Below are 144,179 nucleotides of genomic sequence, written 5' to 3'. Positions count from 1 at the left end.
GAGCTTCAATCAGACTTAGAACTATGCAACTAATTTTGACAGATTTATTATAAATCATTCTTCCTGTTAATGTACAGGTTATTAAGAATTTATATTAGTGTTAGACCCTTGAGACATGGTCTGCCTTGGAGGGGCTCAAGGGCTAACAACACTTTGGCCAAAGAGTTAAACTAAAAGACCATTTTATTCAAAAGATATCTACAGTAGAGGCAGCGATTATTCTAACAAAAACCAGTGGCAATTACCCAAAAAACCCAGGTACACCCAGGTACATTCTGAATACATTTCCTTAAACTAGCCCCAGCATTTTTGCATTGATTAATGGCCTATCAGATTAACAGCGGGGGTCCCTGGCAGTCCCATTCAAACTGAATTGGAATGCCAGGGATCCCTGCTGTGTTAATCCTATGGGTCGTTAGTCAATGCAGAAATGCCTTAAACGTGCCTCAAACTAGCCCAGAACATACCCAGCACATACCCTGAATGTAACCCGGCTAGTTTAAGGCAAATGTTAGAATAAGCGTTGCCTCTACTGTATATATATATTTAGGCACTGTACCGTGTATAAGTTTTATTGGATGTAGCACTGAGCTCTGTCTGTGTTTCATGTTCTGTCTCTGGTTTTAAATATATATTGCCATGCTCAGTAGCACTCCTCTGTGACACTTATATGCATATATATGTATGTGTATGTATATGTATGTATATGTATGTGTATGTATATGTATGTATATGTATGTATATGTATGTATATGTATGTATATGTTGTGGTTATTTTGGGGTTCAATATGAGCTTGTAGGTGTCCTGTATGTTTTACAATCCTTGTTCAGCTGGTCCTGGCTGATTGGATGGTGGCCCCTCCTTCCTAGTTGCAAGCTTATCCCCTCCCACTTTCAAATGGTTTAAAGCTCACTCCATTGCATCTCCCACTCTCAGGGGAACTTGCTTGCTTGCAGTTTGATTGTGACAAATCTAATACAGAGTGCTTTTCCTGGTAATGTACAGGTTAATAAGAGCTTCAATCAGACTTAGAACTATGCAACTAATTTTGACAGATTTATTATAAATCATTCTTCCTGGTAATGTACAGGTTATTAAGAATTTATATTAGTGTTAGGACCCTTGAGACGTGGTCTGCCTTAGAGGGGCTCAAGGGCTTACAACACTTTGGCCAAAGACAAGGGGTGCCCTATGGAATTGGAAACGAGTGTGGATAAAGTTATCTTCTTAAGAATGATGACCTCAAGAAACGGGAGACAAAACATATAGAACACTGCAATAGTGTATTAACCAAGGATGATATAAGATGTATAAACAGAGCAATTTAATAAAACATAAATGCAAAACATAAGACAGCATATATTAATAAAACGACTTGGTGCGGCTGCACCTGATGAATAAAACTTGCTCCGCCGTTAGAAATAATACAGCTTATATGCGAGCCTTAGAGACAAGCCGCTCAAAAAGACCAATATCAACAAACAAAAGAGATGGAATTGCACTAGTGGGGATAATAATAAAAACAATGAAGATGTCCCATTGTTTATTACTACTTATACTAATCGAGTCAGCCAAATAAAAGCCATTATAGAAAAACACTGGAAGGTTTTACATTTGGACAAAGATTTGGGGACTATGATGCAGACATATCCAAAATTTGTAAATAAAAAAGCAAAAACAATTTGTTATCATCTTTCTCCAAGTCTTTTTGTCTCATCTCACAATACACAGCAGAAACAGAGTCTTCCCAAAGGTTTCCACAAATGTGGTAATTGCAACTACTGTAAATATGCAGCCCCACTCTCAAAGATTGAATGTAAATATACGGGACAAGTACACAAAATAAAGCATTTTATGACATGTGCTACAAACGATGTCATCTACACGCTAAATTGTGCATGTGGAAGTATCTATATAGGTAGAACCATCCGACCTTTAAAAATTAGAATATCTGAGCATCTCTTATCAGTAAAGAAAAAAGATGACAGATTTCCAGTATCCAAACATTTTTCTACGTGTACCCAGGGCTCAATTAGAACCTTCACCTTCAGTGCCTTAGAGCACATTCCAAAACATACTAGGGGGGATAATAGAGAAGCAGTTCTCAATCAAAAAGAAATGTATTGGATTTATACCCTTGGGCCATTGACACCCAGGGGGAAACACTGACAGGGAATTAAAACATTTCTTGGGTTAGTATTTCTCTTCCCCTCTAAGGATCTAATGAGTATAAGGCTAAGGCCCCGGTCACGGCGCTCTAATGCACGCCCGCGCTTTCGGCTGAGCGTTCCGGCGATTCCCCGGTCTGCAGCTCACTGCAGGAGCAGAGACCGGGGGGGGCGTGCCGGAGGAGTGACGGGGGCGCGGCCATGACGTCACCCGGCAGGTTCGCCCTCATTGGCTGAACCGCCGGGGGCGTGCCTAGCCGTTCGACGCGAGTTCCTGCTCTCAATTCTATTGAGAGCAGGAGTAGCTCTCGCGCGAGCGCTGCGGCCCCCCCTCGCAGCGGGCCCGGCGCCGTTGCGGGGAGGGCTCTGGTGAGCGCAGCGTCCGCCACAGCGGACGCTGCAGCATGCAGCGGGAGCAAGGCCTCAGTCTCCCTTGTGTTGATCTCCTTGACTTTATGCCCCTTTGGTTACTATTGATCTTTCAGTGACATCTTTTTCCATATTATCATTATGTTTTGGACTAAAACATTTTAGTCCATTGTACTTATTATTCATATTTGTAGTACCAATGCATTCATTATTATACTCCACGGGTTAACAGTGCTTTGTAGCTTATATTTATCACATCTGAGACCCTTATAACGAATGATTAAATTGTTATATGCTGTTATCATTAATTATTATTTTTTCCAGAATAGCATAATGCTATGGATTAAACATAGATCTGTTTATTTGTTTATATATTATTTTATTATACCTCATGTTCTTGTTACACAATAAGGATTTGCACCCTTTGTCCTCAGTACCTCCGTTAGTACAGTATTGTTTTTAACCTTTCTGTTTTATACTGTTTGTCTCAGCATCCATTTAGGTTTATGCTTGCAGTTTATTGTGATGTATTTTGAGTCCTCCCTTATGGCGACAGTCAAATTTTTCAGTTTCCCCCATCGTATTAAATAGATGACGTTACCTTCATGTTTATACTCATTAAGCACCAGCCAATGATTGCATGAGAATATCCCGATACTTCACTTCCGGTTGGGAGAAACAAGCCACAAGAGGGGAGCCTCATACATATGCTGTATACTCTCTGACGAAGCGCCATCTAAGTTGTGAAATACGTAAGAGGAACTATTTTTACCTGTCTGCACCATGTTGTCGTATATCCATGAAATTTTCAACAGACCTACTGTAGTCCTGGATTAACCCCTCATGTGCGCGGCTGTGCTCTGCTTTCTTTTCCCTGCTGGGATCATCTATCCGCTTATCCGCTTACACCGCGTTATGCACGCCCACGGAGAAACAACAGGACACCATATTTGAGTAACTCCCTATCATTGACTTATGTTTGGTTGCTGCTGGGATATTACACACAGGGCCGATTTCTGCCTTTGAGACGCAGTCCTAATAGGAAGTGAAATTAGTGGGAGCTGCTTTATACACCCAATCTATATCACCTACCAGGATTTAAATATGCTTCTCATTACACAAGTGCAGACCTGTGTGCTGTACAGTACTCACTGATATGTTGGTTACCTGCATTACGAATTTTCTTCAATCAAGTTATCTATTTAATTGTTTATCTGACCAGTGACCTGATACATTGGAGCACTTTATGTTACAGAACTTTGTTCTATATGTCCAGTCAGAGAGTTAGTTCCATCTAAGAGTTCCATCAGTTCTATCATGCAAAGAGTTCCATCAGATCCATCTAAGTTTTTCATGAGTTCCATCATCAGTTCCATCTTGTGTGATTCACCTTAGATTCAGTCCCATTTGAGAAGTCCAGCTCTGTGTAAATTGCCAAAATTTCTCAGAGGCTAAGTGACCAGAATCCAACAGCAAGAGGCCACAGGAAAGAAAGGTGGCCGGGAATTATTTTCATGTGTGGTTGCAACTAGAAAAGATTAGTTTTGTTATCCCAGTTTCCAAAGTAAGTGTGTCTTTTGCCTGTAATTTGTGTAACATAGTTGTGTTCGTTTGTTATGTGAATAAACGCAATTTATTTTTATCTCTCTGCTTTTCTCAATCAATTATCCCGGTAATTAAAAGTCTTAATATGCTTGGTATACCATGACACCGGCACTTTGGTCTCCTACAGCCCTTCAAGCATGTGGCCCCCGTGCTGGTGCATCCTGATCCAGGACTACCCTTCACGCTCGAGGCGAATGCTTCTGATGTTGGTGCAGAGCAATCTTGTCCCAAAGGAAACCCCCACAAGCCAAGCTACACCCTTGTGCATTCTTTAAAGAAAAATAAATTGTCTGCCGAACAGAATTACGATGTGGGCAATTGTGAACTGTTGGCCATCCAGATGGCCTTGGAGAAATGGAGGCATTTGCTCGAGGGTACTGAAAACCCTGTAACTATTCTGACAGATCATAAGAATCTGCTCTACATTGAAGGCGCTCGCCACCTGGGGTCGCAACAAGCTTGATAGTCCCTATTCTTCTCTCGCGTCAATTTCATTATTTCTTATCTAGCAGGCTTTAAAAACGTGACGGCAGATGCCCTCTCCCGCCAATTTCTTGTAGAAGACAGGGCTGAGGACCGACAGGAAACCATACTTCTCCAATCATGTATCATCTCTGCCAACACATTTGATGCTGTGGAGGACATCACGAGAGGTCAGACTGATATTCTGGAGGGTCTCGAAGATCCAGAGGGTCGTCTCTTCACCGCACCAGCCTATCGTCAAAAGGTTTTGGAATGGGGTCATTCATCAAACAGCTCTGGTCATCCAGGTACAAGGAGAACTATTGATCTTCTGGAAAGGACCTTATGGTGACCAGGGATGTGCAAGGACATAAAGGAATTCGTCACCGCATGTGCCACTTGTGCCCAGAAAAAAACTCTCTGTAACAAACCTCCAGGGTGGCTACAACCTCTTCTGATTCCGGAGCGTCCATGGACTCATCTTTCCATGGACTTCATCGTGGAACTACCTATATCCAAAGGTAGGAACACCATCCTGGTGGTGGTCAACCGATTCTCTAAGCAGGCCCATTTCATTCCCCTCAATGGTCTACCCAATGCCCCCAAATTATCTGAAATCTTTATCAAGGAGGTGTTTCGCCTTGATGAGGTCCCCCAAGTCATGGTGTCAGATCGAGAATCGCAATTCATCACAAAGCTCTGTGGCGGGCCTTCTGCAAACAACTAGGGATCTGTCAGGATCGGGCTCACGAAGAGAGGCGAAGTGGATTTTTACTCTGGGGACTCAATCCCCTAGGGGTCTCAATGACAGCTTTGCATACTCTGCTTTTCTTTAAGTTATCTTTATGTGTAGTAATGACTATCACCAACTGCATATTTACACACACTGCTATGTATTGTCACTCTGACATACCTCTTTTTAAAGAATCAAGGTGTGTAATAATGGTTATCACCAACTGAACCTATACACGCACAATTATTAATTTATTTATTTTATTTGGACACATAACTCCTTTATAGTTCAACAATATATCTTGTGTGTTCTTTATTATATTATATTATTTGCTCACCTTTCCCCGCAAGGGGGTCTTTGCGATTGTTTTTAGAAGTTCATGTAAGCAGTGCTGGCGAATATGCAACAGGATAGGCTGTAATCTAAACCCATGAATACTTACCTCATTTACATACTTGTTGAGGTTACCATGACGACCGTACAGCTTAAATAGCCGGCTCCTGCATAGTACCTTCCACCCCCGAAGAAGTTCAGTTCCGTGAACAAAACGCACATTGGGTAATGACGCTGATGACACATCATCAGCGCGACTGAAGCGGGAGCTTCAGTTTGTTTCCAGCAGTGACTCGATCTGTTTTTAGTTATCTAAAAAGATGTGGGCATACGTGGTAGCCACTAGTTTAGACAGTGACGCCACTCTATGTGTACATGGGCACTTACCAGAGGTGTGGAATATGTATATAGAGACGATAATAAGATACATTACATACGTCCATAGAAAGCTTCTCTACCAGCCACATGCAGCATGAGAGTGACCAGATCGTATGTTTGATTTTCTGCAATGCTAAGGAGCAATACATAGGGTAACACTTTGCTTTCAAGATAACTTTAACTAAAGACTCTCCAGATAATAGAGGAGGTTTCTTTATACAGCCAATTTGCCTTGGGTTAGGAGCATTAATCTTGCTCCAACAGCAGATGTACTCACTTTAATAATGGAGGTATTCCCTAAGTGGGCACCCGATATTTCGTTCAGCTGAATATATACTGGGTATGGTTACATGTGTCATTTTTTACTGAACATTTGAGTCACGTATTTAATTGACTCCAGGTAATTTCTCCCTCTGTACTTATCTATCTCAGCAAAAATCTATGCTGCATAGAGTTATTAGGAGGTTAAGAGGGGCTGGTTGATAGCAGCTTTGAAAGCATTGAACAGTATGTGAACATTAGTATCACATCAGACCCGGTACACAGCAGACCAACGCGGGTATTACTCATAATTACTGGATAAGATCTCTAGAGAGTATACATCTGGGATAAATGTGCCCTGCCTGAACATCACATCTCTAAGGGGCTAAGGTGTTTGGTGTGTATATATATATATATACCATCAGAGTGGACGTGTAGTTACTCACATGTCAGTCTGTAGGTGTACATCATCCCTTAGTCGTCATAGGGATGTTTAGCTCTTCGGATATATTTCCCTGTGCAGTACTAGGCACAATAACAGTCGAGTCATTCGCTGGTTAAGCGCTATTTTATCTGTGTTCTAGTTTATTTTCCAATAAAATTTATTTATTTTTATTTTACTACTAGTAGAGTTAGTATGCGTCCTAATAGTTTCCTCTCTCTTTCGTGTATGCAGTATCCTAGAAGCCCTGTATTGCATTTATTACCACTCCCTGGTTACTGGCATATATATATATATATATATATATATATATATATATATATATATATATTCATATATATATATATATATATATATATATATATATATATATATATTCATGTAGAGGTATCAGTACCGTGTTAGCCGAGCTTCAATAATCAAAAAATTAATAGATAATACCGTTCTGTGGCTAACTAAATGCTTTTATTTGTGCGAGCTTCCGAAATACACTGATCTCTTCTTCCGGCGATGTTACAATGAATGAAGCAAGGGTATACTTAAAAACAGTGTCTCTTGGAATGTTATCTGTGCTGGTTCTTCCCCCGGTGTGGATGTGTTTTATTGCTAGAGGTGTCAAAGGGTTCCTGAAAGCAAGTGAAGAAAGAGTGTGTATGTGTAACAGTGTGAATAAAAATGAATGGAGAGCCCACAGTATATACAGTGCTTTACACAAGGTGTGTGTGGAGTTGTAGTGGATATAAATGGTGTGGGTGGGTGTGGAAATGTGAGGGTTTGTAGCACAACTAAAAGTGTGTGTGGATACTTTGTGGTCCTTATTGGTGTATAGGGATGGAAAAACAAGGAGTATTAGTATGTGTGAGAGACAGCTGTGTGTGCATACATATAGCACAGTATGTAAAGACATGGCCTTTGGCGCTCATGGGAAGAGAGTTCACTAGTGTCAGTAATGGCTCATAAAATTTCGATCTCTTATTAGGCCACTGCTAAGTGTCCCGAACAGTTGCAAATTTATGCAACTGTTCGGGACACTTAGCAGTGGCCTAAACAGAGATCGAAATTTTATGAGCCATTACTGACACTAGTGAACTCTCTTCCCATGAGCGCTATAGGCCATGTCTGTACATACTGTGCTATATGTATGCACACACAGCTGTCTCTCACACATACTAATACTCCTTGTTTTTCCATCCCTATACACCAATAAGGACCACAAACTATCCACACACACTTTTAGTTGTGCTACAAACCCTCACATTTCCACACCCACCCACACCATTTATATCCACTACAACTCCACACACACCTTGTGTAAAGCACTGTATATACTGTGGGCTCTCCATTAATTTTTATTCACACTGTTACACATACACACTCTTTCTTCACTTGCTTTCAGGAACCCTTTGACACCTCTAGCAATAAAACACATCCACACCGGGGGAAGGACCAGCACAGATAACATTCCAAGAGACACTGTTTTTAAGTATACCCTTGCTTTATTCATTGTAACATCGCCGGAAGAAGAGATCAGTGTATCTCGAAAGCTCGCACAAATAAAAGCATTTAGTTAGCCACAGAACGGTATCATCAATTTATTTTTTGATTATATATATATATGTATGTGTGTATGTGTGTGTATATAGTCCCTGAGACAATCTGGCCGACTGCAATCATGGTCACCAAAAAAATAAAAAATAAATATATATAAAAAAAATTGTTCTTGTTGGTGACCGTGAGATCAGCTGGCCAGACTGTCTCAGGGACCACACACACACACACACACACACACACACACACATATATTTTAATATTCAAATAAAATGCCTAACACACATACATACAAACGGTACGTTCCTCTAGATTTGCGAACCTGTGTGGGGTCCATAAGGTCCCTTTAGAATCATATACTAAATATCTCAGTGATAGCATAAATAACACATCATACAAATAACCTTTATTCATTTTTTTATGCCACCGGGCAAGGATTAATTTTTATGTTTTTTTATTTTTGTCAAAAGTCCTAACAGGGATTGAAACATTGATCTGAAAACTTAATAAATTCTTCAATTTTTCATCAAGCCTCTGGAGTGCCGGCTATTAATATTTTTCCTGGCCCCTAAGAGTTTGCCAATGAAAAAAATCTCTATCCTGTTAAAAAGGCAACATCTTTTTTTCACTGTATCTTTTATTGGAGGATAATGTGGAAGGAATAACTGGAATAAAATCTATGGGATTTCCTGGGATAAATCTGGTGCAGATGTTTGCCCTGTTTTGCCTTGCTTTAGAGCTGGGAGACTATGAGAAATAACTCTTACTGCATTTCAAAGTAGGGATTTTGCGAATAAATTGTTCAGCACAAAATAGTAAAATACTCCCAAATCCCCTTCACCATCCAATGACTTAAAAATAACTATTTTTAGAAGAAATGTAGTGGCATACAGCCCAATACCCTAATGACTGTGTCGGCAAAGCAAACATACTTACGACTCACAGCTATCTGTCTGTGGTGACTCCTGAAAGGTTATCACAGGGTAAGTCTTGGAGTAGTGTATTGGTATCATACCCCCAATGATGACATCTCCTATCCTTTCAAACTTGGTAATGGGTTGGGCAGGGGTCTGACAGCCCGAGTTTGTTATTGTAGATAATGGAGTTGAGAATATCAAGAAGAAAATAGTGAAGAACAGAATCATCTAGAATAGAAAAAAATAACCCAGTGCTTAATTAAAGTGTTAGCGTGATAAAGTTATATCCAAATTTAAAATGGCTACTTTAAAACCCAGTAAATGGAATAAACCTCTAATTTTCAAGTTAGAAATGGTATGGAAAGAACTATGGGAGCGTTCAAAACATAAAGTGCACATTTTGTAAACAATACAATAAAGTGCATAAATATAATACAATATTAACATAATTTAATGCACAAGAATATGTCCATATAAATAGCAAAATGTGAAAAATTGGATAAAAAGAGAGAAAAACAGGTATTAATAATAAAATCTTAAAAACAGTCTTAAAAAACTTAAAATATGTCATGTTCTCTGATATATTTTAAGTTTTGTAAGACTGTTTTAAAGATTTTATTAGTAATCTTTTTTTTATCTCTCTTTTTATCCCATTTTTCACATTATGGGGGTCATGCAGTAAGCGGCGGAAAATTGCATTCGCCAGGAGTTTGAATTCGCCATGTTTTTGGCGTGTTGCCCTCGCTGTATGCAGGAAGGGCCGAATCCCTGGCGAATCACAGCGAGTGCAACATTGCCAAACATGGCGATTAGCCGGGGGCGAGACAGTCTGCCTGGCGAGAAGCTGCCGAGAAGCCGTCCCCTGCCGAGATGTGTCTGCAGCAGAGAGAGATCCGCCGCTCTCTCGGCGCAAACATCGGCACATTAAAAAATCTTTTAAATACAATTGTATTCATAGTGTACATGTGCAGGGGGTTTCAGGAGCTGAACCGCATTGGTTTAAGATCCGGGGACCCCCTGCTTCCCGAGATAAAGGCCCCGTTATGAGGTGCCGGTATCCCTCTGCATTTAAATGTCCCGATCACGTGACCGCGGAATGTAAACAAAGCAGAGGGATACCAGCACCCCATAAAGGGGCCTGTATCTCGGGAAGCAGGGGGTCCCCGGACTTAAAACGAAAGCGGTTCAGCTCCGGAGACCCTCTGCACATCTACACTATGACTAAAACACCCATATGAATAAACAATTATTCCTTACCTTTGCGGCTATGTGCTATGGTAACGAAGCAGCATTAATATATTTTTAATAATAGTGTACTGTGAGCATGGGGTTCCCTGAGCGGAATCGCATTGATTTGTGGATCAGGGACCCCCTGCTTCCCGAGTTACAGGCCCCGGTATGTGTCATCGGGTGCCTGTGTCACCGCCATCTTTATAGTGTCCCATACGCGACGTGCCCGCTATAAAGATGGCGGCGACACTGGCACCGATGCCCCAAACCGGGGCCTGTAACTCGGGAAGCAGGGAGTCCCTGATCCACAAATCAATGCGGTTCAGCTCAGGGGACCCCCTGCTCCCGTACAATATTATGAAAATACATTAATGCTGCTTCATTACCATAGTGGATAGCCACTAAGGCAATGAAGGGGTTAAGGCATAATAGCATGTTTATTGGGGACAATTGCCCCCAATAAACATTGCAATAAACAAGATACACCCCATGTGCCCCCAACAACCCCTATACCCCCATTACATATATCACATTTTTGGGATGCACAGCAATGATACTATAGACCGGCGGTGGCCCTCGGGTGTTCCCCGCAGGCCTGCAGTACCAATTCAGTGCACCCCTAAAAAAAATTACAACACATAAATGCACCACCTTTAACACATACAGTATAGTAATGTGCAAAATTAATATTATCCACATATGGATAATAGTGAATTTGCCCATTTAAAATACATAAAGAACAATAAATACAATAAATACATATAGCACTCACCCATGTCCGGGTGCCACGATCAAGGCAATCCTCATCTTCATCACCGTCCATGCCCCCTCCAATGCTGCAAAACATGAACAAGAATAAAAACAGCTAATGTAATGTCCCCTAACCCCTTAATCACATAGCGGTTATTAACCGCTACAGTCATTAAGGGGTTAACCCGCCCTCGCCCACCACTCGGGAGGCCTACATACCCTCCCTCATTACCCCACCACCCAGTGAGGCCTAACCACCCTCACACTCTACCCAGCCAGGAGGCCTACCCACATACCCTTGGGGCCAATACTCCCTTCCCCCACCCCCAGTACCCACAATAAAAACAATACACAGCTCCACAATAAACATCATAATATTTATTAAATACATAACCCACCACCTGTGCCCCCCCCATAAATACATGATTTATTATTTTACATTCAGGGTTAATACCCCAGGCCCAGGAGAGTCCCCGGTTGGCCTGACGGGTCACCTCACAGACCTACAGTAGCCCAGCACCATGTTTAAAACAGGGTCTGGAGGCCTACAGGTGGTCCCCGCCAGGCACCGTGGTCCACCAGGTGGTCTCCGCGGGTCACCGTGTGCCACAATGGGGTCCCCACGGGTAGGTCTGGGGGGCCCCTGGTCAGACCCACAGGTGTCTGAGGGGCCTCGGGTGGTTCCCACGGGGGTCGGGGGGGCCTCAGGTGGTCCCTACGGGTCCGCGGTGCCCCCACAGATGTGGGGCCACCGGTTCTTCCCCGCAGGTGTCTCCCGTGGACCCGGCAGCCGTTTACCCGTGAGACGCCTGAGAAGACCGCAGGTGGTCTCCATAGGTCCCCCGCAGACCTGAGGAAACAACCTTGTACAGTATATAAAGAAAATAAACATGTCCTATACATTAAATACATCAATCCACCCCCCCCCCCCCCCCCAACACATACAGTACAATAATGTGCAAACTAACTATTATTCGGATAGGGATAATAGATTATTTGCCCATTATTAAACATATTAAGTAGCATAATAAAATAAATAAAGTTCTACTGACCTCATCAATAAGAAGTCCCCTCGCCAGCAAAATCCGTGTCCTCTGTTGCCAACGAAAGCAATACATTGCAATATATTGGCTATTACATTCTGATATCAATTAACCCCTTAATCCCCTTATCGGATAATAATCGCAAAGGTAATTAATGGGGTTAAGCCACACTGGCCCGATTCCCACCCTTCACCCATTCATTTGTACAATGGCTTCATCATGCAACTATATATATACATATATATATATATATATATATATATATATATATATATATATATATATATATATATATATATATATAATATAGTGCAGAATAAATTAGTTCTTCAGTATTCGGTGATACCTTTTTTATTGGACTAACAATTTATGTCATAGGACAAGCTTTCGAGAGTTATCCTCTCGTCTTCAGGTCAGGCAATACTGAAGAAGAGAGGATAACTCTTGAAAGTTTGTCCTATGACATAAATTGTTAGTCCAATAAAAAACGTATCACCGAATACTGAAGAACTAATTTATTCTGCACTATCGCAACTGGACTAACACGGCTATTTTCTGATATATATATATATATGAAACATAAAAAGAAAAAAGAAGGGTCAAAAAGGTGCACTCAAACAATATCTAATGAAAAATGAAAAAAATTTACTTTATTAGCAATGAGAAATAAAAAAACACACATGACAGACCCAAACAACTACCACATAATAATACAAATATATATATATATATATAAATATAAATATTTATATATATATACACATATATATATATATATATATATATATATATACATATATATACATATATATATATATATATATATATATATATATATATATATATATATATATACACACACACACGTGATGAACCAATATACAAAGAAATGTTTAAGGGTTAACAAAAACATGCACACATAAAAATACCACTTCTCCATATCAGCTACAGTCTAACAAAATCCTATTTCCTAATAAAATCATTCTGATCTGCCAATCAAAAGCATCAAATGCCAATCAAAACATTGAATTTACATTGTATACATGATGCATAAAATCTGTGCACATGTACACTCTGCCAATCAAAGTTAACAATAAAATATTCAAATGAAAATACACTGAAATCCCAACAAGTATACTATTTAAACCAAGCAAGGCAACCAAAATAAATTACCATTAATGAATCAAATCCCAAAACAATTAAAATACCATCCAAATCAATTACACAATTAACTCTTTTAATCGTTAAACAAACCCATTATCAAACAAAGTTAACATCTGACAAAATAGTACAGTAGTACCAAAAAAAACCAGTATAAAAAAGCAAGCCTCATCCTGACCTAAAGTACAGCAGGCTTATGACGCCTTTGGCCAAAGAGTTAACTAAATAACCATTATTATTATTGAAGTATTTTACTTTATATGTTTTGTCAATTGGATGCAGCATTGGGCACCCCCTGTCTCTTGTTATATACAATTGCCACGCTCAGTAGCTCTCTGGTTGACATAAATATATATTCACTTTGTGGTGGGTGGGGGAGTTTGAGCTTGCTGGGTATCTGTGTTAACCTAAAGTACAGCATACAACACCAAAAATTACATCTATCTAATTAATAATAACTTTACACACATTTAAAAATAGCAGCATATCAAAATAGATTTAAATAGTGCAAAACAAGCATTCCCAACCAAATAATTTTTACCCTGTATGTATATATCGATAGAGACATACATACATACATGCATACAGTGGCAAGAAATGAGAATGGAAAAAAATTGTATCACATATAAAAAATTACAAAAAACAGTTAAAGTTAAAAAAATATACATTTCTTTTGTTAACTTACCATTAGCTGCCCCAGTCTCCGACTCCCGTTGAACACCAAGCTCTCGAACAAATCCACGCACAGCAACAGGAACCCATAAAATAAAAAAACCTAAAATAATAAACCATAAAATAATAAACGAAGCTTGTCTTTTATATGTAATCCATTCCGTCACTGTCTTCATCTGTGTTCTTCCATCTTCCGGCTTCATCTGGGGGTCCTCTGGGGGTTTTCTTACCGTCTGCTGCCACGCCCTCTTCTCTTCTTCCGGAGGTCCGTCCTCCTTGGCGTTTGCCTTCAAAATGAGACGACATAGGCTTTTATAGGCCTATGACGTCACATTATCGTCATATGGTTCCCACGGCCCTGATTGGAACGTCAAAAGCATGTGATTTTGGGTAAAAAAATTAATTTTGATGACGTCATTTAATGGCAATGACGCCAGCCAATCAGAATGGCTGTGCTTCAATTGACTTTAAGATGACGTCATGAAAAGAAAGATTGCTGGCCTCACATGGTACGGTAGCCAATCAGAGCGTGGGAAATACATCCCAACTCTGATTGGCTCTAGTACCATGTGACAGGCTTTAAATGACACACATCCGTTCTCCCCAAAGCCTCTGTCACATGGTCTACTAGAGCCAATCTAATAGAGTCCAAGGACTCTCGTGGGCCTGGGGTATTAACCCTGTATGTAAAATAATAAATCATATATATATGCGGGGGGCACAGGGGGTGGGTTATGTATTTAATAAATATAATGATGTTTATTGTGGGGCTGTGTATTGTTTTTATTGTGGGTACTGTGGGTGGGGGAAGGGGGTATTGGCCCCAAGGGTATGTGGGTAGGCCTCCCGGCTGGGTATTGGGTGAGTGAGGGTGGTTAGGCCTCACGGGATGGGGGGGGGTAGTGGGGTAGGGTATGTAGGCCTCCCAAGTGGTGGGTGAGGGTGGGTTAACCCCTTAATGACTAGCGGTTAATAACCACTATGGTGATTAAGGGGTTAGGGGACATTACATTGGCTGTTTTTATTCTTGTTTATGTATTGCAGCAGCGGAGGGGGCATGGATGGTGATGAAGATGAGGATTGCCTTCATCGTGGCAGCCGGACAAGGTTGAGTGCAATATGTATTTAATGTATTTATTGTTCTTTATGTATTTTAAATGGGCAAATTCACTATTATCCATTTGTGAATAATAGTAATTGTGCCCATTACTATAATGTATGTGTTAGGGGGAGGGGGGGGGGGGTTATTTCTTTATAAGTATGTATGTGTTGTGACATTAATTTGGGGGGGCACAGAATTTGGGGGGGCACATTAATTTGGGCGGGTAACACCCGAGGGCCCACGCCGGCCTATAGTATCATTGATGTGCATATATGTGTATGTTAGGGGGGTATAGGGGTTGTTGGTGTAATATATATATATATATATATATATATATATATATATATATTTAAATATTTATTTATTTAATATAATATATATTTATTTATTTATATATTTATTTATTTATTTAGTGTGGGGCTGTTGTGTGTGTATTTTTTTAATGTGGGTAGCGGGGGTGGCCGAAGTGGGTATTATCCCCAACGGTGGTTTGTTTAGGGCTTACGGGTGGGTAGTGGGAGGGCTTAACCCCTTCATGACGGTAGCGGTACTAACCGCTATGGTCATGAAGGGGTTAAGCACACCCGCAACCCCCGCAAGCCCTAAACAATCACCAAGGGCCAAATACCCCCTTCACCCACCCCAGCTACACACAATAAACCTGGCACGGCTGGTTAACCCCTTCATTGCCTTAGCGGTTAGCCGCTAAGTTAATGAAGTGGCCTTTAAATGCATTTTTCCTACCTCGGATGCATGCCGTGGGGCTCCGGTGCTGGTATTAATGGTATCAGCTCCGGAGACCTCCGGCATCAATCCCAGGCAGGAAAAAGGCCTGATTTTTTGTAAGTGCTGTTCCGCCGCTCATCCGCAGCCTCTCCCCAGCAACTTGTCATTTTTTGGGGCGAGACGGATTGCCGTGATAATCTCAATTCTAGACTGGCGATTAGCGGCGCAAAGCTACTCGCCACTACTAGAATTGAGCGGGTTTCAAAACATGGCTAGTTGTGGCGCAAAGTGACTTTTCGCCACGCCGATGGCGTAAAAAAAAAACGCCAACAAAATTGGCGTTCTTTTTGCTTTTGCCACGTTTTCGGCCCTTACTGAATCAGGGTATGCATTTTTGCCGCAACACGGGCGAAAAGTGACTTTGCGCCGCTTACTGCATGAGGCCCTATGAGTCAATTGACTATTTAAATTGACATATTGTTGTGTATTGAATTATGTGTTAATATTGTATTATGTTAAATCTTATATTATTCTAGCCAATATTATATGAATAGTGAATGTATAATCAATTTGATTATGGTATATTAAATTGTAGTATTTTTCAAGATCAATTAGCTAAGAGTATGTATAATTGATGTTTTCTGACAGAGCATTTTGTACGAATATGTGGGGTATATTTTTTGATTGTGTAATAAATTATTGTGCCTTTTAGAATTTATAATGTAGCTGAAAGCCTACATGATGAATGGATGTTACATTATTTTTTTTTTAACTGTGAAATTTAAACAGTACATAGGGATGATATATGCATTAATAAGGGACCTCTATATTACCAGTACAGGTATGAATAATTTATTTGAGGCAATTATTTATTTATTAAACCATTTTTGACATAATAAATGTAGATATAGTCAGTGTAATTAAGTTGCTGTCAGCTACTGTATAAAAACAAGGAATGGCAGTCAATTGGAAACACCTGATGAAGCCGACGGGCGAAATGCATTGAGTAGGAGTTGGAGTGCCTGTCTTTGTTAGAAGACGTGGGAGAGGTGTCCTGGAGGTCCACAGAACAGCCCCAGTATTTTCATCCCAAGCATCACGAGACGCGAGCTCCGTGACGTCACCAACCATGAAGAGATTACCGGATGAGCAAGACGTGCTCCCCGTCGGCCTTCTGATCCACAGAGGGTGCAAAGCTGAGAAAAAGACTCTGAGGGACCACCTCACCCTAAAGAAACCAATACCGCGTCCATATCTTAAGTTTTAAAGCTTATTTGTGTGTACCAATATATCCTGTTTGATCTGCACCATTGGATTCATAATTTTCAGTTTCCTATGATCCTGGGATGAAGATTAAAGATTTTTGAAGCTGCACAAGAGCAAGAACTTCAAAACAGCTTATGGTTTTAATATCTATATTTATTCACATAGCACTGTTATCTATGCACGCTTGCACTGTATTTTGTATAAGCATTATATTATTATATGATAATATATGTTATCCACACATCACTATTACATTTATGCACTCTATTTTATTATGGACAGAATCATCCCAAGATTCTGTGTAGGGACTTTATTGTCAGTCTTTTATAGAACTGTACAGCCTGCATAAAAAACACCCAGATATTCATCTTAAAATTAATATCATTTTGCTTCTGTTGTAAACTGTAGGTAACAAAAGTCTTTGAACTTAAAGTACATTTTTACTCCTTTTCACTGAAAATTCTACAGTTAAAGAAAAATGAGTTTTTCTTGTTTTATAATTTACGGTAGGTTTATTAGCTTTTCAAATTTAAGTCCAAAATACTTTCTTCAGCTTCAACAAGGACATTTATCTACAACTAGTGGAGATTGGAATGGGCATCAGGATGGCACCGCAATATGCCAATCTTTTCATAGCCAATCTTGAACAAAGATTCCTAACCACATTCCTCCACAAACCTTACAAATATTACAGATATATTGATGATCTATTTAGAATATGGACAGGGGGCGATGAAAATCTAAAACAATTTTATGAGTCCTTGAATTCATTCCACCCATCAATTAAGCTCAAAATAGATTTTTGGGCAATCCAAGTGAACTTTCTAGATTCAACATAACACTGAAGGATGGTAAACTACACTCATCTGTATACAAGAAACCCACAGACAGATGTAGCTACCTCCATAATGTAACTCCAGCTTCCATCCCACTCATACAGAACAAGCCATTATACACAGCCAGGTTATAAGATATCACTAAAGACAGAAACAGACACCTCACAACCCTGACTAAATCATTTAGACAGAAGGGATAGGAGCCAAAGACTATTGCCACAAAAATCACAACTGCACTTAAAGCCCCACAAGCACACCTGTTCCAATACAACAAAAAGAAGAAAAAACACATGAATACCACTAGTGGCTACATACAACCCTGCCCCAGTGGGAATGCAGAAAATGATCATTGACCGAGGATGAAACATTAAATGACATCTTCCCCAAACTTCCCATCCTTGCATACAAGCAACCGGCAAACATCAGACAGAAGTTAGTCAACAGAAAACATCATAACAAACTTAAGGATGCTGAGAATGGGACAAGACCATGCAACAACACATGTTGCAAACTTTGGAAACATATATGCCAAAAACCTGCACCCAGTAACAACCATAGAGCATTCAATGTTAAAGGATCATTATGCTGCACATTCAGTAATGTGGAACATATGATTCAATGCAGCAAATTTGACTAAGGATGCTGCATTGGTGAAACCAGCCAAAAATGTAAAACCAGAATGAATCTACACAGACATAACAACACATCATGAAGAAGGAAGATACTGCACTCCAGCAGGACATCACTTCTCAAAATCCTCAACGGAATGATTAAAAGCATTCAATAATGGAAAACATTTGAACTAAAAATGATAATGCTCTTTGACACTAAAACAAAAGGATGTTATACTGATATGTTGTTTATAACACACTATCATATATTTTTGGAATGTTTCCCCCTCTATTAATTTTATAATCTACCCCCTCTCCCCCTGTGCACCCCCAGCTCCCAGCACACAGTTGATGGATGGATGTCCTATCTCTTACTGTCCCTTTTCTCCATTTATTGCCCTGTCCGGTTGTCCCTTAGATTGCTATGTGGTTTTTATACATCTGTGTTTAACTCATGGAATCTTTGTAAATTAGTATTGCTGACTTGAGGAAGAGACACAACTTTTGAAAGCTTGTCTTATAATATCAATTGTTAGTCCAAATAAAAAAGGTATCACTTAATACTGAAGTACTCATTTACTCTGCACTAGCTCAACTGGACTAACATGGCTATTTCTACTTAATTAAAGTCCAAATTACTAACTCTGAACAGCCCAACAACAAATATCATGTAACATACAACAGAATACTTGGTTTATGGGAGGTACGCTCACCTAGATGGCTGTTTAGCTTTGTCTCTCTTCATCCGGCCTTCACTATCTGCTGGCATTCTCCTTTTCGGAATGGAAAAAGTTCACAAAAACAGTGCCAAAGTGCAGGTTGGAAAGGGAGCTCCCCAAAAAGGCCTTTGTCTAATTTAGGTTTACCCCGGTAGTCCATTTATACTGTACTTTTACAAACTGAGGCCTACCTTGAGGCCATTCCAGAGCAGACTTTGCTGGAACTGCAGGAGGGCCATCTAATTTCTGCTGAGAGTGGGAGAATCAAACTCTAACATAAATAAGCTCCTGTATATTTAGTTTGACTGGTGGGAAAACCCTGGTTATACTTTTTCACAGTATATGTAAACCGTTACAGTTGTGATGGTGTCAGGACGCATTGATGTGAGGTCAGACAGCCCTATGAGAGCAGCAGATGTACAGGCAAGAGATATATACGCAGGCTCCAGAGGGAACATATTGATAGAGTAGCTTCTGCCAAAAGGGAGGTTGAATACAAGCTATTATGGAACACAATAACCATTTCTTCTCCTCCCTTAAAAATTCATTTGCTGCATTGAAAGACATACTGTCCCAACAAACTGGGCAGAGCTGCCTGAAGCATAAGGATCAACCTAAATTATATTACCAAGATTCATTACAAGTACAGTATAAGAACAAAATCCTGTCTTTCAATCTGGAGCTGGAAATAGCAAAAACACGCTCAGTTCCCTGGGTTGCAACAACCAGTCAAGATCACCAAATAGTCAATGACTCCTCTCACCTCTACTGGAGACTGTCTTTTGCTCTCTACATCCATAACATAAATAATATGTTACATTTTTGCAGGGTCAGAATACAAGCTTAACTCTGAGAAACCATTTATCTCTGCAGGCCACAGGCTGACACAGTGATTAATAATGGCAGAATGTTCTAGTTCATATGTTACTCCAGAAGTTCACAAGAGAAAAATTGCTCCTTTTTCCCTGTATCACAAACTTTTACTCTTATCTCAAAACAATTCAGATGAATTTACCAAAGTTAGAGGAGGGTCTCCCTCAAGCCTTTTTGAAAATCACTAGTAATAGCCTGAATACTCAGATCACCATGTATTAACCCCAGTGTTAAAGAAAAACGATTGCAACGGCGCTAACTTGTGACAATGTCCTAAAATATGTGAACTATATAAAATAATATGTTTAAGGCAAATTACAGAAAAAATATCTCAGAAAAAAGTGATTGACGTGAACTGTGATCTATTAGTGAATGAAGTGACAAATCCACCACCCAGTGTAAAGGTGCTAATAGAAAAGCTACTCAAAACCCTTGTATAGACTGTTCTCTTAGTCTGTTTGATTGCAGAATTCCTCAAAGATTCAGGGGAGCGCCAGTGTTCACGTAGTTATATGTAAAAGAATAATAAAAGCAACATAGTGTGGTATAGTTTCAACTCTGTGTGACTTTCTTTCAAGTGTAAAGGTAATCCACTTACAATTTTCTTCTCATTAATAAGGCATTACAGAAACACTCCTCTCTCTGATTAGAGCAATGAAACTGGATATCCACAGGTACAGACCCCTTTCACCCTCTCCACCATTACACGAATACCCAGGAATAATAAGAAACACCAAATAGCGCAATAACGTCTTAAAATGTATTGGAGATCACCATAAATAAAACATATGGTGTCACGCTTGTGCTCTCCTCACAAGCGCAGGGAAGAAAGGGAAGGACCGTAAGCGAGGTGGGGAGGCCGCAGGGGATACGAAGGGAGTAAGTTGCCGCGCAGCCTGGGATCGGCGCACGTAGTCACGTGACCGCGCCGTGCGCATGAGAATGCGCGACGCGTCCGGAGGTGCGGTGCCTACTCAGAGACATGAGATCCAGCTGCATGTGTGTGCATACTCTGACAGCAGAGCAGGAGAGCGCGCGTTCTCAGGCACCAACGCGGGGGTTGCTTGAAGCCAACGCTTCAGTACGGGAGTCTGGAAATGGAAACCAGGAACATGGGCATGGAGTCCAGAGCACAAGGTAACATCCAGAGAAGGATTGCTTCTTGGAGAACGTCCAGACTTCTTAAAGGCATAGTAACAAAAACAGCAAGGTGCAGCGAAACTAAACATAACATAAGGGTTCTTAGTCTAATCCATTGGCCAAGGAATTATACTGTCGCGGCCGAGTTTATTCTAACATTTACCCGGTCTCGGCCACGACAGTAACCGGGCGCGCGCCGGGGTGTCCCGTGCGCGCGCCGAAGCCTCGGAGGAGCGGTCCTCCGATCGGGGCTTCCCCCTCCCCTCTCCGGGTCCGCCGGGTCCCCCGGAACCCCCCACCGCCGTCCCCCACATCGTGGGACACCAGGGCTCCCTCGGGGGCATGCGCGCATGGGGCGCAGGAACCCGATGAAGCGTGACCGCGCATCGGTGACGCGCGGCACGCCGAGGGGATTTGGCTAGCAAGCCGGGAAATCTCCCGGCTTGCGGAACTAGCCGACTTAGAATTAAACGTGTCGCCACTGTAAGCCTGCTACCATGTCAAGGTGAACTCTACTAAGCAGGTACCTACACTACCCGACGGTAAACTAACCTCAGTAGTATAAGAGTGACTGTCCCAGTCTTCCGGAATCCACAGGAGATAAGTTAAGGTCCCAAGGAGGTCCAGCCAGGAACAGTATGTGATGAGTACCAGCAGGCACCAGGGTAGACAGCAAAAGACTAATAGCAGAGAGAAAGTCAAAGAGAGGCTTACTTCCTGTCAGGAGGAAGAGGGCAGGGTTTGCCAGAAAGCAAGATGGCGTTGCTTGCTTCAGAATCCTTAAAGACACAAGATCTTGACTCGCAGCTAGAGGGCGGCAATCAGAAGTAAACAGGTAAGGAAGGGACATGCCGCAGGGGGCGTGTTCCGTGCATCGTTACAGTACCCCCCTCTTAAGGATCGAACTCCGAGCGATCCAAGAGACTTAGGGGCAGCGATTCATAGGAAGGTAGGCTCGCAGCTAGAGGGCAGCGCCTGCCACACAGAGAATCAACAGGGAATCTTGACTCGCAGCTAGAGGGCGGCACACGCCATACAGGGAGACATCAGGGAAACTAGGCAAGAGGGCAGCGCCCGCCACACAGAGAATCAACAGGGAATCTTGACTCGCAGCTAGAGGACGGCGCATGCCATGCAGAGAGACATCAGAGAAACTAGGCATCGGTAGAGAATACGCCACAAGGGGGGCGTGAAGTTGACTCGCAGCTGGAGGGCGGCGCACGCCATCACGTGAACGCGCCACACGTGAGAGAATGCGTGATGTGACCGGGGCTGGCCGGGCTCCGTGGTACGAGTAGGGAACCGCGGGTGCGTGCATGCTCTATAAGGAGAGTGGGAACTGAGATGTGGCAGGTAAGGAGGGAGCACGCCGCAGGGGGCGTTTTCTCCGATTCCTTACAGTATCCCCCCCTTCAGGATTGGACTCCGAACGATCCTTACTAGACTAGGGGGGACTATAGGATCTCCCAACGTTACAGGGGTACAGGAACGGGCCTCTGCATGGAGCTAGCAGCAGGCCTCAGGAACTAGGAACAAGGACACGAACATGTCATGGAACATGGAGACAGGCGGGGCCACCTCTGGGGGTCCGTTTGTTTGGCCGAGCATAATGTCATGCTTGTGCTCTCCTCACAAGCGCAGGGAGAAAGGGGAAGGACCCGTTAGCGAGGTGGGGAGGCCGCAGGGGATACGAAGGAAGTAAGTTGCCACGCAGCTGGGGATCGGCGCACGTAGTCACGTGACCGCGCCGCGCGCATGAGAATGCGTGACGCGTCCGGAGGTGCGGTGCCTATTCAGAGACACGAGTGATCCAGCTGCATGTGCGCGCATGCTCTGACAGCAGAGCGGGAGTGCGCACGTTCTCAGGCACCAACGCGGGGGTTGCTGGGAAGCCAACGCTTCAGCACGGGAGTCTGGAAATGGAAACCAGGAACATAGGCATGGAGTCCAGAGCACAAGGTAACATCCAGAGAAGGATTGCTTCTTGGAGAATGTCCAGACTTCTTAAAGGCATAGTAACAAAAACAGCAAGATGCAGCGAAACTAAACATAACATAAGGGTTCTTAGTCTAATCCATTGGCCAAGGAATTATAAGCCTGCTACCACGTCAAGGTGAACCCTACTAAGCAGGTACCTACACTACCCGACGGTAAACTAACCTCAGTAGTATAAGAGTGACGGTCCCAGTCTTCCGGAATCCACAGGAGATAAGTAAAGGTCCCAAGGAGGTCCAGCCAGGAACAGTATGCGATGAGTACCAGCAGGCACCAGGGCAGACAGCAAAAGACTAATAGCAGAGAGAAAGTCAAAGAGAGGCTTACTTCCTGTCAGGAGGAAGAGGGCAGGGCTTGCCAGAAAGTAAGATGGCGTTGTTTGCTTCAGAATCCTTAAAGACACAGGATCTTGACTCGCAGCTAGAGGGCGGCGATCAGAAGTAAACAGGTAAGGAAGGGACACGCCGCAGGGGGCGTGTTCCGCGCATCGTTACATATGGATATGCATTCACATAAGGTCTATAAGTACAGTCATTGTACAAAATCCCGATAAGGTAAGTACAATTCACCGGTACACAATGTGTTGTTCCCCTCAGCGTCTCTGCTCCCATCAACGTCACTTCCGGTTGACACAGGGTTAAGGGCGGAAGTGCTGTAGGGAGGATTTCCGGCTGCCAGGACTTTGCGTCAAAGACTTGCAAAGGCTGAATACTGAACAAAGATTCTACGCGTTTCGTCGGTAAGAACTTCTTCAGGATTCTAATTACCCTAACATTTCTTAGCATATTTATAGGCACAGAATTTGTCAATTAATTAATCACTTAATTGCAGTCCATATGGTAATTAAATAATAAAATTGGTAATTATTACGCATCTACTCATTACATAGTAGTGCTCCAAAGATGTAACATATAATAATATAAAAAATGACAATCAATTTAATAAACATAAACATTATATATACATTTTTTTATAGAAAATACACATTAATAATGATCCAATTGGATTAATCTAATAATGACATACATTGCTAAACTAACCTAATATTTTGATCCAGGGGGGAGACAGGAAAAAACAAAATGAGTGACTTGCAATAATAATGAGAACAATCTATTATAATTCAATGTAGTATAAGAAAGAAAGAGATGCTTATCACAAGAAGGCTCCTATATCAATATTGACATTTAACCCCTCTGGAACCAGCGTTTGAAGTTTGTGAATCCAGTATGTTTCACGCTGGGCCAGAAGGGTTAATCTGTCACCACCTCTCCAGTGAACAGGGACATGTTCAATTCCTTTATATGTTACCAATGTGGGATCTGAATGATGATAAATACCAAAATGTTTAGAAACACAATGGGTTAATACATTTTTCTTAATGTTCCCCATGTGTTCTAATATATGTACTCTTAGGGGTCGTGACGTTCTCCCCACATATTGGAGGCCACAAGGGCACTCCAATATATACACCACATAGGAATATTTACAATTTATATACTGTTTAATTTTGAACATTTCATTCGTTACATTTGATTTGAAGGAAATTTCTCCACAATTTTTTGGACACAGGCTTTGCATGAGATGCAACCATAAAAACTACTGGGTTTGTTTAACCATGAACTACTGTCAGTTTTTCTTTTCATGGCAGTTGGGGCAAGCAGACTTTTCAGACTAGGCGCTTTTTTTAAAATGATGCTAGGTTTTTCTGGAATATGACCACGCAATATAGGGTCGTTCATAAGTACATGCCAATGTTTGGATATTATTTTTTTAATCTGTGCTGACTCTCGATTAAATTCCCTAATAAAGGACATACCATATTTCAAATTGTTGTTTCCTTTTTTTTCCCCCCTATTTGTCACAATTTTGGGCTGAATGATATCACCTCTTGGTACCAGATCTAATTTCTGTAAAGCTCTACTAATAATATTTTCCCCATATTTCCGTTCTCTAAATGTTTCAATTAATATTTCTGATTGTTCCAGATATGTATTTTCATTGGCACAGTTCTGTTTAATACGTCTCAGCTGACCATATGGGATATTATGTATCCAGTTCTTATCGTGACAGCTTGTTTCCAAAATAAAATTGTTTGCATCAACCGGTTTAAAGTGTGCTTTCGTATTTAGTCTCCGTTCTTCTACATATATTACCAAATCAAGAAACATAATTTCTTGGGAACTAGTGACCGAGGTAAATTTAATATTCAGGTCATTTTCATTTAACCCAATAAGAAAGGAATCAAGGGATAGTTGGTCTCCCTGCCAGACAATAACCACGTCGTCAATAAAGCGCCACCGGAGGACCAGATTTGCTCCAAGCTCATGTACTGTATACTGTAGGAGCCTTCTTGTGATAAGTATCTCTTTCTTTCTTATACTACATTGAATTATAATAGATTGTTTGCATTATTATTGCAAGTCACTCATTTTGTTTTTTCCTGTCTCCCCCCTAGGATCAAAATATTAGGTTAGTTTAGCAATGTATGTCATTATTAGATTAATCCAATTGGATCATTATTAATGAGTATTTTCTATTAAAAAAAATTATATATGATGTTTATGTTTATTAAATTGATTGTCATTTTTTATATTATTATATGTTACATCTTTGGAGCACTACTATGTAATGAGTAGATGCTTAATAATTACCAATTTTATTTTTTTAATTACCATATGGACTGTAATTAAGTGATTAATGAATTCACAAATTCTGTGCCTATAAATATGCTAAGAAATGTTAGGGCAATTAGATTCCTGAAGAAGTCATACCAACGAAACGCGTAGAATCTTTGTTCAGTATTCAGCCTTTGCAAGTCTTTGACGCGAAGTCCTGGCAGCCGGAGATCCTCCCTACAGCACTTCCGCCCCTAACCCTGTGTCAACCGGAAGTGATGTTGATGAGAGCAGAGACGCGGAGGGGAACAACACATTGTGTACCGGTGAATTGTGCTTACCTTATCGGGATTTCATACATTGACTATACTTATAGACCTTATGTGAGTGCATATCCAAATGTTTTATTTATGATGATCTCAATACATTTTAAGACTTAATTGCGCTATTTGGTGTTTCTTATTATTCCTGGGTATTCGTGTAACGGGGGAGAGGAAGTGAAAGGGGTCTGCACCTGTGGATATCCAGTTTCATTGCTCTAATGAGAGAGAGGAGTGTCTCTGTAATGCCTTATTAATGAGAAGAAAATTGTGAGTGGATTACCTATACACTTGAAAGAAAGTCACACAGAGTTGAAACTATACCACACGATGTTGCTTTTATTATTCTTTTACATATTAACCCCAGTGTGCATGATACAATAACTCACTCCTTATTGTGAACGTGCTGCTCCTTTTTCTGCACCAAAGCTTACCTGTTCAATTACAAGATATTATACTCCTGTTTCCTGTTATGTGTCCAAATATTTTCTCTTTTAGACTTAGGCTACGCTTATAGTGCTGGCAAAGTCAGGCTATGGTCGCTGGAAAAATGACCAAGCCGTCGCAGCTTCGCACTTACTATAAGTGTACGCGACGGCGGCAATTCATTTGTTTTGATGCGACATCACCAGCACTATAAACGCAGCCTTAGGCTTGTAATATCTGCATGTAAACCTGGCAAAGAAAGTGTAAATACTGTGATTTTACTGTTTACTGACCCAAGATTTACCTTCTGATATCATGCAGCAATAATTAGAATTCAAATTTCCTAAGAATTCTGCTTAATATGCATGAGCAAAACAAAGCTGTATGGTGCTCTAACATAGACCTGACCAATATAGGTTGTAACAATATAATAAAGAAATCAATCCATTCCCAGAGATATCCCACACTATAATGGACCATCTATATTCTGAAACATCACATCCATTTGATCAATATACCAGAAGAGTAACACCTTTGTAATGATGAATACTCACACTTGCTTGTGTCTGGTCTGTAACATTGAAAAGGATTCCTGTGGTGTTAGCTGGAGTAAATTCACTCACTTTTTGCAGATGGGTCTTCAGTGGGTTCTTCATAGGTGTGTGCTGCCGGTTCTCCAGAGTAGTAGACAGGTTCATCAGGGAGAGATGGAGCACTACTGGAAAAAATTGCTGGAGAGTGTGTTCCCAATAAAAATGAGGTTTATTGGATCAGAGCATGATAATAAGGATGAGCCCTAGGGTCCCCACCAACGCGTTTCGAGCTTCCGCTCTTTCTCAAGGTGATAACACTCTGATCAAATCTCTTACCTTATAAAGGTTCATTTTCCCGCCTTTCCTCACCCCTAACCCGTCGCTTGATTGCGTCACGAGCAGCGCGCCGTGTGTATAGGGCGCGCCACGAGTGGCGCCCGTCGCGCAGGGTAGAGCGGTGACGTCAGCGCGTCTATGAACATCAACAACAACTTTATTATTATTTCTAACAAACATTGCAAAAAACTTTAAAATAACTTTATTAACACTAAGCAATGAACAGTACATACAATATTCATTACGAATGAAGTGTACATTTGAATTATGTTAAAAAGAAAGATAATCAATGTATTTAAAAAAATGTTTAAAAGAAAAGACAATCATGGATGTTAGAGTTTAGGATACATATGTATGACTCTGTACATGGACCCAGAGGATATAAATTAGAACATGCAGCCATTTGTGTATATGGTAATGTAAATATATGGAAGTTCACTAGGTTAACCTTATTTGTGAACTTATCCATCCCACATTTCACAGTATCCCTGTTCAGTCTAAGTACGGGAACAGAGTCATATAATCAGATGTTTATGATCCATATTATTGTAGAATCATTAGATGTGTGGCCCGAAAACTTATTTTGGCATATAATAATCCATGTTTTTTGATCAATATTCTTTATTTTTTTACATCTAAACTTATTGTAAATATTATACCCAAGTTAATGACAAAAGTTAGTATTGTTAATTATACAAGTTACATACTTCAAACCAATTATCAATTACACAGAATAAAGTTGTTGTCATAACACTATTGTATTTGACTTTTTAATTAATTTCATTTTATTTTAGAAATGGATTGAGATCCCATTCTGAATTTAGACCAAAAGGGATTCTTGTATTGAGGGTAAAAATCCAGAAGAGTTCCCTTTTATCAAGTATGTCTAATCTATTTCCCCCTCTGTAGGGTTTTTTAATGTGTTCAATTCCTCTATATTTTAATTTTCTAATGTCTCCTTGTTTGCAATTAGTAAAATGTAGGGATACTGGATGTGTGAGATCCCCTAACTTAATTAATCTAATGTGCTCCCTCATTCTAACTTTTAAAGCTCGTGTGGTACGTCCTACATATTGTTTGCCACATCCACAGTCCAACAAATAGACTATGAATGTGGCATTACAATTAATGAAGGATTTGATGGGATATGATTGTCCTGTGTTAAAGGATACAAAATTAGAGGACGGCATCATACTGTATAAGCACAAGAAATACAATTGAGGCATTTGAAACAACCCTTTGGGAGATGTTCTTTTTGATCTACACATGAGGAAGAAAAAAGGCTTCTTGAGACATGATTGGCTATCGTTTTTGCTTTTTTGAATACAAAACGAGGGCCTTCCGTGTGTACCTTAGTTAGTAATGGGTCTGCAGACAAAACATTCCAATGTTTTCTAACAATCCCTTTAATGCTATTAACGTGATTGTTATGTTGTGTAATAAAAGTTGGATTTTTTGCTTCCCATTTATTTTGACTCTTTAAACGATTTTTTTGAGTATTCAAGAGATCATCTCTGTCCATTTTTTCCACTTCTTCTAACGACCTTCTGAGATTAGATCTTGGGTAACCCCTCTCTTCAAATCTTTTTAGTAATTCATTAGATTGAGTAATGAAATCTTCATTTTTTGAACATATTCGCTTCCACCATCTCCCAAAGATTCATAAAACTTTGGTCTCCCCTCCTGGGAGACCAATAGTTTCTAGCATTGGATCTTTGGGAGATGGTGTCTCTAGATATGTGGATAATTACTTGCAGAATTTTGTACAAGCCTTGCCTTCACATATCAGAGATAGCGGTGACCTTCTGGATAAACTTACAAATGTAAAATGGAAAGAAGGTTACATTTGGGTGTCATTAGACGTGACATCATTGTATACCGTAATATTGCATCAACATGGTATGGCAGCTGTCAAATCTTACTTTGATCACTCCACATTTTCACTTACACAAAGCACTTTTATTTTAGATTGTATTAATTTTCTATTGACGCACAATTATTTTTTGTTTGATGACACTTTTTACCTCCAAACACGTGGAACCGCAATGGGCACCAGCTTCGCTCCCTCATATGCCAACCTATTTTTAGGTTGGTGGGAGTTGGTCCACGTGTTTGGAGATAACAACCCTTATCGACACTTTATCACATTTTATAGGCGGTTCATAGACGATTTAATATTTATTTGGGAAGGAGGGGAAGAATCACTTTTATTATTTATTAATCACCTTAACAATAATGAATTAAATTTAAAATTCACTTACACTTTTGACTATCATCACTTACACTATCTGGATTTATTTCTGTTTATTGATATGGATGGGAAAATTAATTCTAATGTATATAGGAAAACTAATTCCCGTAACACATATTTAAGATTTGACAGCTGTCACCCTAAGCCTCTCCTAAATTCAATTCCAAAGGGACAATTGATACGCCTAAAGCGAATATGTTCAAAAAATGAAGATTTCATTACTCAATCTAATGAATTACTAAAAAGATTTGAAGAGAGTGGTTACCCAAGATCTAATCTCAGAAGGTCGTTAGAAGAAGTGGAAAAAATGGACAGAGATGATCTCTTGAATACTCAAAAAAAATCGTTTAAAGAGTCAAAATAAATGGGAAGCAAAAAATCCAACTTTTATTACACAACATAACAATCACGTTAATAGCATTAAAGGGATTGTTAGAAAACATTGGAATGTTTTGTCTGCAGACCCATTACTAACTAAGGTACACACGGAAGGCCCTCGTTTTGTATTCAAAAAAGCAAAAACGATAGCCAATCATGTCTCAAGAAGCCTTTTTTCTTCCTCATGTGTAGATCAAAAAGAACATCTCCCAAAGGGTTGTTTCAAATGCCTCAATTGTATTTCTTGTGCTTATATGATGCCGTCCTCTAATTTTGTATCCTTTAACACAGGACAATCATATCCCATCAAATCCTTCATTAATTGTAATGCCACATTCATAGTCTATTTGTTGGACTGTGGATGTGGCAAACAATATGTAGGACGTACCACACGAGCTTTAAAAGTTAGAATGAGGGAGCACATTAGATTAATTAAGTTAGGGGATCTCACACATCCAGTATCCCTACATTTTACTAATTGCAAACAAGGAGACATTAGAAAATTAAAATATAGAGGAATTGAACACATTAAAAAACCCTACAGAGGGGGAAATAGATTGGACATACTTGATAAAAGGGAACTCTTCTGGATTTTTACCCTCAATACAAGAATCCCTTTTGGTCTAAATTCAGAATGGGATCTCAATCCATTTCTAAAATAAAATGAAATTAATTAAAAAGTCAAATACAATAGTGTTATGACAACAACTTTATTCTGTGTAATTGATAATTGGTTTGAAGTATGTAACTTGTATAATTAACAATACTAACTTTTGTCATTAACTTGGGTATAATATTTACAATAAGTTTAGATGTAAAAAAATAAAGAATATTGATCAAAAAATATGGATTATTATATGCCAAAATAAGTTTTCGGTCCACACATCTAATGATTCTACAATAATATGGATCATAAACATCTGATTATATGACTCTGTTCCCGTACTTAGACTGAACAGGGATACTGTGAAATGTGGGATGGATAAGTTCACAAATAAGGTTAACCTAGTGAACTTCCATATATTTACATTACCATATACACAAATGGCTGCATGTTCTAATTTATATCCTCTGGGTCCGTGTACAGAGTCATACATATGTATCCTAAACTCTAACATCCATGATTGTCTTTTCTTTTAAACATTTTTTTAAATACATTGATTATCTTTGTTTTTAACATAATTCAAATGTACACTTCATTCGTAATGAATATTGTATGTACTGTTCATTGCTTAGTGTTAATAAAGTTATTTTAAAGTTTTTTGCAATGTTCGTTAAAAATAATAATAAAGTTGTTGTTGATGTTCATAGACGCGCTGACGTCACCGCTCTACCCTGCGCGACGGGCGCCACTCGTGGCGCGCCCTATACACACGGCGCGCTGCTCGTGACGCAACCAAGCGACGGGTTAGGGGTGAGGAAAGGCAGGAAAATGAACCTTTATAAGGTAAGAGATTTGATCAGAGTGTTATCACCTTGAGAAAGAGCGGAAGCTCGAAACGCGTTGGTGGGGGCCCTAGGGCTCATCCTTATTATCATGCTCTGATCCAATAAACCTAATTTTTATTGGGAACACACTCTCCAGCAATTTTTTCCAGTAGTGCTCCATCTCTCCCTGCTGAACCTGCTTAATATGCATCAAACCCACTGTACATGATATGCTTTTTCACAACAATTATTCAGTCTTTATTGGATTTTTTTGTTTGTGCTTTGAACGGTGTTTACCCGTTTAATTTACAAGATACTACATTTAGAAGGACGTGTTGTTCTTATTCTATATTATGTTAACTATATTTAGTTCAAGTTCTCTCTTTATTAACTAGGCAGGTAATATCTACTATCAGACCGGAAATATAAAGTATTAATACTGTGATAATACCATTTATGGATCTAGGGGATAGCTTCACAGCTATCAATGTGACAGTGTACTGAAGTCCATAATTGCGTTGAAAGATTTGGAGATTCTGTCACCCAAACTTTTCTCTCAATCTTGGGAAATTCTGGTCAAATTCATGTTGTTTGCCCTGGTTTTACATACGTAGACATTTTGATTACTCTTAAGAACTCTGAGCTCATGCCAGCAACAAAGTATTCTCATTTAATTTACTCAGAACATAAATTAATCTATTCCCACTCTTTGCATATCTGGAGAATTTGTGTTGCATCTAGAAATTACCTATACAGTATATAGTTCAGGCCCGTGCTTTCTTGCTTTCTTAAAATATTTATTGTTTTACCTGTCCATGTTTTTAAAAACAAAAAATATATGTATAAAAAAAGTATTTTTTACAATTTATAGTCACTATTTTTAGTGTACGCATTTGACCATTTTACTTGGTCACTTCTTGCTAAATATATGCATATAGAGTATTGTATCTTCTCTATATTCATGTGATACCCATCAATAGAGAAACTTAAAAACAAAAACAACAGCAGAATACGTATTGCTTATATGCTTGTACCTAACCGAATATTCGTTTTTGCAGTCATTTCAACATTGTAATGGTAAAGGCTTTGTTTTTATTTTCAAGAGAAGCAAAAAGTCCTCTGGTGATTTTATCTTTTGTATCAGGTATAGATGTTGAATGAAATTGAAGGGTTACTTAAAAAAGTAACCCTTCAATTTCATTCAACATCTATACCTGGTACAAAAGATAAAATCACCAGAGGACTTTTTTTTAATGATGCAGTGAAGATGTAAAAGAAAAGGCAAATAAATACAAATTAGACTAAGTATGGCAGAGGCTGTAAACAGATATAATGAATGTACTATACTGTACAAATAATAAGAGGACCAATGAAGTTATGGAAGAAATATATCATACAGTAGAACACAGAAATAATATTTGAAGACAGTTTAACTACAGTTTAAGAGACAAGCAAAAGAAGATATTAATTAGTAATATAGCGCAATTTTATGAATGTGGAAACCAGGTGTAAGATTGTAGCACTTTTTGCAACATGATATAACAGGTGTTAAAGGTTTTTACATTGGCTAAAATTAGATTTTTTTCAAGTTTCGTAGATATATGATAATCTTTTTGATGTACAGAAAAAGTAACAGATTTAAAAATATATTGTCTAAGAAAGGGATGCCATAAAAAAAAAAAATGGGCCTTTATCACAGTACAAAAACACACTACGTTTACCTAAAAGTCCACAAAGGTGTATGAAGCATTAAAACTGAATAAAGAACATAGCTAATCACAATGACTTCAAACTTGGAGAACATTTCCCTAAAGTAGTTTTAGATGTTTTCTTACTGTAACAAGAATCTGTAATATAATGTTTACAAGAGCCCTATACCATGAGGGTCAGTGCAGGAGCAGTGCAAACCTTTCCTACAATTCTTAAAACTAATTACAATAAAGTCACTTACCTTAGGTCACTTGGAGAGTGGAACCAACATCTGGTTCACAGTCAACTACTTCCCTTACAGGTAGGTAAGTATAGCTTGAATTTTAACACCACTTATGTAAATGGCACTTACACTATGGGATACATATTGTTTTTGGTAAAAAAAAATGAAGTACTGCTGAGAATAGAAAATGAAACGCATGTATGGTTTCCTTCCTGGCTTTGTTGGCTTATATTAACTTCAGTTTGCTTTTGCAGGTTAAGGTCTAAAGGATTTGATGATGGTTCCAAATGCACTGTGATTTTTAAGTAGCTCCAGTAAATTCATGAACAGTTTTGGCCTCAGTAGATTGTGGTGTCTTTGGCAGGCAGGCGCTGTGAATGCATGTGCCATGCTCTTTTATTCCAAGCATTACACTTATATTTTACCCCAGTGTAAACTCATCCAAGAAAAGCTCATGGGGTGGCAGCTATTAAGAAAATAATAAACAGAACAATTATACAATTACGTTAAAAAAATTCTGGTGTTAACCTGTCCCCTCCAAAAACATAAGGAAATGAAGGAGAATAACATGACAGTTGATGATTCTGTTAAACATTTGCAGCATTTTTCTCTTTGGGATGATGTTTGCCCTGTGGAAATAGTGAAAACCTCAATGTACAGGTGAATTCGTAAAGATCTTTAAAAAACTCTTGTACTGGGTTAAATTTGAAAACAGACAATACTGCAGCAATTGTACTTTGTTTCCAACTGGAGCCCCCTTTCCCTATGCCTACGGGAAACTACGCGGGCGACTACGCGTGCTACTATACCTGTTGCTCACAGGAGGCCTAAGCCTACACCACTGGGAGCCTGGGGTGAGCTCTTTCTCCTATAGTGCAGCGCCTCTATCTATGAGGGATTCTAGCGTCAGCAGTATAACCCCTCACAGGAACTGATACAGTAATGAATACACACACGCTATGTACCAGTAACGTGTATTTACTGAACACACATATAACAACCATATAATTGTAACCCACAGCCCAATACCCCAACACTTGATGGTTCTCCCAAAGTACGTAGGATGCCAATAACATATAACCCTGGTGTACTTCCCATTGTCAATCACACCCAATGTATGAGGTAGTGCTACCACTTTTAACCGTTGGTGCACTTATACCTTCCTGGGCACTCCTGTACCCAGATGCAGCTTGAGGAAACATAGGATCAGTCAGGTCCCACCATGTGGGGCCTCCAACAGTCTCGTCTCTCCTTATGAGTCCCGATCCGCTGTGCGAGTAGCAAGAGTATTAGATTTTCTCTTATGGATATGACCATGTCCAGCTGGCAGGGAGTCCCTACTTCCGAACTCAGCTTCTGAGCTACATCATCAGTTGGTTGAAGCCTCGCATGCAGCATCACGTCCTAATGTGGCTCATTTGAATTCCCCGAAACAAATGCCACAGTCAATCTCAACCGGTTGCTTCCTCAGGAAACCGTGATAGTTACCCCGGTATGGGTGGGTTTAAATAACCTTCTTCATTAATAAGTAATTGACAATTTGTTCACTCAACTATGCATATAATCTTACATGAACAATGTTACCAAAATGGCTGAAACAATGTAGATCGTTCTTCTATCCTTAGGTAAATCCCATGTTTGAATCCTATCTCATTCAACCCTTAATTAAATTAAGCTTTCACCCCTAGGCAGAGAACACACTGTTAGAAAAAACATCTGTTTGAATGTGCCTCAGATGTGCTAATTAAGCAGACTGAACTTAACTGTCAGGTGTATATATATATATAGCATGTAATTGTACGCAGCGCTTTACAGAGACATTTAGCAGGCACAGGTCCCTGCCCCGTAGAGCTTACAATTTATGTTTTTGGTGCCTAAGGCACAGAGAGATAAAGTGACTTGCCCAAGGTCACAAGAAGCCGACACCAGGAATTGAACCAGGCTCCCCTACAGCAATCTCAGTGTCAGTCAGTGTCTTTACTCGCTGAGCCACTCCTTCTCAGGCCACATAAACCCAGGCAGAACAGCCTTAAGCTGTCTGCAACACATCTCCAAGTAGGACATTTTAAGTGGCAGTAAAACTGAAGTTTAAAAGGAAGTTCAAAAGAAGTGCAGAAGTGGACAACACCTACTGGCCCTGATTCCTGCATTTAAACTACGCTGGTAAGGAGGATATTTTCTATCCCAGACTGCACATCTCAGCACTTTACTATTGCTGTGATGTCGCCTTTACTATTTATATTTGCTATGGCCTCACTTCTTTTCAAACGGTGTACTTCATTCTACCAGCCTCAGTATGTTTCTAACTCTATTCATATATCTCCATCTCTCCTTCCTTCACCACTTCTCAGTTCACATGAACTCCTTTCTTACCTGTGCCCTCTGTCACTACACAGCTGTATCCCCTGCACTAAAAAAACACCTCTATAAATCATTTTCACACATTCTCTTTCTATCCATGCTTTTCCTCCTTGCTTCTGGAATAACTCTCCCAATCCTGGTCCCTGTCTAATTCCTACATGCTCTCCTTCCCCCTGCCAAATGCAACCTCTACTCCTTCTGGTGTAAACTCCTCTAACCTCACACCAATCCCCTGTCAACCTCCCTCCTCTCTCCCATTCTCCTGTGCCCTTTGGAAAGCTCACTCCCTTTCTAACAAGTTCCTCTCTGTGCATGACTTCTTTCTCTCTCACTCTCTGCTTCTATTTTCTATAACTGAGACCTGGCACTCAGTCTGACTCTGCTCTGGAAGCTGCCCTCTCTCATGGTGGCCTTTCTTTCTCCCACACTCCGCACCCTGATGGCAGGGGTGGAGGCGTGGGGCTCCTGCTCTCCTCTCTCTGCCGTTACCAAACCCTTCCTATTCCTCCCTCTCTTGCTTTTCCCTCCTTTGAGGTTCACACTGCCAAGATCTTCTTTCCCCTCCCTGTCCACGTGGTGATAATCTATCGCCCACCTACCTTTACTCATCCCCCTTTCTCTCACTTTGAATCCTGACTCTCTTTCTTTCTCTCCTCATACTCCCCTGTTCTTCTCCTTGGGGACTTCAATTGCCACATTGTTGACCCCTCTCTCCCTTGGGCTTCCCGCTTTCTCTCTCTAACCTCTTCTTTTTGCCTTCAACAGTGGACTGCAGCCAGCACCCACAAGGATGGCCACTACCTAGACCTGGTTTTCACAAAAAAAAATTCTCTCCCTGATTTCTCCATTTCAGTCTCTCTGACATCACCTCATCTCATTCTCTCTCTCACTTCTCCTCTTCTCCACCTCCATCTACTCCTCGGTTCTGCAGAAGCCTGCGCTCTATTAACCTACCAGCCTTTGAGTCCACTTTACGCTCCTCCCTTAACTTTCTCAGTTCTGCTACAGACCCTGACAACCTTGTCAGGAACTACAATGCTGCCTTATCCTCCTCTCTTAATCTACATACCCCACTTTCTCTCTGCCGTCCTCGCCCTTCTAACCCCAGACCCTGGCTAAATTCCCACATGCGCATGCTGCATTCCTCCACTCATTCCTCTGAACTACTTTGGAGGAAATCTCACACTCTCGCAGACTTCCTTCACTACAAATTTATGCTATCCTGTTTCATCTCTGCCCTGTCTCAAGCTAAACAAACCTACTTTACTTCACTAATCAACACACACAAGGATATAACCCATGCTGACTCTTCTCTGTCTTTGACTCTCTACTCAAACCACCCTCAGCTGCCTCTTCTTCCTCCATCTCACCTCAGGACTTTTCTTACTCTTTTAAGGAAAAGGTGGAATGCATACGTCAGGACATCCCCTGTGTTTCCTAATCCCATCCTACAACGCTTCCTAACTCTCCTCCTGCCTTCCTTGACTCTTTTTCCACTGTATCAGAGGAGGATGTGTCACTGTTGATCCCCTCTTCTCCCTCTACCACTTGCCCTCTTGACCCCAATCCCTCCCATTTCCTGAAACCTCTTGCTCCTACTATAATCCCTCTGCTCACACACATTTTTAACTCCTCCCTCTACTCTGGTACCTTTACGTCCTCCTTCAAGCATGCAACAGTTATACCATTACTCAAAAACAGCAAGCTTGACCCTACCTGTCTTTCTAACTATCGATCTGTCTCCTCCTGCCTTTTGCCTCTAAACACCTTAAACGTCTTGTATTCTCTCGCTTGCTCCATTTTCTCAACACCTATTCTCTCCGAGACCCTCTACAATCTGGCTTCCTCACTGCTCACTCCACTGAAACAGCCCTCACTAAAATAACTGATGACCTCCATGCTGGCAAAGATAGAGGTTATTACACTCTGCTCATATTACTCAACCTCTCTGCAGCATTTGACACCATGGACCACCCTCTTCTCCTTCACATTCTCCATACTCTTGGTATTTGTGACAAAGCTCTATCCTGGATCTCCTCTTACCTCTCCCATCGTACTTTCAGTGTCTCTTTTGCTAACACCTCCTCCTCCTCTATCGATCTCTCAGTCTCTCGGTGTGGGTACCCCTGGGCTCTGTCCTGGGACCTCTTCTCTTTTCTCTGTACACACTCTCTCTAGGTGACCTAATAACATCTTTTGGGTTTAAATATCACCTCTATGCTGACGACACACAGATTTACGTTTCAACCCCCGACCTTACACCTGCTGTACAAACCAAAGTTTCTGAATGTCTCTCTGCGATATCATCCTGGATGGCCCTTCACCGACTTAAACTTCACATGGCAAAAATTAGGCTCCTCTTACTTCCTCCCAAACCTGGCCCTATTACTTCCTTCCACATTACTGTTGGAAGTTCCATAATTCACCCAGTAGCCCAAGCACGCTGCTAAGGGGTCACACTCGACTCCTCTCTCACATTCTCTTCTCACATTCAAAACGTTTCTAAAACCTGACGCTTTTTCCTTTGCCATATCACAAAAATACGCCCTTTCCCCTGTTGCTTGACTGCTAAAACTCTGACTCAGGCCCTCATTCTCTCCCGTCTCGATTACTGTAACCTCCTGCTGTCAGGCCTTCCTGCCTCTCACCTGTCTCCCCTATAATCTATCCTAAACGCTATTGCCAGAATAACTCTACTCTTTCCTTAAATCTGTCTCCGTGTCTCCCCTCCTGAAATCCCTCTTCTGGCTTCCGATCAAATCCCACATCTCGCACTCAAATCTCCTCACTTTTAAAGATTTACACTCTTCTGCCCCTCCTTACATCTCATGCCCTAATTTCTCATTATGCACCAACCCGACTCATGCGTTCTTCTCAAGGATGTCTTCTTTCTACCCCCTTTGTATCTAATGCTCACTCCTGTCTTAAACCTTTCTCACTGACTGCCCCGCACCTCTGGAATGCCCTTCCCCTCAATACCCGACTAGCACCTTCTCTTTCCGACTTTAAGACTGACCTTAAGACACACTTGCTTAAAGAAGCATATGAATAGCACTGTGGATATTCTGAGCACATGATACAAAGCTTGGCCCCCTGCAGACCCACTTACCAGAATTTCCTCCTACTGTCTCTGTACGTTCTCCCTGCCTACCAATTAGATTGCAAGCTCCTCGGAGCAGGGACTCCTCTTCCTTAATGTTACTTTTATGTCTGAAGCACTTATTCCCATGACCTGTTATTTATGTTATTTGTTATTTATATGAATACCACGTGTATTACTACTGTGATGCGCTATGTACATCAATGGCGCTATACAAATAAAGACATACAATACAATCTCTAGCCTGACTTTATAGAATATTTTTAGTCAAAGATAATGTCTCCACAATTCTTTTATGGAATAGGTAGTTTACTTAATTTGTCAAAAATGTTTAAAAAAAATAACGCACAACAAAAAACTATTACAGCATGACAAGCTGGAGTCAACATTTCCTAACATTGACATTGCCTTATAAATTGTACTATCAATGATGGTTACAAACTGCAAAGCAGAAAGATCTTTTACAAAGTTGCTGCTTCAACTTTACTGAACATTCTTTCCTTGATGACAATCGAATGAGATGTACTTCATAAAATCAAATTTGATTATGTTATTTGTGACTTCACAAATTAAAAAAAAAAACAGAAAGAGACATATAGATAAATAAAATGTTTGTGTTTGTAGTAATATTTGCAGAATTTCAATAAAGGTTTTGAACGCTGGTCAATAAAAACATAGGCTTGCCCCTTAAAGCAAACACACGTTCCACTTCACCAAATCGAGCAGCGGTGCCCAAGTTTAATTTTCAAGTGTTACCAACAGGTTACATTTTCAGGACAATACATACCTAAGAAACCTGTCTTAGTGATGGTTAAGGGGAGGCTAAATGGCTAGTGCCGGGATAGTGCCCTCCCCCCATTCCCCCTAGAAGTTTGTGTTATATAGAGAAACCTGGAAAGTCACTATTTGGTAGTCCTCGATAATTGAGTTTGGGCATTACTGTCATAGAGGCACAACAGGAAAAAATGTGCTCCTAATCTATAATTTCAGTCTAGGTTTTTTATTTTTATTTCTACGTGTGATCGAGGTAGGGTGTGTCAGTGGGTATTATGTACCACCACAGTTTTACATACAAACTGAGCGTATGACTACTTTTTTACTTTACAAATGTATACTTCTACTTTCTTTTAAAGATTGTTTTTTAAGGAATCTTTCTCCCTTTGTTTTAAGAGAGTAAATACTTTAGAAAGTATTCTAGCATTGTCCAAAAAACATTGCCCCTATGTGTATTGTGGAAGAAACTGAGTCCCACGCTGATTTTTAGGTAAGAAACTTTTATTGCAGCAGCTGCTTGAAAGAGAAACATTTACATACAATCCAACATCTCTGTCTGATATAACATAAATGAACTAATCTATAAACTCTGAGCAAACTAATTTATACCCCAAAAAGGGGCGGGCATGCATCATTTCACAATGTCAGTCTATATGACTTCATTGGGCATTCTGCTTCTTTATCCTTGTTTCCACATAGTTACTGGTTATACATGTTGCTACTGTATATATTTTAACAGACTAGGCATACAGAAAAACGTATGTGCCTGGCAACCTCATTTCATCCCCCTCCCCCCTTCCCTTTTCTCAAGGCCTACAGCTGTACCTTTCTCACCTGACTCTACAAGTATAACAAGATAAGAAAGGCAAGGGGCCCAGCTAACACAAAGGAACAAATTTCAGCATTTCAATAAGGGAAGTAAAGTTTAGAGAATAAAAATAGCCTTTCTTTACACATACACATACAGTAATCTCACTCCTACAATGTACTGTTATACAGAGCATGACTTTTCTTATAGCTATGGTAAAACAAAAGCCTGTTTACTGTATAGTTATACATAGAAATAATGTGAAAATAATATTCTTCCATAGCATCCTGCTTAGCAAATGTTGAAATCAGGCACAGCTCCCTTCCCTTTTTAACGTACTGCAACCAATATGTACGGCTATACTTATAATAGGCCACTGAAATGTACCTAATTGGTGAAAGAGTTAATTAGAGCTTCTAACATGATTGAGAAAACTTGTGGTTCACAAGTTTAATGTTTCCTATGCTGAAAGTAATATTATTTTTAATTTCAAGATATATTGTTGTTTTTCAAGATTTTATTTCTATTACTCTAGGTTTTGATACCTTGATTAAGCGGTAGAAATGCTTTTGCAAAGTTAGTATTATTCTACCTGTAGATTATGATGATGGTAAATATTTTCACATGTTTTCTGCAATGGTTATTCTTTGAAACAGCAATCTTCTTTTACATTATTAGAGCCTCATAAATCCAACCCCAGGGCTGAATATTGTTAGTCATGTCATGGAATAAAATGGCTGACGAGAGGACATTGCCAATGAGATCACCCTCACTGATGGCAGAATCCTCCATAGCATTGAGAAATAACATTTATCTGGGACAAACTGAAAAAGTGATATTTTCTATGCCTTAAATATTATGGTCTGCTTGATAGCAATGGTAAATTAGTATATGTGAATTGCCACAGGAAGCGGAGGGCAGCCATCTTCCAAAAGGGCAAATGTTCTCTTCTTACTATGTTCTTCTTACTTAACTAGGGAATCTGGACCCTAAAGTCTAATATAAATCATATTATTTTAAATCATATTATAATGTTGTTTAAAGTTAAAGTATCATTTTATTAAAAAAAATATTTTTATATGTTGCATTCTTTTGTATGTCAAAACTTCAGGCACTGAATCAATACACAGATTATAGACATGTTGTTGTACATGGGATTATTTAAATATATATTATTTTCTAGGTGTCATTGTCTAGGTGGTAATGTTGTTTTCTGATGTGTGAGCCTTAAAGCCATACAGTATGTTATTTTTAATGTGAAAAACGGGATTAAACCTGGAGAATTTGGGGTTCCTTGCAGGTATGGACCTTTTTTTTTATTGAACCAATGTGAGTAATACAAAAACAATTGACCTATTAAACACAAGATTTGAAAAACAAATAGTCCACGTAAACATAATACCACTAGTTGGGGTGATTCATTTAAACGTGCATAATAAGTATCTTTCAAAATAAGTATCATCCATCGTATATGGTGTAATTTTAAGGAAGAATGAGTATCTCCTCTTGTCTCCGGTGTCAGATTGTTATTTGCTTGTTCTACATTTGAAGATTAACCACAAGGAAAAATAGAATGTTTCTGAAACTTATAAACAGTCAGACCCACATTTTTACATCATTTCATGAAAATCCAAGACTGTTTTTTAAGAAGAAAACTTGCTTTGAGCTAGTGTAATGTATATACATTAACATCTCTTTATAGGGCACTATTTAAATTTGTTGGTCCTGGAAGCCCCTCTGCCCATGAGAAATTCTTTAGAATTTAGATCTGGTCTCAGTAATATGATATAACATTTGGGGAAGAATATACATGAGATTAACCCAGCACTGGAAGACAAGATTGAAAACACCTCCACTGCCACCATATATTTCCCCTTGGTGCTAAGATAAGCAGGGATGAAAGACAGCCAAACAGTGACAAACACTAGCATGCTGAAAGTTATATAGTTGGCTTCATTAAAACTATCAGGCAGTTTCCTAGATAAAAAAGCCACCACAAAGCTGACTATTGCCATTAGACCCATGTATCCCAGCATACACCAGAATGCAGTAGTTGAGCCTTCATTGCATTGAATAATGATTGTGCCTAGTTTATAGGATGTGTTTCTTTCCACAAAAGGAGGAGAGAGACACAGCCACACTGTACAGAGGATTAACTGCACTGATGTGGAACTAACAACTATTGAGTTACCCAGCTGAGGTCCAATCCATCGTTTCATGCTACTGTTGGGTTTTGTGGCTCTGAATGCTAGGACTACCATGATAGTTTTGGCCAAAATGCAAGAAACACTGAGAGCAAATACAATGCCAAAGGCAATTTGTCTGATGATGCAGGTTACATTCATAGGCTGACCAATAAAAACAAGAGCACAGAAAACTGAGAAGAGGAGAGCGATCAGCAGGACATAACTGAGCTCTCGGTTATTGGCTTTGACTATTGGAGTGTTTCTGTACATGATGAAGATGAGCAATATGATGGCAGGAACAACTGCTATGGTTACAGCTGTGACACCCAAAGCTGCCCCTAATGGTTCTTGGTAGGAAAGGAATTCTGTAGATTTTTTTATACATTTATTTTTTTGTTCATTAGGCCAGTAGTGATCAAGACACTTCAAGCAATCCGTCATATCTGCAATTATAGAAATAATTATTAGTGTCTTTTATATTTTATAGATATATGTTTTTGTCATTAATTAAACTTACAGTTGTGTTTCTCCTATACAATAGGTGCAAAACGCTTGATAAATCTACTGTCTCTGTTTTATAAATATTAACATCTAAACAAAGTAATTTAATGCTTCATTTACATTTATCTTGCACCCAATAAAACGTAAAATATATAAGAAATAATTTCAATTATGTTTTGAAATGCCCAATGTAAGAATTAATATACCTCTTTGATCCACTGTAGGAAATAGCCTAGTAATGGCTATGCCAGATAAAGTGATAAAACTACTTGTTTTAGTGGCCAGCTACATGCAATCACACATATCCTGTACATCACATTGATCATCTGTCAATGACTTAAGTGCTATGCAATTAATACGTTATCATACTTGTTTTGGGGACCTGGAGTTTTGAAGAATAAACAGTTTCATAAATTGAAAATACAAACTCCTTTTCCAGCCTGACCAGTTATTTTAACTTTCTGTAACTTGAAGTGCTTAAGATAAATTAATTTAGGACATACAGTATTAAGCTGGAAACAACTTTGCGTACCAGTTTGGTTGGAAATTTCCCCTTCATCACAAAGGATACAGTCAAAGCAGCAAAGTGGCTTTCCCGGCCGAATTGCTTTCCTATACCCGGGTGGACAACTGTTACTGCAGACGGACAGAGGAACCTTGAAATGTGAAGCAGAGATGAGTCAATTTTATGGGAGTCAAAAATAGTAAACACTACCTACAACTTGTTGACTGTAGAGTAGACAAGAAACCTATGAGGGTATCCCCATGTCATCAACAGATGTCCTATACATCAAGCAAAAGCTCTAAGGAATACATGTTTAAAACAGATTGAATGCTAAAAAGTGACATGCTTTGTGTGCTTGTAGCCAGGGTCCCGGCGGTCGCCCTGACTCCCGGTTCTCTTCCCCCATACCTCCAGCTTTGCGGGGGCGTTGCGGGGGCAGGACGCCGCCATGTTTAATGTTTCCACGCACGCGTGACAGCTTCGCACATGCGCAGAGGTTGGCAAGGGTAGCGGTGGCCATTACAAGTATGCAGGAGCTCTTGAAAGTTGTGCATGCTCAGTTAAGAGTAGCGACGGCCATTACAGCATCAGGCATGCGCAGTAGAGATCGGGCACGCAGTCCCCATAGCAAGGAGCTCCCATAGGGACTACAATTCCAAGCAGTCCCTGGGGCTGCAGCACAGGTGACTCATTACAGCCAATAGGGCTCTAGGATTCCCGCAGCAGAGATATAGAAGACATTGTTGTGTGCTGTGTGTTTGTGAGGAGTTGAAGCTGGGAGTGAGACAGGGGAGGTTGTGTGTGCAGGGGTCAGGGACCCAGTGCACTAGGCCCATAATCCCCTAAACTCCAGCTAGGTCCCAGTCATTGGAAGGTTGGAGCTTCTACAGGGACATGCCCTAGCTAGGGAACGGATCCCCTTAGCAGCCAGGTGTATTCTACTACAGTCAGGGACACAGCTGTGGGCACGTGGCCTTGCAAGTTTGGTCTTGGATATATAATACACACTAGATGGCGCTCAATATTTTAAACACAGTGCAATAAAATCCTAATATAAACACTTAGTGGAAAAATGTGAAAATAATAAACACAAAAAGGTAAAGCCACTCAAACCCTTAGACGGACTGTTTCAAGGTCCACACGAAACACAGGTAAGAAAATACCAGGGGAGCGTTGATACCTTTAAAAAGAAAAAAAGTCAAACATTGTGCAAACTGTAGCAATATGTAAATGGAGCTCCCATGCGGGCACCACAGACTAAGGCAAATGCCAGACCAGGGTTCCACAAAAGGAACTATATGGAGGAGATAAATCTTAAGAAAGAGAGGCACACGAGCAAAGTTCAAGTAAAAACACACAGTTTATCCAAAATGATAAAAGTGGAGGCTTACAAAATCCCAGTGGGAAAACAGCATTGACGTTGGTGATCGCAAGATCACATCACCGTGTCTCTGCAGCAGCAAACCGCCACGGTACACCAAAGCCTGGAGCCGTCGCGTCACTTCCAGTCTTGGGGCCGTTACTTCACTTCCGGTTACGCCGCCGGTAGGAAAGCAGCTACACGGGATTCCAGGCAATCTCTCCCTCTCGATCAATGGGGTCACGCTCAACGCGTTTCGCCGTTCTAACAGACGGCTTCGTCAGGAGTAGCAATGACCTGTCCTAGGTGTCTTATTTATACCCATACACCTATCAATATCCTCTCCTCCTATAGGATAATTGATAGAACATCCCCAAATGACGGGCAAATCAATTAAATGCTACCGCACACAGGGATATACATATATATTGAAACAATTGTAAACATTTATTTATACAATAATAATAAAATAGTTTAATAATACGAAAGTATGTTAAAAATACTAATTCTAACTTATCTTTACATTCGTAGTGAATCAAACACTAAAACATATTAAAAATTAAAATTCAATCTATCACATACATTAATTACTTTCTAATAATTACTGCTTATCATAGTAGATGGCGATAGATGAATCTTAAAAAGACAAAGAAATTTGATTAAGAGACAACATAATATCAAATTTCAGTATGCATACACAAAAATGAAGCATATTTTTAAAGGAGTCTTAACCATATTCGACATAGATCGGAACACAGATCTGAACCCCAGACAAAGTAAAAATACCAAAAAATTGTGTAAAAGTGTAATCCCATCAAAATCATATACAGAATGATATATAATAAAAATGAAAAAAACTAAAGAAAAACACCGAGCTCAAAATCCACATTCAAGCCTTGCGGCACTAAGGTTTTGAGAGAAAAGATCCAAAAGCTCTCTCGTTTTTTCAGTGCAACATTTCTGTCACCACCTCTCCAGTGGGACAGGACATGTTCCAGCACTGTGAACCTCAGTCCTGAAGTGCCACCCTGGTGTATTGTAATAAAGTGATTGGATAAAAAATGCGTTGTGACACCTCTACGCACATTACCAATGTGTTCCAGAATACGTGTTTTAACTGGCCTAGTAGTCTGGCCTACATATTGCAGCCCACATGGGCACTGTATAAGGTAAACCACGTATTCTGATCTACACGTAATGTGTTGTTTAATAAAAAACTTTTCATTAGTTATATTTGACTGGAATCCAAACTTGTCCTCCAATCTATATCTACAAGCCAGGCATGTAGTTCACCCAAAAAAAACTTTTATTTGGGGTAACCACCTATTTCCCTCTTTAGAGACTTTTTGCAGGGCACTAGGTGCTAGTGAGTTCTTTAATGATTTAGCTTTTTTAAAAATAACTATTGGTCGTTCAGGTACTATTTCACCTAAAATGGAATCGCTTTGTACAATGTGCCAATGTTTGCATATTATCTTAGTTATTTTTTCGGATTGTCTATTAAAGTTGGTAAGAAAAGTAAATTCAACATTTTTATTTTTCTTAACTTTCTCTGAGTTTTTTTATAAGTTCTTTCCTTTCTAGACACCCTACTTTTTCTACTGCATCCTGAATGACTTGTTCTTCATATTTCTTTTCCCTAAATCTTTCTTGCAAGAATAAAGATTGTGTGTTGAAAACATTGCTATTTGAACAATTCCTCTTGACCCTACGTATTTGGCCATATGGTACATTTTGTAGCCATTTAGGGTGATGACAGCTAGAGGGTGTGATGTAATTATTTATATCGACGTCTTTGAAGAAGGTTTGAGTACTAATCTCTCCCTCTTCTATGAGCACAGTCAGGTCCAGGAAATTAACCCTTTCCCGACTGTACTCACAGTTAAATTTAAGGTTGAGCAGATTATCATTCAGATAGTATATAAGTCTTTTAAGACTTTCCTCATCCCCTCTCCAAATAAAGAATATATCGTCGATATATCTCCGCCACAGGCACAGGTCCACACCCAGCTCTGCAATGGACAAAATATGGTCTTCCTCCCATGAACCCATGAGAAGATTTGCATAGCTGGGTGCAAACTTTGTGCCCATGGCGGTACCACACTTCTGGAGATAGTATACTCCTTCAAACAGGAAATAATTATGCTCTAGGATAAACTTTATCCCATCTAGGATAAAGTTTGCTTGTTCAGGAGGCATGTTAATATCCTTTGATAGCGCTCTATCTATGGCATCATGTCCATCTTTGTGACTAATGCACGTATAGTGTGTATTATATATCTGTTTGTTTCTTTTTAGATAGGCTACACTATTTTTCACTATGGAAGATATAGAAATAGATAACAACTCCTCCAATATTTTCTCTAGAAGACACACTAGATCTGTGGACTTCAACAGCATTCTGAAATTAGATTTGGACAGTGCCCCTATTATAGGGGAAGCCAATATTCTTGCATCAGAATTTGATAAATTGGAGAAGTTGTTAACTAAAGATATAAAGAAATTTTGGGACTACACATTTTTAGAGCAATATGTCTTAAGTGGGAGAGTCCCAAGAGGTCTTAGAATTAATAAGAATCCGTCCATGGATCTGGAAGATGAGAGCTTCCTTGATAAGTGGTATGGTCTTTTAGAGAAATGTTCTAATGACCTAATGGGTCTAGTGATAGAACAGCAAAAGCACCATGTGTCACAGATTGATATAGAGGTGAAAGAAATTGAAGAGAGAATTGGTACTTTAGATCAGACCACACTCTTTAAAGAGAAAGATGCCCAATTGCAAAAGAAATTAGACAAACTTTGGAAAAAGACAATTACAAAAAAAGTAAAAAAATTCTTAAGAGATGAGGAGGATTATAAAGACGGCCCCCCTAGAAAACTTGAGAAAATTGAACCTAGTATTGATAAAATGGTGGATTAAACCATCCAAAAGACAAACAAAACCCCTAAAAAACCTTCACCCAAAAAGGATACATCTAAGGGAAAGAAAAAACCTAGAAAATATACCCCTAACAAGACTAGGATAAGTCCAGAAAGGGAAAATTGGAGGACAAAATCATATAGAACTCCACACCAACAGGGCAATAAATATGCTAAAACACAAGTAAGCATAGAATTAACCCCGAAAAGATCTATGAGTATAGACTATGACTCAGAAGGGGAAATTAGTATATACAATAGAAGAGAACAAAGAGAAGCCCAGAGAGACAAAATGTTTCAAAAAGGTGGTCTTAAGTTTAACAACAAGAAGGATTTTTTAGGGGAGGGGGGATCAACTTCATTTCAGGGAACAAATTCGTATGCCCCACTGATGAGAAGAGACCACTCTCGGAAAAAAGGAAAAGGGAAAAAAACGACGAAAACGGGGAAGGGGACAGAAAGAAGTACCCAAAGAAACCCAAGAAATAGGTAAAAATATCTTCAATCTGAGTTCTAGGGTATTAACCAAAACTGAAGAGTCCCTTATTTCAAAAGGTTTGAAGTTCGCCCCCACTGTAGGCTCTAGTAACTTTGGCCTATTTTTAGATGCACAAAGATTTTTAAGGAAATTAACCATTAAAAGATTTTTTAGGCAAAAAGAGGTTGAGCTCAGAACTAGTGAGAATTCAAAAATGGATCTAATAAAAAAAGATGTTACTCAATCTATTAAAAAGGATATGACCCAATCCCATGAAAATGCACATATTGTGATACACTCAGGTTTGAAACCATCATCCACCTTTTACCCTAAACATATGAAAGGTAAAAATTTAGATGTCTTTACGCAATTAGTTCAGAAAGATTTTGAAAAGTTGGTAAGTTCAGATCAAAAATTTGATAACAATCTGAGTAAGAATGAAAGAGACGCCCTCAAAACCCTGCATTGTTATAAAACAAGCTGATAAGGGAGGAGGAGTGGCTATCCTGAATAGGGAAGATTACATATCTGAGGCATACCGGATTTTAGGTGATAAACATACATATACACCTTTAAAAAAGAATCCAACCTCAGATTTTCTATGTAAAATAAAAAAAACTGCTGGTTAAGGGAAAACAAGATGGAGTTATAAACGAGAGTGAGTATAATTTTCTGTACAAAGAACATCCGATCAGACCCATCTTTTACTATCTCCCTAAACTCCATAAGAGTTTAGTTAACCCCCCAGGAAGACCCATAATAGCGGGTATCGATTCCCTGTCATCAAATTTGTCTGCTTACATAGACACGTATCTGCAGAAATATGTGAAAGAACTTCCGTCTTATCTAAAAGATACTACAAATATTCTACGTGTTCTAAACAATCAAAAGTGGGAAGAAGGATGGTTTCTTGCTACATGCGATATAACTTCACTCTATACTGTACGTGCATTAGTTACAAAGATGGACATGATGCCATAGATAGAGCGCTATCAAAGGATATTAACATGCCTCCTGAACAAGCAAACTTTATCCTAGATGGGATAAAGTTTATCCTAGAGCATAATTATTTCCTGTTTGAAGGAGTATACTATCTCCAGAAGTGTGGTACCGCCATGGGCACAAAGTTTGCACCCAGCTATGCAAATCTTCTCATGGGTTCATGGGAGGAAGACCATATTTGGTCCATTGCAGAGCTGGGTGTGGACCTGTGCCTGTGGCAGAGATATATCGACGATATATTCTTTATTTGGAGAGGGGATGAGGAAAGTCTTAAAAGATTTATATACTATCTGAATGATAATCTGCTCAACCTTAAATTTAACTGTGAGTTCAGTCGGGAAAGGGTTAATTTCCTGGACCTGACCGTGCTCATAGAAGAGGGAGAGATTAGTACTCAAACCTTCTTCAAAGACGTCGATATAAATAATTACATCACACCCTCTAGCTGTCATCACCCTAAATGGCTACAAAATGTACCATATGGCCAAATACGTAGGGTCAAGAGGAATTGTTCAAATAGCAATGTTTTCAACACACAATCTTTATTCTTGCAAGAAAGATTTAGGGAAAAGAAATATGAAGAACAAGTCATTCAGGATGCAGTAGAAAAAGTAGGGTGTCTAGAAAGGAAAGAACTTATAAAAAACTCAGAGAAAGTTAAGAAAAATAAAAATTTTGAATTTTCTTTTCTTACCAACTTTAATAGACAATCCGAAAAAATAACTAAGATAATATGCAAACATTGGCACATTGTACAAAGCGATTTCATTTTAGGTGAAATAGTACCTGAACGACCAATAGTTATTTTTAAAAAAGCTAATTCATTAAAGAACTCACTAGCACCTAGTGCCCTGCAAAAAGTCTCTAAAGAGGAAAATAGGTGGTTACCCCAAATAAAAGTTTTTTTTGGGTGTACTACATGCCTGGCTTGTAGATATAGATTGGAGGACAAGTTTGGATTCCAGTCAAATATAACTAATGAAAAGTTTTTTATTAAACAACACATTACGTGTAGATCAGAATACGTGGTTTACCTTATACAGTGCCCATGTGGGCTGCAATATGTAGGCCAGACTACTAGGCCAGTTAAAACACGTATTCTGGAACACATTGGTAATGTGCGTAGAGGTGTCACAACGCATTTTTTATCCAATCACTTTATTACAATACAACAGGGTGACACTTCAGGACTGAGATTCACAGTGCTGGAACATGTCCTGTCCCACTGGAGAGGTGGTGACAGAAATGTTGCACTGAAAAAAAGAGAGAGCTTTTGGATCTTTTCTCTCAAAACCTTAGTGCCGCAAGGCTTGAATGTGGATTTTGAGCTCGGTGTTTTTCTTTAGTTTTTTTCATTTTTATTATATATCATTCTGTATATGATTTTGATGGGATTACACTTTTACACAATTTTTTGGTATTTTTACTTTGTCTGGGGTTCAGATCTGTGTTCCGATCTATGTCGAATATGGTTAAGACTCCTTTAAAAATATGCCTAATTTTTGTGTATGCATACTGAAATTTGATATTATGTTGTCTCTTAATCAAATTTCTTTGTCTTTTTAAGATTCATCTATCGCCATCTACTATGATAAGCAGTAATTATTAGAAAGTCATTAATGTATGTGATAGATTGAATTTTAATTTTTAATATGTTTTAGTGTTTGATTCACTACGAATGTAAAGATAAGTTAGAATTAGTATTTTTAACATGCTTTTGTATTATTAAACTATTTTATTATTATTGTATAAATAAATGTTTACAATTGTTTCAATATATATGTATATCCCTGTGTGCGGTAGCATTTAATTGATTTGCCCGTCATTTGGGGATGTTCTATCAATTATCCTATAGGAGGAGAGGATATTGATAGGTGTATGGGTATAAATAAGACACCTAGGACAGGTCATTGCTACTCCTGACGAAGCTGTCTGTTAGAACGGCGAAACGCGTTGAGCGTGACCCCATTGATCGAGAGGGAGAGATTACCTGGAATCCCGTGTAGCTGCTTTCCTACCGGCGGCGTAACCGGAAGTGAAGTAACGGCCCCAAGACCGGAAGTGACGCGACGGCTCCAGGCTTTGGTGTACCGTGGCGGTTTGCTGCTGCAGTGACGCGGTGATGTGATCTTGCGATCACCAACGTCAATGCTGTTTTCCCACTGGGATTTTGTAAGCCTCCACTTTTATCATTTTGGATAAACTGTGTGTTTTTACTTGAACTTTGCACGTGTGCCTCTCTTTCTTAAGATTTATCTCCTCCGTATAGTTCCTTTTGTGGCCCCCTGGTCTGGCATTTGCCTTAGTCTGTGGTGCCCGCATGGGAGCTCCATTTACATATTGCTACAGTTTGCACTATGTTTGTCTTTTTTTCTTTTTAAAGGTATCAACGCTCCCCTGGTTTTTTCTTACCTAAGTTTTGTCTTGGAACAGACCTCTTCAGTGATAGAGACTGTCTTCACAGTGGGATCGTCCGGAGAGACACCAACCCACGTGGAGGCGGATTAATCTCGGGATCGGAGGATCCTCTGCGAAGAGATCAGCGGGCCCAGGTGCTGGCGCACTGGGCAGGTATCGTAACTAAGTGCACCAACAAAATACACACACATTGTGGGCAGCGCTGTCTCATATACCAGTGAGGTTGGGTGGGGGACTTTTGGATTGCTGTGGACACGTGTGGGATACATGAGGTGTGGGGTATAAAGCCCTTCGAGGTGTGTGGATAGTTGTGTCTTTAGTGGTTAGAGTGATAAGATAAGTCATTACAGTAGAGCGTTAAGAGATATGTTATGTTCCAATAAAGCCTTTTTCTATTTTACCAAGCTGTGTGGTTCATTGTAAGAGTGTCCTGTGAGGGGCTGCTCCCACTCTGCTGGGATCTCTCACAGGTGGAGGCGCTGCACAATATAGTAGTACGAGTAATTCACCCCAGGCTCCCAGCGGCGGAGGCTTAGGCTCCTGCGAGCCAAACAGGTAAAAGGGCAGCACCGGTAGCTAATTACAGTCACCACCCATTAATCTCCCTTAGGGGTGGGGGAAACAGGGCTACATACTGATTTATATACTATTACCCAGAATCCCTACCTGCAACTTAACCACAGCATGGCATGTGGCAATGGAGCGAATTAAGCAGGTTTTGGAAGCTATGGAAGATATGCAGATATAATCATGTACTCACTGGTGTTGCTGTACCTTGCACAGTGGATGGTGTTATTGCTTTTTTATTACTCTCCTGTATTATTGCTTTTGGTTTGCAACCACTAACAGGCTTCATTCACAGTGACGGATTGGTTACTAAGGTCAAGGGAAGCGTAGCAGGGTTTAGCATAGCATCTTAAAGTGACAATCTTTAAGTGAATATGTAGAAAGACTGTAGTTATATAAATGCATGTATTGTTCCTCATGCAAGATTATAACTTAAACTGATGTGACATTGAACTAATTGATTTCTCTGTTCACCCACAGGTATGTTTAACCCATTGAATCCTTTGTAACCCCTGTATACAATAATCACCCAACCAGATTATAATTGTGATCTCTGTCTCTCTCAACATTTATATGCAGACATCTTCCTCTCCCATCATCCAAATCCCTCTGCAATCCCTGAGCAGACCCAAGCATTGAAAATGCAGCACACTTTCAGTAGCAGGTAAAATGCACACATCTGCTGTCTGCTCAATGCACACACTAACTGGACTTACAATAGCTTCAAGCAAAGTTACCCACCTTTGTGATAATGAACCTTCTACTTTCCTAAAGTTTGCTATTTACTGTGGCCTCATGGAAATGTTTCTCTCTCTGTCAACTGCAAACTCCTCCCTCCTGTCCCACAGCCAATATCATCATCCACCCTGGACGACTTAAAAGCCTTGCACTATCTACCAAATGTTGGAGGAGAACTCTGAAAACCTTACACCAAAATCATAGCCTGCAAACAACTACTCACATTTCTATGTATACTGTTACTCTTTAGCAGGGTTTATTGCACTGAACCAAGGCCCTCTCTTTTCAACTCTGTCCCATACAACTGAGAATATCCCTTTCAAGTAACAAAAAGGACCATATCCATATAAATATCCATATCCTGTTGCCTAAACTGGGTGAACTAAGGGCATGGAGCCTTATGCATAAATCCAAAGCCATCATTCTCACAGAAACATGACTAACTCCTAATACCCTTGATGCAAATATCGCCATTCAGGGATACTCCATTTCAAGGCAACATAGATCAAAGAGAGAAGGAGGGGTGTTACTTTATGTTGAATGAATACTTTGTTGGGTGTGCTAATTCCCTATTAGGAAAGTGCAACCCGAACTACAAACATGAAGCACAATCTTGGAAAACACCTATAGCCCCACCCTGTCCCAAAACTGCCCACAATTTTCAGTAACTGAAGAGGAGAATACACAAGCGCTCCTCAAATTAAAACTAAGCAGCCAATGTAGACCTAACCTATGGCAATCAAAGTTACAATGACTCGATGCCCAGTCATTGCCATACCACTTGCTTCTCTAATTATCTCCATTTTATCAGCTGGCCATATCCCTAAAACCTGGAAAATTGCCAGAGTTGCCCAATCTTCAAAGATGCTGACAAGAACACTGTTTGAAACTACAAACCAATCTACAGTATCTTCTCCCAATACTATCCAAAGTCATTACTATACCAAGGCAAATTTCCTTAGCCAACTCCAATCTGTCTTTTGTCCAAAACACACCACAGTAACTACCCTCCTAAAAGTTTGCAATGAGATCCAATGTGGAATGGAACTGGGACAACTTACTTGTGCAATATTACTAGATTTTGCAAAAGCTTTTGACACTGTTGATCATGTTATCTTGCTAAACTAACTGTAGTGCTCTGGAATAGGGGAACATACGTTAAACTGGTTTCACTCCAACCTTTCAGGTAGATCCCATCATGTGTCAATCTCAGGCTCTAACTTCAACACTTTGGATATCACCTGTGGTGTCCCGCAAGGCTCTGGTGTGGAGCCCCTAGTCTTTTCTGTCCTCATCATTGATCTACCTATAGCTGCTAAGGGAGCTTCAATGCGGATGACACAATATTGTATGCAGATGACACAATGTTATATGCACACAGCCCTAGCCTCTCTCACTTTGGACACATACTTCAGTCTGTTTTTTCGAGACTTGAAAACTGGATTTATTTTATACCTTTTCCATAATGCATCCCTGAAATGGTTAAGCGCAATAAGATTCGATGTAACCCATGGAAAGTGAACCCCCTTACTCGTGAACTACATAGTGGGGCATGGGTATCACAGATTTTTAAGAAATCTGTTTGAAAAAAACAACAAGTGCAGAATTGGGGTCAGGAATCAGATTTATTCTGAAACAAGGGCAGTTAGTAAGATTGGCCATAAATTATTGCTGGTTAAAGGTTCTACATGTTCTAGTGAGTAGAACTTTAGGGCTTGATTTAAGTACAGTAATTTGATTTTCCTTACAAAATACACTATTGCATGGTCACTACAGATGTCATTTAGGATACCAGAGGATTCGATTCTATTGGGACAATCCAATCTAACAAGGAATGTTTGTAATATTTTAGGTTTGTCCTTGTGGTTTGGGAAATTAGTTGGATTAAATTCAGTAACTTGAATTGTGTGAAGATGTTGTTTTTAGGGTAAAGCCAATTGAAGTTGAAATCCCCAAGAACTAACAGCTGATTCTTCCCATTCAGAGAGGAAGTTGTGCCCAGAATATTAGTCTGGGACTGTAGTGGGGCGGTAATACAGAGGCGACACACTTTATTCTAACTTGGCTAGTTCCGCAAATTTCAGAATATCCCGGTGATGTTCGGTTTTGTATCGTTTTCGCCCGGAGTGTATTGTGTTATTTTCCCGGCTGTGATTTAAGCATTTTATTCCCGCTGGCTGCAATACTGCAATGCCGTGTAAACACACATGGGGGCGTTTGCGAGCTGTTGTCTTTGAAGCCATCCCCTATAACCCCTAACATACAGTACTGTACACATACAGTACTGTATATGCACATCAATAGATAAAGGGGAAGGGCAGTGGGAACAGCGCTAATGCAATTTATATAAAAAAAATTGTGACAATTAAGCAACTAACATTTACGAATACACCCTCAAATGTTGGAGTGGAGGCAGCCAGGAAAAAAATACAGAGGCGACAAGTTTTATATAAATTCGGCTAGTTCCGCAAGCCGGGAAATCTCCCGGCTTGCTAGCCGAATCCCCTCGGCGTGCCGCGCGTCACCGATGCGCGGTCACGCTTCATCGGGTGCCTGCGCCCGATGCGCGCGTGCCCAGGGCTCCCCGAGGGAGCCCTGGTGTCCCGCGATGTGGGGGACGGCGGTGGGAGGTTCCGGGGGACTTGGCGGACCCGGAGAGGGGAGGGAGAAGCCCCGATCGGAGGAACGTTCCTCCGAGGCTTCGGGGCGCGCACGGGACACCCCGGTGCGCGCCCAGTTACTGTCGCGGCCGAGACCGGGTAAATGTTTAAATAAACTCGGCCGCGACAGTAGGTCATACAAACCAATATACACAGTAAAAACACATAAACCGGCGTCTCAAAGAAATAAATGTCTGACCGAATATAGTCCAAGTCAAAAAGCTGGGATGAGTTCCAAGGAAGTATCTTCAATGTAGTCTCAGACAAACAAACATATTATAAGACCACATAGAAAAAAAAAGATCATAGTGCAACTAAAAACAAAAAATCACTGATAAGGTATGCAAAATAAGATAGCAGTTTAATACAATGAATAAAAATAAATATAAAAACAACAAACACTTGATTGTGGGCAAGAAACACTTATAAAGCAATGGCATCCAGTGAGGCTAAAATTAAAACCCTACTTACAGCAAGGCTGATATATGTAAGCCTGTAGCACAATGTCACTTGGCACTCCGAAGCCTGGGAGGGAGATGGCACAGCTTTACCCCTGGAAGCTCCACACACTCCTGGGGTGGACCTTCTTTTGGTAGAGACATTTGGCTTCCTTCCCTGTTAGCCTTTAATCTTTCCCTCCATAGAATTTGGCTCTGAGAGCTCCCAGCACTCGCGTGTGTCCTTCCCCTGTCCCTGCCTAAAGTGGTGACGTCACTGACTATCGCGAGACCTCTGGTCCGCGTGGTTTGCCTCAGTGAGTCCCCCGGCAGCACTGAGCTCAGGCTGTTGCCTGTTTTGCTTCCTGCTCATGTGCTGACTCGTGGGTGTGTGGACAGCTGTGGTTTTCGGGGTGTGGAGCCTCAAGAGCGGTGCTTCCCAGCGGTGTGGAGCTTCCAGAGGTAGAACTGTGACATCTCCCTCCCAGGCTTCGGAGTGCCAAGTGACATTGTGCTACAGGCTTACATATATCAGCCTTGCTGTAAGTAAGGTTTTAATTTTAGCCCCACTGGATGCCATTGCCTTATAAGTGTTTCTTGCCCAACAATCAAGTGTTTGTTGTTTTTATATTTATTTTTATTCATTGTATTAAACTGCTATCTTATTTTGCATACCTTATCAGTGATTTTTTGTTTTTAGTTGCACTATGATTTTTTTTTCTTTTTTTCTTCTATGTTGTCGTATTATATGTTTGTTTGTCTGAGACTACATTGAAGATACTTCCTTGGAACTCATCCCAGCTTTTTGACTTGGACTATATTCGGTCAGACATTTATTTCTTTGAGGCGCCGGTTTATGTGTTTTTAATATGCACATCAATGATACTATGGGCCGGCGGGGGCGAGATGTGTTTGCAGCAGAGAGAGATCCGCTGCTATCTCTGCGCAAACATCGGCACATTAAAAATTATTTAAAATACATTTTTATTCATAGTGTACATGTGCAGAGGGTCTCCGGAGCTGAACCGAGTTGGTCTGGGGACCCCCTGCTCCCCGAGATACAGACCCCTTTATGAGGTGTCTGCTAAACTTCCCTGCTTTGACTAATCTGTGTAAGCCCCCCTCCCCCTATTGTGTCGGTTAAATTTCCCTGCCTGCGTTTCTGTGAGTGCAGTGTACTGTATGTAAATGTGGGGAGGGGGAGGGGGATCCCGTGTAAATAACTACACCCACAACCACTACCCACTACCCACCTGCACATGGCCCCTCCGCTGCTGCAAAACAGAGACAAAAATTAAAACATACAAAGTAATGTCCCCAAACCCCTTAATCACCATAGCGGTTATTAACTGCTACAGTCATTAAGGGGTTAACCCAACCTCACCCACCACTCGGGATGCCTACATACCCTCCCACACTAGCCCCCCCCCGTGAGGCCTAAACACCCTCACCCAGTACCCACAAGGGAGGCCTACCCACATACCGTTGGGGAAAACCCCCCTCCACCCCCAGTACCCACAATAAAAACAATACAGTGACCCACAATAAACATCATTCTATTTATTAAATACATTACCCACCCCCTGTGCCCCCCCATAAATACATGATTTATTCTTTTACATACAGGGTTCATAACGCAGCCCCACGCGAAGCCCACGGTGGGCTGGCGGGGCACCTGGACAGACCTACAGGGTACCAGCAGCCCTTTTTAAACAGGTTCTGGAGGCCTGCTGGTGGGTCCCGCCAGCACCATGGCCCCCAGGTGGTCTCCTTGGGTCACAGTGGGCCACAATTGGGTCCCCACGGTAGGCCCGCGGAGGTCAGACCCACAGGTGTCTGCGGGGCCTCGGGTGGTTCCCACGGGGATCTGGGGAACTCACGAGTGCTCACTACGGGTCCGCGGTGCCCCCACAGAAGTGGGACCACACATCATCATCCCCGCACCTACGGGTCGGCGGTGCCCCCACAGAAGTGGGACCACACAGCTTCATCCCCGCAGACTACGGGTCGGCGGTGCCCCCACAGATGTGAGGCCACCGCTTCATCCCCGCATGTGTCACCCATGGAACCACCAGCCTGATACCCAAGGGATACCCGAGGAGACCCGCAGGTGGTCTCCAGAGGTCCCACGCAGAACCACGGAACAAAACCTGAATGTAAAAAAAATAAACCTGGCCTATACATTCAATATATACACCCCCCCCAACACCTACAGTACAATAATGTGCAAAATAACTATTATCCAGATATGGATAATAGATTAATTGCCCATTATTAAAAACATTAACTAGCATATTAAATTATATAAAGTACTACTGACCTCATCAATACGAAGTGTCCGTCGCCAGCAACATCCTTGTCTTGCCCACAAAATACATAGCCAATACAAAGCCAATACATTGCAATTACATTCAGATATCAATTAACCCCTTAAACACCTTATCAGATAATAACCGCAAAGGTGATTAAGGGGTTAAGCCACACTGGCCCGATACCCACCCTTCACCCATGAATTTGTACAGTGGCTTCATCATGCAACTATATATACAGCATATATATATATATATATATATATATATATATATATATATATATATATATATATATATATCTGTGTATATATATATATATATATATATATATATATATATATATATACAGATATATATATATATATATATATATATATATATATATACAGTATATACTTGTAACGAGTTTCCCCCCCCCCCCCCGCAATCGCAGATTATACTGTGGGAGCGGAGAAACATACAGTGTTACCATAGGTGTGTGGTGCGTTACCTGCTGGCTCACAGGAGGGCTGAGCTTCCGCCACGGGGAACCTGGGGCAATTATACTAGGGGTACTCACTTACAACGATGCAGCACCTCCACCTGCGATGGCTCCCACCAAAGGGGGAGTGGTTCCTCGCAGGACAAACACAATAATCCCATACACGGTGAGATATAATAAATAGTGACTTTACTCCTCCTGCAAAACAACATATCACGGCAACATCATATAACCTGTGTCCCTCTCTAGAGGAGACACTTACAGCGTCGCGCAGGACGCTTCCCCAACACTAGGTGATCCCACCCAGTCTCCCGAGAATCCCACCCAATGTCCCGCACTCTTGGAGAGAACGTGGGTGACTGCGCAGTCACAGTTACACTAAGGGCCCGTTGGTGCACTTAGAACTGTAGGTACCTGCCGAGCACTCCGGTACTCGGATCAGCAATGCTTCACAAAGGGTCAGTCGTGCGATGACTCCTTCTGCATCTTCCAACCGAACTCCTGACACGCAGACCGCCAGGGCGGTCCCACTCTGGAATAGTCTCTGTGGACCTTCACAGGAACCGCAGCGTCCGCTGAGTCCCTAACTAACACTTGGCACTAACGTGACAGGATCCCTAACCTAGGGCCTGTCCCTGTAGTACCACAAACTGGGGAGTGAGAACCTATCTGGGACCTAAGGGGTTAATAGCCTGCTCCGCTCCCCTAACTCTTCCCAGTCCTGACTCCCACTAACAACTGACTAATGGGGAAGCTACTCGCTACCATCTACTGAGTGCTTGCAGCAACCGTGCTGCACAAACCCCTTTGCCTTCTTGTCAGACTCCACAGCACTGACAGCCGTGACTCTGACAAGACAGCACCATACACCTCACTAAGGGCAACGTCCCTATCTTGGGCCGTCCCTAGCAATTACCCACTACCTCTGGTGGGGAGTTGGGGCCTACCTGGAATGTGGGGGGACCTTACATGATGCAGGAGCTTCACTCGCTCCCTGCACCCTTCCTTCCCCCTCTGCTTCCCAGCTCCAACTGGCAAACCTGAGTGACAGGGTCCCTTACTCTAGGGCAGTCCCTGGCAACACTCACTATAATAGGGTAACTCAAAGCTATCTCGGGCCCAGGGGGTGCTGGCCTAGTACAGGGAGAACCTGACTCCTGTACCCTACCTCCTTCCCTTGTCTGCTCCTCGCTCTGAACTGCTAGCATGCTCCAACTGACAAAAACCCTGTCTGCACACAACATTGTTGCAACTCTGCAGCATGAGAATCTGCCAGCTCTATTGGCTTCAATGCTGCCTGTGACAAATGTGAAAGTGCAGTCCCCTGAGGCTGCTGGGAATTGTAGTCCTTGACAAAGCTCTTTTCTATGGGGACCGCGTGTGCGATCTTTACTGCGCATGGACGAAGCTCGCGCCAAAACCAAGAGGGCGGTGTCCGCCGGGAGAAGTCGCCATCCCCTTCCCCCACTGCCACAGGGGTAAGGCAGGGGGCAAAGGAAAATCAAGGGAACCGGGGGTGACTGACTTACACTCTCCCCCTTGTGAAAATACCAACGGCCCCGCTTGGAGAACAGCATCACATTACAGAAAGTTACACAATAAAAATGCATTGCATAAACGGTACAACATAACATATTGACTGTAACATCACTGATACATGGCATATCACATACAGTAATACCCGAGGACAGCTGAGTGTTAGCTGCTTGCTGAGACCATTTGTGGGGTGCCCCTAACTGATCATGTGGGGGTACCTCACTTTTGCTTCCGTGAGCCTCCCCCAGAAAATTCTCTTGAAGAGCACACTCTGGGGTGACAGTCACCGGTTCCTCGCTACTTCCTCCCCCTGGTGGAAGGAATAGCACAGTGTCCTTTAACCAGGCCTTTACCCGGCCATCCGCGGCATGGATGCGGTAGGCCAGGAGGCCAGGACCTTTCCCGCGGTCCACTACCTGGCGAATGAGGCGCTCCTTTTTGGGCTTAAAGGAGGCCAGTCTCCCTGAATCTTTCCCTACACAGTCCTTGTCCCTACGAACTTGCGAGGCTTCCACTGGGAAGCACGAAATGGATAACATCTATTTTCTCAAAGTCTCTGTTTCACCCTGCAAGGGGTAAAGGGTTGATACCTTACCACTGCGGTGATTCCCGGTGGCCAACAGATCCTCGGGGACGCTGTCAGTTCCCACCTCAGCTGTCTTGGGACCTGTCCACAACACTTCTGGGACAGTCCACTCACTGGCGTGAAACTCGGGAGCGTTGGATCCCAGTCCTGGGACCATTTGAGTCAGAGCGCACGGGCTCACACTCGGTTCATGTGTGCTGACACCTGGATGTCCAGCTACATTCTTCTGCTCCGCATGAACGGTAGTTGGAGCATTTTTCACGGTCACCTCCACTGGAGCCTGTGGGGAGCAAGGGGGTTCCTTACCACTCTGCTGGCTTGCGATGGGTTTCTCTTCATCTGGAACGATAGGCGGTAGGTACTGGTCCACTCGTACTGCGGGACAGCTATCTTCTAGGGGGGACACCTCCGCCAGGACGCGATGTCGAGTGGAGCCATTCGCCCTGGTGTCCAGACTTAAGAAGCTATCGTGCTCCGCGGTCACCTGGAGGCTCACACCCAACACCCCTGGGGCAGTCAACTCACCCTTGTCGTCGTCAACAGGTACTGATCCCAAGCCTGGGACCGAAGGTACCTCTGTAGGCCGGACTGGCCGTTGTAGGGCACACGGGCCCACAGCATCTGGATGCACTGCAACTAGGGCACACGGGCCCGCATCAGGCTCTGTATCCGCCGAACTAGTAGGTTCGATGATGGCAGTAGAGTGGTCCGCCGGCAGGCGCATCACCACGAGTGATTGGTCACTGGATTCACTAAAAGAAGGTGGGGGTATATACACCTTACCCTGTGATTCTCCTGTCTCTGGAACCGGATCTAGAATGTTCACTTGGGCGCACTGGCCCTCTGAAATGTCTATGAGAGGGGTAGATGGGTTAGCTATACTGACCGGCTCCTCGTCCTCTATGGGGCCGGCAGGCTGGGGTAGACTAGGCTTCAATAACTGCACTCCGCAACATTCACAATAGGCCCCTCATGTCAATGCCTCTCTAGAACAGTCGCAAGTGGGTCTAAAACACTGTATGCCCATTTCTCCTTCCACCTCGATGGTCCTGAAGTCGAGGCGTAACCGAGCCACGTGGGCTCCCTGAGCGTGGGCTTCTTGCAGGCAGGAGCACATGAAGAGAAGAGAATCTACTCCGGACGCGCGCCAGGCCACATACACACTAGGGTGTATCCCCTGACAGTCTATCTCTGTTTCCTGCTCAGAAAGAAAATATTCCATGTCTACGACAGTGCCTTCCTCCTCCTCCTGGTGAACAGAAGTGTCTGATAGCTGTTCACTGTGCTCACTCCCCCTGGTGGAATTTAAAGGAGGAGTGTGCTCTATCACTGAGTGGCTCTGTCTCTGCACTGAGTCACTCACATTGCGGGGGCGGGGCTCTGATTTTCCCGCCAGTCCCGGATGGTTTTCTGCAAAATCATTCTGCACCTTGAGCGCGGTACCACGTGCACTCGGCTCACTTGAAGAAAGTTGCCATGGCGCGGGGTCAGCATATACTAAAGGGAAACCCTCAGGGGGGCCCCCGGGCATAAACAACACAGACGGTGCCTCGGACATGCAGATATCTTCTGAGTGTGTCACTACAAAAAGCAGCGATCTCCACGGGGACGTGGAGACTGGCTCTATATCTATAAGGAGAGTGTGCTGCCATCCGGGGATTTTACGCATATACTCATAGATCTCCTCTTCACATATATTGGCGGGAACACCTTCTAAGGCCACCACCCGGCGGGGACTAAGATTATCTATCCTCAAGGCCCAGACGAGGACCTCGTGTCCGGACTTTACGCACATGGTGAAAAATATGAATTGGGCAATTTGAAAAAAAATGAAACAGGGCACCCCAGGCCTCTCTCAGCAGCGCCTCCAAATGTAACGGGTTTCCCCCCCCCAATCGCAGATTATACTGTGGGAGCGGAGAAACATACAGTGTTACCATAGGTGTGTGGTGCGTTACCTGCTGACTCACAGGAGGGCTGAGCTTCCGCCACGGGGAACCTGGGGCAATTATACTAGGGGTACTCACTTACAACGATGCAGCGCCTCCACCTGCGATGGCTCCCACCAGAGGGGGAGTGGTTCCTCGCAGGACAAACACAATAATCCCATACACGGTGAGATATAATAAATAGTGACTTTACTCCTCCTGCAAAACAACATATCACGGCAACATCATATAACTTGTGTCCCTCTCTAGAGGAGACACTTACTGCATCGCGCAGGACACTTCCCCAACACTAGGTGATCCCACCCAGTGTCCCGAGAATCCCACCCAATGTCCCGCACTCTTGGAGAGAATGTGGGTGACTGCGCAGTTGGTGCACTTAGAACTGTAGGTACCTGCCGAGCACTCCGGTACTCGGATCAGCAACGCTTCACAAAGGGTCAGTCGTGCGATGACTCCTTCTGCATCCTCCAACCGAACTCCTGACATGCGGACCGCCAGGGCGGTCCCACTCTGAAATAGTCTCTGTGGACCCCAATGTGGGTCCGAACCGCTTCACAGGAACCGCAGCATCTGCTGAGTCTCTAACTAACACTTGGCACTAACGTGACAGGATCCCTAACCTAGGGCCTGTCCCTGTAGTACCACAAACTGGGGAGTGAGAACCTATCTGGGACCTAAGGGGTTAATAGCCTGCTCCGCTCCCCTAACTCTTCCCAGTCCTGACTCCCACTAACAACTGACTAATGGGGAAGCTACGCGCTACCATCTACTGAGTGCTTGCAGCAACCGTGCTGCAGAAACCCCTTTGCCTTCTTGTCAGACTCCACAGCACTGACAGCCGTGACTCTGACAAGACAGCACCATACACCTCACTAAGGGCAACGTCCCTATCTTGGGCGTCCCTAGCAATTACCCACTACCTCTGGTGGGGAGTTGGGGCCTACCTGGAATGTGGGGGGACCTTACACGGTGCAGGAGCTTCACTCGCTCCCTGCACCCTTCCTTCCCCCTCTGCTTCCCGGCTCCAACTGGCAAACCTGAGTGACAGGGTCCCTTACTCTAGGGAAGTCCCTGGCAACACTCACTATAATAGGGTAACTCAGAGCTATCTCGGGCCCAGGGGGTGCTGGCCTAGTACAGGGAGTCCCTGACTCCTGTACCCTACCTCCTTCCCTTGTCTGCTCCTCGCTCTGAACTGCTAGCGTGCTCCAGCTGACAAAAACCCTGTCTGCACACAACATTGTTGCAACTCTGCAGCATGAGAATCTGCCAGCTCTATTTGCTTCAATGCTGCCTGTGACAAAGGTGAAAGTGCAGTCCCCTGAGGCTGGTGGGAATTGTAGTCTTTGACAAAGCTCTTTTCTATGGGGACCGCGTGCGCGATCTTTACTGCGCATGGGCGAAACGCACCAAAACCAAGAGGGCGGTGCCCGCCGGGAGAAGTCGTTGTCCCCTTCCCCCACTGCCACCGGGGTAAAGCAGGGGGCAAAGGAAAATCAAGGGAACCGGGGGTGACCCCCTTACACTCTGTACACACACATGATGAACCAATATACAAATAAATGTAGAAGGGTTATCAAAACCATACTGTCCTACAAATAACACTTCTCCACACAGACACACTACATTACAATGAATTTCCTTTAATAATCCTAACTGATCTTACAATCTAAATCATCAAATGCCAATGAAACACCTCAAATTCCAATCAATACATTACAACCAATCAAGTAAACAAAAATCAATTAGCAATCATTATTTACATCCCTAAACAATTAACAGTCCATCCCGAACAATGAAACAATTAACTAATTCACGCCTGGATCAGAACAATTTAGCATGTGAAAAAATATAAGTACCAACCAGAAAACAAACTTTAAAACCGAGGCTAGCCCTGACCTCCCTCAAACACACAATACAATACCATGGATTACATCTATCTAATTTTAAAATACTTTAAACTCACAATAAAGCATAGCAGCATAGACAAATTAATTTAAAACACATCAAATCAAGCTTTTAAAACAACATCATTTCTTACCCTGTATGTATATATCTCTCTAGACATATATACATACATAGTATGTATGTATGGCAAGAAATGATATACCACAAAAAAAAATACACATGTTAAAAAACCTTTTAAAAAAATGAACAAGTTAAATAAAATACATTTCTTTAGTTCACTTACCATTACTTGGCTCCACCGACTCCCGTTGCGCAGCTTACTCACGAACCAATCCACCAGGCACAGGAACCCATAAAATAATAAACCATAAAAAAATAAACATTAATCTAAAAATCCAAATCAATCCACAGGTATTCTATTTGTAATCCATCTTCATCTGTATTCTTCTTTCTTCTATCTTCTTCCGGGCGGGGTCTTCTTCCCGCCTTCGGCCACGCCCTGGTCTTCTTTCTTCTCCGGAGGTCCTTCCTCCACGGTGTCTGGCTTCAAAATGAGACGACATAGGCTTTTAAAGGCCTATGACGTCACATTTTCGTCATGGTTCCCACGGTCCTGATTGGGCCGTGAAAACCATGTGTTTTGGCCGATAAAAATAAAAATGATGACGTCACTTAAAGGCAATGAAAGCACAGCCAATCACAATGGCTTTGCTTCAATTGCCTTTAAGATGACGTCATTAAAAGACACATGGCCGTCCACACATGGTACAGTAGCCAATCAGAGCGTGGGAACTCCATCCCTACTCTGATTGGCTCTAGTATACCATGTGACAGAGGCTTGGGGGAGAAAGGATGTGACGTCAATGAAAACATGTCACATGGTACTGTAGCCAATCAGAGTAGGGATTGAGTTCCCACGCTCTTTAAAACATTGTTAGAAAAGCATACTTATCAGTGTATACCCTTGGGTAATAAGTATAAAAGAAATAAGTCTAAACCAATGTGGCTAAATAAACAGGTAGGGTAGGAAATGGACAAGAAGAGGAAGGTGTTTAGATTCTTTAAGTCAGAAGGGACAGAGACATCGTATCAGAATTATAAGGAATGCAACAAAAATTGCAAAAGGGCAATTCAATTAGCAAAAATGGATAATGAAAAAAGGATTGCAATAGAAAGTAAGGTCAACCCTAAAAAGTTCTTTAAGTACCTTAATAACAAAAAAATGAGAAAAGAAAATATAGGACCCTTTCAGTGTGAGATGGGTAGGCATATTATTGTAGATAAGGAAAAAGCAGAGTATTAAACAAATTCTTTGCCTCTGTGTTTACCAGGGAAGAATCAAGTTCAATAGTAGCGCCACAGGAGGAAGCCACAACCTCCATATTAATGACCAATTGGTTAACTGAGGAAGAAGTTCATAAGCGACTTGAAAAAATTAAAGTAAATAAGGCACCTGGCCCCCGATGGCATACATCCAAGAGTTCTCAAGGAGTTAAGCTCAGTAATAGCAAAACCATTATATTTAATATTCAAGGACTCCATTTCCACAGGCTCAGTACCACAAGATTGGCGTAAAGCAGATGTGGTGAATATATTTAAAAAGGGAGCTAGATCACACCCGGGGAATTACAGACCTATAAGCCTGACTTCAATAGTAGGGAAACTACTTGAAGGTTTAATACGGGATAAAATTCAGGAATACCTAATGGAAAACAAAATTATTAGTAATAGTCAGCATGGATTTATGAAGGATAGATCTTGCCAAACTAACCTTATTTGTTTCTTTGAGGAGGTAAGAAGGAATTTAGACCAGGGTAATGCAGTTGATGTGGTCTACTTAGATTTTGCAAAGGCTTTTGATACGGTTTCACAGAAGAGGTTGGTGTACAAAATAAAGAAAATTGGACTTAGTAATAATATATGCACCTGGATTGAAAACTGGTTAAAGGACAGACAACAGAGGGTTTTCATAAATGGAACTTTTTCAGGTTGGGCTAAAGTCGTGAGTGGAGTACCTCAAGGATCGGTACTGGGACCCCTCCTTTTTAACCTGTTTATTAATGACCTTGAGATCGAGAGCAAAGTCTCCATCTTTGCTGGTGATACTAAATTGTGTAAGATAATAGAATCAGAGCAGGATGTAATTTCTCTTCAGAAGGACTTGGAGAGACTGGAAACTTGGGCAGGTAAATGGCAGATGAGGTTTAATACAGATAAATGTAAGGTTATGCATTTGGGATACAAGAATAAAAAGGCGACTTACAAATTAAATGGAGATATATTGGGGGAATCCTTGATGGAGAAGGATTTAGGAGTGCTTGTAGACAGCAGGCTTAGCAATAGTGCCCAATGTCATGCAGTAGCTGCAAAGGCAAACACGGTCTTATCTTGCATCAAACGAGCAATTGATCGAAGAGAAGTAAACATAATTATGCCCCTTTACAAAGCATTAGTAAGACCACACCTTGAATATGGAGTACAATTTTGGGCACCAATCCTAAGAAAAGACATTATGGAACTAGAGAGAGAGCAGAGAAGAGCCACCAAATTAATAAAGGGGATGGACATTCTAACTTATGAGGAGAGGCTAGCTAAATTAGATTTATTTACATTAGAAAAGAGGCATCTAAGATGGGATCTGATAACTATATACAAATATATTCAGGGACAATACAAGGAGCTTTCAAAAGAACTATTCATCCCACGTGCAGTACAAAGGACTCGGGCCATCCCTTAAGGTTGGAGGAAAGGAAATTTCACCAGCAACAAAGGAAAGGGTTCTTTACAGTAAGGGCAGTTAAAATGTGGAATTCATTACCCATGGAGACTGTGATGGCAGATACAATAGATTTGTTCAAAAAAAGGTTGGACATCTTTTTAGATGGGAAAGGTATACAGGGATATACCAAATAAGTATACATGGGAAGGATGTTGATCCAGGGATTAATCCCATTGGCAATTATTGGAGACAGGAAGGAATTAATTTTTCCCCTTAATGGGGTTTTTTGTTTGCCTTCCTCTGGATCAATAAGTAAGTATAGATATGGGATAAAGTATCTGTTGTCTAAATTTAGCATAGGTTGAACTTGATGGACGGAAGTCTTTTTTCAACCTCATCTACTATGTAACTATGTAACTATGTAACTATATATGGTTGAGATGACTTTGACACACTGGTATATAGTTACTAAGCTGTGCTATTCCACGAGACACTTGAATGGGCCACAGTGTCATCCTTGAACCACTTAGTAAATATGTATGTATCTACAGTATGTATGTTTCTACTGTATATCTTTATTTGTATAGCGCCATCCATGCACATAGCAATTCAGAGAAGTAAGGCATGTGGCATAATAATAGGAGACATAATGGGAATAAGTGTTACCGGCATAAAAGTAAACATTAGGAAAAGGAGTCCCTGTCCCACTGAGTTTACAATCTATGGGCCACAATCCCAAAGCAAATTCAACAATTATGACTAAATTAATGTCTAAAACAATATTCAGGAAATTAATAATATACAAATGACCCATTCATCAGACATGCAATATAAAGTTTCAGAGTTATCTCACCTTTCTTTTGGCTCCATTCCATAAAATTGCACTTTCATTAATAATGAGGACCTGTCCAACAGTGGCTGTGAAGTCAAAACTACCAACTTTCACAAATTGCAAGGTCTCCCCTTGTGTAATCTGCCAATTCATTATTTCATAAATGCCAGGAGCATTGCCAGCTGAGTCATAAAACACCTCTTCACCATTATTTTTTGTAAACCGGACGTGCTTAATATAGTGCAGGAGCTGAAAAAAGAAAATGTCAAAGTTCTAAATCAATTGGTTTATTTGGAGATAAGAGGTCTAAACAAACCTACAACTTATGAATATGAATGCATCTTATTAATGTTACAAATACTACTAATAATAAATAGGTAAAACATTTTTTATCATTAGCAAACTAAGTGCGTAACCCCCCCCCCTATGATCTCATAAATCTGTTCTATACAGTACTAAATGTGTTTGATGTAATGTAAAAGTCAAGCTCAAAGAGAGGGAATCAGGACCATTGCAACCAATGCCCCTAGTAGTTGGGGAGAAAATCAAAAGGTAAAGGCATGAGTGCTACAGGTTAGAAAAAGTCAGGGCAGCAGTGTAGTAAGCAAAGGTGGAGGGAGGTGTGTGTGGGGGTGGGGGGGGGGGGGACATGCACACCAGTAAGCGATTCAAACAAGTTAATGCAAAAGAGTAATTTCATGACTGAACACACTCACAGAGATCCAACGTTTCGGTGCAAGCACTTAATCATGTAGCGTTAGAAATATAAATCAAAAGATAATATTGGCCCTTATTTCCGGCGACAGTGGATGCTGCTCCGACCCAGACAGAACCGTCCAGTTAGTTCCTCCAAAATTCTTCTTTCAACTGGGAATGCAACGACGAGGTGAGAAATGGAATATAGTGTAGTAATTCTGTAAAAACAAATGAAATCCAAAGGCTCTATAATAATTCACTCACAAATTTATAATGAAAATCCAGCACTATATACTGTATAAACAATGGCTTCCAAAGTCACCAATGTTCTCAGTGTGTGGGCATAAGTTATCCCGTCTCACTTATGTTATCTCACTTACAGGTTTGGCGACCTGAGCAACACAACGTGTTTTGCAGATTTATCTTAGTCAGGAATTACAATGTTGCAGTGTAGCAATTCGCGTATAAGCAAAACAAAAAACGGTGATGCACGTTGATTTGCTGAGGAGAGAATGGGTGGTTACCGAGATCCGTGAAAGCGTAAGTGAGAGACCAGAAAGGGCATAAGATGTTCAGGACCAGCAATGCCAGATTAAGACCCTCTGCGGCCGGTAGGTACCAAGTATAGCAGTGTTCCCCCTGGGCCCCCTTACCTCCGGTTGTGTGCGTGCACCAAGGCGAGGTGCGGATGACACTGCAGGGGGTGTAAAGCGGTGAGTGGATCGCCGGAGGCTCTGATGGCTCCCCTTGCAGGGAGCCGCATACTTGGTCGCGATTGCGCATACACAAGATGCCACGCGTCACAGAATAGGCGCGCAAAATGGCCATTAAATAGAGGCTCTGCGGGGTCTACAGCCCCCAGCATGCATAGGGGCAGCAAGTCAGGCGCCAGGACAAAGCCAATAGGGCTGCAGCATTCACGGAGGACTGCAGTTGATACATTTGGCACTTCAGGGACAACGCCAGTCGGAGCTGGAATGCAGATAGGGTAGGTTGTATATGTGCAGGTGTCTGTGGCACCTGCACTAGGCCAGAGACCCCCTAGGCCCCAGCTAGGCCCCCGACTCGCCTGTGTAGCTTGTGGTTGCTGCAGGGACAGGCCCATAGATAAGGACACTGCCCCTGTAGAACCAGAGCAATAGGAAAAAAGCCAGGATATAGCAGCATCCTGGATCAAGGTGATCTGGGACCAGATCCGATATTATTTATGCATGTTTATGGTATATCTATTTTTTACATATTGAGTCACATATAGAGTGTATACTATTATGCATCCTTTGGCATTTAGATATGGATTATGCTATATGCATTGTGTATTATCTTATGCTGATGTATGATATATTTGTGTATTTTTATGATAATATTAATTATATAAAGCGTTATAGGTAATGTGTAATGACGCCAAGCTAATAGAGATTGTAGTCAGGTGTGTCTCTATCCGATAGCCAATAGGGATAGAGCAGTGGGTATTTTAACCACTCATTAGGTAGTAATCAGCTACTCATGAGGAAGCCGTCATTTGTGTACGGCGAAACACGCAGAGTGTGGCTTGCGGCGGTTTCTGTGAGAGAGAGAGGCATTCCTGAGGTAATCCCTGATGCCTACGGAGGGTGAAGTTCACGTGACCGGAAGTGACGCCAGGATACAAATGGATGCGGAAGAGCTTGGTGGCGTGGATGGCATAGTGTTGGAGCGGTGAGATCGCGACTTACCTGTTTACCACAACATATTCTTATCCTGCCCTTCATCCATCTCTTTATTGTAAGCCCCCATTTGTGAGTTTTTTTTTAATGTTTTATAAAAAGTGTATGTGACCTGCACTATGGTTTTGTCTCTCTCTGCCCGAGACTGCTGAAATACTACCATACACCATCCAGGAACATCACTATCACTGGCTGGATTATTGCTTTTACATTTCTACTCAATTGTGAGTAGGAATTTTGGAGCTCCCTTATAATTTTTTCACTGTATATAGCATTATTGCACTATGTTGTCTTTTCTCTTTTTTTTATGGCTTTCTACATCACGCCACTGGGGTTTGGAGAGATAGGAACTATATTTACCTGGAAATATATAACCTTGGTGAAGTTATCTCAGAGGCAGATGTTGGGGCATCTCTCATGTAAAAGATGGGGCTATACTGTACATTTCTAGGTACTACCATTGTTGATATTGTTTGTAGTATGAGAGCTATACCCCTCTGAATATCTGTAACCTTGTTAATAAGTAGCTGAACAGGTGCTATACGTATTTAGGTGCCCATAATCTTTTTTTTTTTTAATTATATTTTTATTGGGTTTTCAACAGAAGTATACAGAAATTAAAACATTCAAAAGTAAGTTGTGGGGGAGGGTACATTTAAAAAGACAGTTAGGGAAGGGAGGGGGTGAGACAGCAGCCTAGTGATTCGACAATTCTTTATACTTTAAACAGTTTTGAGGTCGAGTGGTGGGAGTGAGTAACGTATGAGAGCTTATTTAACAGGATTGGAGATATCAGACTGAGGGTCCAAGATAGATACTAAAAGGACATAATAGATATTCTGTGGGTGGGTGATTGGGGGAAAAACTAAACTTTCTACGAGTGAAGAGTGGTGATAAACGTTCTTGGGGATTATAAACTCAGATTCTGGGTATATATATGAACTATCCAGCATGAACTATCCAGGGGAACCAGACTTTCTGGAAATGTTGGTATGTATCATTAAGGATGCTCGTCAACTTTTCCAACATACAGATAAACGACAGCTTGTTTGTAATGGACACAATTGGTGGGTGTTTGTCCTTCTTCCATAGACTCGCAATAGCGCATCTTGTCGCCTTGGAGATATGAGTAATTAGCTTGTTTGTAGCCCTTGTGCGTGGTTTGGTGGAGTGGTTTGTTTAAAAGAAACAACCAAGGGTCCATGGGGATCTCTGAGCCCAGAATCTGTTGGATCCAGGATTTCACCTGTCACCAAAGATCATACACTTTTGGGCAGGACCACCACATATTAAGGAATGTGGCAACTTTTCCGCAGCCTTTAGGGCATAGAGGGGTGTATCCTGGGAGATATTTAGCTATGATCTCTGGGGTGTTGTACCAACAAGTCATAACTTTATATGCGTTTTCCCGGATAGTTAAGCAAATAGAGCTTTTAGGCACAGACACAAAAAATTCCTCCCAGTCATCCACTTCCAACTCCTCCCCAAGGTCGTTCACCCACTTTTTCATAAAATTAAGCTTGCCTTGAGACTCTGCAGTTGGAAAGGAGAATTGCAAAAATAAAAAGTAATGAATGGTCACTCCTCCTCCGCACCAACACACGCTTGAAAGGTTAAAAAATAACTTTTATTACAAAAAAAGGATGGACATCGTGGAAGAAACCACTCTGACGCGTTTCATCCTGACATGGGACTTTATCAAAGAGTACAATCTCCTGATAGCAAACACATATATAGCAATAGCCAGAGTTTGATTGGATGGCTAAAATCGGACTCAGCAGATACAGATAATCACATTAAGATGGAAACATTTGCAATTAATCTCAAAGTAACAGGATGGTCTGAAGAAAGAAGACCCACCAATTACGTACCTACTTATATGCAAACACAATTTAAAAAACAGTTTTAAAAGCAACAAGTAAGATGTCCAGCATAAAATACAAATGAATAAACAATTAATCATGGATGTATACTTAATGAGATGAATATGAAACAACATGAACCTGAATAGATACTCTAAATGTAATAAACTTCAAAAATACCACTTGCTCAATGTGAACAAAATAACATCATGAACATATCATAATAATACTCATATCGCCACTCTCCATTCTTTTAATCATGCAGGAAATGTTTTAGTTCTCAATCGGAATTGATTCCAAAGGGATAGAGAGTGGCGAGAGTGTATATCCAGTACATTTCTTTTTTATTTAATGTATTCTCCCTATTTCCACCCCTGGGGTGACGGGGTATATGTTCAATTGCAGAAAAGGAGAAATTTCCAATTCCTCCTCTGGGGCATTGGGAGAAATGCCTGGATACAGGATGGATAAGATCTTTCTTTTTAATTAAACGTGCATGTTCAGCTATGCGTAGTTTTAAAGATCTAATCGTGCGGCCTACATATCTCTGGCCACATGCACATATGAGTACATACACAACGTAGCTTTTGTTGCAGTTCAAAAAATCTTTAATATAATGTTTTTTAACACCGTCTGAACCAGACTTTCTGGAAAGGTTGGTATGGATCATTAAGGATGCTCGTCAACTTTTCCAACATACAGATAAACCACAGCTTGTTTGTAATGGACACAATTGGTGGGTGTTTGTCCTTCTTCCATAGACTCGCAATAGCGCATCTTGTCGCCTTGGAGATATGAGTAATTAGCTTGTTTGTAGCCCTTGTGCGTGGTTTGGTGGAGTGGTTTGTTTAAAAGAAACAACCAAGGGTCCATGGGGATCTCTGAGCTCAGAATCTGTTGGATCCAGGATTTCACCTGTCACCAAAGATCATACAATTTTGGGCAGGACCACCACTTATGAAGGAGGGTGGACACTTCACCGCAGCCTTTAGGGCATAGAGGGGAGTATCCTGGGACATACTGTATTTAGCTATGATCTCTGGGGTGTTGTACCAACGAGTCATAACTTTATATGCGTTTTCCCGGATAGTTAAGCAAATAGAGCTTTTAGCCACAGACACAAAAAATTCCTCCCAGTCATCCACTTCCAACTCCTCCCCAAGGTCGTTCACCCACTTTTTCATAAAATTAAGCTTGCCTTGAGACTCTGCAGTTGGAAAGGAGAATTGGCTATATATCTTCGAGCTAAACCTCTGGTGGGAGTCAGCACCTAGGCACAGCTTCTCAAAGAGGGAGACAGGTAGTGTAGTTTAATGTTGATATTACCCCCTTTAAAACAATTTGTAGCCAGCTGGTGATGGAAAACCATGACTAGTTGACCACTTGGGCTACTAAGGGGTTAATATTTACTGTGATATATTTTAAGTACATTTTTATTATCTATTTCATACTGATTTAGTTTATTTTATCTTGGTATATAATGCACAATATATTTTGCTATTAGACAAATAGGCGACAGGGCTATCGCCAATCTTGAGAAGGTGATATTAAAAATGCGATATTTCTGCTGTTAATCAAGTTCCGATAAATATCGTAACATGATGTTTTGCATGAAAATACCAAACAATGCGGTATTATGCCAATATTTTAATGAATCCGATATTTTTTAACGTGTCCTATAAAAGATGCATTATTTTTAGAAACGTGCAATGTTGATATATTGCACTATAAAAATAACGCTTTTTTTGACGGTAATGCTGCATTTTCTTATTACCGGAGCTTGATGTGTCCTGGCCATATGTTTGTTTTATCTTATATGAGAAATTTTACTCCCACACACTGAGAAGATCTGGGAATTCGAAAGCCATGTTAATTTCTAAGACTAGATTTTCATTATAAATCTGTGAGTGCATTATTATAGAGCACTTGGATTGCATTTTGTTTAAACGTAATTACTGAACTATACTGTATTCCATTAATTTTCTTGTTGTTGGCTCACGAATTGTAGGAATCTAAATGCAAGCCATGAAAACTCATCTCAGTAAGATCTGGTAGTAAAATGCTTTAGATCTATTAATTTCGTGTTGATTTGCAATAGGTTAAAGGAAAACATTTTTAGATGTATTTTCAGCAAATGATAAAGGGTTGTTCTATATAAATTTAAAGAATTCCCCCTTGTGATTGGAAATATTACATCATTTAGACTTGCTAAAGCTTCCGGATTACATTACCTGCCAGGGTTCAAAATTGTCCACAGTAGCACATGATCCATTTACAAAGGGACCTTTTCCTTGTTTGCATGAAATCAAGCGTTGTATTGCATGTGCAATACTATAAACGGCATTATATGCACTGTAACTGCTACTAATGTCACTCATATCAAGAAATAATACATCCTTTTCTAGAAGACTCTCATTTCCTCCACAGAACTGGACACTTCCTTCCAGTCTAACATTAATGTCCTGAAGATTATTACGTACAGGCCACTTGCAGCCAAACATTTCCTCCCAGAAATCTTGAATAAATATATCCTTTTGATTCTTAGAAGGATGAAGACTAATGAGAAAATCCCTGAATCCAGGCATGTTGCCTCTTTGAAACGAGAACCCCAAAACTCCCTGAAATGTATTTAAAAAAGATTTAGAAAAAGTAGAGACGGTGGACCAGCCATCACTTGCTATCCATGTCTTTCCTGTGATGTTCCTCCTGGATATCTCCAGTATAATAGGATAGAAATCATAATAACCGGAGAATACAACAATGACCTGTGCAGTGGACTTTCCAATAACATCTGCTATATACTCAGTTCTTTTACTGGAGTATGTTGTGGGTATTGCTAAAAGGAACTCTATGCAGACACCTGCTTTCTCCACTTCTGCTTTCAAGATCTGAGTGCCCTGCTGACCATAGTCACTCTCCTCTGAGATTATCCCAATCCAGGTCCATTTGAAGTGTATAATCAACTTGGCAATGCCAACGGCCTGTAAATCATCACTGGGCACAGTCCGCAGGAAAGATGGAAATTGATTTTTGTCACTTAAAACAGAAACAGTGGATGCAAAACTTATCTGAAAATAAATTAAAGTTAAGTGAAAACTAGAATTTTAAGACAATGTTTGTATTAGACCCTTCATCTTGTGATGTAATTACAGTATATTATGTTGCACATCATATTATATTGTAAATATTTTGAAATAATACGTTAGCCATGCCCTTTTTTTGCACACGCTAATTCAGACCCAATGGTGAATGGTGAAGGGTCAAACTGAATGGGACTGCAGAGACCCCCGGTGTGTTAATCCGATGGGCCATTAGTCTGGCTGCAGAATCTCACAGAAATGTTGCAACATTTACTGCAAGATAGCCAGAGTATTTTCCCAGGCAAGGCATCGGACACTGGTGGCTGCATCTGTAGTTGCACCAACTTGTTCGGAAAAATTATATTTTCTTATTTCTTAAAACAATATGCAATAAGAAAACCACTTATTTATAAATGCAATTTATATAGATGTAATACTTTGAGTTGACTGTTCTCTTCGCTGGGAATATAACAAAACATTTTTCCTTTTATAAAGCTATTTTTCACCAGTGATGCATCATTAACATTTTTCAGCATTACATTCATCACAGACTTAATGAAACGTGATATTTTTGCACAGATTTCTCAACATTCCAATTCAAAAAACAATGTTTACATTAGGATAATTCAAAAGGATTAATCCATTCAAATGTTCGGACTGTCTGCTCTATGTTTTACTAATTACTACCATTGTAGTTAGCTCTGCACATTCTTCCTAAAGCTATTGGATTAATTTGACTAAGGTAAAAATCCCAAATACCAAACACCCTTTTTTTATTTTTTTTAAAGAATGGGAACCAGTGGGTCTACCCTTCTCTCCTTCCCCCCCCCCATTCCATTCCCCCTAATTTCCCTATTCCACCTCAAGTTCCTATATCAGTGTTGCAGGGTACATGCAACCACACGCGGGGTTGCTGGATAAGGCTATTTATTGAGCATTAAAAATACAGCACACAAAAACAAAACAGCTTCTTTTCAGCTTACAAAAAAACAAAACAGCTTCTTTTCAGCGTACAAAACAAAGCTTCTTTTCAGCATACAAAAACCCAGACAGTTCTTCAAACGTAATTGGAAAATAGACCTTATAGCAGTAATCTACTTCAGCGTTTCAGTCCTATCTCTTGACCAGCCAGCCCTCATGTGTGTGCAGCTTGGGGGGTTTAAAACATCTTGATTTTGCAGCTGGGACCACTCTAATTGTCAGGAGAATCCCAGCTGAAAGTTAATCTTGTCACTGCTGCATTGCATATCTACACATACGTCTGCCAGGCATAGAGCTGGCGACGTTCATTCACCCTGTCACAATCAGCCAAGGTCAGGACTTGTTGACTATCTCACTGGTTAATTTTAGGTGGTTATTATCCCTACACTCATATTCTCCCCCAGATCTTCTTTACTTAACTACAGTATGTAGTGTAACTTGTTTGCATTTGGAGGTTGAGCTGTTTCAGGAGTTATCATTCAATGTTAATATATTTACATTCAAGTATATCCCTATAGATGCACTATATTATATTATTTTTAATGTTAAAAGTGTTTTATTGTGTTTATTTATTACATTTAGATAGTTCTCATTATTATAATTTAGTTTATGTTTTCTTTGACCTAGAGGTCATCTCCCTGCGACTGAATATCATGAGTATTTACTCTGTTCGGAGGACAGGAGCAGACCAGTTCAAATTATTAATATCCATATTTTGATCTAATGGATCATCTTAGAGTTATTAATAATATTATTGACTGATTATTATTATTGTATGAGTTATAACATTTTGTTCCTACAATGTATATATGTTTATGAATAATATTGGTATATGTAGGTTATTTATGCCTTCATCTTCACAGAACACTGTAATGTGGCATATTATAGGTGTGTCCCTGATAGTAGTGAATCAGCACTGCTGATTCTCAAGAGTGGAGTTAGATTTACATAGGCACCACTATATAAGGTAGTACTCTGTGGTTATTCATTTTACCCTGAGGAAGTAACTTGATAGTGACGAAACTAGTTGGGACAAGGTGGTGATGTCAGCATGCACGGCGATAGAGAGGAGGTCCCTGTATCTGACGGATAGCCTGGTTGCAAACGATGCACACGCGGTCTGTGTCCGAAGCATTCAGCTGACTGGAGGACTGGCATTAATGTGCTGAGAGACTGGCTGATCGAGAGTAGCATTGCGGAAGTGCGACAGGAGTTTCCAACAGCTGTACCATACTAAGGCAGAGTATAACATTGGACCCCTCCAACCCAGCTGACGTACCCCTAAGAGATTTCTCTCAAATGTTCAGTGTTTTTTAAATCTTGTAAGTGTGATTCCTAGGGGCTGCGTGTCATATTAAATGGACTTTATTTTTATACAGTTAAACACTATGGAGCCTGCCCTTCTCTTTGTTTATATATATATATAACAAAGAGAAGGGCAGGCTCCATAGTGTTTAACTGTATGAAAATAAAGTCCATTTAATATGACACGCAGTCCCTAGGAATCACACTTACAAGACTTAAAAAACACTGAACATTTTAGAGAAATCTCTTAGGGGTACTGTATGTATATATATATATATATATATATATAATAGATGATACCGTTCTGTGGCTAACGAAATGCTTAATATCGCCGGAAGAAGAGATCAGTGTATCTCGAAAGCTCGCACAAATATAAGCATTTCGTTAGCCACAGAACGGTATCATCTATTTATTTTTTGATTATTGAAGCTCGGCTAACACGATACTGATACCGCTATATATATATATATATATATATATATATATATATATATATATATATATATATACTGTTGCGGCAGCTTTTATTCTAACAAATCACTGTTTTTTACCTGGCTTGTTCCTAGCATGCGACGCTCTCCACCTGGCGCATGCCGCGTTCATTTTGCGTTCCCAGCCACGGTCATGCGCGGTTGATGGGTTTATTGATAATGGTTCGGATTTAATAGGCTGCAATGCTTCGCTTGTCCGCCAGATGGCAGATATTCATGAATTGTTATGCGCATGCGCTTCAGTAATGTGTCGGCTTGCAAGTGTTTCATTTAAAAAAGATACTGTACCACAGTGTGCCATTGTAACTTGGCCTTGAGACTGAAGGAAGAGGTTGCAAAAATGTATCAGTTTAGGCTTTTCATATTAAAGAAAGACAAAGACCAGTTTCGGTTACAGTAGTCTCCAGAGACCTGCCCGCCATGAGTGTTCAAGTGCAGCCCGCTTTCCAAAAACCCGACAGAAGTTACGCGTATTTGATATGGGCCACGATTAATGCAACAGAGGATAAGTTGGCAACAGTTGTTCAAATTTATCAGTATTTTATCGAAAACTATGACTTTTACAAATTTACTCCAACTCCTCATACGTGGAAGCGTGCAATAAGGAAAAGGTTATCCCTGTTTTCATCGTATTGAGCCACAATTTGTTGGAGGGTATTGGTGTGTATCACCGGATTTTTCCGGTATCTATGATCATGAAGGCGGCAAAAGGCGAAGGGTCGTGTTAAAACCAACTAAGAAACGACAGTCGCTGCCAAGCAATGCACCGGCACCGGTTTCCAATGACGGTCTCGCCGTCAGTGACAACCCTGAGCCTGAGGCTGAGTCGGATTTTGTGTGCAGTTTTGATGAAGCTTGCATGTACCTAAGTCGATTTCCAGCCTCACCTGCTGACTACAGGTGGACTAGTCCCGCTGCAAACTATCGACGTGGATGATCAAGAAAGCTGGACCGGCAGTGGACCGGTGCCGGCACCAGCTGAATGGGAAATACTATGGTGAGTATTGTTGCCGTATTATTTTCTGTGTTTTTTTTATTTTGACAATACTGTATAAATATTGGTGCGATTCCAAAGTCAAGCGATTCTCCTGTAAACAATATCATTGGTTGAGCGGCTTCTACAGTACTGTACTGCAGATACTGAACAATTGGTGGAAAGCTAGACGCATGCGCATGTGAACAGGAAAATTTATTGGTGGGACTGGCTGGGTACTTCTTTAGGGGGCTGAGCATTACTGTACATTAAAACTTTTCTTTTTGTTTTTCCTCAGAAAAGAAAACGGCTAATGGGGGGATTTCGATGGATAATATCGCGTTGTGTGACAATGCCTGCACATTGCTGAATCGGATTTAAAACCCCACGTCTACAGTTTTTTTGCCCTTGTTCCGGCCGTACAGTATACTGTGTAATAAACCCGAAAAAATAAAACTATGCATTTATTCTACATATATATCATTTACATTATGTGTGTTCTACAGTATACAGAGCCAGGTTCCTAACATCTATGGGCAAAATGAATTTTATTTCTAGGTGCCCTAGAACAGAAGTTCCCATGCCAATTGGCCGTGAACTTGACCGAGGCCCTAGTTCCCCCGCCAATTGCGCGATTACCCTGACTCCGTTCTGTTGCCACGAGAGGGTCGCTATTTGCCATGCAAGCCTGCCTGAACTAGGACTACATGGTGACCGAATCTGAGCCCTCTAGGTTGAACAGAACAGGAGTTATGGGTTCCAGGTTTCTGCTCATTCTGACTTAGCCGTTTCAAAGCAGCGGGGCTTTCTCTGCCATTACGGTCAATGATAGGACCCTCCTTGCCGGCGTGACCCTTTCTCATCACCATTACTGGTCGGACCCTGTTGGGGTAGAGTGAGGGGGTTCCTAATATCTATAGGCAAAATTAATTTTATTTCTAGGTGCCCTAGAACAGAAGTCCCCACGCCAATTGCTCTAGTTCCCACGCCAATTGTATGATCATTGCTCTTTTTTGACAATGTTGCCGATCTTGCGGCTTTGCGGTCTGACAGTAAAAAAACAGTGCAGGAAGTCTCGACATTTGTTACACTGTCAAAGGAGCAAATGGAAACAATGTAAGACAAATCAACATGTTGTTTTATTGGTGGAGTCAGTACAAATTTTTTTATTTACAAATACTGTACAATGTTGAAACATTTTAAGTGCATAGCAATTCAAAACATCAACAGTACAGTCCAAGAGGGCAGCAAACAGGGCAGGTTTTCAGGGCAACCTTGAAAACCGTGCCTGTTTTCGGCCCCCAGGGACGAGTGTCGAGCATGTCCTGTGTAAAAAAACACACGACAACATCTCCTTTTTTTAAGTACAGCAGGTACTGTAGGGCAAAACATGTACAGTACAATACAGTTCAGCACAACAGTATGGTCTCACAGAAAGTCCTCCACATTGTCCATCCATGGCCGATTCCTTGCATGGCGCAAAACGCCATTAATGCAGTCTCGAACGCCTTTCATTACAGGATCTGTAACTGCATAAAAGCGTCGCATTTCATCCACAATGTTTTTCCTTAAATTGACAGGAAGCGCCTTTTTTAAGCGATTCCCATCGTAGTTCACTTTGAAGGCCCACTCGCAGTACAAAGAGTAGGGAACATGGTGCTTAAATATGAATAAGGCATACTTGTGGGGTACACCAGCACTCTTCACCCTATACTTCTCCCTGAGCTTCGGTGGCAGATCGCACAGGGTGATGTCGGGCACCGTATCGATGCGAGAGGGTGTAGGTCTTTTGGGAGCGGGTGTGCTTGAGGCGACGGGCGATGGTAGGTTGTCTGGGAGGAAGCTTTCCTCTGGTCTAGGTCGCAGTGTTGTCTCCGGGCGTGGTCTTGACAGGATTGTCATGTCCTCCTCAACGGCATACATGTACACTACATCTTCTGGTGGAGGGAGTGCGCTTGGTGATGGAAGGGGGTCGAAGGTCCCATTCATCACATCCATGTCACCCCCCTGCTCCGGCGTCGGGGAAACATTCGCACCAAGCAAATAATATATGCCCGCTATTTCAGCCTCTATCTTCTCCATCCGTCGATCCATCCGTTGATCCATTTGTAGCATCCGCTGCTCCACATTTAACATGGTCTCCAGAAGCAGATCTATCTTTGCTAGCACAATAGAATTCCCGAGGAGATCCACACTTATCCCATTCAGCATCCGGTCTAACGAGCTGCTTCTTGTGCATGGCGTCTGGACATCTGGGGGAATGGGTGCAACGGAGGATGAGATGGGGGTTCCATGGACAGAAGCGGCATCGAGGAAGAGTGGAGGAGGTGACCTGTGGATTTCCGGGCGAGAAGCAGAGTCGTCTAAGTGCAAAGGAGACAGTGACCCGTTTATTTCAGAGGCGGCAGCGTCGTCGGATGGAATCGGAGAAGATGGGGGTGGAGAAGACGGGCTGAAGATTTCCGGGAAAGCTAAAACAGAGTCGTCGAAGCATATGTGAGGAAGTGGTCTGCGGGTTCGATGGGTTTGCTCCCATTCGTTGTGCGTCGAGAGTACATCACCGTATATCTTCTTCACATAATGAGGCTTATGTCTAAGAAAACCCTTAGCCTTTGGGGTCAGCAGAAGGTTTTCTTTATTGGCCTTAGCCTGTCGCTTTGGCCTTGGCGTGGAAACGGCAACCGCCTTTCGCTTTTTCAGCATGACTGGCACGGCAGAGGCGAGAGGGTATATATATATATATATATAGTTGCATGATGAAGCCACTGTACAAATTCATGGGTGAAGGGTGGGTATCGGGCCAGTGTGGCTTAATCCCTTAATTACCTTTGCGGTTATTATCTGATAAGGTGTTTAAGGGGTTAATTGATATCTGAATGTAATTGCAATGTATTGGCTTTGCATTGGCTATGTATTTTGTGGGCAAGACAAGGATGTTGCTGGCGACGGACACTTCGTATTGATGAGGTCAGTAGTATTTTATTTATTTTAATATGCTAGTTAATGTTTTTAATAATGGGTAATTAATCTATTATCCATATCTGGATAATAGTTATTTTGCACATTATTGTACTATAGGTGTGGGGGCGGGGGGGTGTATGTATTGAATGTATAGGCCAGGTTTATTTTTTTTACATTCAGGGTTTGTTCCGTGGTTCTGCGTGGGACCTCTGGAGACCACCTGCGGGTTTCCTCGGGTATCCCACGGGTATCAGGCTGGTGGTTCCACAGGTGACACATGCGGGGATGAAGCGGTGGCCTCACATCTGTGGGGGCACCGCCGACCCGTAGTCTGCGGGGATGAAGCTGTGTGGTCCCACTTCTGTGGGGGCACCGCGGACCCGTAGTGATCACTCGTGAGTTCCCCAGACCCCCGTGGGAACCACCCGAGGCCCCGCAGACACCTGGGGCTCCCAGACATCCGCGGGCCTACCGTGGGGACCCAATTGTGGCCCACGGTGGCTAAAGGAGACCACCTGGGGGCCATGGTGCTGGCGGGACCAACCAGCAGGCCTCCAGAACCTGTTTAAAAAGGGCTGCTGGTACCCTGTAGGTCTGTCCAGGTGCACCGCCAGCCCACCGGGGACTCGCGTGGGGCTGCATTATGAACCCTGTATGTAAAAGAATAAATCATGTATTTATGGGGGGGCACAGGGGGTGGGTAATGTATTTAATAAATAGAATGATGTTTATTGTGGGTCACTGTATTGTTTTTATTGTGGGTACTGGGGGTGGGGGGCTGGGGTGTATCCCCAATGGTATGTGGGTAGGCCTCCCTTGTGGGTACTGGGTGAGGGTGGTTAGGCCTCACGGGGGGGTGGGGTTAGTGTGGGAGGGTATGTAGGCATCCCGAGTGGTGGTGAGAGTGGGTTAACCCCTTAATGACTGTAGCGGTTAATAACCACTATGGTGATTAAGGGGTTAGGGGACATTACTTTGTATGTTTAATTTTTGTCTCTGTTTTGCAGCAGCGGAGGGGCCATGTGTAGGTGGGTAGTGGGTAGTGGGTAGTGGGTGTGGGTATGGTTATTTACACGGGATCCCCCTTCCCCTCCCCACATTTACATACAGTACACTGCACTCACAGAAACACAGGCCAGGGAGATTTAACGGACACAATAGGGGGAGGGGGGCTTACACAGATTAGTCAAAGCAGGGAAGTTTAGCAGACACAATAGGGGGAGGGTTTTTTACATAGATTACAGTAAAGACAGGGAGGTTTAACATACACAATAAGGGGAGGGTTTTTTACATAGATTACAGTGAAGGCAGGGAGGTTTAACACACACATTAAAAATATGTATTTAATGTATTTATTGTTTATTCTGCCTTAACCCTTCATTGCCTTAGCGGCTATCAGCTATGGTAATGAAGCAGCATTTCTGTATTTTTAATAATATTGTGCAGGAGCAGGGGGTCCCCTGAGCATTAATTTCTGGCTCAGGGAACTCCCTGCTCACTGTACAATATTATTAAAATACAGAAATGCTGCTTCATTACCATAGCACATAGCCGCTAAGGTAAGGAACGAGTGTTTATTTATATATGTGTTTTATTTATACTGTACATGTGCAGAGGGTCTCCGGAGCAGAAATGTTTTGGTTTTAGGTCTGGGGACCCCCTGCTCCCCGAGATACAGGCCCCTTTAGGGGGTGCCGGTATCCCTCTGCTTGGTTTACAGGCCGCGGTCACGTGATCGGGACCTTTAAATGCAGAGGGACACCGGCACCTCATAAAGGGGGCTGTATCTCGGGAAGCAGGGGGTCCCCGGACCTGAAACCAACGCGGTTCAGCTCTGGAGACCCCCTGCACATGTACACTATGAATAAAAATGTATTTTAAATAATTTTTAATGTGCCGATGTTTGCGCAGAGAGAGCAGCGGATCTCTCTCTGCTGCAAACACATCTCGCCCCCGCCGGCCCATAGTATCATTGATGTGCATATACAGTACTGTGTATGTACAGTACTGTATGTTAGGGGTTATAGGGGTTGTTGTTATACAGTATATATATATATATATACAGTGTTCGACAAACCTATACATTTGCTCGCCCCGGGCGAGTGGATTTAACCCCCGGGCGAGTAAATATTGGCCCAAGCAGCACACGTTTGGTAGTAGGTGGCGAGTAGATTTTTTTGTGTGGCGAGTAGATTTTTTGGTGATTTGTCAACCACTGTATATATATATATATATATATATATATATATATATATATATATATATATATACTAGCTGAGAGACCCGGCGTTGCCCGGGATTTAAATGCGTAATAGGTAGTATTATTTATAAATCGTGGAACAATAGGTGACTGTTTGTTGTAAAGGTTGGATAATAATATTGAAAAGAAAGATGGAAGAAAATGTAATACGATGTTGTATAAAAATGGTTTATTGTAACCACACCACAGTACAATGTATATTTTGGTGCCATAAGTGATGTAAAAATCTGAGTCGTGTGTCCTGCTAGGGTGTGAGGTGGCGGGTGGCGCGTGGGTTGTGAGTGCTGTGTGCGAGTGGGGGTCCTGCTAGGGTGTGAGGCGGCGGGTGGTGCGTGGGTTGTGAGTGCTGTCTGTGAGTGTGGGTCCTGCTAGGGTGTGAGGCGGCGGGTGGCGCGTGGGTTGTGAGTGCTGTCTGTGAGTGGGGGTCCTGCAAGGGTGTGAGGCGGCGGCTGGCGCGTGGGTTGTGAGTGCTGTCTGTGAGTGGGGGTCCTGCTAGGGTGTGAGGCGGTGGGTCAGTGATGTCGGTGCGTAGGGGCGGGAGGCAGCAGGTGTGTGTGGCGGCAGGTATGTGTCGAGTGTGGCGGGTGTCTGTTGAGTGCGTGCAGCGGCTGTGAGGCGGTGGGTGAAAGGCAGAGGCGGCCGGAGTAAGGGCGGGTGAAAGGCAGAGGCGGGGGTGGGGAGGCGGTAAGGCGGGCATGAAGGCGAAGGGCGGCGGGAAGGGGAGGAGGGGGTGGAGGAGGGGGGCAAGGGGTGGAGGAGGGGGGGGGGGAAGGGTTAGAGGAGGGGGGGGAAGGGTTAGAGGAGGGGGGGGAAGGGTTAGAGGAGGGGGGGGAAGGGTTAGAGGAGGGGGGGGAAGGGTTAGAGGAGGGGGGGGAAGGGTTAGAGGAGGGGGGGGAAGGGTTAGAGGAGGGGGGGGAAGGGTTAGAGGAGGGGGGGGGGAAGGGTTAGAGGAGGGGGGGGGGAAGGGTTAGAGGAGGGGGGGGGGAAGGGTTAGAGGAGGGGGGGAAGGGTTAGAGGAGGGGGGGGAAGGGTTAGAGGAGGGGGTGAAGGGTGGGAGGGGAAAGGGGAAAAAGAGGTGGAGGGGGGGGGGAAGAGGAGCGGAGGGGGGGAGTGGAAAGGGGAGCGGAGGGGGGAGTGGAAAGGGGAGCGGAGGGGGGGTGAAGGGGAGCGGAGGGGGGTGAAGGGGAGCGGAGGGGGGGGAAGCGGAGCGGGGGGGGAAGGGGAGCGGGGGGGGGGGAAGGGGAGCGGGGGGGGGGGAGGGGAGCGGGGGGGGGGGAGGGGAGCGGGGGGGGGGGAGGGGAGCGGGGGGGGAAGGGGAGCGGGGGGGGAAGGGGAGCGGGGGAGGGAGGGGAGAAGTGGTGGGAAGGGGGAGGAGGGGGGAGGTGGTGGAAAGGGGGAGAAGGGGGGAGGTGGTGGGAAGGGGGAGAAGGGGGGAGGTGGTGGGAAGGGGGGAGGTGGTGGGAAGGAGGAGGAGGGGGAAGGTGGTGGAAAGGGAGAGAAGGGGGGATGTGGTGGGAAGGGGGAGGAGGGGGAAGGTGGTGGGAAGGGGGAGGAGGGGGAAGGTGGTGGGAAGGGGGAGGAGGGGGGATGTGGTGGGAAGGGGGAGGAGGGGGAAGGTGGTGGGAAGGGGGAGGAGGGGGAAGGTGGTGGGAAGGGGGAGGAGGGGGAAGGTGGTGGGAAGGGGGAGGAGGGGGAAGGTGGTGGGAAGGGGGAGGAGGGGGAAGGTGGTGGGAAGGGGGAGGAGGGGGGATGTGGTGGGAAGGGGGAGGAGGGGGAAGGTGGTGGGAAGGGGGAGGAGGGGGAAGGTGGTGGGAAGGGGGAGGAGGGGGGAGGTGGTGGGAAGGGGGAGGAGGGGGGAGGTGGTGGGAAGGGGGGGAGGTGGTGGGAAGGGGGGGAGGGTTGAGGTGGTGGGAAGGGGGGGAGGTGGTGGGAAGGGGGGGAGGTGGTGGGAAGGGGGGGAGGTGGTGGGAAGGGGGGGGAGGTGGTGGGAAGGGGGGGAGGTGGTGGAAAGGGGGGGGAGGTGGTGGGAAGGGGGGGAGGGGTGAGGTGGTGGGAAGGGGGAGGAGGTGGGAAGGGGGAGGCGGAGGGAAGGCGGGGGGTGGGAAGCGGTGGGAAGGCGGGGGGTGGGAGGAGGTGGGAAGGCGGGGGGTGGGAGGCGGTGGGATGGCGGGGGGTGGGAGGCGGTGGGATGGCGGGGGGTGGGAGGCGGTGGGAAGGGGGGGGGAGGCGGTGGGAAGGGGGGGAGGGAGGCGGTGGGAAGGGGGGGGGGAGGCGGTGGGAAGGGGGGGGGGAGGCGGTGGGAAGGGGGGGTGGGAGGCGGTGGGAAGGGGGGGTGGGAGGCGGTGGGAAGGGGGGGAGGCGGTGGGAAGGGGGGGTGGGAGGCGGTGGGAAGGGGGGGGAGGCAGTGGGAAGGGGGGGAGGCGGTGGGAAGGGGGGGAAGGGGGGGGGGAGGCGGTGGGAAGGGGGGCTGGGAGGCGGTGGGACCCCCTGCTCCCCGAGATACAGGCCCCTTTAGGGGGTGCCGGTATCCCTCTGCTTGGTTTACAGGCCGCGGTCACGTGATCGGGACCTTTAAATGCAGAGGGACACCGGCACCTCATAAAGGGGGCTGTATCTCGGGAAGCAGGGGGTCCCCGGACCTGAAACCAACGCGGTTCAGCTCTGGAGACCCCCTGCACATGTACACTATGAATAAAAATGTATTTTAAATAATTTTTAATGTGCCGATGTTTGCGCAGAGAGAGCAGCGGATCTCTCTCTGCTGCAAACACATCTCGCCCCCGCCGGCCCATAGTATCATTGATGTGCATATACAGTACTGTGTATGTACAGTACTGTATGTTAGGGGTTATAGGGGTTGTTGTTATACAGTATATATATATATATATATATATATATATATATATATATATATATATATATACTAGCTGAGAGACCCGGCGTTGCCCGGGATTTAAATGCGTAATAGGTAGTATTATTTATAAATCGTGGAACAATAGGTGACTGTTTGTTGTAAAGGTTGGATAATAATATTGAAAAGAAAGATGGAAGAAAATGTAATACGATGTTGTATAAAAATGGTTTATTGTAACCACACCACAGTACAATGTATATTTTGGTGCCATAAGTGATGTAAAAATCTGAGTCGTGTGTCCTGCTAGGGTGTGAGGCGGCGGGTGGCGCGTGGGTTGTGAGTGCTGTGTGCGAGTGGGGGTCCTGCTAGGGTGTGAGGCGGCGGGTGGTGCGTGGGTTGTGAGTGCTGTCTGTGAGTGTGGGTCCTGCTAGGGTGTGAGGCGGCGGGTGGCGCGTGGGTTGTGAGTGCTGTCTGTGAGTGGGGGTCCTGCAAGGGTGTGAGGCGGCGGCTGGCGCGTGGGTTGTGAGTGCTGTCTGTGAGTGGGGGTCCTGCTAGGGTGTGAGGCGGTGGGTCAGTGATGTCGGTGCGTAGGGGCGGGAGGCAGCAGGTGTGTGTGGCGGCAGGTATGTGTCGAGTGTGGCGGGTGTCTGTTGAGTGCGTGCAGCGGCTGTGAGGCGGTGGGTGAAAGGCAGAGGCGGCCGGAGTAAGGGCGGGTGAAAGGCAGAGGCGGGGGTGGGGAGGCGGTAAGGCGGGCATGAAGGCGAAGGGCGGCGGGAAGGGGAGGAGGGGGTGGAGGAGGGGGGCAAGGGGTGGAGGAGGGGGGGGGAAGGGTTAGAGGAGGGGGGGGAAGGGTTAGAGGAGGGGGGGGAAGGGTTAGAGGAGGGGGGGGAAGGGTTAGAGGAGGGGGGGGAAGGGTTAGAGGAGGGGGTGAAGGGTGGGAGGGGAAAGGGGAAAAAGAGGTGGAGGGGGGGGGGAAGAGGAGCGGAGGGGGGGAGTGGAAAGGGGAGCGGAGGGGGGGGTGGAAAGGGGAGCGGAGGGGGGGTGAAGCGGAGCGGGGGGGGAAGGGGAGCGGGGGGGGGGGAGGGGAGCGGGGGGGGAAGGGGAGCGGGGGAGGGAGGGGAGAAGTGGTGGGAAGGGGGAGGAGGGGGGAGGTGGTGGAAAGGGGGAGAAGGGGGGAGGTGGTGGGAAGGGGGGGAAGGGGGGAGGTGGTGGGAAGGGGGGAGGTGGTGGGAAGGAGGAGGAGGGGGAAGGTGGTGGAAAGGGAGAGAAGGGGGGATGTGGTGGGAAGGGGGAGGAGGGGGAAGGTGGTGGGAAGGGGGAGGAGGGGGAAGGTGGTGGGAAGGGGGGGGAGGTGGGAGGTGGTGGGAAGGGGGGGAGGTGGTGGGAAGGGGGGAGGGTTGAGGTGGTGGGAAGGGGGGGAGGTGGTGGGAAGGGGGGGAGGTGGTGGGAAGGGGGGGGAGGTGGTGGGAAGGGGGGGAGGTGGTGGAAAGGGGGGGGAGGTGGTGGGAAGGGGGGGAGGGGTGAGGTGGTGGGAAGGGGGAGGAGGTGGGAAGGGGGAGGCGGAGGGAAGGCGGGGGGTGGGAAGCGGTGGGAAGGCGGGGGGTGGGAGGAGGTGGGAAGGCGGGGGGTGGGAGGCGGTGGGATGGCGGGGGGTGGGAGGCGGTGGGATGGCGGGGGGTGGGAGGCGGTGGGAAGGGGGGTGGGAGGCGGTGGGAAGGGGGGTGGGAGGCGGTGGGAAGGGGGGGGGAGGCGGTTGGAAGGGGGTGGGAAGGGGGGGGGGAGGCGGTGGGAAGGGGGGGTGGGAGGCGGTGGGAAGGGGGGGTGGGAGGCGGTGGGAAGGGGGGGTGGGAGGCGGTGGGAAGGGGGGGGAGGCAGTGGGAAGGGGGGGGAGGCGGTGGGAAGGGGGGGGAGGCGGTGGGAAGGGGGGGGAGGCGGTGGGAAGGGGGGGAAGGGGGGGGAGGCGGTGGGAAGGGGGGCTGGGAGGCGGTGGGAAGGGGGGGGGGAGGCGGTGGGAAGGGGGGGAAGGGGGGGAAGGGGGGGAGGCGGTGGGAAGGGGGGGGGAGGCGGTGGGAAGGGGTGGGGGGAGGCGGTGGGAAGGGGTGGGGGGAGGCGGTGGGAAGGGGTGGGGGGAGGCGGTGGGAAGGGGGGCTGGGAGGCGGTGGGAAGGGGGGGGAGGCGGTGGGAAGGGGGGGGGCGGTGGGAAGGGGGGGGGGGCGGTGGGAAGGGGGGGGAGGCGGTGGGAAGGGGGGGGAGGCGGTGGGAAGGGGGGGAGGCGGTGGGAAGGGGGGGGAGGCGGTGGGAAGGGGGGGGAGGCGGTGGGAAGGGGGGGTGGAGGGGAGGTGAAGGGGGGGTGGAGGGGAGGTGAAGGGGGGGTGGAGGGGAGGGGAAAGGGGGGGAGTGGAAGGGAGGTGAAGGGGGGGGTGGAAGGGAGGTGAAGGGGGGGGTGGAAGGGAGGTGAAGGGTGGGGTGGAAGGGAGGTGAAGGGAGGGGGTGGAGGGGAGGTAAATGGGGAGGTGAAGGGGGGTGGAAGGGAGAAGTGGAGTGAGGGGAGGTGAAAGGGGGTGAGGGGAGGTGATGGGGGGTGAGGGGAGGTGAAGGCCGCTCACTCACCCGTCCGGCAGGTCCCACGTGGATCTGAGGCGGGAGGCAGCATGTTGTGGCCGCTCTCCCGCTGTGTCCCGGGCGCTCGCTCGCTCCCCCGCTGACTGTAGCGGCGCCGGGGGGGGGGGGGGTATCGGGGAGACACTGACACTGGAGTGGAGGGGAGGTGAAGGGGGGGTGGAGGGGAGGTGAAGGCCGCTCACTCACCCATCCGGCAGGTCCCACGTGGATCTGAGGCGGGAGGCAGCGTGTTGTGGCCGCTCTCCCGCGGTGTCCCGGGCGCTCGCTCGCTCCCCCGCTGACTGTAGCGGCGCCGGGGGGGGGGGAGGTATCGGGGAGACACTGACACTGGAGGGGAGGGGGGGTGGAGGGGAGGTGAAGGGGGGGTGGAGGGGAGGTGAAGGGGGGGGTGGAGGGGAGGTGAAGGCCGCTCACTCACCCATCCGGCAGGTCCCACGTGGATCTGAGGTGGGAGGCAGCGTGTTGTTGCTGCTCCCCCGCTGTGTCCCGGGCGCCGCCATCTTGGGCACTCGGCGCCGCGAGGCAGCCTGCCTGGCCACTGGCTGTTCCCCCGCCGGGGAGGGGAGGGGGGGTCATGTATGTGTGGGGGGGGGAGAGGTGGGAGATATAGAGGGGAGGTCTCGCACGGCCGCTGACACTGGGTGGGGGGGGGGGGCGCTGAAGGGGTAATAATAGTGTGTGTGTGTCCCGCTGAATGTAGCTGCGCCGGGGGAGGGGGGGGTCGGGGTGAAAGCGCGGGAGACACGGGGAGAGGAGGAGGTGCGCGCTAACTGTGAGCCCCGCTAATGTATGTAACTGTGTGTGTGTGTGTGTGTGTGTGTGTGTGTCTGTCATTGTGTGTGTGTCTGTCACTGTGTGTGTGTGTGTGTGTGTCCGTGTGTCCGTGTGTCCGTGTGTGTGTGTGTGTGTGTGTGTGTGTGTGTCTGTGTCTGTCACTGTGTGTGTGTGTGTGTGTCTGTCACTGTGTGTGTGTGTGTGTGTGTGTGTGTGTGTGTGTGGGTGTGTGTGTGTGTGTGTGTGTCCCCCGTGTGTGTGTGTGTGTGTGTGTGTGTGTGTGTGTCCCTGTGTGTGTGTGTGTGTGTGTGTCCCTGTGTGTCCTTTGGCCCGTCACTCCGCCTCAGGCCAATGAGAGGTGTGCGGGGGCGGGCGGGCCAAGGGACCAATGAGATTTCCCCTAGGGACACCGGACATCCAGGCAGGCAGGCAAACATACAGTGCTTTCACTAATATAGTATAAGATATATATATATATATATATATATATATATATATATATACTGCATTACAATTCATGAATTTATGCCATCTGGCGGACATGCGAACCATTGCAGCCTATTAAATCCTGAACCATTATCAATTAACACATCATCAATTAACACATCCCTGGCTGGGAACGCGGCATGCTCCAGGTGAACAGTGTCGCATTCCAGGAACCAGCCAGGGACAAACCGGTGATTTGTTAGAATAAAGTCTGTCGCAGCAGTAGGGTGTATATTTATATTTATATTACAACAGTATATATTTTTGGTATATTTATATTTATATTACAACATTATATTTATATACATTTTATATTGCTGCATATTAATAAAACAATATATTTTCTTTACATTGTAGGGAGACAACTCTTCTGGTGGACAAAATAAGTAAGGAGAATGATGAGAGGAGTGCATTAAGGGTTAAAAACACTCTGCAGGAAAAGCACAATCTGACTGTATCCGAGACCAGAATAAAGAAGATGAGACGCAGCATTGGATGGAAATATGGACGTGTGAGGTTAGTACTGGACAGTACAGGAACTGCTGCAGGTTCAGAAGTGTGCAGCAGGTTCAGCAGTGAACCTGCAGTAGTTCAGAAGTGTGCCATACATTCCCCAGAACCCGTGTGGATCCATTCTGTGATCGCCGACGAAACCGGAAGTGACGCGACGGACCGGACCGGAAGTGACGCGACGCGACCTCGGGAGTGGGGTGGATGGAGTACACTAATGCTGCGCATCGATTTTTATGTGTCTAAGCACATGTTGATCATGTACAGTAAGTGCAATATCAATTGCTTTTTTCAATATATCATTAGTGAACATACAGTGTTGCACTAGAGTTGTCTTTCTTTCATTCCATTGAGGGTTTGTCCTGCTGACATCAGGGAGTGTGTACAAGCAAGACCCCCCTGCACATTGCTGAATCTAACCACTGCATCTATTGCTATTCAAATGCTGTATTACAACTGGGAGAATGTGAGTCCCCATTCATGATTCCTGATTAGGTTGCTGTGTTTGTTTAGACATACCACACTATTTTATTTTCTTCCTTACATATATATGGTGACACCTGCGCTCCCCACAAGCTTCTCTTTACCACTCAAGATAGGAGAAACTGGATCTTCTCCCAAGAGGGTTGAGAGCAAAGTTTGCAATTTTTTATTATATTTGAGCACTCTTGTAATTTATCACATTATCTTTATTTATATAGATTTCACCTTCATAAGTAGCGCCTCACAATTTTTGTTTTTCGCTGGAGAGATTTGCAAGCTTTGCATTCCACAAAAATGGCCGCATATCTTTGAAGCCGCGGCCAAAACACCCTGTGAAGCTGCATGTGTGGGGTGCCATCTCTATGCGTGGACCGGGTTGCATTGTCATCTTTGAAGGTAAAATTTATCAAATATAATGTCGCCTAATGCACTGTAATTTACTAGTGTTTCCTTACTGTATGCACTGTACTGTACTATTATGCAGTTTTTTGAGCACTTTTCTTGCTATAGGAATCATGAATAAAGCTTTCTTCCAAGACAACATTGTGCCCGAGATAGTGCAATACATCACACGCGACTTCCCCAATGGTCACCGCTTCTACCAGGACAACGATCCAAAGCACACCGCGTCAACGGCGCATATCCTTGAGCGCGGCATCAACTGGGTGAAGACGCCAGCGGAGTAAGTGCAGTAAACCGTGTCTCATTTTTGTTCCCCACTGTTTTTTGCTCTTAAACCAATTGTCCTTTTTTTCCAATGACAAATCTCCAGACTTCAATCCAATCGAAATGGTCTGGCATCAGCTGAAGGACCATAAAGTGACGAAACCCTCCAAAAAGGACGAGTTGTTGAAAGGCATAATGCGTTTTTGGAACGATGTACTCACCGTGGAATGCTGCAATAAATATATAGACCATATTGCCACTGTGTTGCCCGTTGTCATCGCGCGTAATGGGCAAGCATCAGGAAAGTAGTACTGTGCTGTAGTATTGTAAGTACAGTATGATACAGCTAAGTATGGCAAAGATTTTTTCTTTCCAGATAGTCAGAGTATATAGTAGTTAGTTTTTTCTTTACAGAGAGAGCAGCACCAGCCATCAGGTTACAGTACATAGAATTTAACAGTAGTCAGAGTATACAGTAGTTCCAGTATACAGTAGACTAGTTTGACAGTACAACAGTAACTGCCTACAAACTGCTCAATTTTTTTCTTTCTAGAGAAAGCAGCACCATCAACCTACAGTAGTTCTACACATCACACAATGCCATAATACAGTATGCACGTACAGTACAGTAACTGCACTAATTTTTTATTTTCTTGTCGTTTCAGGAAAAAGGGTGGCCTGGGGGGAGGTGGGTTTTTGTGTCCAGTCTAATCTGTTTGTACAGTAAAATGTACAGTATATAAACAGCAGTAATGATGTACACAAAACCTCTCCTCTCTCAATGAACTACTGTACTGTAGACAGAATGAGGAAATTCTTATAAATGTGCATTATTCATGTTTCCCCATGTTTTACAAATGTTTCCTAAATGGTTATCCAATTTCCATCTGCCAAAAGAACTTAATAAAGACTGGATTATGTATTATTCATGATTCTTTTTATATTTGTATTTTTTGGGTCCTGACAAAATAAAATAAATATTTATTCACTTTCCTGCTAATCATAAGCATTGACAACAACCACCCCCCCCCCGACAGTATAGTGTAAGAATATGGCTAGGGACGGATTAAAAACACCATGACTACAGTAACTGCAGAAAATGAATGACTCTGGAGGTGTGTTGCTAAAATAGTTAACAGTACTGTAATTTCAAAAGGCAGTTCATCATAATAATTTGATCAATAAACCCCCAAATACACCCCCCAAATACAGTACATAAAAAGCAAGTCACTTTAACTCCCTGTGCCTCAGGCACCAAAAACAAGCAATTGATTTTCTATATACAGTATATATATTATCAGTGGTCGACAAATCACCAAAAAATCTACTCGCCGAACAAAAAAATCTACTCGCCACCTAATACCATACGTGTGCTGCTTGGGCCAATAGGTGCTCGCCACGATGTTAAATCCACTCGCCCAGGGCGTGCAAATGTATAGGTTTGTCGAACACTGTATATTATTAATTAATATTCATATAAATGTCCATTTTTCATGTATCTCCATGTTTTACAAATGTTTTGTAAATGTTTCTCTGATTTCAATCTGCCAGAAGAATTTAATAAAGGCTGCAGTATGTATTATTCATGATTATTGTTATCTTTGTATTTTTTTTCCCTGATGAAATATAATAAATATTTATTCACATTCCTGGTTATCGTAATCATTGACAACAACCCCCCCCCCCCTGAACAGTATAGTGTAAGAATGAATGAAAAAAAACATGAATCAGTTAATGTTTTTTTTACTCTCAATTCTCACAATGCTGTGCACATCAGATTTACATTTCAAATTCGAGAGGGGATTATCCAAAGTGTTACCGTCAACAAAGCCTGTAAGGGTTGGGGGGGGATGGTGTGATTAAACGCAGGCGCACTGAGGCTCTGTAGCTCGGCTATGGACGGATTAAGAACACAATGGCAATATTCAAAAGATTAACGACTCTGTGGAGAGAGGGGGTTGGTAGGGTAGGGTGACTCATGCGCTCTAAGCACAAGCTCCCATCTCTAAAAGGATTAGAGTACACGCAGGCGCAGTCAGCCGATTGATGCTTGGCTAGGGACGGATTAAAAACACAATGACTAAAGTAACTGCAGAAAATGAATGACTCTGGAGGTGTGTGGCTAAAATAGTTAACAGTACTGTAATTTCAAAAGGCAGTTCATCATAATAATTTGATCAATAAACCCCCAAATACACCCCCCAAATACAGTACACAAAAAGAAAGTCACTTTAACTCCCTGTGCCTCAACATTGTACAGTATTTGTAAATAAATGTTTTTGTACTGACTCCACCAATAAAAGAACATGTTGATTTCTCTTACATTGTTTCCGTTTGCTCCTTTGACAGTGTAACAAATGTCGAGACTTACTGCACTGTTTTTTTACTGCCAGACCGCAAAGCCGCAAGATCGGCAACATTGTCAAAAAAGAGCAATGATCGCGCAATTGGCATGGGAACTAGGGCAATTGGCGTGGGAACTTCTGTTCTAGGGCACCTAGAAATAAAATTCGTGAACGTTTGGTAAGGGGTGTGGACCCCCAATCAGGTCTCAGCTGTCCCAGGGATAAGGAATGAAGTCGAAATGTATGTTTGTAATCCATAAGCTTGAGAGCATAAATAAGTGCTAGGGAGACTCTGTAAGACAATCATGTCAGCCAGTGTCAGTCTCCCTTTGCAGCACAGCTCTGTCTCAGCTGGATGCGTGCATCACGCTGGGTATAACATCAAAGGAAGGTGGTCCCACGGATCCAATAGCGGTGCACTGCCAAACAAACAAGGGGGGCTGGGGCCCGTGGATGGGCTGCTGGAGCAGCATGGCCAGTGCAGCTCCAGCAGCTGCACTGGCCATGCTGCTCCAGCAGCCCATCCACGGGCCCCAGCCCCTCTTGTTTGTTTGGCAGTGCACCGCTATTGGATCCTTGGGACCACCTTCCTTAGAAATAAAATTAATTTTGCCTATAGATGTTAAGAACCCCCTCACTCGACCCCAACAGTAATGGCGGCGAGAAAGGGTCACACCGGCAAGGAGGGTCCTATCATTGACCGTAATGGCGGAGAAAACCGCGCTGCTTTGAAACGGCTAAGTCAGAATGAGTAGAAACCTGGAACCCATAACTCCGGTTCTGTTCAACCTAGAGGGCTCAGATTCGGTCACCATGTAGTCCTAGTTCAGGCAGACTTGCATGGCAAATAGCGACCCTCTCGTGACAACAGAACGGAGTCAGGGTAATCGCGCTATTGGCGTGGGAACTAGGGCCTCGGTCAAATTCACGGCCAATTGGCGTGGGAACTTCTGTTCTAGGGCACCTAGAAATAAAATTAATTTTGCCTATAGATGTTAGGAACCCCCTCACTCGACCCCAACAGGGTCCGACCAGTAATGGCGACGAGAAAGGGTCACGCCGGTGAGGAGGGTCCTATCATTGACCGTAATGGCGAAGAAAGCCGTTTCAAACCAGCGCGGCTAAGTCAGAATGAGCAAAAGGTATTAGACTTCAAAAGACAACAGCTCGCAAACGCCCCCATGAGTTTTTATACGGCATTGCAGTATTGCAGACAGCAAGAATTAAATGCTTAAATCACGGGCGCGAAAATAACGCAATTCACTCCAGGCGAATATATATATATACAGTGTTTGACAAACCTATACATTTGCACATCCCGGGCGAGAGGATTTAACATCGTGGCGAGCTCCTATTGGCCCAAGCAGCACACGTGTGGTACTAGGTGGCGAGTAGATTTTTTTGTGATTTGTCGACCACTGCATATATATTTATATATATATATATATATATATATATATATATATATATATATATATATATATATATATAGGGCCTGACCAACTGGGCAAAAACCCACTCGCCCCCGCAAAAGTAACTCACCCCCCCAAAAAACTCCCTTCACCCCTACCCCCATGACACGTACCTGCAGGGGGGTCCGGTTGCGGGGTCCTGAGGTATCTCCCGGCCTTCTCGTGTCTTCTCCCCTTCAAATTCATGTTTTTCCCCTGCATTAGAAGTCAAAATGCCTACGCTACATCATATTACGACACATTGCCATGGCAATGGGACACGGTGACATCACGGCACCCATTGCCATGGCAACGAGGCGTCATATGATGCCAAGTGGTTATTTTGATTACTGCTGCAATGGAAAAACATGATTTTGAAGAGCAAGACGGAGAAGACCGGGAGACACCGGGGGACACCGCCGCAGGTAAGCTCTCGACAAAGGCCAAAATGCACACACCTGTGGCGACGGGCGAGTGCGTTTGTCGAGCCCCGTATATATATATATATATATATATATATATATATATATATATATATATATATATTTATATACATATATATCCTTAATAAATTACCTCTGACTTCTATATGTGTGGAAATTGACTTTAAAGTTGCAGAAGGAGGAACTATTTTTATGCAATTTGGAAGCTATTAAAGAAATATATTTTTTGGCATGACAAGGAACATGTAACTTACCTGTGGAAATCTATAAACTCCTAAGAGTCTTGCAAGTGGTATTGACAGGGACGATTTATCTTCCCCAATTAAAGCAGCCAAGGGAGGATGAATTTTACACCTGAAATTGGGAACAGGCTCCTCTTGCCCAGTTAAAAGATGCATGGCTCTCAGAAGAGACATCAAGACTGAATCACATGAATCATAAATAGAGAATCCCAGAGTAGTATTGGGCAAAAAACTGTGGTTGCTATTAATCTCCTCAATGGCAAAGACGATACTTAGTGCAATTCGATAGTAGATGTTATCAAACCTAAAATAAAGGCACAACAAAAAGTCTTACTGTATGTATGCTGCATGTTCACTATAAGCAAAAGTCAAGCACATCTAAAAGAAATGTCAAAATGTTTAGTCATAGTCATTTTAATGATAAAGTCATAGCAGCATCCAACGATTCAGTGAACAAAAGCAACTTCAACAGGTTTGCATTATACATCAAAATTACAGATATTTATACCATAAACAATAACCCACCTCCCTCAGGCACCATGATCAGCCTCTAAGCACATGGCACTTCCGGGTTGATGGCATCATGACACATGCCAGCACGTTACTTTGTTTTATGATATAAGCGTCTTGTAAATAATTTACCATGAGGGTAGTAAATGCAATCAAACCTTTAATTGTTACACAAAACTATAGATAGCGCAAGAAATCTTAGTAAATAGGCTGTGTATTTAATCTGACAGATTTTAGCTACATAATTACGCACAGAGCACGTCGCTACACCAGACACACACACATAGAAACATAGTCTACCTGGTGCAAGGGAGAAAAACCGTACAAAAACCACACATATATTCAGAAGACTATAAACAGCCCCCTATAGTTGCACTAAAGATTTTAGCTACATTGTGAATGTGAGAGGACAATGTGAAGGTTGAGTCAAATGTGCGACCAAGGCAGCGTGCTGGTGATACTGCGTGTATGAAAGTTTGGCTAACATTAAAGTAGAAGGAGGCAGTAGGACCAGGATTGGGAGGAAGTATAAGGAGCTCTGTTTTTGCATGTTAAACTTGAGTCAGTGGGAGGCCATCCAGGATGATCTAGCAGAGACATTCAGAGACTTTGGTCTGTACAGCAGGCGTAAGGTCTGGGGTTGAAAAGTACATGTGTGTGTCATCAGCATACAGGGGATATTTGAAACAAATAGATGTGATAAGGTCACCTAGAGAGACTGTGTAAAGAGAAAAGAGAAGATGTCCCAAGATAAACCCCTGGGGTACACCCACAGGGAGATCGACAATGTGAAGAAGGAGACAGTGGTCCATGGTATCAAAGGCTTCAGAGAGGCCGAGTAATACAGTATGAGCAGAGTGTAAGGACCTTTGTCTTTGGCAGCATGGAGGTCATTAATTAATTTAGTGAGGGATGTTTTAGTGAAGTGAGCAGTGCGGAAGTCAAAATGTAGAGGATACATGGGAGAATAAGAGGTAAGAAAATGGAGTAAGCAAGACATACACGGAGTGTGGTAAAAAATTGTAAATAATCTGCGCAACTGACTGTAATAATATTGTGAAGATAAGTGAATCAAATGTTACCCTCAACCTTTAAAATACTAGTGTATTGATATAGAAATACAAAACGTGTCACAAGAATTAATAAAAAAAACGTGATATTTAAGGTAATATTCAATGTAACAATAAATTGTGAATACATTTTTTGAAAAAAACCTCAATAACATAAAGTAGAGTCTGCTGCTGTGTCACTTCAGATGGCTCAAAATCCAATAAAGCTAGTGAAGAAAAAAAGAGAATAAACAGCGCACAACTCTCATAGTGCAGTAAATTCAATTATATTGAGAAATTGTGAAAGTAGTTATAATCGCACATACATCAATAAAAATACAAACAGGCAATACATGTATTCAGGCACATGTTACCAAACTGCATCTAGCAGGGTCCCTCATCCAACAGTCATCTAGGAAATCAGCCGGTCAGCATTCAAGGGTGTCCAATGATATTTGGTCACTTATGGCAATATGTGTGAGGAATCCGTTCCTGGGTTTGAAGGGAGCTCACTCTTGCAGAGCTGGTGTGCTCTCAAACAAACCTCCCCTTACTATTGCAAGTACTTTCTCCTGTGTTTGCAATCATGCAAATCTGTCTCTCTGCTTTGGCATTGGAAGAATTCCCACACACCCTTGTCTTGAGATTGGCTATCTGCCTTTCTTATACTGGCCTCTATCTCTGACTCCTTGATGAGTATAATCCAAGTTTACTTGGATGTAACAGTGTTTGCCACACACTTCCACCTTGGCCTTGTTCCTGGGACCTGCTGAAGAGGTCTGCTTCATGTGCTGAAGTGCTTGATCCCCAGTGCTGCTCTTACCTTGTTCCTGAGACCTGCTGCAGAGGTCTGCATCCTGTGCTGAAGCGCGGGATCCCCAGTGTCTACTTATTCTTTTCCTGATACCTCCTGCATGCACCCCTGGCAGAGGTCTGCTTCCTGGTACCTGTGCTGAAGTGCTGGATCCCCAGTGCTAGCCTTGCCTGTTCCCTGAGGCCTGCTGCCTTCTCTCCTTGCAGAAGGCTGGTTCCTGGGTCCTGCTGTATTTCTCCATTGCAGAGGCAGTGTCCTGGTTCCTGCGATTCCTGGAATCCCAGCGCTAACCTTCTGTTTCCTGAGGTATGCTGCATTCCTGCCTTGCAGAGGCCTTCGTTATGGGCCGTTCCCACTCCTCACGTAGAGGCCATTCCCGCAGTATGTCTGCTACGCTGAAGTGCTGCGTACCTGATTCCTTGTTGCTGAACTTCTGCCTGGATATCGATTACCCTGGCGTCTCCAACCCTGACCCTGGCTTGTTTAAGGACTGCTACATTCTCCAGCCCTGACCTGCTACAAATGACTAAGAACTGCGCAATCTAGAACCGGCTTCGTGGTCTAAGGTCGGTGTATTCACATCCCCACCTCAGCCCCGCTGTCTGGTCCCGGTTTGTGGTGAGCACGTCCGTTACAATATGCTGCTCTATCTTTAGCTTTAAAAACCGCAATGTCCTGCTCCCTTTAGCCAGGGGCACTTTTATGGACTCAGTGATGGATGAAGAACGCAGGCAGGGTAACCTGCATTCCTTTGCCCAGGACATCAGATGGATGTTCGCATATGCTGGTGGGGGTCTGGTGACGTCAAAGGGTGACAACGCGTGTGGATGCGGCTGTGATCTGCTCATGTTTGCAGACGGGAATGGGTGCCGTGCAGGAGCCGATTCTTCATCCATCACTGAGCCCATATCTTGCCATGGTAACGTGACATCACGTGACCCCACGACTAATTTGACACCGGGTTACAATGACGACGTGTTGCTGGGAGTGAAGTTGTTTGTTATATAGGCCTCACGCGGTCCCCCAGAATTTAATTTAAAACTGCCATGCCCCACAGTTTGCACACCCTTGATTTGGGCACAAAGCTGTTGTACTCCAATCTGTAGTCCTAGTCTAGCATCATATACTGTCGCTGTGTATTTTTCACAGAGTCTATGTAAATAGTTATACCTATATGGTTACTAGCAAAGGACATAGGGAGGCTAATGATCAACTGAATTTTCTAGCTTCTAGACTAAATAATACTTGTAAGTGATAATAGTGAATGGCAGGTGCACACTGTGAATTGGGTTAACTAGACAAAACTAAAAAGAGGGAAACACAATAAGGCAAGCGCAAACCAGAAAGAAACAAGAAACAAAATCAGTAAACTAGTAGACTTAAATAGTGTGTGAAATAGGAGTGGGTGGAATGGTATGAGGGTGGAACAATAAAGCAAAATCACTCACACGGCCCTGTGTGAGTGTAGACAAATCATAAAGTAGCCAGCTTTAGCCTGGAGCTTGCTTCATATATCACTGCTCCTGGAGATGATTGCAGAAGGCCTAAAGGGGAAACAACAGTGGGTGTATGTCACTAAAAAGTGACAATTCTATAAAGAAATATATAAAAACCACTCACATGGCCATATGTGAGTGTGGACACTCAGAGAAAATCCAAGTCTCGCTTGTGGAACTCAATCCTCCTTGGTCACTCATACATAAAATGTACCCTGGATGTAAAACCAGATACTTTTAATAAAACAAAAAACAAGTAACAATGTCCAGAAATTGAAAAATGATTACTGTCCAAGAACTCAAAGTAGCTCTCCTGTATGACACGATCGACGTCTACCCCGACCTCCGCGTCCGGAAGGTCTGGCGGCGAATGGCTGTACAGGTATGCCTACGGTGGCTCGTGATGTCCAAAATCCTCCTCAGAACAACACGTTTCGCTCGTAAGCTTCGTCAGGTTCTGAAGGAGGAGTCTCAGGTTCTTCTTTATATAGTGGCTCGATAATGGAGATGTACTGCAGCTGTGATAGCACAGAATACTTGCACAATAGCTATGACTAATGTAGCTGCCCGGATACATGCCTGTCTAAATTATATAAAACTTGGCATCTAAATAGCTGTTAATATTTAAAAAGGATATATGTACTAATATACAGTGATGCAAAAATCTACTGGTGAACGGTAATAAACCATAGTGATGATAAAAATATACAATTGCTATGACGCTAAAAATAGCTGTCCAGATGATGTCTATCCAAATGATAAAATTGCTTGGCACCTACATACCTATTACAGAGTACTATAAAGACTGCTGATAGACAGTTAGTACTGATGTACCAATGATAGATAATAAATAGCAAAAATTGCTTACTGATGGCTGAGACTCTGAGATGGCTGCCCAGATAAATACATAACACAATTAGGGACCTAAATAATGATGATATCATCTTGGTAAATGGGCTAATACAAAGTGGTACAGGTATCAACTAATAATAAATACTGATAAAACATAACAGCAATGGATAGTGTACAGTTGCTATGACGCAGAAATAGCTGTTCCAATAAATGCCTATCCAAATAATACATAGCTCGGTACCTACATAACAAGTACACAGTGGTACAGAAGACTGCTAATAGACTGTTGGTACTAATAAACGGTAGATGTCAAGATAATCAGCGCACCTCGTAGGAAGAAAAAAGAGAAGAAAAGAGCACAATAGTGAAGCAAGTTCACAACACAGTGCTAAGGCTATAGCTGGTGAGATATGCACTTACATTTCAGTGCCTGTCTCAGGCATGTATCGGTATCTTTATGTGTCCTCACCACGATGAAGTCATCATGATTTCTCAGAGAACTTCTTTTTTTTAAATTCTGTTTTTATATATAATATATCAGGAAAGTGATTTCACACAACAGGTTTAAAATATGGGCACAGACCAGTTCATGTAGTTCCGCAACCTCCGGTGTCCGCGACAGTCACTCGCCACACTGCTCGGCGTTCTGTGTCACTTTCGGTTCCTGGTGCCTCAATGAAACTGGTCCTCCCGGCAACCCTACACGTTTCAACGGTGATCCGTCTTCGTCAGGGGTTTGTATGGTATGTTCTTAATATATCCCTCTCTAACAAGGCTACACACATTTCTTTAATTATGCTAATGACAGAGAGGGACGGACAATATATTACACATAACATAGCAAAATTCAATACAAAATATATAAAATCAGATATGATAAAGAATCACAAAAAATACTTGATGACAAAAAAAATGTAGCAAACTAAATTATAATCCAACTGATCAATACAAAAATACCCTTAAAAAACTCCTAATTGAAGGAAAAAGCAAACAAATTGTCAGATGAAGAATATAACCTTTTATTAATTGATAATCCAAATGTTCCAGCCTTTTACTATCTGGCAAAAGTACACAAAGACCCAATAAACCCGCCCAGCTGCCCCATCATTTCAGGCATTAATTATATAAGTTAAAATCTATCTCAATATATAGACCATCAGTTGCAGGGATATGTACCAAATTTAAGATCTCATATCAAAGACCGTACACATGTCATTAATCTATTACAAAATGTAGAATGGAAAGAGGGAGATATTCTGGTGACGTTTGACGTCGCTTCCCTCTATTCTAATATAAATCATCAAAAGGGATATGAGGTAATTAAATATTATTTAGATTTGGACTTATTTTTACGTATTGGTCAAAACAAATTTATATTGGATAGTATCTATTATATTTTGACTCATAATTATTTTATATTCAATAATCAATATTATTTACAGATAGTCGGGACCGCGATGGGCACCAGGTGTGTGCCCAGCTATGCCAACCTATTCATGGGTAAATGGGGGGAGGATACCATATGGGCAGGTGGCGTCCTTGACGCAGACCTGGTGCTCTACAGATGTTTCATCGACGATATTCTTATAATTTGGCGTGGAGGGCAAGATAAATTAGTCAAGTTTTTAGAAGAGATAAACATTAATGACTTAAAGTTTACTCATAATTGTAGTACAGTAGGAATAGAATTTCTGGATCTTTGTATTTTTATAGATAATGGAAAAATCAAAACCAGTACTTTTTTACAGACCAGTGGACTGTAATAGCTACATACTGTCTACCAGCAACCATCAGTCCAGGTGGCTAAACAATGACCTCAAAGGGGAATTTCAACGAATCCAACATAATTGTATGGATGACAGTATGTATCTAGAACAGTCCAAAACTTTAACTAATAGATTTGTGGAAAGAAAATATAACAATGAACTTGTACACAAAGCTAAACTAGAAGTTCTAAAAGCTAATATTGAAGATATGATAGATTCAAATAAAAAAATTAAAATAAATACATTTGACGACAAATCAGTGACTTTTATTACTCAATTTAATTCAGAATACAAACAAATAGAAAAAATTCTAAAAAAAATCATCATATTCTATAGGAAGATTCTCTCTTACAAGATCACATAAAAGAGAAGCCTAATATAATCTATAAAAAAAGCTGATAATATTAAAAAATATATTGCTCCTAGTATTCCTAAGAAAGACATAAAAGAAGGTAATTGGCTCAGTAAATGTTTGCCAACAGGATTCTTTAAATGTGGAAAATGTGTTTATTGCAAATATGGCATTAAAAATAAAGAATTCACATCAATACAAATAGGAGAGACTTTTAAAATTAAAGAATTATTAAATTGTAACAGCAAAGGTGTTGTATATCTTTTGGTGTGTCCTTGCAATTTACCATATGTGGGACGCACCAAGAGATGTCTAAAACAACGCATTGGTGAACATTACCATAACATTAAAAAGGGACTAGAGACTCATAATGTCTCCTATCACTTTAAACAGTGTAATTCCAGTAACCCAGAAGGTTTAAAATGTATTGGAATTGACAAGATAGAGTTAAATCAAAGAGGAGGGGATTTGGTTAAAAAAAATATCTCAAAGAGAAACTTTATGGATACATAAATTAAAAATACTAGCACCTAGGGGATTAAATATCAATATAGATTTAGGTTGTTTTCTCACTTAATTCACTAATAATACTTTAAAGAAATGTATTGTTGCTAATTAAAAAAAATTAAATATTAATATGAAATTGGGTTATTTTTTTAATTCACTAGTATCACTTAATTAAATTAATATTGTGAAATATAAAATAGTTATTTTGTGAAAATTAATATATCACTTTATATTTATATTTAGATCATAACTTTAATATTTAGTTAATCACTATAATTAACACTCGATACTAGATATTGTGTATCCTAAATCATTATACTGTACTGTATATTTAAAAGCAATTATGACTTGGATGGTTCAACTTTCTTACATTGGTCTAAAAGTATATCATTTATGCAGAAGATTCATGTCTCTTCTCATTGATTATTTAGGAATTAAATAGGATACACTTTAGAACCTTGCTACGATCCAAAATTGTCTTTCAATACCGTTTTTATGGTATGTAGTTAGACCTTTTTATATTTTTTATATATTTTGTATAGAATTTTGCTATGTTATGTGTAATATATTGTCCGTCATTAGCATAATTAAAGAAATGTGTGTAGCCTTGTTAGAGAGGGATATATTAAGAAGGCACATCGGAACATACCATACTTACCCCTTACGTAGACGGATCACCGTTGAAACGCGTAGGGTTGCCGGGAGGACCAGTTTCATTGAGGCACCAGGAACCGCAAGTGACACAGAACGCCGAGCAGTGCGGCGAGTGACTGTCGCGGATACCGGAGGTTGCGGAACTACATGAACTGGTCTGTGCCCATATTTTAAACCTGTTGTGTGAAATCATTTTCCTGATATATTATGTATAAAAACGGAATTTAAAAAAAAGAAGTTCTCTGAGAAATCGTGATGACTTCATGGTGGTGAGGACACATAAAGATACCGATACATGCCTGAGACAGGCACTGAAATGTAAGGCATATCTCACCAGCTATAGCCTAAGCACTGTGTTGTGAACTTGCTTCACTATTGTGCTCTTTTCTTCTCTTTTTTCTTCCTACGAGGTGCGCTGATTATCCTGGACATCTGCTGCTGCTGGGAATTGGGAACAATTTCGACTTTTCATGCTGCACCACATTCATTATTTTTTTTCAAGTTTGGACTTTATCTAGTTAGAGCGCTTCCTATTTTGTTGTATACTATTAAACGGTAATAGATAATGCAAATTGCACAGACCCAATACCTAATAAATAAATACAGATAATTTAAGCAAATATAGTTCAATGTAGTATAGTAATTAATACTGCACATTCTGACTGTGACTCAATAAATATCTAGTTGGGACAGGTGATAAACAAAGTAAACATAATCATTGCAGCGATCGAGGAAAGTTGTAACTGGAGATCAAATGAAAAAATTGATAAAAAGAAATATTAGTAAATGATATAAACATGAATATACTACTAACATAAAAGCATATTTTGTTGAAAGTTAAATAAAAGCTCCCAGATCTATATAGATGTTGAGACCTTGAGGGGCTAAGGTTTTCATCCTGTGTATCCATTTTGTTTTTTACGGGCTAATGCTTGCATATGGTCCCCTCCCCGCCAATTCGTGGAGACATGTTCTACAGTAGGCCTCTGTAGATGAGGCCGCCTAGATTACTGTTGTGTTTCAGTAAGAAATGCTTCGATACACTATGTATAACCAGACCTCTAGAGATATTGCCGATATGCTCTAATATCCGTACTCTTAAAGGCCTGCTCATGCGGCCCACATACTGCAGGCCGCACGGGCACTGAAGTAGATACACTACATAAGTAGTTCTGCAATTTATGAAAGTATCAGTCTTAAATTGTTCTCCTGTGACTGTTGACTTGAAAGTGACTTTCTCTCCGTCTCCATTTTTACAAGCTTTACAGCTTGAACATTTCTAAAAGCCTGGATTCTGTGCTAACCAATTACTCTGTTTCAATACATTTTTTTGTTTTTAAAGTACTTGGAGCTAACCTAGTTTTAAGATTGTTGGCCTTTTTAAAAATAATTCTCGGATTTTCAGGTAAAACACCTTTAAAGATAGGATCTTGGTGCAAAAGATGTCAGTGCTTTTTAATCACTCCAGTAATCCTTCTATGATCCCTATTGAACTGGGTAATGAAAGGTACCTCAAATTCACCAAATGGTCTTTTTTCTTTAGGTTTTAAAAGTTCAGTTCTGTCTAATTGCCCAATATTTGTGATTGCCTTATCTAATTCTGTTTCGTCGTATTTCCGTTCTAGAAAGCGATTTTTTTAAATAGTTGCCTGTTAATTAAATATGTTTTTTTTGTACAATTACGTCGTATGCGTCTAAACTGACCTGGAGGAATGCCATCCAGCCATTTATTATGGTGGCAGCTGTTTCTCATTAAAAAAAATTTACTATCTAATTTTTTTTTTAAATTTCTTTGTTTTGAGTACATTATTCTCAATATAAATAGTTAGATCTAAAAAGTCCAATGCCGAACTACTGATTTGTGATGTAAATGCTAAATTGAGATTATTATCATTAATGTATATTAAAAATGTCTCCGTCAACGGTATTACCTCACCAAATAAAAAGGATATCGTCTATATAGCGGTGCCAGAAGACTAGGTTTGCGCCAAATGGGTTGTTGGTCCAGATCCTATCTAGTTCCGACATACCCATAAAAATGTTCGCATTAACCCATTTACCAAGATGATATCATCATTATTTAGGTGCCTAATTGTGTTATGTATTTATCTAGGCAGCCATCTCAGAGTCACAGCCATCACATAAGCACTTTGTGCTATCTATTATCTATCATTGGTACATCAGTACTAACTGTCTATCAGCAGGCTTTTTTAGTATTCTGTAATAGGTATGTAGGTGCCAAGCAATTTTATCATTTGGATAGGCATGCATCTGGACAGCTATTTTTAGCGTCATAGCAATTGTACATTTTTATCATCACTGTGGTTTATTACCATTCACCAGTAGATTTTTGCATCACTGTATATTAGTATATATATCCTTTTTAAATATTAACAGCTATTTAGATGCCAAGTTTTATATAATTTAGACAGGCATGTTTCCGGGCAGCTACTTTAGAGTCATAGCTATTGCGCAAGTATTCTGTGCTATCACAGCTGCAGTACATCTCCATAATCAAGCCACTTTATAAAGAAGACCCTGAGACTCCTCCTTCAGAACCTGACGAAGTTAACGAGCGAAACACGTTGTTCTGAGGAGGATTTTGGACATCACGAGCCACCGTAGGCATACCTGTACAGCCGTTCGCCGCCAGACCTTCCAGACACAGAGGTCGGGGTAGACGTCGATCGTGCCATACAGGAGAGCTGCTGTGAGTTCTTGGACAGTAATCATTTTTCAATTTCTGGTGGACGCACATCCAATCCACTCTGACTGTTCTCCCTCAGGATGGTCCTTCCCTGCCACCACTCTGTATCGCAGTCCTCATCGGATGAAAGAGACAGTCTGTCATCGGTGGTGATGCGCTGGCCGGAGAACCACCCCAGCTGTAAGAAAGAAGAAGTTCCACTTACCCCTGAGATGGAGCAGAAGAGTCCAGAGACCCCCCAACGGTGAGCGCTGGTGCGGCCTGAACCACATAGAAGTCCCATGGCCGTGGCAACTCCAAGTGCGGCGGAGATGGGATCCGAGACAGCTCCGGAGGAACCAACTACCATCGCAAGACAGGGGAGCGGTATGAGGACACCACCACCCCCTTATTCCCGCCAGGTGAAGGAGGAACCTATGGAAAGAGAAGGACTTGAGGCCTACCTGCCCGTCCGCGGCCCTGATGGTCCACCACCGCCCCTTCTGGTCCTCGACACACTTCCGGTGCGAGACCACAGAGCGGATGGAGATTCTGCGGCGACCAGCGATGACGTCACTTCCGTGACCGACTGGTGCAGAGGCCCGGAAGCTTTGCTTACCTCCATAAGAAGAGCGGGATTGGAAGTGGAGTTTGAGGAGTTCAAGGCTCAAGTAGCCAAGAGAGGAGCCCGAAGTGATACCGACAGAGCAAGTAAGAAGTTACCTACCGGTCGTGGCATCGCCCGACTTAGAGACACTGAAATGGACTTTGGCAATCCCATGGTCACCGCCCCTAGCGCCATTGCCCCGGCCACTGCCCCGTCACGTGTTGTGCCACCAGGTCCTAGTGTGAGTAAGCTGGATAAGACGCCCAATTATTCAACTGATTGGCGGGATTGGGTGACAAGTGATGAGGGTTCTGATGGGGGAGATACTATTGTCAAGTGTTGTACGTGTACCTAACCCCACTGTGTTCAATCCTGTGCCTAGAGGTAGGGTCCGAGGGTCCCAGACTATTGAAAAAGCGAGTCCTGTAAGTCCCACATAAGATTAACCCCACGATCTATAGGAATGTCATCAGAGGTAGATGCAAAGGCTCGCACTCTACCGAGGCAGAGACATCAGGTGTTTCCTTCAGAACAGAGTCTGAGGAAGGTATGAGTGTAGCATCATCATACGAGCACCGAGATAAATAGTGGGCACCGTTATTCACAGGGTACCATGAGGGGATGGACTGCACCAGATTTGTGTTAATTAAGAAAGAGATAGTAGATAATTGGTGGGACGTAGGTACTTATTCTCCACAGGAGGTTGCTGACGAGCTAGACAACAGGTATAGAGATATTGTACAAAAAGTAATTACCCCAAAGGCTCATCTATTCTTTATGATGATGTTGCCCATGAGGAGCCACAGTTCTGGGTACTGCCAGGCAAGGCTGGGAACCGGAAACTGACTGAGTTAAGTAGGGCAGACAGAGCCCTAGTGGCGAGATACCGGCAATCTCATGGCTATGAGTTTCTGTACGTGCCAGAGCCGATAATGCAGGAGATCGAGGACCAGAGAGATACCTGGCTCTGAGATGCAGTCGTTGAGCATCTCAGAATTAAGTTCGGTAACACCGCTTACCTAAGGGAGGATAAGATATGTGCAGTGATCAAAGCTTGGAGCACAGGCAGGAATATCTGTATGCACTATGTCCTGTACAGACAGGAGAATGGGCCTGTACATCCCTTTTATGTTAAGATTGTGGATCACAATGGGCGGGAAGTGAGGAAGCCTGATCCCCATCATTATTATTGAAGTTAGGGTTCTCTATGTTGGGAGGTTCCCAATTTTTATGTCACCATCATGGGTGTTACATAGTAATCAATTATGTTTGTATGTTCACAGATTGTTCACCTGCAGGATGGTACAGCAAATTCAGTCCAAGTGGGGACCATTGGATTCCAACTGAGGGAGAGTGTAGCCCTGGTAAGAAATGGGACTTGGTTCTATCCTCCTCCTGTGTGTAAACTCTGCTAAGGGCAGATTGACAGGAGTTGACATGGGTTTTCCCCACTTATGACACTGTGTTGTGTAAGTGAAGGTAGGTCATGTGACCCTGTGTCTAAGCAAGAGGGGCGGTGCCTACTGGAGGTTACATAAGGCAGTGCCACTTCCTATTTAGTTGGTTCTGCTGTTCTGTGAATTAGTAGTTAGTGTTAGGGAGGAGAGGAGTGAGCAGCTTCTGAGTAGAGCTGCTAGAACCATAGTTAGTGAGGTGGACCAATACCTCTCACCCTGCTTAGGGGGTGAGGGAAGAGTTAGCCCCACTCTGGATGCCCTTGATCCAGAGTGGTGGCAGGGAAGGACCATCCTGAGGGAGAACAGTCAGAGTGGATTGGACATCCCTGTACCTTTCTGCTGCTGGCTGCTGCTGTGATTAAAGACGGCTGCTTTTAAGACTGGAATCTCTCATCCCTGTGTGGGAACTCTCTGGTAAGGATTCCACCCCACATTCCTGGGGCTTACTAAAGATGGAGGCGCTGCACCACTGAATGAGAATGAAGGCATCCACCTCAGAAACCTGTTCCTGTTATCCCCCATGTCATCGCGGGAGACTCAGGCCCTCCTTTTGCCAGCAGGTATGCACCACACAAAGACATGTAGCCAGATCCCAGAACACCTTAGGGGGACCGATCTGCGATTGGCCCAGGGAAAGGGGTTTACACATGAATAAAACCTATTTTTATTAGCCATTCCATTCCAGTTTTTCTCCACGTTTTTTCAGGCCCTTTGCTGTCCTTTTTCCTGCGTGTCAGGAGATCTACCAAAGGCCTGTTTACTGCTACTGTTCTAAAAAGTGCTGGAATAGTTATATGTCTAAGTGATTAAGCAGCTTTTCTATTCTGCCCAGTGATAGGAAAGGGGAGTAGGGTATAAATAACAGGAATCTAGTCCCCCACCCTCAGATCTCATGTGGACTCAGAGAGAGGGGATCTCAAGTGTGTATAGTTATTCCTTTAATAGGGTAAGAAACCTTTTCCCTTTTTTTGTAAGATAGGGAAAGTATCCCAGAGTAAGGGTGTCAATTGATATGTTCCTGAACAGGTTACCCACAACAGGAGAATATTGAGCACTTTATTATACAGTAGTTTTTCTCCAAGGAGATCTGACGGTATCTGCTTGGGAATTACAGTAAACAGGGGAAAATGCCCCTTAGTGCTGTGCCCAGTGATAGGGTTGAAAGATTGGGAAAAAGATGGTTCCTGCTCAAATATTTCAGTGGTTGAGGAACCATCTATTCTGTAGTATACACTTTGCAACTCAAAGTTACCACAGTTAGAAGAAATCTGCCTTTTTGGGGAGTGCAGTGTGAGCATCCCAAGGAAGATCTATCACAAAACTGTACCTGTTTGTTCTGCTATTGGACTGTTAATAAACTACATAAAAGTTTGTGGTGCCCTTTTACTTCTTGCTTATCATACCAGCCTGCACGGACACCAGCCCCTGAGAATCAAGGTAACAAAGGGCCGCTGGGTGTTAATTGCACTTTATATAACATCAATTGGGACACATTGGCGTGGCCCCATTTTTTGGCTGGGGGAAGAGGTGTTACATTTATAAAACCCAATAACTTACTAGTTTGCTGGTGCACTATCAAGGAATAGATATACATTATAACAAAAAATCTAGTAAGAGAAAGAAATTCCCACAGATTTTCAGTCTTCATTTTTCATTATTGTATGAAAAATTGTTTACCAATATAAATCATAAATGGTTGCTTGCAGGTGGAAATATAGTCACAATGGAGACATACTGTACATGCTAGTATTTACACAATTACAATATTACAGTATAAATCTCCCAACCTCTGTAATATAGGAGAGACAGTACCGAAAATAAACAAAAGCTTGCGTTTTAACCTCTAGGTTTACAAACCTGTAAAGGGGTCCATAAAGTCCCTTTAGAATCATATACTAAATATCTCCGTGATAGCATAAATAACACATCATACAAATAACCTTTATTTATTTTTAAAAATTGATTATTTTTATGTTTTTTTATTTTGGCAAAAGTCCTAACATGGACCGAAATGTTGATCAGATAACTTAATAAATTCTTTTTTTGTCAAGTCCTCTGGAGTGCCGGCTATTAATATTTTTCCTGGCTGCTAAGAGTTTGCCAATGAAAAAAATTATCTTCTGTTATAAAGCAATATGTTATGCTTTTTATTTTTTTTACTGTAACTTTTATTGGAGGATTATGTGTAAGGAATAACTGGCATAAAATCTATGGGATTTCTTGGGATAAATCTGGTTCAGATTTTCCCTTGTATTGCCTTGCTTTGGAGCTGGGTGACTTTGAGAATAACTCTTACGGCATTTCAAAGTAGGGATTTGCTTTATTTGTGAATAAATTGTTCAGCACAAAATAGTAAAATACTTCCAAATCCCCTTCACCATTCAATGATTTATGGGAGAAGGAGCGACTTAGTGAGTAAAGACACTGACTGGCACTGAGTTTGACGCAGGGGAAATTCCTGGTGTCGGCTCCTTGTGACCTCGGGCAAGTCACTTTATCTCCCTGTGCCTCAGGCACCAAAAACATAATATGTAAGTTCCAAGGGGCAGGGACCTGTGCCTGCAAAATGTCTCTGTAAAGCGCTATCTAAAAGTAGCAGCGTTATACAAGAACATGCTATTATTATTATTTTAAAATGACTATTTTTGAAGAAGAGTGGAATACAGCCCAATACCTTAATGACTGTGTCGGCAAAGCAAACATACTTACAACTCACAGCTATCTGTCTGTGGTGACTCTTGAAAGGTCATCACAAGGTATGTCTTGGAGTAGTGTATTGGTACCATACCCCCAATGATGACATCACCTATCCTTTCAAACTTGGTAATGATTTGGACGGGTGTCTGGCAGCCCGAGTTTGTTGTGTTAGATAATGGAGCTGAGAACATCAAGAAGAAAATAGTGATGGACAGAATCATCCCCGGACTCTGTGTAGGGACTTTAGGGTCAGTCTTCTGTAGAACTGTACAGCCTGCAAAAGAAAACACCCAGATATTAATTTTAAGATTAAATAAAATTTTACTTCTGTTGTAAACGAAAATCTTTGCCCTGGCAAATTCTACAGTTTAATAAAATGAGTATTGATGCAATTGTTTTTCTTGTTTTATAATTTACGATAGGTTAATTAGTGTTTCAAATTTAAGTCCAAAATACTTCCTTCAGCTTCAACAAAGACATTAATCTACAACTAATGGAGATTGGAATGGCATCAGGATGGCACCGCAATATGCCAATCTTTTCATGGCCAATCTTGAACAAAGATTCTTAACCACATGCCTCCACAAACCTTACAAATATTACAAATATATTGATTATATGTTTATTGTAATGACGGGGTTGAAGAAAATCTAAAACAATTTTATGAGTCCTTGAATTCTTTCCACCCATCAATTAAGCTCAAAATAGATTATTCGGCAAACCAAGTGAACTTTCTAGATTCAACAGTGACACTGAAGAATGGCAAACTACACACATCTGTATACAAGAAACCCACAGACAGATGTAGTTACCTCCATAACTCCAGCTTCCATCCCACCCATACAAAACAACTTATCATACACAGCCAGGCTATAAGATATCACTAAAGACAGAAACAGACACCTCGCAACCCTGACTGAATCATTTAGACACAAGGGATAGAAGCCAAAGACTATTGCCACAAAAATCACAACTGCACTTAAAGCCCCACAAGCACACCTGTTCCAATACTAATAAATTAAAAAAAAAAAAAGAAAAAAAAAAAACACATGAATACCACTAGTGGCTACATACAACCCTGCCCTAGTGGGAATGCAGAACATGATCAAAAATCTGCAAGCTATGTTGGCAGAGGATGAAAAATGAAAAGACATCATCCCCAAACCTCCCATTCTTGCTGTAATGTGGAACATATGATTCTATGCTGCAAATGTGACTAAGGATGCTGCATTGGTGAAACCAGCCAAAAACGTCAAGCCAGAATGAACCTACACAGACACAATAACACATCATGAAGAAGGAAGATACTGCAATCCAGTGGGACATCACTTCTCAGAGCCAGATCATTCCATAAAAATCAAAATCCTTTTTTTAAGGTTTCTCCCTGCCTCTCTGTTCATTTTACAATCTATCCCCTCTCCCTCTGTGTACTCCCAGCCTCCAGCACACAGTTGATGGATGTATGGTCCTATTTCATACTGTCCCTTTCCTCCATTTTGTAAGGACCAGGCTAGGCTAGGCTCCTTCCTCCAGTTGCATCACGCACCGCTGACAGGGATGGATACGAAGTCCCAGTTCTGCACAAGCGTCGCACCAGTAAGGAGATTCCAACAAGTTCTCGCCACCTGACCACGGCGAGCAATCTTGCCGGAGACGGGGTCGCCACAACTCTCTTGCACGCACACCCCTCGTGCCTCATGCACCAGCACATCACGTGCCGGGTAATGCTGGGATCAACCTCAGCTGTGTCTCACCTCATCTCTATCCAGGCTCATCCTATCAGCGTTCTACCTATGTGTTACATCACTGCTCTTGATGCCTTCCCATTGGCTCTTGCCCCTTTTATGCCCAATCAGCCCTATGCTGATTGCTGAGCATAAACCTTGGTTTGTGTACTGTGCTTGCTGCACCGATCATTGCATGTTACTGTGCCTTCGTTGATCTTTGTCGTGACCCCTGCTTGTACCTGGACTTCTCTCTTCTATATCCCTGGACATCTGCTTGTTTTGGGACTTCTGCTCTCTTCTCTCCTTGACCTTGGCTACGGATCATGACCACTCTTCTCTCTCTAACCACGGACCACGGCAAGTACCATGACCTACCTACACTCTCCTACCTTGACCCTGCTACACAACCCTGACTCTACACTCTGGACCTGTCCCAGTGGTTGTATGGCGGTGGTTTATATATCTCCCCACCTCAGCCTCGCGGTCTAGTCCAGTTTGCGGTGAGCACATGTGACACATTTATTACTCTGTCCGTTTGTCCCTTAGATTGCTATGTTGGTTTTTTTCAGTGTTAAACTCATGAAATCTTTGTACTGTAAATCAGTTTTGCTGACCTGAGGAAGAGAGAAAACTCTTGAAAGCTTGTCTTATAATATCCATTATTAGTCCAAATAAAAAAGGTATCACCAATACTGAAGTACTCATTTACTCCGCTCTATCTGAACTGGACTAACACAGCTATTTCTACTTAATTAAAGTCCAAAATACTCAATCTGAACAGCACAACAACAAATAAATATAATGTAATTTAATATACTACAGAATACTTAGATTTCCGGGAAGCACACACGCCAAGATAGCTGCTAAGCTTTGTCTCTCTCCATCCGGCTGTTCACTATCTGCTGGCATCCTCTTTTTCGGAATGCAAAAAGTTCGCAAAAGCAGTGCCAAAGTGCAGGTTAGAAAGGGAGCTCTCCAAAAAGACCAATATTGTCTAATTTAGGTCTACTCCAGTAGTCCATTTATACTTTTAAAAACTGAGGCCTTGCTTCCAGAGCAGACTTTGGGGCCTATGCACAAAGTGCCGGAAAAAAAAATTGTTGGGCTGTTTAAATCACCCGGTTTTGACAGCGTTTCTATCACGGTATACAGAAAGCCCAGACTAACTGTGATAGCAACATTTGCTAAACTAGTGAGTAGCCGGCGACGTGATTATCGCCTCTCTGAAAAGGACTCATTGAGCGATTTCTTTCTGCTGCAGAGAGAGAGCCGCCTCTCCCTGTGCAAATCTCGCAAGAGATCAACATTTTTTTAAATAAAACGTAATACTAGTGTATTGTAGCAGAGCGTTTCCAGAGCAGAACCTCGTTGATTTGAGGAAACGGGGACCCCCTGTTTCCTGAGATACAGGCTCCCGTTATGTGGTGCCGGTATATCCTATGCATTTAAATTCCTATCGTCACGTAACGTGGGGCATTTAAATGCATAGGAGATACCGGCACCCCAGAACGGGGCCTGTATTTCGGGAAGCAGGGGTCCCCGGACCTCAAATCAATGAAGTTCTGCTACGGAAACCCCCTGCTACAATATACTAGTATTACATTTTATATTAAAAATGTGGATCTCTGGCGAGACTTCTTTTAATTTTTTTCATTGCTCATTGACTGATAATGTATTAATCTGTGCCCAATTAGGGTACAGATAAATACAGTGACAGACAATGCATTTTTTGGCAAATGCTTGTTTTCTATGGCTTGTTATTTTTTCAATTTCTGTTTATTGTTTGGATTCAATTGTTTTGAATTTAGATGGCTTGTTTTTAGTACATACAACCCCCTCTCACCCCCGCAGATGACTACACACAGAGATTTCTCCCCACATATGGTTGCTTTTTTTAATCCTGTAAGTGCATTTCCTTTGGGCTGCAGTTTTTTAATAAATGTACTCATTTGTTTAAACAGTTACATGCTATGGAGCTTGCGCTTATGTTTGTTTTTTAGTTCTTAGATTCGTAGTGGTTGGCTATACAACTTTTTTCTGAAGCTGCAAAGACGCTCACTGGATCATCAATTGGGACCTTTATCTCTCTGGATTTTTCAAGTGGAACATATATTTTGGATTTAGTGAAAAAAACAATCACTTTATGGTTTGAAGTTATATGTAGTTAAAAGTGTGTTGATTTTTATTAGGATTTTTATTGATTCATATAATTTATCATCATTATTATATATATATTGTCACTATTATCCACCTGAGTGCTACTTAATTTTGTGTTGGTCTTTGTTATATACATAGTTACATAGTTACATAGTAGATAAGGTTGAAAAAAGACATACGTCCATCAAGTTCAACCTATGCTAATTTTAGACAACAGATACTTTATCCTTATCTATACTTACTTATTGATCCAGAGGAAGGCAAACATAAACCCCCAGAGTCATATAATCCAATGATGCCTCATATGGGAAAAATAAATTCCTTCCTGACTCCAAGAATTGGCAATCAGATTAATCCCTGGATCAACATATTTCCCATTTATACTTATTTGGTATATCCTTGTATACTTTCCTATCTAAAAAGATGTTCAACCTTATTTTGAACAATTCTATTGTATCTGCCATCACAGTCTCAATGGAAAATGAATTCCACATTTTAACTGCCCTTACTGTAAAGAACCCTTTCCTTTGTTGCGGCTGAAATCTCCTTTCCTCCAGCCTTAAGGGATGGCCCGAGTCCTTTCTACTGCTCGTGAGATGAATAGTTCTTTTGAAAGCTCCTTGTATTGTCCCCAAATATATTTGTATATAGTTATCATATCCCGTCTTAGACGCCTCTTTTCTAATGTAAATAAATCTAATTTAGCTAGCCTCTCCTCATAAGTTAAATTGTCCATCCCCCTTATTAATTTTGTGGCTCTTCTCTGCACTCTCTCTAGTTCCATAATGTCTTTTCTTAGGATTGGTGCCCAAAATTGTACTCCATATTCAAGGTGAGGTCTTACTAATGCTTTGTAAAGGGGTATAATAATGTTAACTTCCCTTCCATCCATTGCCCGTTTGATGCATGTTAAGATCTTGTTCGCCTTTGCAGCTACTGCATGACATTGGGCACTATTGCTAAGCCTGCTGTCTACAAGCACTCCTAAATCCTTCTCCATCAAGGATTCCCCCAATATATCTCCATTTAATTTGTAAGTCGCCTTTTTATTCTTGTATCCCAAATGCATAACCTTACATTTATCTGTATTAAACCTCATCTGCCATTTACCTGCCCACGTTTCCAGTCCCTCCAAGTCCTTCTGAAGAGAAATTACATCCTGCTCTGTTTCTATTACCTTACACAATTTAGTGTCATCAGCAAAGATGGAGACTTTGCTCTCGAAGCCAACCTCAAAGTCATTAATAAACAAGTTAAAAAGCAAAGGTCCCAATACTGATCCCTGAGGTACTCCACTCACGACTTTAGCCCAACCTGAAAAAGTTCAATTTTAAGACAACCCTCTGTTGTCTGCTCTTTAACCAGTTTTCAATCCAGGTGCATATATTATTACTGAGTCCAATTTGCTTTATTTTGTACACCAACCTCTTGGGTGAAACCGTATCAAAAGCCTTTGCAAAATCTACATAGACCACATCAACTGCATTACCCCGGTCTAAATTCCTACTTACCGCCTCAAAAAAAACAAATAAGGTTAGTTTGGCATGATCTATCCTTCATAAATCCATGCTGACTATTACTAATAATTTTATTTTCCATTAGGTATTCCTGAATATTATCCCGTATTAAACCTTCAGGAAGTTTCCCCACTATTGAAGTCAGGCTTACAGGTCTGTAATTCCCCGGTTGTGATGTAGCTCCCTTTTTAAATATAGGCACCACATCTGCTTTACGCCAATCTTGTGGTACTGAGCTTGTGGAAATGGAGTCCTTGAATATTAAATATAATGGTTTTGCTATTACTGAGCTTAACTGCTTGAGAACTCTTGGATGTATGCTATCGGGGCCAGGTGCCTTATTTACTTTAATTTTTTCAAGTCGCTTACTGCTGCGGCACAGTTTATTCGAGCATTTGCCCGTTCTGTGCCGCAGCAGTAGCCTGGCGCGCGCCCGAGTGTGACGGGCGTGCGCCGAAGCAGCGGAAGAGCGCCCTCCGATCGGGGCGCTCTCCCTACCGCTGCCGGGTCCGCCGGGTCCCCCGGAACCCCCTGCCGCTGTCCCGCGATCGCGGGACACCAGGGCTCCCTCGGGGAGCCCCTGGACACGCGTGCAGGGGGCGCACGCTCCCGATGATGCGTGACCGCGCGTCTATGACGCGCGGCACGCCGAGGGGCGGCCACTAGCAAGCCGGGAGATTTCCCGGCTTGCGGTACCGACCACACTTCAATAAAGTGTGTCGGTAGTGTATGAACTTCTTCCTCAGTTAACCAATTGTTCATTAATATGGAGGTTGTGGCTTCCTCCTGCGCCACTACTATTGAACTTGATTCTTCCCTGGTAAACACAGAGGCAAAGAATTTGTTTAATACCTCTGCTTTTTCCTTATCTCCAATAATCTGCCTACCCATCTCACACTGAAAGGGTGCAATATTTTCTTTACTCATTTTTTGTTATTAAGGTACTTAAAGAACTTTAATGGGTTGACCTTACTTTCTATTGTAATCCCTTTTTCATTATCCATTTTTGCTAATTTAATTGCCCTTTTCCAATTTTTGTTACAATCCTTATAATTCTGATACAATGTCTCCGTCCCTCCTGATGTAAAGAATCTAAACGCCTTCCTCTTCTTGTCCATTTCCTCCCCTACCTGTTTAGTTAGCCACATTGGTTTTGACTTATTTCTTTTATACTTATTACCCAAAGGTATACACTGATAAGTGTGCTTTTCTAACAATGTTTTAAAGACTGCCCATTTATCTTTACATTTTTCCCTGCAAAAACATCATCCCAGTGTATTACCTGTAGATTAGACCTCAGTTTATTAAAATCTGCCTTTCTAAACTTTAAGGTCTTTGTAGAACCCAAGTAATCTATTTTTTGATAATTTATTTCAAATGAGACCATGTTATGATCACTGTTACCCAAATGTTCAAGGACTTGAATATTTGTTATTACTTCTACATGGTTTGATATGACCAAATCCAGTACTACCCCTCTCCTGGTTGGTTTCTCAATAATTTGAGTCATATAATTGTCTTTAAGCACCCCCAAAACCTGTTTCCTTTTGTTGTAATGCTAATCTCATTGCCCCAGTCTATGTATGGATAATTAAAATCCCCCATTATGCAAACATGACCCAGTTTTGATGCCTTCTCCATTTGCAAAAGTATTTTAGCTTCCTCAATCTTGCAGATATTTGGTGGTTTATAGCATATTCCCACAAACATTTTCTTTACACTTTTCCTTCACTGCTAATTTCTATCCACAAAGTCTCTACATTTTCATCATTCCGTTCATAAACATCATCCCTTATAATAGGTTTTAGATCCGGTTTAATATATAAACATACTCCACCTCCCCTTCTATTTGTTCGATCCTTCCGAAAAATGGAATAACCCTCTAAATTAACTGTTCAGTCATGAGTTTCATCCCACCATGTTTCAGTAATGCCTATGATGTCATACTGCTCCCTTGCAGCTATTAATTCAAGCTTCCCCATTTTATCTGTCAGGCTTCTTGCATTAGCAAGCATGCATTTAAGTTTTTTTTCAGCCTGTACTATTATCTTATCTGCTCCTTCCTTTCTGCGCCCACTTGGTTTAGTCTTTAGAAGTTTTCTAGTATTATCTGTATTTACTATGGGTGTCTCGCTGCTTGTCAAACTTGCACTTGCCCCCATTCTACCTCAATACCCATTTGTATCCTCTTCTATTCCATTTAGTTCATTATCTGTTTCATTCCCCTCCTTCCTCCATCCTAGTTTAAAATCTCCTCTAACCTTTTTAGCATTCTCCCCCCTAGCACAGAAGATCCCTCTTCATTGAGGTGCAATCCGTCCCTAGAATATAGATGGCACCGCTCAGAAAAGGAGTCCCAGTGCTCTAAAAACCCAAACCCCTCCTTCCTGCACCATGTTCTTAGCCATGAATTAACCTCCTTGATCTCTGACTGTCTCCCTACGGTAGCGCATGGCACTGGTAGTATTTCGAAAAATGGCTAGTGGTTTTATTTGTTTAATAGTTTGCTTCGATAGTTGTGTATTTAATTGTATTGTTTTGGAATAAGTGTAATAATTGTTTTGGAATAATTGTAATAATTTTGCTTTTTTGGTGATAGATAATTATTTGTGATGTGTACTATTAGGCTATTTAGTTATTTTATTGTTGGGGTGTTTAGGTTTTTCTGTATGTATGTGATTATTGCGTATTTGTGGCCTTAATTATTTTATTAGGTTGACCATTGAGTGAAATAGTGGCTTATCATGCCCATATTAAATATATACTACTGTGCCAATCAATGGGTACAGGGTGGGTATAGTGGGTCCGGGGTTAGGTACTTAGGCCTCCCGGTGGATAGCGTGGGACAGGGTTTAACCCCTTCATTACTATAGCGGTTATTAGCGGATGAGGATACCCTTCATGAAGGTAGGGGTAAGTTAAACATTTTATTTACTTAATTTATGCTGGCTGGCTAATGTTTGATTTTGTAATGGGCAAATGAGCTATTATCCATATCTGGATAATATTTATTTTGCCCATTACTGTACAGTATGTGTTGGGGAGGTGTATTTATTGCAATGTATTCCACTTTTTTTTTTTTTGCAACAGGATTGGTACTGCAGTCCAGCGGGGTACCGCGGGGACCATCCGAGGATCCCCAGACACCCACGGGGACCACCTGGAGATCCATGGACCACCCAGGGACCCCTGCCGGCCTCTGCTATCAATCCTGTGTGTAAAAAAAGAAAACATGCTTTTATGTGGGGGCACAGGGTGTGTATTGGTGGTTAGTACATATTGTAATGTTTATTGGGGGCAGATGGGGTGAGTGAAGGGCCAAGTACCTGCTTAACTCACCCCCTCTGCCCCCAATAAAGCTGCTTTTGTTCCTTAACCCTTCATTGCCTTAGCGGTTAGCCTCTAAGGCAGGGCTGCACAACATACGGCCCGCGGGCCTGGCCTCTCTGTGCGGCCCTCGATAAGATTTAAAAAAAAAAAAAAAAAACTTCAAAAAAAAAAATGGCGGCGATTCCCCGCGGTCCCGGGGGTGATGTGAGCTGCATTGAGGTGAGGTGCAGTGGGGTGAGGTGAGGTGCAGGGGGGTGAGGTGAGGTGCAGGGGGGTGAGGTGCATTGAGGTGAGGTGCAGGGGTGTGAGGTGCATTGAGGTGAGGTGCAGGGGGGTGAGGTGCATTGAGGTGAGGTGCAGTGAGGTGAGGTGCAGTGAGGTGAGGTGCAGGGGAGGTGACGTGCAGGGGAGGTGAGGTGCAGTGAGGTGAGGTGCAGTGAAGTGAGGTGCGGTGAGGTGCAGGAAGGGTGATGTGAGGTGCAGGGGGGGGGGGTGATGTGAGGTGCAGGGGGGGGGTGATGTGAGGTGCAGGGGGGGGTGATGTGAGGTGCAGGGGGGGGTGATTGGAGGTGCAGGGGGGGGTGATTGGAGGTGCAGGGGGGGTGATTGGAGGTGCAGGGGGGGGTGATTGGAGGTGCAGGGGGGATGATTGGAGGTGCAGGGGGAATGATTGGAGGTGCAGGGGGGGTGATTGGAGGTGCAGGGGGGGTGATTGGAGGTGCAGGGGGGGAGAGTGGTGTGAGGTGCAGGGGGGGGAGAGTGGTGTGAGGTGCAGGGGGGGAGAGTGGTGTGAGGTGCAGGGGGGGAGAGTGGTGTGAGGTGCAGGGGGGGAGAGTGGTGTGAGGTGCAGGGGGGGGGAGAGTGGTGTGAGGTGCAGGGGGGGGGGAGAGTGGTGTGAGGTACAGGGGGGGAGAGTGGTGTGAGGTGCAGGGGGGGAGAGTGGTGTGAGGTGCAAGGGGGGAGAGTGATGTGAGGTGCAGGGGGGGGGAAGTGGTGTGAGGTGCAGGGGGGGAGAGTGGTGTGAGGTGCAGGGGGAGAGTGGTGTGATGTGTAGGGGGGAGAGTGGTGTGAGGTGCAGAGGGGGAGAGTGGTGTGAGGTGCAGGGGGGGAGAGTGGTGTGAGGTGCAGGGGGGGAGAGTGGTGTGAGGTGCAGGGGGGGGGAGAGTGGTGTGAGGTGCAGGGGGGGAGAGTGGTGTGAGGTGCAGGGGGGGAGAGTGGTGTGAGGTGCAGGGGGGGAGAGTGATGTGAGGTGCAGGGGTGGAAAGTGGTGTGAGGTGCAGGGGGAGAGTGGTGTGAGGTGCAGGGGGGGCGAGTGGTGTGAGGTGCAGGGGGGAGAGTGGTGTGAGGTGCAGGGGGGGAGAGTGGTGTGAGGTGCAGGGGGGAGAGTGGTGTGAGGTGCAGGGGGGGGAGAGTGGTGTGAGGTGCAGGGGGGGGGAGAATGGTGTGAGGTGCAGGGGGGGAGAGTGGTGTGAGGTGCAGGGGGTGGAGAGTGGTGTGAGGTGCAGGGGGGGAGAGTGGTGTGAGTTTCAGGGGGGGAGAGTGATGTGAGGTGCAGGGGGGGAAAGTGGTGTGAGGTGCAGGGGGGGAGAGTGGTGTGAGGTGCAGGGGGGGAGAGTTGTGTGAGGTGCAGGGGGGGAGAGTTGTGTGAGGTGCAGGGGGGGAGAGTTGTGTGAGGTGCAGGGGGGGGGGAGAGAGGTGTGAGGTGCAGGGGGGGGAGAGTGGTGTGAGGTGCAGGGGAGGAGAGTGGTGTGAGGTGCAGGGGGGGGCGAGTGGTGTGAGGTGCAGGGGGGAGAGTGGTGTGAGGTGCAGGGGGGGAGAGTGGTGTGAGGTGCAGGGGGGGAGAGTGGTGTGAGGTGCAGGGGGGGAGAGTGGTGTGAGGTGCAGGGGGGGAGAGTCGTGTTAGGTGCAGGGGGAGAGTGGTGTGAGGTGCAGGGGGGGAGAGTGGTGTGAGGTGCAGGGGGGAGAGTGGTGTGAGGTGCAGGGGGGAGAGTGGTGTGAGGTGCAGGGGGGGAGAGTGGTGTGAGGTGCAGGGGGGGAGAGTGGTGTGAGGTGCAGGGGGGGAGAGTGGTGTGAGGTGCAGGGGGGAGAGTGGTGTGAGGTGCAGGGGGGGGAAACGATGTGAGGTGCAGGGGGGGTGGGATGTGTGTGGTGTGCAGGGGGTATTATGTGTGTGGTGTGCAGGGGGGTATTATGTGTGTGGTGTGCAGGGGGTATTATGTGTGTGGTGTGCAGGGGGGTATTATGTGTGTGGTGTGCAGGGGGGTATTATGTGTGTGGTGTGTAGGGGGGTATTATGTGTGTGGGTGAGGGGGAGAGATGGGGGTATGAGAGATAGATGGGGAGTATCGCAAAGGTTGATAGTGAGGGGTTCTGGGGGAGATATGAGGATGATGATGAGAGGTGCTGGAGGAGAGATGATGATGATGATGATGATGATTTTACCTGTGCGGCCCAAATTTTTTTTCCTTAGAGCATTTTGGCCCTTCTCGCTTTACGAGTTGTGCAGGCCTGCTCTAAGGTAATGAAGTTGCCTGTAAATACATTTTATTGCATGGGATTCATGCCGGGTACCTCTAGTGCTGATATTAATGGGTATCAGTTCCGGAAACCCCCGGCATCAATCCGATGCAAGAAAAAAATCATATTTTTAAAAGTCCCCTCTTGCCGCTTCTCACCACCTTCCTGCCAACTTTTCCTGGTAGGAGGATTTTGAGAGGAAATCTCTATTCTAGAGCCATGATTAGCCTCAATAAGCTAATCGGGGCTACTAGAATTGCACAAGTTTGAAAACCTGCCGATAAGTGGCTTCTCGCCACTCGTTTGTTTTATTTATTTTTTTCTCGGAAAAAAAATTGCTGAAAAGGGCTTTTATCGGCTACTTTCAGGGTTTACTGAATAGCAGTAGGCCTTTTTGGTGAAAAGGCCTCGATAAGTGACTTATCAGCACTTACTGCATAGGCCCCTTTGCTAAGACTGTAGGAGGGTCATCTAATCTCTGCTGAGAGTGGGAGAATCGAGCTCTAACATAAATAAACTCCTGTATATTTAGTCTGACTGGTGGGAAAACCCTGGTTATATTTTTTCGCTGTATATGTAAACCACTACAATTGTGATGGTGTCAGGACGCATTTTTGTGAGGTCAGACAGCCCTATGAGAGGAGCAGATGTACAGGCAGGAGATATATAGGCAGGCTCCAGAGGGCACATATTGATAGAGTTGCTTCTGCCAAAAAGGAGGTTACAAGCTATTATGGAACACAATAACCATTTCTTCTCCCTTAAAAAATAATTTGCTGCATTGCAAGGCATTGGGGCCTATTCACTAAACTTCGATAATTTCAGTGTATTACTGATTGGGTTAGCATTTTCCTACAGCACGCTATTACAGTACATTTGTGTAAAAACAGTATTCACTAAGAAAACACGCAAGTTTTTTATAGTGTGCCAAAAACATAATATAGTATTGAAGCAGGAGGTCTCCGGAGTTAAACTGCATTAATTTCAGCCTCAGGGACCCCCTGCTTCCCGTGTTATAGGCCCCAGTATGTCCTGTGCATTTAAATGTTCCAGTCACGTGACTCGGGAGAATTTAAACATGGCAGAGTTACTGGCACCCCATACCAGGGCCTGTAACTCAGAAAGCAGGGGGTCTCCGGGACTGAAATGAATGCAGTTCAGCTCCGGAGACCGCTGGGTTCAATACTCTGTTATTAAAATGAACATTAAAACAGTTTCATTACCTTAGCGGTTAGCCGCTAAGGTAATGAAACTGGCTGTAATTTTATTTTTCTTAGCTAGGATTGAATACGGGTTTCAACAGAGCTGAAATGAATGCGGGTCAGCTCTGGAGACCCCGGGGACCACCGGAAATCCCTGGATTCAATCCTCTGCAGTAAAAATAAAATAAACTTTGTGATATGGAAATTACGATTACGATCTCGTGACCCTTTAGGTGGCGAGATTCGAATTTTACTTTTTAAGGTGCGATATGCATATCGAAGTTTAGTGAATAGCACTTGCTATCAAAAAAATTGAGTATGGCCAGTTTTTCTGCTACCGCACGGGTTGTAATAGCAAGTGCCTTAATGCTCATTAAAAAGCTGTTTTCATGCGATTTTGCCATGTTAACAGTACTTTGTGAATAGGTACACATGCAAAATTGCTTGAAAAGTGCACTTATCAAGCGTTAAGGCACTTATCGAAGTTTAGTGAATAGGCACCATTGTGTCCCAACAACTGGGCAGAGCTGCCTGAATCATAAGGATCAACCTTGCTCAAAATTCTGTTACCAAGATTCACTACAAGAACAAGAACAAAATCCTGTCTTTCAATCTGGAGCTGAAAATAGTGAAAACACGCTGAGTTCCCTGGGTTGCGACGACCGATCAAGATCACCAAATAATCAATGAAGTCGCTCATCTTTACTGGAGACTTTCGTTTGCTCTCTACCTGTGCATCTAGGATAGAAATAATATCTTCCAATTTTGCAGGGTCAGAAGAGAAACAATTTCTATCTCTAGGCCACCAGGCGCACACAGTGGCTGACAATGGCAGAATTTTCTAGTTACTCCCAAAGTTCATAAGGGAAAAACAGCTCTTTTTTTCACTGGATCACAAACTTTTACTCTGGTCTCAAAACAATTCAGATGAATTTACCAAAGTTAGAGGAGAGTCTCCCTTAAGGCTGTTTGAAAATAACTGGAAATAGCCTGAATACTCTGATCACCATGCATTGTGCATGATAGAATCACTCACTCATGAATGGGCTACTCCTTTTTCTGAACCAGCACTTACTAGTTCAATGACAAGATATTGTACTCAGTTGGACATGCTCTTCTTATTCTATGTTTCATGTTATGTTAACCTTATGTGTACTAATATTTTCTCTTTTAGACTTAGGCTGGTAATATCTGCATGTAAACCTGGCAAAGAAAGTGTAAATACTGTGATTTTACTATTTACTGACCCAAGATTTACATGTACCTTTTGATATCAATGCAGCAATAATTAGAATTCAAATTGCCTAAGAATCCTGCTCAATAGGCATCAAACCCACTGTGCATGATATTTTCACAACATTTTTTGATGTTTTCACAACAATCATTCAGTTTTTATTGGATTTTTTATTTGACCTTTGAACGGTGTTTACCAGTTTAATTTTATGAATTGGTTTTAGCATGAGCTGTGCGATGCACTCAAATTATAGCCTATGGGTAAATAGTATATGGCCCAATACCCAAACATACCTTAGCAAACTAGACACCCTCTATAATTCAATATGCAGCTTTGTCCTCCAATGTAACTACAACACACAACTGCGAAATGCGCAAAGAACTAGATTGGCCATCACTTGAGTCTAGGCGCAAAGTTAATCTTACCTGTCTTACCTTCAAATACTTTCTGGGCAAGCTACCCGCCTATCTGAACAAGCTCCTCACCCCTTACCGCACGTAGTACTTATCACCTGAGATCTGACTCCAAAAGAGTGTTCACTTTTTCAAGGTTTAATAAAGTATCCGACCGCTCCGCCTTCTATCACCGTGCACCCCACAACTGGAACAATCTACTGGAGACTCTCAAAACCGCCACAAGTCTGCAGTATGTTCCTTCTCAACTAAAGCTGTCTCACATTTTAATCTGGTCTGTAACTGTTACATACTCCTATAACATATTTTATCATCAACTATTCATGCAATGTCTTTATATATAACTATCTTATATACCCGGCGTTGCCCCGGATTTCATGTTCATGTGTACTGACCTAGTCGTGACGCAGAATGGAGCTGCCAGGACTTCAAACCTGCACGGGTAAGTAATGGGTGTGTGTGTTGCTGCTCCTCCTGGTCGCCCAGTGTCACTTGTCTCCTGCCCCTGGTGGTAGCGGGGGGTGTTCCTTCCTACCCCCACGTCCCCGTGGCTGGCTGCCGTGTTCCTTCCCTCCCCCCCGGCGCTCCTGCTGCCCGCGCGGGATGGGAAGTGGTAGCGGGGGGTGTTCCCCCCCCCTGTCCCCGTGGCTGGCTGCCGTGTTCCTTCCCCCCGGTCCCCGGCACTCCCATTTCACCTGATGCCGACTGAGTTGGGAAAGTACCTTCACCGATTTGAAGAAGCTTGTTTCCCATACGCCAACGCTACGCAAAGCCACAAACCCACAAACAAACAATTTTGTATATATACTGTCGCGGCCGAGTTTATTCTAACATTTACCCGGTCTCGGCCGTGACAGAAACCGGGCGCGCGCCGGGGTGTCCCGTGCGCGCGCCGAAGCCTCGGAGGAGCGGTCCTCCGATCGAGGCTTCTCCCTCACCTCTCCGGGTCCGCCGGGTCCCCCGGAACCCCCCCACCGCCGTCCCTCACATCGCGGGACACCAGGGCTCCCTCGGGGAGCCCTGGGCACGCGTGCAGGTGGCGCAGGCACCCGATGACGCGTGACCGTGCATCGGTGACGCGCGGCACGCCGAGGGGATTTGGCTAGCAAGCCGGGAAATCTCCCGGCTTGCGGAACTAGCCGAGTTAGGATTAAATGTGTCGCCTCTGTAGATGTATAACCCTGTTCATTTAATGTAACCATGTATTATGTAACAATATAACATATATGTAACAATGTATCTGTAATCACAACTCTGTGCCCAGGACATACTTGAAAACGGGAGGTAACTGTCAGTGTATTACTTAAGTAATAATCCCTGAAGAACAGGGCATTATTGGCCAGTAATGCCCTGTTCTGAGGAGATTATTACTATTATAGGCTAAATGTAGACTTTTTTCATAAAATAGACACTTTTGTATAGATATATAACTCGGAACTACGCTGATGCACCTGTGTAGGAAAAATAAATAAAGTAGCAAATGAGAGGGAAGAGAGGGGCGGGAGGTGAGGAGGGGGGGAGAAGAGGGGTGAGTGTGGTCAGAAGAGAGAGAGGTGAGGGGGCAAGGGAGGAGGAGAGGCATGGGTGGGGGAGAAGAGATAGGTGAGTGGGGATTGAGAGAGGTGGTGGAGGAGGGGAGAAGTAAGGGGGGAACGAAGTGAGGGGGGAGAGGTGAGGGGGGATCGAGGGGATGGGGGGAGCGAGGTGAGGGGGGGGAGCGAGTGCGAGGAGAGAGATAGAGAGGTGAGTGGAGGGAGAGGTTGGGGGGGAGAGAGGTGAGGGAGAGGGGAGGAGGAGAGGTGAGGGATAGGGGGAGGTGTTGAGGGGGGAAAGGGATGAGAAGTGGGGGACATAGAGGGGAGGGGGAGAGGTCGGTGAAGGGAAGAATGGGAAGAGAAGTGGGGGGGGGGGGGGGGCAAAGTGATTTTAACTACAAACTAAAAAAAAAACGAGATAAAAATGACCTTAGCAGAAGCTATGCAAGTGCTGGAAGAAATATTACTTTGTTAAAAGTAACATAGTTACTATTTGGGATTCACAAGCTTCTGACAGCACTAGTAGGGGAGGGGGAGTGAAGGAGAGGGAGAGAGGAGGGGAGAGAGAGAAAAAGACTGCTTGTGCTGTGTGGGAGAGCATGCATGAGTTGTGTGAGAGAGCCTGCATGTGCTGTGTGAGAGAGCCTGCATGTGCTGTGTGGGAGAGCTTGCATGTGCTGTGTGAGAGAGTCTGCATGTGCGGCGTGAGAGTGCCTGCATGTGCGGTGTGAGAGTGCCTGCATGTGCTGTGTGAGAGAGCCTGTGTGAGAGAGCCTGCATGTGCTGTGTGAGAGAGCTTGCATGTGCTGTGTGAGAGGAGAGTTATAAAGATGCCGCGCTCCCCCTGCGTCTCTGAAAGATGAGTTGGCAAGTTGGCAAAAATTCCTGGCTTTACTGAATGAATAAGAAAGCAGGGATTTCAGTAATGATATGATGATCTGATGATATGATGTATTGAAAAATTCCAAGTAACAGATTTGAGATATACAGGAATACCCCGCATTAACGTACGCAATGGGTCTGGAGCATGTATGTAAAGTGAAAATGTACCTTTTTACCACTTATCGTGCATGTACTGTACTGCAATCGTCTCATATGTGCATATCTGATATAAATAACTCAATTGTAACAGGCTCTATAGTCTCCCCGCTTGCGCACAGCTTAGGCACAGGTAGGGAGCCGGTATTGGTGTTCAGGACGTGCTGGCATGCGTGAGCTGCCATTTGCCTATTTGGTTATATGTCCTTACTCGCGAGTGTACTTAAAGTGAGTGTCCTTAAACTGGGGTATGCCTGTATAATGTCTATGAAAAGGATTCCTTCTTAAAAAATGGCCCGTAATCACAGTACAAAATCACTTAAACTACTTTTCTTTAAAAGTTCTCAAAATTGTATGAAGCATTACAACTGAATAAAGAACACAACTAATCACAATGACTTTAAACTTGGAGAGCATTTAAAAAAAAGGACTTGTGGATGTCTTATTGTAACAAGAATCTGTAATATAATGTTTACAAGAGCCCTATACCATGAGGGTCAGTGCAGGAGCAGTGCAAACCTTTCCTACAACTCTTAAAAACTGATTTCAATAAAGTCACTTACCTTAGGTCACTTGGAGAGTGGAACCAAAGTCTGCTGTTCACTGTCAACTGCTTCACTTACAGGTAGGTAAGTGTAGCTTGAATTTTACCTCCACTTATGTAAATGGCACTTATACTATGGGATGCATATAGTTTTTTGTCAAAACAGGTCAAGTACTGCTGAACTGGAAAATGAAACGCATGTGCAGTTTCCTTCCTGGATTTGTTGGCTTATATTAACTTCAGTTTGCTTTTGCAGGTTAAGGTCTAAAGGATTCGATGATGGTTCCAAATGCACTGTGATTTTTAAGTACTGTAGCTCCAGTAAATTCATGAACAGTTTTGTCTGCAGTACATTGTGGTGTCTTTGGCAGGCAGGCACTGTGAATGCATGTGCCATGCTCTTTTATTCCAAGCATTACACTTATATTTTACCCCAGTGTAAACTCATCCAAGAAAAGCTCATGGGATGGCAGCTGTTAAGAAAATAATAAACAGAACAATTATGCAAATACATTCAAAATTCTGGTGTTAATCTGTCCCCTCCAAAGACAAATTGAGGAGGAAATGAAGGAGAATAACTTGACAGTTGAGGATTCTTTTGCTAAACATTTGCAGCATTTTTCTCTTTGGGATGATGTTTGCCCTGTGGAAATAGTGAAAACCTCAAGGTACATATAGCTGGGTCCCCTCTTACCCCCATTTTCAATAGCACCGGCCAGTGAGCCAGAAATATCAGAGGAGTGTCCAGATTTGGAAGCCGAACCAAGATCATTTGAAAGGAACCTCAGCCAACTCAAACGGCGATTGGTGGACACCACCCGAGGAAGTAGCGGATAATTGGCCAGTGCCTTACGTACCATCCTCAGTGGCTTCAACAAGCCAGCCAATCGACCCAAGAAGCCAGAGCTTCATTCCCCAAGGAGACGGTTCAGAGACTGGTTCACCCCTTATGAGAGGGCAAGGGCCTCAAGCCGATGAAAGCTTCTCCACTGAAGATGTCAGAGAAGAGACTCCCAGGAGTCAAAGAGTGAGATGCCCGCCAATGAGAATGGCGGATGATTCATTAGGGGCACCTCTCTATGAGTCTAAACGGCTGTCTCGGAGCAGGTTCGCGTGATCTCACTGAATTGTTCAACCTTGTTTAGAGTTGTGCCACCCAGTTAAGTTGTATGTTATGCACTGCATTTTTATTATATAAACTTCTGTGTAGTATATGTGTTCCCAAGCAGGGTGTTGGAGTCTCCACCAGGGGGAGGATGTAGCCGGGTCCCCTCTTACCTCCTGTGCCAGGGAGGGGGGTGGCTGCAGGGTTTCGGAGCAGCGGCGCTCCATGGCCGATCAGCAGCACTGGAGGCTGCCATCTTGGATCACTGCACATGCGCCGAGTGCCGTGCGCATGCACAGTAGTAGGAGCAGTGCGGCGGCCATTACAATCGGCTCCACATGGGACTTCATGTCCCATAGTGCCATGGGGTAAGCTGCACATGTGGGGCAGTAGAGCCAATAGGTCGTGATGATCCATGCAGGGGAAAACAGTGAGTTTGGTGCCAAACGGATGGCGCGGGCAGTCGGAGCAGAGGAGCCAACAGAGTAGGTAGTTGTGATGGTGAATGGGTACCCAGGCTCACTAATAAAGGTTCAGCCCACTTGGGTACCCCTGATCCGTGTGTTGAGGTCTTAGAGTGTCAGCTCTTGGACCCAGATGTCAGAGATGCATTATTGTGACTGTGTGCAAATTTTGCGACATTAAAGATTTTTCTGTGTTTTGCCTTTCCTGGGGTGCTGGGACCAGGAGATTTCAAGGCTGTAAATTTCACGGTGGGATTGCCAGAGAAAGTCTTCACAGAATGTGGCTATGTATCGCGGTTCCAGAGTTATGAGATACCCCAAAAGTTGGATCCGGGAATCGAGTGAGGTTCTCGGATACAGCCAAGCACATTGCTCCGGGCAAACTTCGACTCTGAAACGTTCTTGTGACTCACCGCAGGATTCCTGCTGCAGCATAATCCAGACAAGGTAAACGCGGCGTTGAAGGGGTTAATGTATACCTGCAACCATACAGGATCCCCTAGAATAAAGGGTGGTGCCCAGATACATGCCCAGGGTATAGGGGTTCAGGGGATGCTCCAGCTATATGATAAAGCTGAAAGTGATCTCGTGTGTAAAAAGTTTAAATGTTATTTCTAGAGTGTGAAAAAGTGAAAATAAAGTGCGCTACTAATGTGATCCTACACTATATAATGTTGGATATATTAAACTGTCAATACAGATAATAAATACCCAGCAGTAGTGGTGTGAGTTAAATAACATTAACCAGTGCACAAATACAGTGATAAGTACATAACCTTAATAGGTTGTGGAAAAAGAGCGCCTGCTGCTGTTGAACAGGGGTGGCCCAGCACCCCACAAAAACTAAAAGACAAACGACAAAAAAAAGCGCACAACACTCATAGTATAGTAAATTTAGTAAAACATATGTAACCCCCCCCCCTAAAAAAAGGGGGGGAGGGGATAAGTAATCTGCGTACAACAATTCAAAAGGTCATAGGCATTTCATGTGTCAAGACGTGCTACCAACACTGGAGCCAGTCCGGTCAGTAAATTCACAGCATCTGATCACCCGATGTGGATCTTTATAGGACAAATCCTTTCTCCGAGGTAGGTAGCCCCACACAGAAGGGCACAAGAAGTCCTCCTCAGTACACGTGTCTCCAGAGCGTCCCAGTCCACATTGCGGCCTCGTTATGTAGAGAACTCGGTCCTCTCAGAAACTACAAGCGGGGTAAAGCCTCTGGGATATACAGAAGCGTGACCAAGTGTTGCGCATGTATAGCGGATGAATCCAACCAGCCTCAAGTACTTGTCCCGGTGAGAGTCACACAGCCACAGTACACTGAACTTCCGCCAGAAACATCCGGCAGATCCCGTCAGCGGGCGATTACGTCAATGGACAAGGATCGCATAGAGGCGCTCATTTAATAAAAGAGCCAAAAGTCTGTGATAATGACTGCACAGTTAGACTAGAAGTCAATGGATCAATCAAAATAGCAGCAATAAAATCCTACGCGTTTCGTAGTTATAAAAACTACTTCATCAGGGAATAATAATTGCAGAGTGCAAATATCCACCCCACCTCACAGATTGGACGGGCACAGAGGTATGTCCAACCAATCAGCTGGAAGCTTGAGGTAACATCTGTGACGGATCAGGGGACTCACACTTCCCAGCGTGTGCCAGTCACCTCTGTTTCCACTGCCTCTAGCCCTCCCTCTTCCTTGACTTTTCACTCTCCCCCTCGCGGCCGTTCCTCTGTGGCGCGGTTGGCATACCCTGACGCGTGTTCAGGTCACACGTGCGTCCTCCTCAATGTGCGCACGCATTCGCAATCTCTTGCTCCCCTCTGCGTCACCCGTGGCCCCGGCGTGCCTCTGTTTCCCCAGCCTCCACATTACCTTGCTCCTCCACTTCTCCGCCCCTCTCACCCTTATTGCCGAGTGGTCCCGCGGCGCTGCGTCCCTCACGCTCTGTGGCACGCGCAGTGCACGCTCATAGTACCCTTACAGAGGGCGCGCGCACACGCTCCAGTTATCTGCCGTCCCAACCTCTAACTCCGCCCCCCGTGGCTTACAAACCATAGCTCTTAATTATTCCCCTGTCTCCTCCCTTGCTCTCTCAGACCTATCCCTGCAAACTCTCACTCAACCCTCTGCTCCTCCTCTCTCTCCTATTGGTTCTCCTTCCTTTATAACCCCAGTCTGTCCTCTCATTCCTTGCTTTGCATAGCTTTCCTGTGACCCCTGTGGGTGCAGTGTCTATGCCTAGCTCCTTTGTTTGTTTCAGCGCTGGTTCCTGTCCCTGCTCCTGTTTGGATTCCCCTGGCTTGAACTTGTACTGCTTTGGATTTGACTACTCTGCTTTCTCCTGCCCTTGAACCTTGGCTTACGGACTTCACTACGCTGCTTTCACCAACCCTTGAACATTGGCTTACGGCCACCACTACGCTGCTCTCTCTAATCCTTGAAATCTTGCACTCATCCATTACTATCCGATCTCTGGCACCCCGGACTCTGCAAGTATACGTTAACCCTTTTCTTACCAGGCCCGACAACGCATTACCACCCTCCGGGCACGCCCTCACTGCTGTGGGTGCGTGTTATACCCTTACCCACCTCAGTATTGGGGACAGGCCAGGTCTGCGGGCATACAGGCGTTACATTATGCAGATCCCAACAAATGCAGACCCCCCTGAGGTGGGCCAAGGTGTTTCCGTGGAACAATTGCAATTTGTCAGTAACCAACTGACCACTGTGTCACAATTTGTCTCTCCGGGAAATCCCAGTTGCCCCGTAACCCTCTGTTCCTGTGGCTATAAGTAATCCAGGACTACATATACCACCTCCCAACCGGTACGATGGGGACCCCCTCACTTGCCGTGGATTCTTGAATCAATGCGAGGTTCAATTTGAGATGTCCCCCTCCCTCTTTCCTACCGGCCGTACCAAGGTGACCTACATTTACGCCTTACTCACTGGTGACGCACTCGCTTGGGCTTCCCCCCTCCGGGAGCACAAACCTGAGTTAACCCAAGACTATCCCAAGTTCAGGCATGAGTTTCAACAGGTGTTCGATACACCAGCACGTAGGGAAACTGCTGCTTTTTCTTTGTTCCATATCACGCAGGCTCGGAGGTCAGCTGCAAGATACGCGGTGGAGTTCCGCACATCGCCGCAGAGACCCAATGGAACGACGAGGCTCTTGCCGCAGCATACTGGCACGGTTTGTCCAACACTCTAAAGGATGACCGCGCAGCTCACGCTCGTCCTTCTTCCCTTGAGGCACTCATTGCACTCAGAATCCGTATGGATCAACGTACCCAAGAACGACGACACGAGTGTCACTGTTCTCATTCTCTTTCCCCTCGTCTGTTTCTCATAGGTCTACTCCTTCGCCCTTCCCTGCATTGGACGCCCCTGAACCGATGCAGATCGGTAGCCACAACCCCGGGTAGCTGAGAAAGCACGATGTCGTGAGGAGGGCCTCTGCTATTATTGCAGTTCCCCTGAGCATCGGCTCCGAAACTGTCGCCTGAAGCCGGGAAAACGGGAACGCCCAGTAAAGGCATAGGGCTTCTACTGGGTACAATTGTTCCCTGCCCCTCTCTCCCTAAGGAACTACCCAAAAAGCTTATGCTCCCTGTAATGCGGGCGGGTCCTGATCTTCTAATAGAAGTGAAAGCCTTCATCGACTCTGGGTCTGGTGGTAACTCTTCAACAAAGTACCAGCCTAGGTATTGCCTCCTCATCGCCACTACGATTGTCCTATTGATTTAATTCCAGGAACTATTCTCCCTAAATCCAAGTCATACCCCTTATCTGTGCCAGAGACAGAAGCTATGACGACTTATATCCAAGAGAATTTGGAGAAAGGACTCATCTGCAACTCTACCTCCCCCGCCGGGGCAGGCTTCTTCTTCGCGAAGAAGAAGGAAGGCTCCCTAAAACCTTGTATCGACTTTCGTGGGCTTAAAAAAATTACGGTAAAAAAACGATACCCTCTCCCTTTAATTTCTGAACTCTTCGACCGTCTACAAGAAATATCTACAGTATATTCTCCAAACTCGATTTTAGAAGGGCTTAAAATCTTATTCGAATAAGAGAAGGGGATGAATGGAAAACCGTGTTTAACACGCATTCTGGACATTATGAGTATTTAGTGATGCCGTTCGGGCTGTGCAATGCCCCTGCTGTTTTCCAAGATTTCATGAACGATATCTTCCGGCACGTTTTGGGGACGTTCGTTATCGTATATTTGGACAACATCCTCATTTTCTCTAAAACCTTAGAGGAGCACATTCGCCATACCAACTGGTACTCTCTAGGCTTCATGCTAATCGCCTCAACGCTAAAATGGAGAAATATTTGTTCCATCAGACGTCCACAGCCTTCCTATGCTACATTATCTCTAATCAGGGCTTTACTATGGATCCTGAGAAATTGAAGTCTGTACTCGACTGGCCCTTGCCGAATTCTCTCAAGGCCGTGCAGCGCTTCCTTGGCTTTGCCAATTATTACCGGAAGTTCATCTGTAATTTCTCTACTATCGCTCTGCCTATCACCGCCTTAACCAAGAAGGGTGCTGATCGGACTACTTGGTCTCCCGAAGACATAGAAGCCTTCGAATTTCTCAAGAAAGCCTTTGTGACTGCACCCATCCTACGGCATCCAGATACTTCTCTTCCCTTCACGCTAGAAGTTGACGCCTTTGATGTGGGAGCCGGTGCAGTTCTCTTTCAGAGATCCACTCCACAGGAGAAACTCTATCCATGTGGATTCTTTTCTCGGAAGTTCTCTTCGGCTGAGAGAAATTACGATGGTGGGAACTGTGAGCTACTGGCCATTAAATTTGCTCTCCAGGAATGGAGGCATCTTCTTGAAGGTACCAAAGAGCCCATAGCCATCCTCACTGATCACAAAAACTTACTGTACAGTATATACAGTAGAGGGGGCTCGTCGATTAGGATCATTAGGATCCCGTCAGGCTCTTGGGATTTCTCTTCTATTTTCCTCGGGTTATCACCCTCAGACCAACGGTCAAACGGAAAGAATGAATCAGACCTTGGAGCAGTATCTCAGATGTTTCATCTCCGAATCTCAACACAACTGGGTGTATCTATTACCTTGGGCTGAGTTTGCTATTAACTCCTTAAAAAATGAGTCTACGCAAGAGTCGCTTTTCTTCATTAATTTTGGATTCCACCCTAGCAGTCTTCCCCTCTCCTCCCTCCCCTCTGGTGTTCCCGCAGCGGATTCCCATGTCTCTACTCTTCAAAACTCTTGGAGAAAGATTCTAAAAACCTTACAAACTGCTGTTTCGAGACAAAAGACGAAGGCAGATCGGCGACGTCAAGCGGGCCCATCGTTTAAACCCGGATACAGAGTTTGGTTATCCTCTAAAAATATAAGGCTCAAGACCCCTTCCCAGAAACTGGCTCCGAGATTCTTGGGTCCTTTCAAAATCCTCCAGAGGATCAATCCGGTCGCATACCGTTGGCACTTCCTTCTACCATGAGGATTCCCTTGGTGTTCCATGTGTAACCCTTATTACCCCCCCACCCCTAGACGCATCTGACATATCTAAGGTGTGTGAGGGCGGATTACATGTACTGGGTGGTGCATACCTGCGTGGAACAGGAGTGCCTGAGTCTCCCGCGGTGGTGTGGGGGATAACAGGACCAGGCTTCTGGGGTAGTAGCCTCCATGTTCTTAGTGGTGGTGCAGTGTCTCCATCCTCTATACCTTCCTAGGGATGTGAGGTAGGACTCGTATAGAAGAAAAGCCCCTGGTCCCAGGGTGGATGCTCCAGAATCACACAACAGTCTTTAGTAAAATGCGAAGTCTCTCTTTATTTCTCCGAGCCGCGCCCGGCAGTAGTAGCAGCAAGCAGCTGCAACGACAACAGCAATCTCCACAGCACACACGACCCTCCACTCTGTACAGGCCTTTCCTCCTCTCCTTCCCTCCAAGTGTGCACTCCGACAGGATGGACTGTGGTGGGGCCTCAATACCCCACTGCCCACCTCAGAGGGTATCCTCTGGGTGGGGGATGGATTCTCCCCATCACCCCCTTATCGGGGTTAGGGGCATTGGTCCACCTGAGCTCAGCTCACTCTCCAAATGTATTAGGCCAGAGTCCTCTCTCTCTCTCTCTTGCTTTCTCCCAGGACGGAGCTTGGTCTACTCCTCCAACTCCCAGGACAGAACAGCTTTAGAGCCGGATGAGAACAGACTGTCACTTACAGGGGCTGCCTGCTAAATAGAGTCAGCCCCACCTCTCATGATGTCAGCAAGACCTTCCCTCTGTCTCATGCCGGCAGCAGAGTCAGGGGCCTGCATCTATCACTCAAGGTAGGGCATGAAGGGGGAAAACCCATGATTACTACTGGCGCCTGCCCTTAACAGGACTTACCACAGTAGCAGGAAGATATGTATAGCCTGTGCCGTTTACAGGGGGCTACACTCTCCCTCTGGTGGAATCCAATGGTCCCCACTTGGACCTAGCTTTAGCAGTACCATCCTGCGGTGAACAACCTGGGAAACAAACACATATCATGGCAGTGTTAGCATAACATAGGCACATGAGGTAGTTCAAGAAAAAACGCGGTTACTCCCAACGTGGAGAACCCTAGTAGTAATGTTTTGGATCTGGCTTTCTTTCTCTTCTGCCATTGTGATCCGTGATGGTCACAAAGAAAGATTGCACCGACCCATGCTCCGGTCGATATATCACGCTGTGTATGTATATGCACCTTCCTATGCTCCAGATCCTAACCAACTCACTTATTTTGTCCTCGTTATGATAACCTCCCTTACCAAACTTGGTCCGAAGATATTCTTGCACAGCCTCCCTGAGCCAACTATACCGGTTTTCTTCTATTTCCCTCATGATGGGCTCAGGCACATAAGGGTATTCGTATCCATGTGACTGCCTATACCTAGCCACTATGGCTCTGTCTGCGCGGCTCAATTTAGTGAGCTTGCGGTGACCCGCCCTGCTTGGCAGTACCCAAAACTCTGGTTCTTCCGGAGCAATCTCGTCATACAGTATACTGGGGCCTTTGGGCTGAATGAGTTTCTGCTCGATCTCCCGGAATCTATGGTCTATCTCGTCCTCCACCTCCTGAGGAGTAAAGGCACCTGCCGCCCACCAATGATCAACGATGTTGCTCTTAATGAGCAGGAACCATGTACGGTCCATCCCTGCGTGGTACCCAGTGAACAGGGGTGCCCACCACTTATCACGGTGCTCATACTTTGTGGAATGGCTAGCGTTCTCTACCTCAGACTCTGCCTGCGATGAGACACCGGACGTCCCCGCCTCTGTAGAGCGCGAGCAATCTCTCTTCCCCTTGGCATTGATATATCTGGTAGGATTCATCTTGTGAACCACCTCCTGAACAGGCCGAGCCTCTGCTGGAGTGTATGACCCTCTGGCCCTCCCTCTAGCTGCAGGAGAAAAAGGCACAGGATTAGGTACACGTATCAAACTGGAATAAAGTATTTCACCATCCGACCCCTCATTACTCAACTCCCAGTGCCGCAAGTCCTTGGAGTACTTAGGGTATTTGCTTAATTTATCCCCGCTACGTCCCGGTGACAACACTCGTGACGGGGCAGGGGCAGTGGCCGGAGCAGTGGAGTTAGGGGTTGGGGCAGGGGCAATCTTCAAGTCAGTGTCCAGCAAGCGGGTATTACCGTGACCAAGGGACGCTTTCTTGGGTGCTTTCTCTGCCATACTTTGCGCTACTCTCGATGGACCTTGGCTCTTCAGGATGGCCATTGCAGCGGCCATGGCTACTCTCCGTGAGGAGAACAGTGCTCCCGGGCCTCGTTTTCCGGTGGAACCGGAATTGACGTCATCAGCGGTGCCCGTAGAATCACCATCCGCTCCGTGGTCACGCACCGGAAGTGCGTCGAGGACCGGCATGGGCGTTGGTGGAGCATCTGGTTCACGGATGGACAAGTAGGCCGCAAGCCTCTCCTTCTCGTCCTCCTCGGTTGCTGCTTTCGCCTGGTGGAAGTAAGGGGGTGGTGGAGTCTCCTTACCGCTCCGCTGCTGTTTGGTGATCTCGGGGTCCTCCGAAGTCGTCTCGGACGCCGTCTCCGCCGCACTGGGAGTCACCACGGCCGTGGGACTCTTACGGGCCTCCGGCCGCACCAGCGGTCACCGTCGGAAGGTGTCCGGACTCGTCTGCTCCTTCTTGGTACCACTGGGGTGGTTCGCCGGTAGGCGCATCGCCACAGATGGTACGCCAACCTCTTCCTCCGAGATATCACGATCGGCTCCTCCGCTAGGGAGTCACCGGGTTCTTCTGCGATACAACCAGTGGGTATAGGTACGAAACGGTCTCACTCTGGTACCTCCACTGCGGTCGCGCTCTTCTCCGTCGACAGCTCGCTTGGTTCTGTAGCAGGATGGGCCTTGGTTCTTCCCGCTTGGTGGCAACGGGGAACCAGGGCAGTCTTGTCTTTACTCTCCGCCACCTCCATTAGGGTTCCTGGAGAGGCACCCCGCGGGGACTCGATCAGTGGCCATGGCTCGTTAGGCCACAGGTAGAACGTGCCACATTGAGGGCATCGTGCCTTGGTGCTTGGTACCGCGCCCGGTATCCCGCAGTGAATGCACAAACACCGGAGGTATTCGTGCTCTGCTACCTCCACTACCAGTAAGCCTCCTGGCAGTTGGTAGATCGTAGTGCTCATCTCGGACATCGTTAGCTCAGGGGTGGAACAGTTCAGTGTTTCAGCCCCTTGCTCTTCAAATGCCAGGCAAAAGTGAAGCTCCTTGCTCTCGCTTCCTGTCCCTCCCTTTGTTGGGGAGGACGCTCCTGATTGGCTCTCCCGATGCCCCCTCCCTCTGGTGGAATCCAGAGGCGGGGCCCTCTTTCTTTCAGTGTGACGTGGCCTGGTTTGTTGGCCAGTCACAGCACAGGTGAGTGGGCTTTCGGCTTTCGCACCGCTCCACTGTTCTTGCAGGGGATCTGGGTTTGGCGCCAAACCCCTGCACATTTCCCACCACATTTCTCGTACAGTTCTTTTGCACGATTCACGTGCGTGCTCCAGGATTGGCGGGAAATGCCATTTTAGATCGGCTGCTATCTGCTGGGCCACTGATGAGGCCTTGGTCACCATTTTGGAGGGTTCTTTACTCCGCGGAGCACATGTAGGGACGGCAGCCATCTACTATGCGCCCACCACATGTAATTGTGTACTCTCCTCAGTGTCTTAAGGTGTAATTTGCTCCTAGACACGGACTGATGTCCTCGACACTTTCTACTTCTCTCTGCATGCTTATTCTGCTGCCCACTAATATGAAGTGGCATACCCCAGGCTAGGCAGAACTCCTTCTCGTGCACTGAACTCAGTGACGGGTCCGGCAAGTGCTCTGTGGTCCATTTTGTGTGGGTGCTAGCTAGTGTACCGGGCATCTCTCTAGGTACGGGTGTCCCTACTTTTGGCCACTCATAGTGCGGGCCCTGGGCCATGGTCCCTGAACTAGTTAGCAGGCTGACCCCCCAGTTGCCTCACACTATCTGCCTCAAGGGACTAGGACAGCGATAGCTATGCACCCCTCTTACGCCACCCGCTTAGGGCGCCCAGGGCGTACTGTGCGGGAGCGGCGATCCACGCTCCCCTAACTACCCCCGGTGTGCAATTGCACCCTACGTTCCTCAGCACTTGACCGGAGAGTGCACATCACTCTTCCCGCTTTGCCTTGCTGTAAGCCTGACCTGTTTATCTCAGCAGCGCCTCCAAATGTAACCCTTATACCCCCCCCTAGACGCATCTGACATATCTAGGGTGTGTGAGGGCGGATTACATGTACTGGGTGGTGCGTACCTGCATGGAACAGGAGGGCCTGAGTCTCCCGCAGTGGTGTGGGGGATAACAGGACCAGGCTTCTGGGGTAGTAGCCTCCATGTTCTTAGTGGTGGTGCAGCGCCTCCATCCTCTATACCTTCCCAGGGATGTGGGGTAGGACCCATATAGAAGAATAGCCCCTGGTCCCAGGGTGGATGCTCCAGAATCACACAACAGTCTTTAGTAAAATGCAAAGTCTCTCTTTATTTCTCCGAGCCGCGCCCGGCAGTAGTAGCAGCAAGCAGCTGCAACAACAACAGCAATCTCCACAGCACACATGACCCTCCACTCTGTACAGGCCTTTCCTCCTCTCCTTCCCTCCAAGTGTGCACTCCGACAGGATGGACTGTGGTGGGGCCTCAATACCCCACTGCCCACCCCAGAGGGTATCCTCTGGGTGGGGGATGGATTCTCCCCATCACCCCCTCATTGGGGTGAGGGGCATTGGTCCACCTGAGCTCGGCTTGCTCTCCAAATGTATTAGGCCAGAGTCCTCTCTCTCTTGCTTGCTCCCAGGACGGAGCTTGGTCTACTCCTCCAACTCCCAGGACAGAACAGCTTTAGAGCCGGATGAGAACAGACTGTCACTTACAAGGGCTGGCTGCTAAATAGAGTCAGCCCCACCTCTCATGATGTCAGCAAGACCTCCCCTCTGTCTCATGCCTGCAGCAGAGTCAGGGGCCTGCATCTATCACTCAAGGTAGGGCATGAAGGGGGAAAACCCATGATTACTACTGGCGCCTGCCCTTAACAGGACTTACCACAGTAGGAGGAAGATATGTATAGCCTGTGCTGTTTACAGGGGGCTACATATTTATCGTTACTTAAACCGATTATCCAAAATGCTCACTTTCCAGATCGTCCTCAAAGACCCAACCCTGTCACCATTCAAGGACAACAAGAGTATGAAGTCCACTCCATCCTCGATTCTCATTGGTCCTGAGGCAGATTGCAATTCCTTGTCCATTGGAAGGGTTATGGAACAGAGGAACGTTCCTGGATACCGTCTCACCACACTCACACCCAACGCTCCTTAGGCAGTTTCGCCGGAAGTTCCCCCAAAAGCCATGGCAGGATCGTCCGGAGTCAGATCCTCAAGGGGGGATACTGTGAAAGATCGGGGGACTCGCACTTCCTAGTGTGTCCACGTCACCTCTGTTTCCACTGCCTCTAGCCCTCCCTCCTCCCTGACTTCTCTCTCTCCCCCTCATGGCTGTTCCTCTGCGGCGTGGTTGGCAATATCTTGCTTCCCTCCGCATCACCCGCGGCCCCCGGCATGCCTCTATTTCCCCAGCCTCCACATTACCTTGCTCCTCCACCTTTCTGCCCCTCTCACCCTCATTGCCGAGTTGTCCCGCAGCGCTGTGTCCCTCACGCTCTATGGCACGCGCAGTGCACGCGCATAGTACCCTTACAGAGGGCGCACGCACATGCTCCAGTTATCTGCCGTCACTAAACTCTAAATCCGCCCCCGTGGCTTACAAGCCAAATCTCTTAATTATACCCCTGTCTCCCTCCCTGCTCTCTCAGACCTATCCCTGCAAACTCTCACTCAACCCTCTGCTCCTCCTCTCTCCTATTGGTTCTCCTTCCTTTATAACCCCAGTCCTTTGTCCTTTCATTCCTTGCTCTGCATAGCTTTCCTGTGACCCCTGTGTGTGCAGTGTCTATGCCTAGCTCCCTTGTTTGTTTCAGAGCTGGTTTCTGTCCCTGCTCCTGTTTGGATTCCCCTGGCTTGAACGTGTACTGCTTTGGATTTGACTACTCTGCTTTCTCCTGCCCTTGAACCTTGGCTTACGGGCTTCACTATGCTGCTTTCTCCAACCCCTAAACCTTGGCTTATGGACACCACTACGCTGCTCTCTCTAATCCTTGAACTCTTGCACACGGACATTGCTATCCGGTCTCTGGCACCCTGGACTCTGCAAGTATATGTTAACCCTTTTCTTACCAGGCCCGACAACGCATTACCACCCTCCGGGCATGCCCTCACTGCTGTGGGTGTGTTATACCCTTACCCACCTCAGTACTGTGGACTGGCCAGGTCTGCGGGCATACAGGCATTACAACATCACAGCTACAAATATAATTACAGCCATGATGAGGCAGCACATAATAAACATATATTAATCAACAAAAACAATGTTATTATTAATAGAAATATCGAAGTCCAGTGACGCAAAAAATATGCTGAAATAGAAGAAACACATTAAAA

The 144,179-nt window shown here is 43.9% G+C and overlaps 2 protein-coding genes across 3 annotated transcripts in view; both read right to left on the bottom strand.

The window, feature by feature from the left end:
- LOC142497427 (extracellular calcium-sensing receptor-like) overlaps positions 1–5,866 on the bottom strand; it is a 77,446-nt gene extending 71,580 nt beyond the window's left edge. Inside the window, exon 1 of one of the 2 annotated variants that reach the window (XM_075605201.1) lies at positions 5,781–5,866. In XM_075605201.1, coding sequence (XP_075461316.1) covers positions 5,781–5,785 — 5 coding nt within the window. In that variant the 5' untranslated portion in view covers positions 5,786–5,866. Of the gene's footprint in view, positions 1–3,139; positions 3,311–5,780 lie in introns of those variants that run through there. The other variant, XM_075605202.1, reaches the window with a different exon arrangement.
- Positions 5,867–40,279: 34,413 nt separating this feature from the next.
- Positions 40,280–130,908, bottom strand: LOC142497426 (vomeronasal type-2 receptor 26-like). Its single transcript, XM_075605200.1, has 6 exons — positions 130,567–130,908; positions 113,346–113,607; positions 97,899–98,190; positions 68,720–68,947; positions 43,824–43,947; positions 40,280–43,233 (listed from the first exon to the last, which is right to left on the bottom strand). Exons 2-6 carry the CDS (start codon positions 113,552–113,554, stop codon positions 42,311–42,313), a joined length of 1,776 nt encoding a protein of 591 aa, XP_075461315.1. The 5' UTR covers positions 113,555–113,607; positions 130,567–130,908; the 3' UTR covers positions 40,280–42,310.
- Between the last annotated feature and the right edge of the window lie 13,271 nt (positions 130,909–144,179).

Source organism: Ascaphus truei, chromosome 6 (genome assembly GCF_040206685.1).
Source record: "Ascaphus truei isolate aAscTru1 chromosome 6, aAscTru1.hap1, whole genome shotgun sequence".
Taxonomy (NCBI): Eukaryota; Metazoa; Chordata; class Amphibia; order Anura; family Ascaphidae; genus Ascaphus; species Ascaphus truei.
This window is presented reverse-complemented; position numbering and strand designations above follow the sequence as displayed.

Excerpts from the sequence above, each read along its gene's own strand:
- LOC142497426 (XM_075605200.1), bottom strand. The coding sequence starts at position 113,554 with ATGATTCTGTCCATCACTATTTTCTTCTTGATGTTCTCAGCTCCATTA. Across the intron at positions 68,948-97,898 it reads GAGTTTATAGATTTCCACAG|CTCCTGCACTATATTAAGCA; the intron begins GTAAGTTACATG and ends TTCTTTTTTCAG. Across the intron at positions 43,948-68,719 it reads GGAATGGAGCCAAAAGAAAG|GTTCCTCTGTCCGTCTGCAG; the intron begins GTGAGATAACTC and ends TCACATTTCAAG.